General features: G+C 42.6%; 1 protein-coding gene and 2 pseudogenes across 1 annotated transcript; 1 reads left to right on the top strand and 2 right to left on the bottom strand.

Moving 5' to 3' along the window:
* Nucleotides 1-49,065: 49,065 nt before the first annotated feature.
* Nucleotides 49,066-51,974, bottom strand: Usp27x (ubiquitin specific peptidase 27 X-linked). Its single transcript, XM_042268700.2, has one exon. It carries the CDS (start codon nt 51,285-51,287, stop codon nt 49,971-49,973), a length of 1,317 nt encoding a protein of 438 aa, XP_042124634.2. The 5' UTR covers nt 51,288-51,974; the 3' UTR covers nt 49,066-49,970.
* Nucleotides 51,975-63,426: 11,452 nt separating this feature from the next.
* Nucleotides 63,427-64,617, top strand: LOC102914094 (histone-binding protein RBBP4 pseudogene; annotated as a pseudogene).
* A 2,989-nt stretch (nt 64,618-67,606) lies between these two features.
* LOC143271082 (large ribosomal subunit protein uL29 pseudogene) lies at nt 67,607-99,567 on the bottom strand (annotated as a pseudogene).
* Between the last annotated feature and the right edge of the window lie 44,612 nt (nt 99,568-144,179).

Here is a 144,179-nt window from a genome sequence, read left to right as displayed (position 1 = left end):
GCCAGCGGAGCAGAGCTTCACCTCGCTTTCTGATTCTCCAGATCCAATCCCCTTGTCACATCCCCAGCCCTGCAGCAGAAAACTGCTGCAGCCTCTCTCCCTCCCCACCCCCATTACCAGTGGATCACACAGACCTTCCCCCCAACCTCACTCCTGCCACGCATTGCTTTATCCCAGCCCTCCACTGCAGCAGGCACTCCCTGGGAACCCACAGGCCACTCTGACCAGGAAGCAAGAAGGCTAGCTGTAAATCTCGATCTAACCCTCCATTCATCCAAGTCCGATCACCTAGTCTCATTCCTAGCTCTGTAGCAGATCTTCTGCTATGGCCTTTCCTCACTCTCTGCCTCCATTCCCAGGAGACTAACTTAGCAGATCTTGGTGGAATACCCTGCTTTCCTCCCTTTTATGAACTCCCCCAGTACCCTGAGTCAATCCACATTCCTCAGTGCTAGCTCCCAATACCTAGAAACACATTTTTACCTGGAACCTCCAGTGGGCATACCTATCAGAACCCAAGAAGATTTACCTACCAGGTACACAGCCATCACACTCTCCTAAGAACCAGAGAGGGCAACAGAAACCAAAGAACCCATCCAACAAAGATAATACCAGATATCAGCACCTAGAATTACCATCTTCCCATCCCAGATGCCTAGATATCAGTATAAAAACACAATAAACAACAGCTAGGGTAATATATACAGCTAGGGCTGTGCTAGAGCCCAGCAGTCCAGGATATTATAACATAGCTGAAGCATAAGAAAAAGACCTTAAAACAGGTCTTTATGAAGATGATAGAGGTCCTTAAAAAGGAAATGAATAAATTCCTTAAAGAAATATATGGAAACACAAAGAAATGTTGGAAGGAAAGGAATAAGACCATTCAAGACCTGAAAGTGGAAATAGAATCAATAAAGAAATCCCAAACTGAGGGAACTCTAGAAATGAAAACTTTAGGAACTTGAACAGGAAACTCAGAGGCAAATGTCACCATCAAAATACAACAGAAGGAAGAGAGAATCTCAGACATTGAAGACACGATAGAAGAACTGAATACTTCAAAGAAAATATTAAATCTAAAATCTCCTGGCACAAAACATCCAGGACACGATGAAAAGATCAAATCTAAGAATAATAGGAATACAGGAAGGAGAAGAAACACAAGTCAAAGGCCCAGAAAATATTTCAACCAAATTGTAGAAGAAAATTTCCTTAACCTAAAGAAGATGTCCATCAAAGGAAAGAAGCATACAGATCTGGGCAGTAACAGCACACACCTTTAATCCCAGCACACAAGAGGCAGAGGCAGGCAGATCTCTGTGAGTTTGAGGCCAGCTTCACTAAAGAATGAATTCCAGGACAGCCAGGGCTACACAGAGAAGCCCTGTCTCAAAACAAAAAAGAAGAGGAGGAGGAGAAGCATATAGAAAATCAAATAGTCTGGACCAGAAAAAAAAGTCATCTCAATATATGATAAAACATGAAAAGTACAGAATAAAGAAAGAATATTAAAGGCTACAAAAGAAAAAGACAAAGTAACATATAAAGGTAGACCTACTAGAATTACACTTGACTTCCCAATGGAGACTCTAAAAAGCAGAAGGACTTGGACAGATGTACTACAGACTCTAAAAGACCACAGATGCCAGCCCAGGCTACTATACCCAGCAAAACTTCCAATCACTGTAGATGGAGAAAATAAGACATTCCATGATAAAAACCAAATTTAAGCCATAACTATCTACAAACCCAGCCCTACAGAAGGTGCTAGGAGGTGAGTGAACACCAACCTGAGGAGGCTAGCTAAATGCAAGAAAACACCAGGATTAAATATTCCCAGACTAGCAAAACCAAAAGAGGGAAAGCACACACACACACACACACACACACCACCACCACCACCACCACCACCACCACCACCACCACCACGAACAACAAAACAGGAATCAACAACCACTGGCCATTTACATCTCTCAACACCAATGGTCTCAGTTCCGCAATAAAAAGTCACAGACTAACAGATTGGATATGAAAATAGGATCCATCCCTCTCCTGCATCCAAGAAACACACCTCAACATCAAGGTTAGACATACCTCAGGGTAAAGGGTTAGAAAAAGATACTCCAAGCAAATGGACCTAACAGGCAAGATGGTGTAGCCATTTTAATATCTGACAAAATAGACTTCAAACAAAAACTAATCCAAAGAGATAGAGAAGAACACTACATACTCATCAAAGAAAAATCCACCAAGAGGACATTGTAAGTCTTAACACCTATGCCCCAAACACCCAAGTAAAAGACACAACTACTACAGCTGAAGTCATGTATTGACCATGCTACTATACCCAGCAAAACTTCCAATCCACTGAGAGTGGGAGACCTCAGTACCTCACTCTTGCCAATAGATAGGCCATCCAGACAAGAACTAAACAGAAATGCTGGAGCTAACTGATGTTATAAACCAAATGGACCTAACAGCTGTTTATACAACATTTTACCCAAACAAAATATACCTTCTTCTCTGTACCTCATGGAACTTTTTCCAAAATTGACCACATACTTGGAAACAAAGCAAATTCTCAAAAGATACAAGAAAACTGAAATAACTTCCTGAATCCTTTCAGGCCACCGTGGATTAAAGCTGGATATCAACAACAACAGAGAGCTTACAAACTCATGGAAACTGAACAATTCTTTACTAAATGAAAAAATAGGTCAAGTCAGGAATTAAGAAAGAAGTTAAAGACTTTCTAGAATTGAGTGAAAATGAATACGCACCATATGCAAACTCATGAGACACAATGATGGCGGCTCTAAGAGGCAAGTTCATAACACTAAGTGCTACATAAAAAACTGGAGAGATCGCATACTAGCAACTTAACAGCACACCAGAAAGCTCTGGAACAAAAAGAAGTAACCACACCCCAAAGGAGTAGAAGGCAAGAAATAATCAAACTCAGTGCTGAAATCAATAAACTAGAAACACTAACTACAACAAAAACAAAACAAAGAATCCATGAAACAAAGAGCTGGTTCTTTGAGAAAATCAATAAGACTAACAAACCCTCATTCAGATGAACTAAAAAGCAGAGAGTGAATATTGAAATGAACAAAGTTAGAAATGAAGAGGGGGATTTAACAACAGACTTCAAGGAAATCCCAGGAATCATAAGGACATACTTTAAGAACCTGTTTGCCACCAAATTGGAATATCTAAAGGAAATGGGTAATTTTCTCAATACGTAACACTTACCAAATAAATCAAGATCAGATAAGCAATTTACAAAGGTCTAACCCCTAGTGGAAAAGAAGTAGTCATTAGAAGTCTCTCAACCAAAAAAAAAAAAGCCCAGGGTCAGATGGTTTAGCACAGAATTCTACCAGACTTTCAAAGAAGAGCTAATGCAGATGCTCCTCAAATTATCCCACAAAATAGAAACAGAAGGAACATTGCTCAATTCATTTTATGAGGCCACAGTGACCTATACTCAAACCACATAAAGACCTAACAATAAAAAAGAAAAAATTGCAGACCAATTTCCCTTATGAAGATAGATGCAAAATTCTCAATAAAATATTTGCAAATTGAATCCAAGAACACATCAAAAAGATCATCCGCCATCAAGTAGGCTTCATCCCAGAGATTCAGGGATGGTCCAACATATGAAAATCCATAAATAAAATTCACGATGAAAAAGACTGAAAGACAAAAACCACATGATAATCTCATTAGATTCAGAAAAGGCCAAAAACAATCTACAGATTCAATGTAGTCCCCATCAAAATTCGATCACAAAAAATTCTTTTTTTGTTTTGTTTTGTTTTTTGAGACAGGGTTTCTCTGTGTAGTTTTGGTGCCTGTCCTGGATCTCACTCTGTAGACCAGGCTGGCCTCAAACTCACAGAGATCCACCTGACTCTGCCTCCCTAGTGCTGGGATTAAAAACATGCGCTGCCGCCGCCACCACCACCCAGCCTCGAACACAATTCTTTACAGACTTTGAAAAGACAATTTTCAGTTTCATATGGAAACACACACACACACACACACACACACACACACACACACACACACTCACTCACTCACAAAACCAGGATAGCTTAAACAATCCTGAATAATAAAAGTGGTTTTTTTTAGGTATTACTATCCTCCATTTCAAGTGGTACTACAAAACTATAGTAATAAAAACAGCATCATGTTGGCACAAAAACAGACATGTTCATCAATGGAATTGACTTGAAGACTCAGACATAAATCCACACATGTATGTACACCTGAATTTTTTATAAAGAGGCCAGAAATCCACACTGTAGAAAAGACAGCATCTTCAAAAAATGGCACTGGTCAAACTGGGTGTCTGTATGTAGAAGAATGCAAATAGATCCATACTTATCACCCTGCACAAAACTCAATTCCAAATAAATCAAAGACCTCAACATAAACCAGATACACTGAACCTGATAGAAGAGAAAGTGGGGAATAGCCTTGAACACATTGGCACAAGAGGAGACTTTCTGATCAGAACACCTTTACACAGGCACTATGATCAATAATCAATAGATGAGACTCATGGAACCGAGAAGCTTTTCAATGACAAAGGACACTCTCATTCAGACAAAGCAGCAGCCTACAGAATGAGAAAGGATTTTTACTGACTCCATATCCAATAGAGATATAATATTCAAAATACATAAAGAACTCAAGGAACTAGACATTAACAAACCAAACAATCCATTTAAAAATGGGTTGCAGATCTAAACAGAATTCTCACCAGAGGAATCTCAAATGGCTAAGAAACACTTAAAGGAATGCTCAACCTCCTTAGCCATCAGGGAAATACAAAAAAATTACTTTGAGATTCCGTCTTACATCTCTTAGAATGGCTAAGATTAGTAACACAAGTGACAGCTCATCCTAGTGAGGATGTGGACTAAGGGGAACACTCATCTATTGCTGGTGGGAAAGATGGGGATAGAGTGAGAGGTATCTTAGATCCAGAAAGACAAATATGGTATATAATCTCTTATATGTGGATATTAGCTTGTAAGCCAATGATAACCAAGCTACAATACATAGAACCACAGAGGATAGGTACAAAGTAAGGGACTAGAGGGTACAGATAGATCTTGTGAGGAAAAGGAAATAGAAAATATTTATGGATGGATGATGGGGATGGAACAGGAGGATCGAGTAAGGGGAGAGGAGGTTGTGGGAGGTAACACAAGGAGAAACAATTAAAATTAAGGGGCATTTGAAGGGGTAATATTGAAGCCTAATACAGTAGAAACTTCCTAAAATACATACATACATGAAGGCAATCTACAATCTAAAGGAAATCAACCAATAGTGGAGAAGGCGGAGTCCCAACTGGCTGTCTCTTGTCACCAAATGACGCTTCCAGTACCAGTACCAGGATTGGGTTACATCTAATTGAGTTGTTGGGGATGCTGAGATGAAGCCATATATACACAGCCAAGAAGAATGGACAGCTGAATTAAAAAACTGTCAACAATTTCCAGAATTTAAAATCCTGAATCATGACAGGACACTAGTGGAATTCAGGTGTTTCTGGTACGTGGACTGCTCTCACCCAATGTGAGGTTGAACTGTTGACCTTGTGTACATCCTACTTCACAAATGAGTCTGTCAGATACACTAAGCCTATAGGCTGAAGATGATGCCCCAACACTGCGGAGAAACCTCAGGTGACTGCCCAGGCAGCTGGCTGTTTCTGTCAACTCACAAATTTTTTTGGAAGTTGCTTGCATCCACTTCCTGTTTTTATTTTTGTTAGCTAATATTATTCCCTTCTTGTGTCTCTGAGGGAGTTGAAGATTAGTTAGTTATGGTTGAAGATTAGTTAGTTATAGTTGAAAATTAATTAGGATAGAAAGTGCATTAGATAGATCTTGGATTTACCAAAATAGGATAGATAATGGAATTATTTTCTCTGATTTGTCAAATACCTGTTTAGGTATTTATTACTTGTATATATTGTATATAGTTATTGTACTTTTGTATATAGTTTTTCTTTTGTTAGTCATAACCTTTTGCTTTTTTTCTTTTTATTAAAATAGAAAAGGGGAAATGTGGTGGTAATCTAATTGTATTGAAATATTATTTTGATTTGTACTGAAATATTAATTTGATTGTATGTTAATAAATAAAGTTGTCTGGGGGTCAGAGCTATTAGAGCCATAGCAAGAGTGTGGCGGTGGTGGCACACGCCTTTAATCCCATAGATATCTGTGTGTTCAGGGTCAGAGCTATTAGAGCCATAGCAAGAGTGTGGCGGTGGTGGCACACGCCTTTAATCCCATAAGATCTCTGTGTGTTCAGGGATACAGCCAGCATTGGAGACATATGCCTTTAAGACCTAGGGGGCTGTACATTCAGACAGTGACGAGGCAGTCATGTGTTTGGGTTTACAACCAATGAGAAGGCAGAACAACATACTTTAAAAATATGAACGGACAGGAAGTAGGTCTCTTTTCGCGAAGCTGGGACAGCAGGAGGAAGGGTGAGATTTTAGCTCTGAGCTCTGACTTCTTGGCTTTCTCTTTTACATTGTTTCTGTGTTTCTTATTTAATAAGACGGTTGGTTACATCTACACCCCTCCCTCTACTTCTCCTAGCTCACCCCACCTCCCCTGTCTCCATTCCCCCTCTGTTTCCTCTTCAGAAAAGAGCAGGCCCCCAAGAGATGACAGCCAAACAGGACAAAACAAGATCCAATCAGACAAGGCAAAACTTCCCATACTGAGTCTGAACAAGACAACCCAATAGTTGGAAAAGAGTCCCAAGAGCTAGTAAAAAGAACCAGAGACACACTGGCTCCCACTCTTAGGAGTCTGACAAAACATCAAGCTAACAGCCATAACAAATACACGGAGGACCTGGTGCAGACCTGTGCAGGCCCTGTGATTACTGTTTCAGTCTCTGTGAGCCCTGCATAGTTGATTCAGTGGGCCACGTTCTCCTGGTGTCCTCCACCCCTCTGAATCTTAAAGTCTTTCCTTCCCTCTTCCACAGGGTCCCCAATCTCTGAGAGAAGAGTCCCGATGGAGATCTCCAATTAGACTTTCCACATAATGTCTGGCTGTGGAAGATCTACTTCTAATCTGGATCTTTGAGGTAGAAAGACATGCCTTTAATTTAGCTCTTTGGAGGTGGGAAGCTCCACCTCTAATCTGGACCACGCCGTCTGCTGGAACCCTGTGTAAGGACATGGAAGAAGGAAGCCTTTGCTCTTTGCCTTCTTGCCCTTGCCCTGCTAGCAAGTCCATTCCTTCACTGGCGTTAGAGCCTACTTCTTAGGGAATCCAGCATATACTGAAGACCGGCTGAGACGTCCAGCCTTGTGGACTGAGCAACTACTGGATTTTTGAACTTTTCATTCATAGCAAGCCATTGTTGGAGTAGCTGGACCACAGCCTATAAGTCATTCTAATAAGTCCCCATTTTATATAGATTCATTTTTTAAGTTCTGTTCCTTTAGAGCAGTAGTTCTCAACACATTGGTCACAGCCCTTTGAGGGTCAAACGACTCAGATGGTGGCCTAAAACCATCGGAAGACCCAGATAGCAAGGGCCATGCTGCCACTGGGGCTATGCTGATCAGAGTGTCCTGCGCTGTCGTCACCTGGGCCCATGGTGTCATCTGGGCCAGGACTGTTGCTGAGGGCCACGTCTGGGTGGCCCTACTGCAGCCAGGGTCTGTGTTGATGTCAGTGGCTCCTGATACTATTGAAGGATACCATGTGGATGCCAGAGGTCTGGGTCATCACCTGGGGCCATGTTGGTGTCTGAGGGCCACGTTGCTGCCATGGCCATGCCACTCTTATTGGCCTGCACTGCCACCTGAGGTCATGGTGACATCTGAGCCCAGGCTGCTATTGAGGACCATGTCTGTGTCTGTAGTCCTACCACAGTCCAGTTCTGTGTTGATGTTGGTGGTCCATGGTACCACCAAAGGCCACATGGATGCCCAGGGTCTGTACCACAACTTGTGTCCATGTTGGTGTCTGAGAGCAGTACAACCACTGGGACCATGCTGATCAGGATGTCCTGCTCTGCCACACAGATCCATGGTGTTGTCCAGGCCCAGGCTGCTGCTGTGGGACATGTCTGGGTCTGTGGCCTGGCAGCAACCAGGATCTGGGTTGAACTCTGTGACTCCTGTTGCCACCATGGGCTATGCAGATGCTTGAAGTCTGGACAGCCATCTGAGACCATGTTGGTGTCCAAGGCCCTTGCTGCCACCAGGGCCATACTGATCTGGGTGACCTGTGCTGCCACTGGGGCTGTGGTGACATCCAGGCCCAAGCTGTTGCCAAGGGTCATGTCTGAGTTTGTGTTCCTGCTGAAGTGGGGGTCTGTGATGATGTCCATGGCCTGTGTGACCACAGGAGATCATAAGAACCATGCATGTTGAAATCCTAGGGCCATGGCTGACCTGGCCCACCCCTCACTGGCCCTGGAATAGCTGGTCCTGCCCCTCACTGGACACTGTAGCAAGAGAGCTGGTCCTGTCTCCCACGGAAGAGCTGCCCCCCCACCTCATTAAGGAGAGATGGCCCCACCTCTCACCACAAGCCTGGGCGAGCTGTCTCTGTTCCTTGCTTGAGAGGGGGAGGTCCCAGTGGCCTGGAACGACCAATCAGCTACCATCCAGACCCACATTCTGGGCCTTGGGTTGGCCCACCCTAACATCTACACCATCTATGACTTTCTGGAATGCTTGAAGAGACTGGTCCTATGGAACAATAACCGCAGGATTCCCATGACTTGGGGCAACAGGAGGATATCTGAGAGGAGTTTTGGTGAGGGTCCAGTGATAATGGTGTTCCAGAGGCCTTGTTTTCAGTTAGTTTGCGGGGGGGGGGGGGTTTGTTGGGGGACATGCTACAACAGTGAGGGGTAGGTGTGGAGGGACTGGGAGGTGAGCAGAATTGGGGTGGGTGCAGGATGTGAAATTCCCAAAGAATCAGTAAAGATCTATGCTTAAAAAACACAGGTACTTATATTACGATTCATTAACAGTGGTAAAAAATACAGTTATGAAGTAGCAATGAAAATAATTTTATGGTTGGGGTCACCACAACATGAGGAACTGTATTAAAGGGTGGCAGCATTAGGAAGGGTGAGAACCGCTGCTCTAGAGAACAATGACTATTACAGATTTGGGTACCAGGGGTGTTTCTAGAGCAACAGCAACACAAGGGTGAATCTTTGACATATCTGAAATAGCTTTTCCAATTTGCCCACACCTGTAGCTACCAAAGCCTCTCCAGCACTCCTTCTCCTGCGAGATGAGAGAATACTAAAAGCCCTGGGTGTGAACTCTTTTACAAACTGAAGGAGTCCAATGCACTTGATGATCCTGATTCACCAGTTGTGAGAGGCAATGGATTTGGCGACTGTATAAAACTTTTGACAGGGCCAGGCGGTGGTGGCGCACGCCTTTAATCCCAGCACTCGGGAGGCAGAGCCAGGAGGATCTCTGTGAGTTCGAGGCCAGCCTGGGCTACCAAGTGAGCTCCAGGAAAGGCGCAAAGCTACACAGAGAAACCCTGTCTCGGAAAACCAAAAAAAAAAAAAAAAAAAAAAAACTTTTGACAGTTTATGAAAAAATAAGAAAAATGATGATGCCAGTTGGTTGCTCTTAGCATCCCTGGACAAATTGACAAAGGAAAAGAATGATAAAAATTCACCAACTTCTAGCATCTCAGAATACGGAAGGACAACAATGAAGTCAGTGATAAAATTGATCAGCTCCAGATGCGCATAAACCATCTAAAGGTTTCTAAGTGTGCCCTGGAAGAGAATCCTCTCTCCAGCAGCCAGAGCTCAAGTTGTGGAAAATCAAACCAAAGCCCTCAGTATAAGGTTGTCTGAATTACAGCGAAAATTCAAGTCCCAGCCTTGGAGGATGTCGGCAATTAAAGTAAGGGCATTAACTGGTAAAGAATGGGATCCTGTAACTTGGGGTGTGGGTGTGTGGGAGGACCCAACTGAAGCTGAGAGCTTTGAACCCTCAGATTCTCAGGGTTTATCTCAGAAGATGATGTACCCTCACCCCTACCCCCTGGATTTGATTGAGGAAATTAATCCTTCATTGTCTATTAAAACAATAGTGACTTTCTCTGAAGGAAATGTCAGTCAAGACAACACCGATGTCCCTCAGGGCCACCAATAGTTACCTCTAGACCTATAACCAGACTCAAGGCAAAGCGGCTCCTAGAGGAGGTGGAAAGTGTAGTCCATGAGGAGGTGCGCTACACCACTAAAGAGCTTAATGAGTTTGCTCATTCGTTCAAACAGAAGTCTGGGAACATGTGTGGGAGTGGATTGGTGTGGGATAATGGTGGAAGGAACATAAAACTAGATCAGGCTGAGTTTATTGATAAGGGCCCACTGAGTGGAGATTCTAGGTTTAATATGGAGACCCACTCAGTTAAATGATGTCAAAAGTTTGAATGGTTGGCTGCACCATTTCTCAAAAGCTGGCCTTCTGAAAAGGAGCTGGAGATGCCTGACATCCCTTGGCTTAGTGTTGATGAAGGGAAAATGGAATGTTAGAGTAGGCACACTGTGTGAAACCTGATCCCCCACAATGGGAAGGCCCAGAGGACACGCCCTTCACTAACCCTACATGACACAAAACGGTGAGAGGGGCACCAGCACATCGAAAGAGCTTCATTGTTACCCCTTTCCTTGTCCCAGACCTTAGGGTTGGAGATGCTGCTGCTCAGTCGGATGAATTAAATGCAATGGGTTTAATTGGGCCCCGAAGTAGCAGGGGCCAGATGGCAGCATCGAATCACCAAAGACAAGGTGGTTGTAGTTATTGTAATGGGCAACACAGACAAATTAATGACCATAATGGCCTAACCCATAATAGTCAGCACAGACAAAGTGAATTCTATGGTGGTATGACTTGTATGGACATTTGGTACTGGCTAATCAATCATGGTGTTTCCAGGCATGAAATAGATATTTTTTTAAAGCCTACTACATTTTTGTTTGATCTGCATAGGTGGAAAAATTCTCAAACAAATGAAAGTCTACATTGGCTACTGGCAGAAGGCAATATCAGCCAGTGAATCAATTTCCAGATGTGAGTCAGTTTGCAGACCCAGGACCTCTTGAATGAAGGGGTGGCCAGGTTCCCTGAGGAAGGACCTTGATAAGACCCCTAAAAGTTTTACTGTCAGCCTTTCTTCAGTCTTTCCTCAGAGGAACCTATGGCCTTTTCCAAGGGTAACTGTACACTGGGGGAAAGGAAACACCCAGACTTCCCAGGGTCTGCTGGATACTGGTTCTGAATTGATGCTGATTCTGGAAGGTTCCAGGAGACCAAGAAACATTGTGGCTCTCCAGTTAAAGGAGGGGCTTATGGCTGTAAGGTGACTAATAGAGTTTTGGCTGAAGTCCAATGCCCAGTAGGTCCAGTGGGTCCTCAAACTAATCTTGTATTTATTTCCCCAGTTTCAGAAGGTATAATTGGGATAGATATACTTAGAAGTTGACAGAATTCCCACATTGGTTCCCTGACCTGTGGAGTGAGGGCTATTATGGTTGGAAAGACTAAATGGCAGCCATTAGAGTTGCCTCTGCCAAAGAAAATAGTGATTCAGAGACAATATTGCATCCCTGGAGGAATTTCAGAAATCAGTGCCACCATTGAGGACTTGAAAGATTCAGGGGTGGTGATTTCTACCACATCTCCCTTTAACTCTCCTGTCTGGCCAGTGCGGCAAGAAGACAGATGGATCGTGGAGAGTGACAGTTGACTGTTGAAATCTCAATCAGGTAGGAACTCCAATTGCAGCTGCTGTACCAGATGTACTGTCCTTACTTGAGCAGATTAACACAGCTCCTAGTATGTGGTATGCAGCTATGGATCTAGCAAATGGTTTTTTTCTCAGTACCATAAGGACCACCAGAAGCAATTTGCTTTCCATCGGCAAGGCCAGCAGTACACCTTTACAGTTTGACCTCAAGGACGTAACTCTCCAGCCCTGTGTCATAACTCAGTTCAAAGGGGTCTTGATTCCCTGTCTCTTCCACAAAGTGTCACATTGGTGTGCTATAGTGATGAAATTATTCTGGTTGGACCAAGTGAGCAGGAGGCAGCAACCATATTGAACTCATTGGTAACACATATGCACAGAGGATGGGAAATAAAACCAACCAAAATTCAAGGACCTTTTATCTTGGAGAAATTCTTAGGAGACCATTGGTGTGAGGCATGCAGAGATATTCCTTCCAAGGTGAAGGATAAGTTCTTGTACCTGGCCTCTCCCACCACTAAGAAAGGAGCACAATGTTTATTGAGCCTGTTTGGATTCTGGAGACAGCACATTCTTCACTTGGGTGTGTTACTCTGGTCCATATACCGAACCAATGTGAGAATTCTACCGACTCCTAAGTATATCTATCTCAATTATACATTCTGAACTGGGGGAATAAACACAAGATAAGTTTGAAACACTACCTTTGTGTGGGGGCTGGAACAGGAGAAGGCTCTTCAACAGGTCCAGGCTGCTGTGAAGGCTGCTCTAGCACTTGGACCATGTGATCCAGCAGATCCGATGGTACTTGAGGTGGCAGTGGCAGAGAGGGGTGCTGTTTGGAGCCTTTGGCAGGCCCTATAGGTGAACACAGAAGAGGCCTTTGGGATTTGGAGCAAGACTCTACAACGATTTTCCCTTTGCGAGAGAGCTCTTGGCCTGCTAGTGTACCTTAGTGGAAACTGAACATTTTACAATGGGTCACCAAGTAACTATGCAACCTGAGCTGCCCATCACATGCTGAGTGTTACCTGACCCACTAAGTCATAAAGTAAGACTTGCACAGCAGCAGTCTATTTTCAAAGGGAAATGATACATATGTGATCTGGCCCAAGCAAATCCTGAAAGCACAAACAAGTTACATGAAGAAGTTGCCCAAACATCTGTTTCCTGCTTCTGTTACAATGCTGTCTGCTGCCAGGCATGCAACCTATAGCCTCTTTGGGTGTGCCCTAGGATCAGTTGACCAAGGAAGAGATGGCTAGGGCCCACATGTTATGGAGGCACCACCTAAAAGTGGACATCTGCAGCATTACCACCCCTTTCTGGGGCAACCCTGAAAGATACTGGTGAGGGGAAATCTTGACAGAACTTCAAGCAGTACACATGGTCATATATTTTGTTTGGAAGCAGAAATGGCCAGATGTGCAATTGTTCACTGATTCATGGCCTGTAGTCAATGGATTGGCTGGACGGTCAGGGACTTGAAAAGAGCATGAGTGGAAAATTGGTGAGAAAGACAACCGGGGAAGATATGGATAGATTTTCCAAATGGGCGAAGGATGTGGAGATACTTGTGTCCCGTGTAAATGTTAACCAAAAGGTGACTTCAGCAGAGGAGTTCAATAATCAAGTAGATAAGATGACCTATTCTGTGGACAGTCAGCCTCTTTCCCAAACCATTCCTGTCACTGCCCAATGGGGCCATGAACAATACCCATGGTGGTAGAGATGGGGGTTAGGCATGGTCTCAACGACATGGACTTCCACTCACCAAGGCTGACCCGGCTACAGCTGCTGCTGTAGGGTTTCCTCAGAAGGTGGTGTATGCTTTGAAGCAGCGTCCAATATGTGGTATGGTTTCTCCCACAGCTAGGGTCCATGGGTTCAGGAATCAAAGGGTGGAAAAGGGAATAGTTCCACTCACTATCACCCCTAGTGACCCACCAGGAAATTTTTTTCTTCCTGTTCCCATAACTTTAAGTTCTGCTGGCCTAGAAGTTTTGGTTCCTAACAAGGAGTGCTCCTTCCAGGAGCCACAACAAACCTTCCATTGAACTGGAAGCCAGCTTCTCCCTGGCCACTTTGGACTTCTAATGGCCTTAAGCCAACAGGCTAAGAAAGTTAGGAGGGGTGATTGATGCAGATTACCATGGGGAAATTGGATTGCTTCTCCACAATGGAGGTAAGGATTATGTCTGGAGTGCAGGAGCTCCTTTAGGGTGACTCTTGGTGCTACTGTGCCCTGTGATTAGAGTCAATGGGAAGCTACAATAACGTAATCCAGGCAGGATGACCAAGGGCACAGACCCATCAGGAATGAAGGTATGACTCACTCCTCCAGAAAAAGAGTCAAGACCTGCTGAGGTATTCATACAGATTTGTGGTTTCTTTCCTCAATTTTCTTTATCATATGATGTAACATCAATTAAGAGAATGCTAAGGCATATTTAAGTTTGACATACTAAAAGAATGTCCCGCAAGGGACATTGCTACCTATTCTAAATTTTTAATGCATTTGTGATTGTATGAGAGATATTTATAACATGTTTAGGTGTAATTATGGCCTGGTTGTAGTTTTCATTCAGAAATTAATCATGACATAAGGAGATATGGTTGCATGTCAAGTTGACAAGGGGTAGACTTGTGATGGCTATCCTTGGTTATCAACTTGATTACACCTGTAATTAACTAAAGTCAAAAAGTGGAGGGGCACACCTGTGAGGAGTTTTTGTTTAATTTGAAGTTTGAAGATCTACTTCTAATGCAAATCTTTGTGGTAGGAAGACCCAACTTTGTTTCAGATCTTTTGAGCTAGAAAAACCCATCTCTAACCTGGGCCATGCTGGCTTCTGCTGGACATCTAAGTACATGGAAGAAGGAAGCTTTCACTCTTTGCCTGCTTACTTTTGCCTTGATAGCAAGTTCCTTCCCTCACTGGCAACAAAGCCTACTTCATTGGGACTGTAGTGTATGCTGAAGACCAGCTGAACAATGATTCAACAATGACTGGATTCTTGAACTTTCCATTCATAGCTAACCACTTTTGGATTAACTGGACATAAACTGGGCAGTAGTGGTGCACACATTTAAACCCAAAACCCTATCTTAAAAAAAACAAAAACAACAACAACAGAAACAGAACTAACTGAACCACAGCCTGTAAATCACTCTAATAAATCTCCTTTCTATATATAGAGAGGTTCATTCTATAAGTTCTGTTACTCTAGAGAACACTGACTAATACATATTCTGTTTTATTGCTGTGAATTGACACCATGACCACAGCAGCTCTTCTAAAAGAAAACATTCAATTGTCATGGCAGGAGGTATGGCAGCATGTAGGCAGACACGGTGCTGGAGAAGGAGCTGAGAGTTCTACACCCTGATCTGTAGGCAGCAGGAAGACAGAGACTTTGGTCCTGGCTTGAGCATCTGAAACCTCAAAGCCCACCCCCAGTGACAAACTTTCTCCACACCTCCTAGTCCAAGAAGGCCACACCTCCAATAATGCCACTCCTTCTGAGTCTATGGGGGCCATTTCTTTCAAACCACCACAAATAGAACGTACTTTCGTCATTTTACCGTTTCTATTACTCTTTCTTGTTCCTCTTTTCCCTTTGCCCTTCCACATCCCTAAGAGTTCCACTTTTGCGTTTGTGCCCTCCCCACTAAATTCCACGTAGAAGAGAAGACACCATGACCACAGCAACTTCATTTTTAAAAAAAGCATTTAGTTGAGGGCTTGCGTAAAGTTTCAGAGGCTTAGTTCATTATCATCTTGGCAGGGAGCATGGACACATGCATGGCATTGGATTTGTAGCTAAGAGCTACATCCTGATCTACAGGCCATAGCAAAAGAGAGAACTGGGCCTAGCATGGACTTTTGAAACCTCAATGCCCACCGCCATGACACACTTCCTCCAACAAGGTCACACCTGATCATTCTTCTCAAATAGTGCCACTCCCTGACAACTAAGCACTCAAATATATGAGCCTATGATAGCCGTTCCTATTCAAACCACACACACATATGCATGTGTATATAATGTATACATGTGTATGTATGTATATTTGTGTATACATGTGTGTGTGTATGTATGTATATATGTATATCACCTCTTTGTACACAGTACTGAGTTTCACTGGGACATTTTCAAACAAGTATATGAGTAGTATTTTGATCATATGCAATTGCCCTCTTGACATCTCAACTTGAATATCTAATAAATATCTCAAACTTAATATGCACCTTAAAATCTTATCTAGCATCGACCCCCATACCTGTTTCTAGAAAACCATCCCTCCAGTCACTCCAGTGAAAATATGTCCACCATAACTTTGACCCTGATTCCATCCCAAATTCTCAACTTGACACTTTTTCTTGTACCCTGCATTTAAACTCCAGATTACCCAAACATTCAGAGTTCACTTCAAAATCCACTCAGAATTATGTTGTTTTCCACCTTCTCCATCATTAGCACACTGTTCCTAGACACCATCATCTCTGACCTGCTTGACTACAATGTTCTCCTGACTGCTCTGTATTCTGCCTCCCTGTCCTGTATTCTCTTCGCAGTGAAGAAGTTATAATAAGTGGTCTTTTACGACACAAATTGCATTATGTCATTCCTCTGCTCAAAGCACTTCAATAGCTTCCCTATCTTACTCAAATGAAAGTTCAGGGGCTGAGGATATAAGTGGGAGACAGAGTACTTGCTTGGCATGTATGACACCCTAGGTTAAATTCCCATCACTGCAAAAAGGAAAGGAAAGGAAAAATAGATAAAAGAAAAGGATGCTTTATGATGGCCTACAAGGGAGATACTGTATGATTCATTGCATGTATAACTCTATAACCTCATCTCAACTGTTCTCCACCTCATCCATTCCTTCAGATACAGTGATTTTATGTCCCTGCTTTTAGACTTGCCATGCTCTTCTCACTTCAGGGCCTTTGCACTTGGTACTCTTTCTCCCTGGAAATCTCCTGGCCCTTTCCCCTAGTCATCCTGTTGTCAAACTTCCCCCTTCTGGGTCTCTAGTATATGTCTTTACCTTTCTTTTAAAACACTTCCCCCTTCATCATCTATTTCCTTAACCCAGTTTCTTTGTCTACAAGCACTTTCCACAATGCTATATATTTTTTGTACTTTATTTATTACCACGTTCTCCTGCTGGAATGTACATTCCATCATGGCTAGAACTTTGTTTCACTAATCATTACATCTCTTGGAGCCAATATTCACAATTTCTTCAAATGAAAATAAAATTATAAATAAATAGATTGATCAAAATAAATTTTAGGCAGGCTTATTCATATGTACAGATAGGTAGATAAATGGTAGATAGATAGATAGATAGATAGATAAATAGATAGATAGATAGATAGATAGATAGATAGATAGATAGATAGACAGACTCTGGTTTTATAACTAATTTTAGATAGCTATCTAACTAAAAATTAGATCCTTCTTTTAGATTTATTTATTGTATGTGTATGAATGTTTTGCCTGCATGTATGCATGTATTACATCATGTGCATGCACAGTCCTTGAAACTGGAGGTATGAATGGTTGTATGTACCATGTAGGTGCTAGGCACAGAACCTAGGACCTCTATAAGAACATCAAATGCTCTTAGCTGCTAATCTCTCCAGCCCCTAGACCCTTCTTTTAAATTATATTTAATTAATTGCTACTGTGTAAGAATTATATATCTAAATACATATAATCTCTTATTCTAAATAAATTATATTTTTAAACTTGTTAAATATTCCTTCCTGATTTTTTCCTTTTATCTCTTAGTGCATGTTTTGCTAGTTTGCTTTCCTATTGATTATGTCCAAAAACAATCTGAGGAGGAGGAAAGAGTTTATTTCATCTTACAGGTTACAGTCTATCGCTGAGGAAAGTCAAGGCAGGAACTCTAAGCAGGAACTAACGCAGACTACAGAGGAACACAGTTTACTGATTTTCTCTCTATGGCCTGTTGAGCTTGGTTTATCATACAACCAAGAACCACCTTCCCAGGGGTAGCACCACTTACAGTGGACTGGGCCCTCTCATATCAATCATTAATCAAGAAAATGACCCACAGAGTTGCCTACAGGCAATCAAATAGAGGCATTTTCTCAATTAATGTTCCCTCTCCTGAGATCACTCTGGTTTGTGTCAAGTTGGAATAAAAACCGGCACAGTACGTTTACTAGAACTTCCAGTATGTTTGATAGTAACAATACTGAGCCAGTCATGCAAGACACGCCTGCAATCCCAGCACTTGGGAGACTGGGCAGGAGGACTGAGTTTGAGGCTACATGGTGAGACTGTCAAAGATGAGAGCAGCAGCAACAGTAGTTAGTAATAACAAGGTAGTGTCAGATTGGGGTAGATATATCTTTTCATTTCAGTATCTCTTGCATTTAGTTGTTTTTAAATTATGAATGGGGGTTGAATTTTAGTTTCTTCCCTAAAACTAAGATGATCCTGTGGTTTTTTTCTCCTTTTTATTTGTAATTACATTATGATAGTGTAATTAAGACACATTTGAAATAATGGGTTAATCTATATTTGTTCATATTTTCTAATGTTAAAATTTATGAGGGAATAAATCTGGATTTATTTTAGCTAGAATTTTCATTTATTCTTTCACTCAAAATAGGTCTCTACATTTTTTATTATCCTATTTGCCTCAGTCATATTTAGGCATCAGTTTTATTTTATTTTATTCTCAAAAGTCTACATTTCTTCTATTTCACAGGAAAGTTAAGGTTATGTTGTTTGAAAGCTAGTTTTTTTTTTCTTACAGTTGTAGTGATTGAGCTTGGGGCTTCACACATGCCAGATAAGGGCTACCACTACATCCTAGTACTTTGAGGGCAAACATTATTATTGTTGTTGCTGTTGTTGTGAGATTATAGTATAATTACATCATTTCTCCCTTCCCTTTCCTCTTTACTGTCCCATATAGCCCTCCTTACTTTTTTTCAAATTCATTGCCTCTATTTTCATTAATTGTTGTTGCATGTATATATGTATGTATAGAGGTATAAACATATACATTCCTAAATATAACCTGCTTGGTCTCTATAATGTATCTGTGTGTATGTTTTGGGGGATATTTTGGTATTGGATAACCAGTCAGTGTGCTCTACCCTCAAGAAGACTATTTCTCTCACTCTCAGCATATTCCTTAATTGCCTGGAGCACTTCACATAGGGTGGAAGCCTCCTAGATTCTCCTCCATCCATTTCGGCATGTTTATTGTTGTGTCCACGTTCAGCTCATGTTTGGACAGTCATGTTGATGAGACTTTATGGATATAGCTTCTGACATTCCTAGGAGACACAATCTCACAGCAAACACCCCACTCCTCCGCTTCTTACGATCTTTCAACCCCTCTTCCACGACGATCCATGAGCCTTAGGTGTGGGATTTGTGTTGTAAATGTATCTATCGGCTGGGACTGAGCTCGTCAAGCCTGCAGCTGATCGCTGTGGTTCTCTGTAGTGGTCTCCATCTGCTGCAAAGAGAAATTTCCTCGATGAGGGGTGAGGACTACACTCATCTGGGGCATAAGGACAACTATTTAGAACGTTGTTAGGGATCATACTGATTTAGTAAATTGGTAGTTGTAGGCTCTCCTCCAAGATAGGTGACTTCATTAGCCATGGGTAGTTTGCTAAGTTTCCAGAACCAAGCATGGTTTCCCTCTTGTGGAGCAGGTCTTAAATCTAGTTAGAGAGCTTCGGGTAACCACCAAGTTATTCATGCTAATACAGCCCCCTTAGGGGTAGCATGCCATGTTGGTCATTGTTGTGGTATGTAGGCATCACAGCTGGGGAGGACTGTTGGTTGCTTCCCTCCTTTGGAAGCTTGCATGGTGCCTTCTGGAACTATGAAAGCTAGTCCTCAGGGAGGAGGCTTTCAGGTCAGTTCCATTTCAGGGGCCTCTGGGCCCTGCATCTGAAGAGGTACATAGTGTCTTTAGTAATAGGGACTTACCTTTCACGCCTGGGGGACAACCAAAAGCAGTAACAATAGTCAGGATTGTTTTGAGGGTCTCTTGGACAACACTAACCAAGAACTCAAAAAAGGGCTTCTCATGCCTGGTGTTGAGGGTTTTGTTAGATGGTCTTTTCTATTAGAAGAAACACTGTCAGCCCAGATGGAAATTTTTAATTAAAAAATACAGAGATAAAGAGGGAAGGAGGGAGGAAAAAGGAAAACAGAGAGACAGAGAGAGAGACTTCTGTGTTTTATAGGTTTTCTCGTAAGTAGTTAATAGTATGATTCCTTATAATCTTTTCAAACATCCTTACCATTATTTTACCCTCCTTATTCCTTCATCTATATTTATCTCTCTCCCTTTTCTCCCTAATTAGAGCCCCCCATTTCCCCTATCATATCCCTTGTGTGCTATACCCTCTGTATTGTTCCCCCACCCTCCCACCCCAATGCTGGTCCCATTTTACTTTACTGGTTTCTGCAGTTATTCCAGAATATGTATTCACATCTGATGATTTAGAGTTGGTAGCCTCAGATGAGGGAGAACATGTGATGTTTGTCTTTTAGGGTCTGGGTTACCTCACTTAATATGATATTTTCTTGTTTGAACCGTTTACCTGCAGAGTTCATGATTACATTTTTCTTTACAGCTGAATAGTATTCCATAGTATATATATATATATATATATATATATATATATATATATATATCACATTCTCAGTATCCATTCATCAGTTGAAGGACATTTAGGTTGTTTCCAGTTTCTAGTTATTATAAATAGAGCAACAGTGAACATGCCTGGGCAAGTGTCTGTGGAATAAGATGTCAAGTTTTTTTGGGAATAAACCAAGGAGTCGCTTGTAGCTGGGTCATAATATATATCTTTTTTGAGACTGCTCCACACTGATTTCCAGAGCGGCCAGACCAGGTCTCATTCCTACCAACAGTACATAAGGGTTCCCTTTTCCCCACAACCCTTCCAGTATTTGTTGCTGGTTGTTTTGCTGACTTTGACTTCTGACCGGAGTAAGATGAAATCTCACAGCAGCTTTGAATTTCCCTTTCCTTATTAGGTAGGGACAGTGAACATGTTTGAGATGGTTCTTAGCCATTTATTTTTCTTCTTTTGAGAACTCTCTTGTTCAAGTCTGAGGCCCATTTTCTGAATGGGTTAGGGTGGTGGTGGTGGTGGTGGTGGTGGTGGTGGTGGTGGTGGTGGTTATTTAAGTCCTTCATGTATTCTAGTTATAAATCCCCTGTCAGATGTATAGCTGGCAAAGAAAGTTAGGTCACCCCAGGCTGCTTGAAGGACACACAGGAACTCACCCCCTCTTTTCCTCTTCCTTCCCCCTTCCTTCTCTCCCCCCACTTTCCCTCTTCCTCCTCCCCTTGTACTGGATAGTTTTATGTCAACTTGACACAAGCTAAAGTCATCTGAGAGGAGGGAACCGCAGTTGAGAAAATGCCTCTGTAAGATTCGGCTGTAGGCAAGCCTGTAAAGCGTTTTTAAATTAATGATTGATGTGGGAGGGCACAGCCCGCAGTGGGTGGTGCTATCCCTGGCCTGGTGGTCCTGGGTTCTATAAGAAAGCAGGCTGAGCAAGCCATGTGGAACAAGCCAGTAAGCAGCTCCCCTCCGTGGCCTCTGCATCCGCTCCTGCCTCCAGGTTCCTGCCTTGTTTGAGTTTCTGTCCTGACTTCCTTCAGTGATGAACAGTGATATGGAAGTGTAAGCCAAATGAACCCTTTCCTCCCCAACTTATTTTTTTGGTCATGGTGTTTCACTGCAACAATAGAAACCCTAGCTAAGACACCTCTCTCTCTTGATCTCTCTCCTCATGCCTCTCCTCTCTCTCCCTTCCCTCTTTCCACATCTCTTCATCAGCCATATTGTACACATCCTATGATTATAATGACTTTATTTCACTCCTTAAATGTGCTTTTTGTTTTTCTCCCCACCCCCTGCTTTATTTGAATGCAGACATCATGAAGATATATATATGTCACCTCATGAAGTTTTTATCTCTTCATCTACTTTATCTGCTTTATCTCCTCCCCCACTGTGGTGTGTGTGTGTGTGTGTGTGTGTGTGTGTGTGTGTGTGTGTGTGTAAAAGCACGTATTTGGAACACTTAAGATCGCTTCTCATGAATTTCAAGTATACAGTACACATTGTTAGCTAGTCACTATACTACACATTAGATCTCTAGTACTTACTCACTTGTGTTTCCTTGGTGCTGTGAGATGGCCAGACTCTGGTTAGATCTCCCGGCCTGTGTTGTGCCCTGAACATCCTCTCTAGCCAGCGAGCTGGAGTGCTCATAGGCTCACTTTGTTTCCATTTTCTCATCTATCAGTATGCTTTGCTGCCTGATGCCCAATGCCTTTACTATAATTCTTCCATTCTTTTTAGTTGTTTATGGCAAAAAGATAAACCCTGGTCAAGAGAAGAGGAGAAAATCCCTGTCTTCTTTTAACCATGTCTTTTCATCGTCCCTTCCTTTTTAAAATCCCTATGAATAATTACTTAAGTTTTTTTGTCTATTTCTTAACTTGTTTTGACAATGTTTGATTTGTGCACTTTCTTTTTTTCTCCACTCATTGTTCTGAACAATTGGCAAACTTCCTTGCCACTACTTTGTGAATCAGTGGATGGAAATCAGTTTTTGTTTCGTAGACTCATCTTCTACCTCTGAAAGCATGTTAAAATTCCAGTCCCAGTGGCTGGGAACATGGCTCAATTGGTAGGATGTTCATCTAACATGCACAAGACTCTGGGTTCAGTCCCTAGCACTGCATAACTAGGCATGGTGGTACATGCTGGTAATCACAGCATTTGGCGGGTAAAGGCAGGAAAATTAGTAATCCAAGGTCATCCTTTGATACATAGCAAATTTGAGGTCAGCCTGGGCTGTCTGAAGTCATGTATTTAAAACAAACAAACAAACAAAAAAAAAACCAGTCCAGGCGGTGGTGGTGCACGCCTTTAATCCCAGCACTTGGGAGCCAGAGCCAGGTGGATCTCTGTGAGTTCGAGGCCAGCCTGGGCTACAGAGCGAGATCCAGGATAGGCACCAAGACTACACAGAGAAACCCTGTCTTGAAAAAAAAAAAACAAAAAAACAAAAAGGAGTAAAATTTTAGCTCCTAAATGTACTTGTGACCCATAGACACTTAGAACTTAGTAAATTTTGTACTGTCTTTCACACTTAATTCCATAAAACCTAGACAGAATGCAGGGAGCGGCTAGTGGAACAGCCTGGAAGCAGAGACTCGATTGAGGAAGAAGACAGGTATCACGGTATCACGGAGTTATCAGTGTGTTTACCACTTAAAAATTATTAGCAATCTATAACTGAAAAGTATATGCTAAAAGTTTTAAAGTGCTAATGGAAAAAATCAGCAAAGGCCAAATAAAATAAAGAATATATTCATTTCATTTATTAAAAGACTCAACATAATAAAGACATCAATGCTTCCCAAGGTGATCCATGTTTAACACAACTCCAATGAAAATCCGAATATTTCTGTCATCATTGAAAAATTGTTACCAAACCTTATATATGGGAAGACAAGAAAAGAAAGAAAGAAAGAAAGAAAGAAAGAGAAGAAAGAAAGAAAGAGAAGAAAGAAAGAGAAGAAAGAAAGAAAGAGAAGAAAGAAAGAAAGAAAGAAAAAGAAAGAAAGAAAGGGAAGAAAGAAAGGGGAGAAAGAAAGAAAGAAAGAAAGAAAGAAAGAAAGAAAGAAAGAAAGAAAGAAAGAAAGGGAAGAAAGAAAGGGAAGAAAGAAAAGATCAGCTTCTCTGATGATGGCTGAATAAGGCACCAATCTATGAATGTAGCAGAATATCATTAGAAATCATTTTATTGCTATAGAGATTTTTGTTTTCCTTTTTGTTTTAGACCAGTATTATTTGGCAAAAAAAGGCCCTCTAGAACATGATCAAAACTCATATGAACTCACAGAGACTGAGGCAGCATGCACAGGTCTGCATGGGTCTCCATGAAGTCCTATGCCGTATGTCATGGCTTCCAGTTTAGTGTGGTTATGGGACTCCTGAGTGTGTGAATGAGTGGGTCTCTGATCCTTATGCCTCCTCTTGGGTTCTTTTTCTTTTGTTTGTTTATCTTGTCAACTTTGATGTGATAGTTTTTATTTTATCTTACTATACTATACTTTATTTTGTTATATATTTTAAAATTAACTCCAACCTGTCTTAGCCTTATGTCTTACACAAAATTAATTCAAAATCAATGGAATATCTAAATATAAAACTATGAAGTTTTCTGCAGAAAACAAAGGAGAAACACTCCAGTAACCTGGTGTTAGATGAAAGGGTTTTGTATTGATACCAAGAAACATGATCATAAAAGAATGTTGGGATTGACTTCATCAAAACCTATGATTCTGTCAAAGACGTTGTTTAGAGAACAGAGAAGCTACATACAGAAGAAAGGGTTTCAAATAGTAACCTGACAGAAAGCTTATTTCCAACGTATAGTTAAAAACACTTTCAGCATAACAGTAAGGCAACTAAAATTTCATTTAAATATAGCCAAAGGACTTGAAAAATCTCACGAACAAAGAGGGCATGTGTATGAAGATTAGTGCGTGAAAAGAATATATATATATATATATATATATATATATATATATATATTAAAACCATCTTGAGATGCCACTACACACTGATTAAAATGATGAGAATGAAAAATATGGGCAAACCCAACTGTTAGCAATATTGCAGAACCACTAGAACACTGACATGCTTTTCAGAGTGCAAGATGATAAAGCTGCTTTGGATGACAACTTCAAATTCCTCCTCAAGTTAAACATATGCTTACCATATGATTTGGCAATCCCTCCTGGGCATTCACCTTGGAGAAATATTCACATGAGATATACAAAAATGTTCATAGTAGTTTTGTTTGTAATAGCACCAAAGCAGAAACAATCCAAATGTTCTTCAGTGGGTGAATGGATAAGCAAACTGATCTTACTCATCCACTAAAAGGGGCAAACACAACAAATTGAATTTCAAAGGCATTATGCTGAAGGAAAGAAGTAAGTCTCACATTTGTATGGCATGCTCAAAAACATGGAACTATAATGACAGAGAAGATATCAGTATCTTCAGGGCTTAGGACAAAGGTGTTACAAAGGAACAGCAAAATGGAACATTTCTTGCATAATAAAAATTTTTTAAGCTGAGCATGTTGGTGCACATCTGTAACCTCAGATCTCAGAAGTCTGAGACTTTAACAACCATGAGTTTGAGGATAGCCTGGGATACATAATGAGACACTGTATTAAAAAAGGGGAAAGAGGAAGGGTATAAGGGAGGGGAAGGAAGGAGGAGAGAAGATGATGGGAAAAGAGGGGAGGAAAGGGAAGTACAGAGAGGAGAGAGGTAAGAAAACAAAAAAGAAAGGAAAGAAAAGCCTTTTATTTATTTTTATTGACTCATTGGGAATTTCACATAATGCACCCCAATCACACTCATCTCCCAGTCACTCACCCTTGTAGTGTCCCCACAAAGGAAAACTAACAAAGAAATAATAAAAATAAGATAAAGATAACAAAAAGAAGAAAAGTAATAAGTAAATAATACAACTAAGAATATCAATTTCAATTAAAAAACAAATCAACAAACAAACAAAACAAAACAAAGGAGAAAAAAACAAAAACAAATACTTTGCTTCTCCATCTTTGCCTCTCACCATTGCTTCTCCATCTGTCTTAGTGGCATCAGGAGCTGCTGTGTATTGTGCAGTATATCCTTTTGGAACAGAATTTTCCCAAGAGTCTTCCCTGAAAAAAATCCCTCCCAGGGTCCTGGGGAAGATGCTACATCCGGTGTGGGGGGCATGAATCTGAGGGAAAAGAATCTATATACACCACATACTCTTTCGTCTGTTACTTTATTCCTCTAAGACAAAATTCTATCTATACAGCTTGAGCTCTGTCCTCACGTCCAGCTCCTCTCTGTACCTACTGCCCTATCATAGACCTAACTAAGCTCCTATGCTTTCGAGCTCATCTTAGTCCTCTGTTCCTTCATCCTCCATCTTTCCTTCCTTGTTCCTTACCCCTGGCTCTGAGAAACTGCCTTCTCTTCTCCCTGGACAGGAAGCTCTGTCCTGAGGCAATAGCTCTGTGATGCTACTAGGACCGAAGGCAAGGGATGATCTGAGCTTCATTTGCACAAGAAACTAAGCTATGCATCTATAGCCTGCCTGTCTCCTAGGCCCTGCAGGGGTGTTACCTAGTAGATCAGCAGTAGGTCTGAGAAGCTAAACTGTTTGCCATATGACCTAGTAGTATATGTGCGCACAAGAATTTCATAGCAGAAGACAGCTGATATATATTAAAAGCTAAATAACACCAAATATCCCTTGATAAATGGCTTCCTCTAGAAAAATTCTTTGATTCTTCTAGGTACAGCTTTAATATTACAGCTGAATCTCTATAATATATCCTTACAGCCCGATGCACTTTGATCCACACAGCTTTACTTGCAAATGTTCATTGTGTAATGTGTTGTTGGTTGGGTTTAAGGCCTCTGGCTTCCAGCACACCATCAACACTGGACTCTCACTGAAACTCCTCAGACACCCCACTGTTGCCCTGAGTCATGTAGACCATGTCTCTGCAGGACCAGTCCCTTCACATACTCCAGCAGATTATCTCTGGGGTAGATGTTAGGGTATGTCAGCTCAAAGCCCTGGATGGCTGCTGCGTTGGTCAGTCCAACCGCTGGAACCACTCCCCTTAGGTGAGGGTGGGGCCAGCTTTCACTAGTGTGAAGGGTCAACCCTCCTATTAGGGGTGGGGCCAGCTTTCCCATGCCAGGATCTTCAGGGTCTGTTATCCCAGGGCTGAGGAGGGACTGGGTCAGCTCTCAGGTGGGCGGGGGGCAGCTTTCCCTAAGCCAGTGAGGGGTGGGATCAGCTCAACAAGTCCCTTGTACTTCAATGCATGGTTCAACACATGGTTTCTATGGCCCCCTGAGGTGACACGGGTCATAGACATCAACATAGACCTCAGCTGCCCAGGACCATGGACCCAGATATGGCCAGCAGCAGCAGCTTGGGCCCGGATATCACCATGGGCCTGGATGGCAGTATATACCTCTCAGATCAGCATGGGCCTAGGAGCAGCATGGTCTCCAGACTGCATCATGGTCCCAGGTGGTAGTAGAGACCCCAAGCAGTCAAATGGCCATGATGGCAAAAGGAGCCACAGACCTCAACACAGACCCTGGCTAAGGTAGGGCCACAGACCCAGACATGGCTCCCAGCCACAGCTTGGCACTGGATGTCAACATGGCCCTGAGTGGCAGAGCAGGCCACCCTGATCTTCATAGCTCTAATAGCAGCAGCATCCTTAGGCACCAACATGGCCTCAGGTGTTAGCCCTGATCCCGGGGCTCTACACTGCCTTGGGTGGTAACCTGAGCCACAGACATCTAAGCGGCTCCTGGCTGTGGTGGGGCCACAGACACATACATGGCCCTGGGCCGAGATGACTCCATGGCAAGGGGTGGCAGAGCAGGCTACTCAGGCTGGCATTGCCCCAGCAACTGTGCATCCCTTGGACCCAAACGTGATCACAAATGGTGACAGAAGCCAGGCATCCTTGTGGCATTTGGTGGGAACATGGGCCATGGACATTAACATAGCCTCTGGCTGTGGTAGGACCACAGACCCAGACATGGCCCTCCGCTGCAGCTCTGGCCTGGACATCATCATGGCATTGGGCAGCAGTGCAGGCCACCCAGATCAGTATGGCCCTGGCTGCAGCATGGCCCTCGGACACCAACCTGAACTCAGATGGCTGATCTGACTCTGGGAATCCACATGGCCCTCGGTGGCAACAGGAGCCATGGACGTTAACCCAGACCCTGGCTGCTATAGGGCCACGGACCCAGACATGGCCCCAGAAGCAGCTCAGACCAGGTTAACACCCTGGCCATAGTGCCAGTGCAGTCCACTCATTGGCATGTCACTCATAGGCATGGCCCTATCCAAGGCACATCCCTCGATCACCAACATGGCCACAGGTGGTGGCCCAGGACCTGGACATCTGTGTGCCCTTTGGTGGTGACACAGGCCACAGACATCAACAGACTCCAGCTGCAGTAGGACCATGGACCCAGACATGGTTCTCAGCAGCATCCCAGGTCCATAGCCCTAGATGGCAGCACAGGCCATTCAGATCAGGATGGTCCCTGCTGTGGCATGGCCTTCAGGCACCAACATGGCCACATGTGGCAGCCCAAACCCTGGGCATCCTCATGGCCTTCAGTGTATTCTAAGTTTGATGCCCTTTTGAAGCAGTTCAGTTTCATTTCAGACTTTCTGACCAAACTTTACCTTCTTTCTTTGTCCCTGGAATGTGGGATCTCTTTTCCTTGATTTTGAAGGTGGCTGTACCTATTATCTCAAGTTTGTGTGTTTGAAGTGGGTTGTGGGGTTTCTTGCACCAACCTTATTTATCTATTTTCTCATTTGTAGTTGGTCTATTATCTTGGCGATAATTGTATTTTCCAATTGGTTTATGTGTTTTCCTTTGGCCTTTTCCTTGGAGTTTCCATCTTCTTTGATTGTGTTTCTGTTTGACTTCCACTATGGCTTCACAATTTATTTTTCTTCTCCAGTTTGTTCTAGGATTTATAAATTTGATTTCTAAAATCTCAGTGTCTTTTCTTCTTATAATTCCACATTGTACCCTCCAAAAGACCTATCATGTTTCTATCTTGCATCATGATGTCTACAATCCTTCTAGCCTTTCCTGGGGAAGATCCTGTCCTCATCTATGCTGCCCACTTGTCTTTGCTTGGGTTGCTTCCTCTTTTTCTTTTCTTCATTGCCCACAGGTTCTGTGTATGGGTCTTGAACTGCTTCCTTTTTGATTACCATTCATATTTTTGATGTACTGGTTATCTGTTTAAAATATTGTAAAGTAGGAGCTGAGAGATAGCTCAGCTATTATAGGCTAGGCTCACAACCAAAAATAAAACATTGTACAATAGTTCAAATTCTTGACATGGGTTTACTAAAACAAATATCCTGCTTCAAATTATACTAATTTGTTTGTTCTAGCAGAACAGCTCTCCTTTGTATTTGTTATATCCTACTATTGCGGTTTGAATGAGAATGTCCCCCATAGGCTTGGGTATTTGAACACTTGGTCCCCAGTGGATGGTGCTGTTTGGGGAAGTTGAAGAGGTCCAGCCTCTAGAAGTATGCCGCTAGAAGCAGGCTTTGAAAGTTGATTTTTAAATATGTATTTATTTAATTTCATGTGTGTGTGTGTGTGTGTGTGTGTGTGTGTGTGTCCAAGTGTATGTATGTGCAACATGTGCGTGCAGAAGCCTGTGGTGGTCACAAGAGAGCAGATGGCCATAGAGGTCAGAAGAGGGTTTGGGGTTCCCTGGAACTGGAGTTATGGACGGTTTTGAACTTCGATGTGAGTAGCAGAAACTGATTCCAGGTCTTCTACCAGAGCAATAGGTGCTCTTGGTCACTGAATCATCTCTCCAGCCAGGGCTTTGAAAGTTTAAAGTGTGCCACTTACGGTTCAGTTTCTGCTTCCTGTTTCTTTGAAGATGTGAGCTCTCAGCTTCCTGCTACAGAAAGGCATGCCTGCTGTTTGCCTCCCTACATCCTCAGCATGATGGATTCCTAACCCTCTGGAACAAATAAACTCTTTCTTTTATAAGTTGCTATTGTTGTCTTTTATCAAAGCCAAAGAAAAGTAATTATTACAGCTAGCAAGGGCAGGAGTGCAGGCAACCGCCTTCCGTGCTGGCTGGCAATGCAGTGAAGAAGTGTAATGATCTTAATTTAAATATAATCTTAAAATAATAATGAAAACTATTCAAAGTTAGCCTGCTTTTTATTATCACCAAGCACCAGCAATCCTAAATAATATATATCAAAACTATTTTTCTCTCAAAGGAAATGCTCCATTGCCTCCATCCACATGCTGCCTGGGCCACTGATTAAATCAGATCCATGTGATCCAAGCCCCTTATGGCATACTTCATGGGGAGTCATCTAGTGTTTGCTGGGAGTTTTGAGTGCATTTGGGGTGGGAAGATGGACAACAGGCTCAACTAGCTGTTCCATAGAAATTTAATTCATTTCTCTGTTTCAGATCCACTTGTTATCAACTGCCAAATCCTATCTAGGTCTATACTTGTAAGATGGCTCCAACCTCCTTGTACAAGTTTTCTTCTAGTCTTGGGTTTCTCTTTTTCCTCCCACATAGGCTCCCTGAAGGCAAAGTTTTTCATCTGTGTTGTTTACTGCTTGGTCCCTAGAGTCAAGTAGAATGTCTGACACATAGTGGGTTATTTTTCTACTTATCTATCAAGCAATTGATTATACTTTTATCTTACTGAGTAGTGCTTCTTAACAGATAGTACCATATGTAGCATTATGAATGAGCTGTGCATCCTAAATACAGCATCATGAATGAATCATCAGAGATAGGCTAAGGTCATTTGGACTGTAAGAAGCAAGGTCATGTCAGTGGTATGCTATATGGGCAGATGATTGAGAACTAGCTTCCAGTCTTTGATAGCCTTGTGTTGTTGGGGTTTTTGGCTCTCTTGGGGGACCCACCACCCAGCTCCCAAATAAATTCACTCATGGAGGCTTATTATTACTTATGAATGCCCAGTCTTAGCTTGGCTTAGTTTCTGGACAGCTTTCCTTATCTTAAATTATCCCAGCTACCTTTTGCCTCGGGGTTTTTACCATTATCTTACTTCTGTAAATCTTACTTTTTCTCTATGACTTGCTGGTCGTGTAGCTGGGTGGCTGGTCCTTGATGTCCTCCCCTTCTCTGGCTCCTTTTCCTTCTCCCTCTCCCTTTAGAGATTTTTCCCTCTATATATTCTCTCTGCATGTCAGCCCCTATCCTTTCGTTGCTATTGGCAAGTTCTTTATTAGACCATCAGGTGTTTTAGACAGGCACAGTAACACAGCTTCACAGAGTTAAACAAATGCAACATAAACAAAAGTAACACATCTTAAAATATTCTACTACAGCCTTGCACTCCAATGGTTGTCACGCTAGATTGAGATAGATCTGAAAAGTATTACTGGTGAGGTGGAGACTCAGGTATGCAAATTAGGTTGACTTATTGAAAATAAAGCTGTTTATTTTTACTTAAGTATATGGACAGACATACTAGATACACATATATAGCTTATATAATAGAAGCCACATTTTAAAAATAGGTACTACATTCACATGTGATAGTGGCATTTCATGGTTACAATTAATATATTCTGTAAATTATTCTGTGTTAGTGATAGAGCCTTCTCATTTTTAACAACTGCATGTTAGTCCATATGTAGAGGTGTCATAACTTATTTAGCCAGTCCTTTATTGAAAGAAATTTTGGTTGCTTCCAATGTTTTAATAAATAATCTTATGCATGTATTGTGAAGGTATAGATGGAGGATTTATACAAGAAGCATATCTACATCTGAGCAAAGCATACCTGGAAGATAAATTCCTAGAAGTTGTACCTTTTATTCTCTTTCTTCCTTTTCCTGCACATTGTTAAGAGAAGGTCTCAATCTGTGCCATCCTGCTGAAGCATCATGAATGATGGAATTATAGGCCTATGTCACTGTGTCCAGCCCCCCAGCTACTCCTCGAAAGACTTGTACCTTTAGTTTGATAAGCACTTAGGATATTGCTAGGGAATGCCCTAAAGACTATACATGTATCACTTCTTTGAATCTTCATAATTCTTGGAGAAAAAGTCTATTGGTATAGTCTGCATTTTAAAATTGAAATATAATTTACATACCATAAAACTCACACTGTCTTTTAGTATGTTCCCAAGATTGTGAAGAAATCAATACTGGTTCCAGAGTATTGTCATTACTCCCAAAAGGTCTGTGCTTTTTGCCAGTCACTCTTCTATTTTTTTTTTTAACATATTTGGATGTTTTGCCTTGTATGTATGTCTATGTGCCATGTGTGTTCCTGGTACCCAAGACTCCAGAAGAGGGTGTCGGATGCCTGGATCTGGAGTTAAGAGGCAGTTGTGAGCCAACAAGGGGTGCTGGGATCAAACCCAGGTCCTCTGGAATAGCTGCAAATGCCCTTAACCACTGAGCCATCTCTCCAGCCTTAATGCTAGTCACTCTTATTTCCTCTCCCTCAATGCTCAGTGTATTATTTGAAGCCTTTTGTATTTAGCTTCTTTCACTTAACATGAAGTTCTTAAGATTTACTCCTGTTGTATCAGTACATTGTCCTTCATACACCTATTATTCTGTTACATAGGTATGCCACATCTGTTTTACTACTCATCACCTGATGATCATTTGAATTTTTCCCACATGTTGGCTATTTTAAATAATGCTGCTATAAACATTCACATATAAGTTTTGTGTGAGTATGTGTTTTCATTTCTCTTGAGACTATACCTAAGAGTCGACTTGCTAGACTATATGGTAACTCTGTGTTTAACACATCGAGGAACTGACAAGCTATTTACTAAGCAATGTTCCATTTATATTCCCACTGGTAATATATAAGGGTTCTAATTTTCCCTTATCTTTCCATCTTTCATTCGTCACTGTTTTGTGTTAAATATGTTTCTGCATTTATTGAGATAATAACATGTTTTCATCTATTATATTAATATTATGTATTATATTGTCTTATTTCCATATTGTGTTTTTTTTGTAATGCCCATGCTTGAGCCCAGGATCTTGTGCATGTTAGGCCATCAGTCTCTCTGATATTCAGAATTTGAACCAACCTTACATCAAAGAATACATGCCATTTTGCTGTAGCACACAATCCTTTTAATAGGCTGCTGCACTTAGTATTAATATTTGTTGAATGTTTTTACATTTATTTTTATATTGATCTATAGTTTTCTTTTTGTGTGATGTCCCTGTTTGGTATTGGCAATGTAGGATTCTTAGAATGAATTGGGAAGTATTTCCTCTCTTTTTAATTTTGAGTTTGTAGAGGATTGTTAATTCCTTAATAGCTGGTAAAATTGACCAAGGAAACCATTTAGTCTTCATTTTCATTTGTGTGTTGCTGTTGGTGTGTGTGTGTGTGTGTGTGTTCAAGTGTGCATACATACACGCAAGTGTATGTGGAGGGGAGCGGTTGTTGAGTGTTTTCCTCAGTCATTGGCTACCTTCCTTTTTGAGAGCAGATCTATCACTAAAGCTGGAGTGGATCAGCAGCAAGTGCCAGGACTCCTTTCTCTGACTTCCCAGCACTGGGATTACACATGAGCTGCTATGCCCAGCTTCATATGTGGATGCTGCTGGGGTGTTTGGTTTGGACTCTTTTTGGGGGAGGCCAACACCCAGCCACACGGAGGCTTATTATTACTTATGAATACCCGGCCTTAGCTTGTCTTATTTCTTGCCAGCGTTCCTTAACTTAAATTATCCCGTCTACCTTTTGCCTCTGGGCTTTTCCCATTCTCTTACTTCTGCAAATCTTACTCTTACTCCATGGCTTGCTGTGTAGCTGGGTGGCTGACCCCTGATGTCCTCCTCCTCCTCCTCTGGCTGCTAGATCTTAGATCTCTCCTCCCAGATTTTTTTCCTCTATAATCCTCTCTGCCTGGAAGCTCTGCCTATACTTTTTCCTGCCTTGCTATTGGCCATTCAGTTCTTTATTAGACTATCAGGTGTTTTACACAGACAAGGTAACGCAGCTCCACAGAGTTAGACAAATGCAACACACCTTAAAATAATATTCTACTACATGCTGGCAATTGAGTTTGGGTCCTCATGCTTGTGAGTCCTGTAATGACTGACCCAGCTTAGCAGCAACAGCGGTGTTGCTTAAATTTTCAACAAAACCAATTTTTGATCCTATCATCTTTACTATTTTCAGCGGCCCTTGGTGCCATCAATTTCTGAGGGTTTTTTGTTGTTGTTGTTTGTTTTTGTTTTTAGCATTCCACAGTATCAGTCACCTCTCTACCTAGTCCACGGTCATTTTAGACCTGGGAAGTCAGTTATTTGCCACCTGCTCTCTGTGGTTTCTTTCAATATCTGAACTGTCTTTGGTTCTCTAGGTATGCTTCCATGTGAGCTGAAGGGGTTTCATCTTTCTTAATGTTCTCTGGGCTACTTGGATTAGTGCTTTGTTGCCTGTTGCTACTTCAGAATGTTTTAGTCATCATTGTTTTATTTTTTATTTGTATTTTTATTTCATGTACATGGATGTTTTGTCTGCATGCATGTCTGTGTGAGGAGGGTATGAGATCCTCCATAACTGGAGTTACCAACAGTTGTGAGTTGTCATGTGGGTGCTGGGAATTGAGGTCCTCTGGGAAGAGCAGCCCGTGCTCTTAACCACTGAGTCATCTCTCCAGCCCTAGCTGCTGTAATCTCACACATCCTTTATTAATTTTATTTTTGGTTGACATATTTGCGTATATATGGGATGAGGGACGTATTTTGGTTCATTGGCTAATGATACATAAGAGTCATTGGGTTTGGGGACAAAAAAGCTCAAAAAAAACTTAAGAAAAGCAGGGAAATCGGGCGGTGAAGGGAATTGAACACTGGGAATCGAACCTACAGGCTTCTTCACGGAAACCCAGAACTCTGCCCCTAGGCTACATTCCCAGGGGGCATCGCGGCCTCTCAAATGACATAAAAAAAGACTATGACCCAAGCTAAAGAGGACTAGTGAAGTCCAGACTGATAACCTAGTTAAACCCATTTCCACAGACCTAAGACTCAGAACCCTGTACTTCTAGCTAAAGGTCACTAGGGTACAAATAGTTAGCAATGAACTGTTAATCTATAAATGGAAGAAAGAGGTTTAAATGTGCTGATCTGACAGGTTCAGGACACACAATATCTCCAGTCCCCGTCCTTCCTCATTTCACTCCTCACCTTCACAGTTTCTAGGTCTCCATTCTGACTTCCCGCTCATTCATTGGATATTCATGGCCTCTCCAAACCACTGGTTAAGTTGTTTTTTTAATCAATCTTGGCTGTAGCTCATAATCTCTCCATCTAAGAAACTTGTTTTAAATGTGCCAGTATCGTGCATGGGCAGTGGTGGGGTGGGATTCTAATCTGAGCGCTAGGGAGGCAGAGGCAGGAGGATCTCTATGAGTGTGAGACCAGCCTGATCTACAAAGTGAGTTCCAGGACAGCCAGGGCAACACAGAGAAACCCTGTCTTGAAAAACCAGAAAATCCAAACAAAAACAAAACAAAACAAAACAAAACAAAACAAAACAAAACAAAACAAAACAAACAAAACAAAAAACAAAAACAAAACAAAAAACGGTGACACGAGATAAAACTTGTAAGGACTAAATGTATGGCTTTTTCTCCTGAGTTTCCTCCCATCCCTCTCACATGGCTCAGAGAACCAGAGGAGTGAAATGTATGAGGGAAAGAAAAGATCAGCAGAGCGCATGGAAAAAGGGAAAGGGGAAGGGGGAATTGAACCTGAGGCCCTTGGCATAGTATCCCAGTACTTTGCCACCAGACCACATTCAGGCACCAACGGGACCTGCCTAAACGGGCTTATGAAGCTGCTGTGACGTATGGTAACGACTCCGGAAGTCAGGGCTTAGAATGTAGCTAGATCCACTTCCACGGACCCAAGATTTTCGCAACCAGTTTAAACCACTCTCTTTTCGTGAACCTGCAGTTCTCAAAACCACAGTAAACTGCCTTTTAAGGGACCCAACACTTTGAGACCTCCGCTAAAAAATCCTCCTGTGACCCAACTGACCGTTGGTGGTGTTGATCACATGAGGGACGTCAATCATCTCTGCAAAGCCGTGTAATGCTTAGGTCCAGTACCTGACACATATCACCTCCTCAATAAATGTCTGTATTCTGTAGATGTTCTGTGTGAGGTCCTGTGTGAAGATAGGTGAGAAGATTGAAGAAATCACCCGGTCAGTCACTACTGGATATTTGGGTATTTGTAGCCATAGGAACAATAGCTGCTGTAGTATTTTAAATGATTTACTTATTTCTAGTTGATGTGCATTGGTATTTTTCCCTGCATGCATGTCTGTGTGAGGTGTCAGATCCTCCGGAACTGTAGTTACAGACAGTTGTGAGTTGTCATGTGGGTGCTGGGAATTGAGGTCCTCTGGGAAGAGCAGCCCGTGCTCTTAACCACTGAGTCATCTCTCCAGCCCTAGCTGCTGTAATCTCACACATCCTTTATTAATTTCATTTTTGGTTGACATATTTGCATATGTATGGGATGAGGAACGTATTTTGGTTCATTGGCTAATGATACATAAGATTCATTGGGTTTGGGAACAAATAAAAGCTCAAAAACAACTTAAGAAAAGCAGGGAAATCGGGCAGTGAAGGGAATTGAACACTGGGAATCGAACCTAAGTCTTCTACACGGAAACCCAGAACTCTACCCCTAGGCTACATTCCCAGGGGGCATCGCAGCCTCTCAAATGGCATAAAAAAAGACTATGACCCAAGCTAAAGAGGACTAGTGAAGTCCAGACTGATAACCTAGTTAAACCCATTTCCACAGACCTAAGACTCAGAACCCTGTACTTCTAGCTAAAGGTCACTAGGGTGCAAATAGTTAGCAATGAACTGTTTATCTAAAGACAGAAGAAAGAGACTTAAATGTGCTGATCTGACAGGTTCAGGACACACAATATCTCCAGTCCCCGTCCTTCCTCACTTCACTCCTCACCTTCACAGTTTCTAGGTCTCCATTCTGACTTCCCGCTCATTCATTGGATACTCATGGCCTCTCCAAACCACTGGTTAAGTTTTTTTAATCAATCTTGGCTGTAACTCATAATCTCTCCGTCTACGAAACTTTTTTTTAAAATTGCCCGTACCTAGATGCAAGATTGTAAAACATCAGTAGCGAACTTCTGCCCTCCAGGGTTCTCCCATTGTGCTGTAAGCCTGTATTTAAGACCTCTTCCCTCCTTCAATAAATGACATTCAGCATTTAAAATTAATATATATATATATATATTTGAATGAATACTGCGAATGTAATCTATGAGTACCACAAATGTGATTAATATCATGAGTGTAATTAATGAATATCATGAGTGTAATTAAAAAAATAAAAAGAAAAAAAAAGAAAAAACCAAAAAAAGTGCCAGTATCGTGCATGGGCAGTGGTGGGGCGCGATTCTAATCTGAGCGCTAGGGAGGCAGAGGCAGGAGGATCTCTATGAGTGTGAGACCAGCCTGATCTACACAGTGAGTTCCAGGACAGCCAGGGCTACACAGAGAAACCCTGTCTTGAGAAACAAAAGGGGGGGGGGGGCGACATGAGATAAAACTTGTAAGGACTAAAAGTATGGTTTTTTCTCCTCAGTTTCCTCCCATCCCTCTCACGTGGCTCAGAGAACCAAATACTGAAGTCAGAGGAGTGAAATGTGAGGGAAAGAAAAGATCGGGAGAGCGCGGGGCTCATGAAAAAGGGAAAGGGGGAGGGGGAGTTGAACCCGAGGACTCAGACACTGTATCCCAGTACGGTGCCCTAAGGCTACTCTCAGGCGTTTGCAGAACCTGCCTAAACGGGCTTATGAAGCCGCTGTGACGTATGGTAACGACTCCGGAAGTCAGGGCTTAGAATGTAGCCAGATCCACTTCCACGGACCCAAGACTCTCAGAACCGGTTAAAACTGCCCTCCTTTCGTGAACCCTCAGTTCTCAAAACCACAGTAAACTGCCTTTTAAGGGACCCAACACTTTGAGACCTCCGCTAAAAAATCCTCCTGTGACCCAACTGACCGTTGGTGGTGTTGATCACGTGAGGAACGTCAATCATCTCTGCAAAGCCCTGTAATGCTTAGGTCCAGTACCTGACACATATCACCTCCTCAATAAATGTCTTTATTCTGTAGATGTTCTGTGTAAGGTCCTGTGTGGGAGATAGGTGAGAAGACTGAAGAAATCACCCGGTCAGTCACTACTGGATATTTGGGTATTCGTAGACATATAGCTGCTGTAATATTTTAAACATGATTTATTTATTTTTATATTCTGTGCATTGGTATTTTTGCCTGCATGCATGTCTGTGTGGGGTGTGAGATCCTCCGGAACTGGAGTTACGGACAGTTGTGAGTTGTCATGTGGGTGCTGAGAATTGTACCCAGGTCCTGTGGGAAGAGCAGCCCTTGCTCTGAACCACTGAGTCATCTCTCCAGCCCCCCATCATTATTTGAAATAAGCCTTCCACCTTTATCTTGGTGAGAGTTCTCCAGGGAAGCAGAATGAACAGGAGACAGACAGTGGATCTACACTCTGTTTAGTGTCTGCTGGGGCGGAAATGACAAGCGGCTTCCCGTCCTTTAATGTCTTTGTTCTAGTCTCCCTTCTTAGCTTTGGGATTCCTTTGCACATTGCTCCTCAGAGAAAATCTGCCTTGCAGTTCTTTCCATTGTAAGTCACTGCTGTACAGGAGGCTCATTGATGTGGCAAGCCAGTGCTGGGGAAGGGAACTGGTCCATACTCTTCTGATTGCATTTTAGTCTCTTAGTGTGCCTGGATCTTGACCACCATGACCTACACAAATGTTCTGTCTTTTCTCAGAAATTTTAAGTACCCCCCCAATACTTCACTTATTATAGCATTTCAACTTCATTTCCAATAAGCCTTCTTCTCCCTTATAACTATGAAATTATTCAAGAAGCGTGGAGTGGCGTGGAAATCATCTAAGATAAGTTTCTGTACTACCCTATCCCAAGTATAGACCTTTTGGGGGAGAAATACATTGTGTCACACTGTATACCTGCTAGAGCCCTGTCAGGATGTTTGTTTGTTTGTTTGTTTGTTTGTTTGTTTGTTTGTTTGTTTTTCCCTCAGATCCTGACAGTGCTGGCTAGTTTTGTGCCAACTTGACACAAGCTATTGTTATTTTGAAAGAGGGAGCCTCAATTCAGAAAACTTTCCCACCAGATTGGCCTATGCGCAATCCTGTGGTGCATTTTCTTGATGGTTGATGTGGGAAGACCCAGCCCATTGTGGGCAACGCTACCCTTGGACTGGTGGTCCTGGGTGTTATGAGAAAGCAGGCTGAGCAAGCCGTGAGAAGCAAGCCTGTAAGCAGCGCCCCTCCGTGGCCTCTGCATCAGCTCCTGCCTCCAGGTTCCTGCCCCAACTTCCCTGGTAAGATATTGAAATAAAGCTTTTACTCCCCACGTTGATTTTGATCATGGTGTTGTTTCACAGCAATCAAAACTCTCACTCACCATGAGAACTTGGTGAGGGTATTTTAGGGAAAATCTTCAAAAGTGTGGGGCCTCTGGAATTGTGCCCCTTGTCAGTTGTTCTCAGTTTCATGCAACTCCACACTTACTTTCCAGCAATTTGCCCAATTACTAGTCAAGTTGATGGTCTTACCAGTCATTTGCAGAGTCCATGCGCTTCTGTTGCAGCTAAGCACATGTCAGGCACTGAGTTTCTTTGATCTGCCTTCTCCAGATGTCAGGGTGGCATTTTGCCGTAATTTCAATTCTCTGCTAGGTTCCAGAACAGTCATCTCATTTTAGTTTACCCAGCTCTCGTGGTGTAAGGAGTCAAGTGATGACGTTGTTTAAGCTACTTACATGTCAGAACTGACACCAGGGCTTCATCGTAGGTTCTCATCATTTTCTCACCGCATTCCTCTTGGCGGCGTGTTCCCTTTTGGGGTCCTTTTATCACCATATTAATGAGGCCCAGGGGTGGAGGAAAAGCTTACCAAAAGCCTCAATAGTATTAAGCCATCCTGGAATTTCTTGAAATAAATAAAATTTCACCATAATATAGCATTTTCTTTTACACCACAAAGTCACTTTGCTAGTATTTTTCACATTTTATTTTTATTAATGAAATTGGTGAAAATAGTCTTAATTTGTACAGTTCTTACCCAGTTTCGAAAAGATAATATTCTAGTCGCATCAAATGATGTGCAATGGTTTTCCTCAATTTCCTGGAATCACTTTTATCAGAAAAGTTTGGCAGATAATCACCTTAGAAAACTTGTTTTTACAGTTCTAAGGAAGAGCACATTTAGATTACTGATTTGATGTTTTAAAATATTTACTTTTTAGACTTTGTATTTCTCAAGTTTTATAGTTATATTATTCTAGAAAATTGTTCATGTCACCAACTATGTCATGTTTACTGGTAAAAGTCGACTGCGGTATTTTTAAAGTATTTGTACATTTTCTGCTGTGTCTAAGGCCTTGCCCTTGCTTTCATTCTTTGTACTGTTCACATGTGCCTTCTCTTTTGTTTTCGCATGTAGTCTAGACCTGTGCCTGCTTGTCTAGTCAGAAATTTGCCTTGTTTATGTTGTTACCTTCTCTGCTGCATTCCTGTTTCTGCTCCAGTAATGTGTGGTCTCGTGTGGACTATGCTCTGTCTTCGGCCTTCAGGAGGCTTCATTTTGTATTGATTTCCTAACTTGTGAAATTAGATTATTAATTCGCTGTGTTCTAACTCTTTCTTACAAGTTTTGACACCTGTGTTATCATCAGCTCTAACTTGTTGCTGTTTACATGATGATTTTTTTTTTCCTGCAGCCCAGGAGTTGGGTATTTTAAATATTACCATTTTGGGGAATTTTATTGTTGCTTTTTATTTCTAACTTAATCACAATATGATTAGGGAATTGGTTGGAATGAAACCACTTCTGTGGTGTTTGCTGAGATTTGCTTCATAGCCAAGAATATGGTCAATATCACAAGTGTGCTTGAAAGAAAAGTGTACATATTAACTCTCGGATGCACAAAAGAGAGTCTGTATGCCCCATTAGATTACACTTGATAATTGTGCAGTTCAGACCTGTGTTTCCATTGCATTTTTGTCTAATTTATCTATGAAGTATGTATGTCAAAAATCTTCCATTGTGGTTATAGATGTGTTAGCTTTTGCTCCTTATAATTCTGCCCATTTTGCTATATAATTTGAAAGTATATTACTGAAAGTTACAGTTATATACATCTTCCTGCTGAATTGATTCTCTTAACTTTTTGGTCTTATAATCTATTTTGTATAGTTTAAAGCAAACTTGCATTAACTTTCTTTCAGTTGGGAGTTGCATACCTTTTTTTTTTTTTTTCCGTCCCTCAATACTTCAAATCTTAGGGGCTGGAGAGATGGCTCAGTGGTTAAGAGCACTGGCTGCCTTCCAGAAGACCTGGGTTCAATTTCTAGCACCCACATAGCAGCTCACACCTGTCTATAACTCCAGTTCCAGGGGGTCTGACACTCTCGTATAAACACGCAGCACGGGAAACACCAATGCACATAATATGAAAATAAAAAAAAAACTATAAAAACTTCAAATCTTATGTTTTGATATGTCTCTCTTTGATTATATTTATTATTGTTAGTGTGTGTGTGCGCGCGCACGCGCATATATATACCACAGCATGTGTGTGGAGGTCAGAGGACAACTCTGCAAAGTTGGTTTTCTCTGTCCACCTCTATGTGGGTTCTGGGAATGGAACATGAGCTATCAGGGTTATGGAGCATCTTTACCTGCTGAGTGATCTTCTTGGCCTTTATATGTCTCCCTTAAAGATCATATAGCTGGTTTTATTCTTCATAATCCAACATGACACTCTGTTAGCTAGAGATGTTAGCAAATGCACACTTATTGTTATCATTGCACTGTTTTGATTGGGATTTCATCAGATGATTGAAATTGTGTGCTCTTCCCACCTTTGTTTTTTCAATGTTTGGTTTTTCTTTTCCTTTCCTGTCTTCAGTTTGATTGATGGGGTTCTGCCCCCCTGCACTTCTCCCTTAAGTAGCTTGGAGATTATATAGTCTTTCAATCATTCCGCTTCCCCTTTCTTCTAGTATGTATGCTAGAAGTCACAAAGTATTTTCATTTTTCAAATTGCTGCCCCAGAAATAGCAATGTGTGCATTTCTTATTTCTTGATCATTTTCAAGTTTATCTCAATAACTCCTTTTTCACTAATGTCCACAACTCTACCATATACAGTCATTGAGTTGGTGTTTATTCTTTCTTTCTTTTTTTAAAAGATTTATTTATTTATTATGTATACAGCATGTATGCCTGCAGGTCAGAAGAGGGCACCAGATCTCATTACAGATGGTTGTGAGCCATCATGTGGATGCTGGGAATTGAACTCAGAGCCTCTGGAAGGACAGTCAGTGCTCTTAACCTCTGAGCCATCTCTCCAGCCCCCGGTGGTTTATTCTTCTACAAATTCTTTTTTCCCCAAAATGCTGTATCACAAGCTTTTTAAAGGCTTGTCCTCCTTGTAGTTGTTTTTAAATTAGTACCCTGCCTCTTTAGGCATGACTCACATAGCTCTTTCAAAGTACAGGTCCAGTAGCCATGATCGGAGTCTCTATGGGTTTGCTTTCCCTGTTTCCTTACCCAGTATGCTCTCCGGTCATTCCCCAGGAATATTTATTTATTGGGGGAGGTTCCCTGAGACCTTCAGAGGCTTTGCATTTGCTTCTACTGAGCACCTTGGAATATCACCTGTTTGGAAACCATTGAAAACCAAGTGCATAGCTTGAAGTTTGTTGGCTGACCCAGGCCATTGATAGCAGTACATAAATATATGTAAGAGCTGGAGTATCAGAGAAGGAGTTTTAACACAGGGTCCTGTTTTGCCCTTTCTTTTTATCAAATGAGTTCTACTAAGTACTGAGGCAGCCTTCTGTGCAGTTTTCTAGAATTGTTGGGACGGGGACAGGCGGTTTCCTCTATCACACTGAATGACAGCTCAGGCAAGCAATATAGGTAAATGCCCTCATAACAAATTAGCTTAGGTACTCCAATGGCCATCTAACCTGCCTAGTTACAAGCTTTCATCTCACAATTAGCCTGGAAATTTCTGTCTTCTTAATGCTGCATTGTTTTAAAGTGATTTTGAAAGATTTTATCCAGCAATTTTCATTACTTGAGTAGAAAGGTTGAATCAAATTACCAACTATGCTTTTACCAGCCACAAAAGCCCCTGCTTTTAAATGCTTGCACATTCTTGACAACACAGTGCAACCTCAGGCAATATTCCTACCATCTTTTCAAACAATGCAAGAAATTTCAGATGCTTTAAATATTAACAACACCCTACTGTCTGGCATGTTTTTGCACTCCAGTGTTTTTAGTGGCCGCTTATTTTGTTTTTTGTTTTTTGTTTTTTGCTGTCTGTTTGGTTGGTTGGTTGGTTTTGGTTTTTTCGAGACAGGGTTTCTCTGTGTAGCCTTGCACCTTTCCTGGAACTCTCTCTGTAGCCCAGGTTGGCCTGGAACTCACAGAGATCCACCTGCCTCTGCCTCCCAAGTGCTGAAATTAAAGGCATGCATCAACATCATTACTAGATTGTTTTGTTGGGCTTTTCTTTATTTTATTTTATTCAAGATCTCACTCTTAAATCTAGGCTGGCCTGGGATTCACTCTATAGCCAAGGTTAACTCACCTGCTTCAGCCTTGCAAGTGCTGAGTCCCCCCACTGGGACAGGCTTTTCTGTTTGTTTTGGAAATGGATTCTTGCCAGGCTGGCTGTCCCGGTTAGCCTTTAACTGCTGAGGTTCAGAAATCCCTCTGCTTCAGCCTGTCGAGCTGGTGAGACTTTGGTACATCTCGTCATAGCACTGTTGTCTTATATACTTACTTATTTTGATTTCCTCACATCCTCCAGTGTGGTTCCCTGTTCCTTGTCTCCTATTTATTCCTCTCAACTTTCCATTTCTCTCTACCTGAAGTATATCTCTCAGTATTTTAGAGCGAGTCTCCTATTGCTAAACTTTTATAGTTTTGTTTTTCTGAAATTGTCCTTATTTCACTCATCACTATTTCTTCTCCTTGTGCCAACTGGTGACTCACCTTCAGGGCACATCATTTCTTTGCAAGAACTGTTTTTGTCTGTTTTTCCTCTTTATCAACAGGGCTCTTTTTATCTATTTGGAATAGTTTGAGAATTTCTTACATGAAGCATCTACATCACTCTCACCACTGCCTCCCAAGTTCATGATCTCTTTTTTTTTTTTTTTTTTTTTTTTGGTTTTTTCGAGACAGGGTTTCTCTGTGTAGCTTTGCGCCTTTCCTGGAACTCACTTGGTAGTCCAGGCTGGCCTCGAACTCACAGAGATCCACCTGGCTCTGCCTCCCGAGTGCTGGGATTAAAGGCGTGCGCCACCACCGCCCGGCCATGATCTCTTTTTTTAAATTATTGTTATATGTACATATGCACACATGTACTAATAACCCATAATTTAGCTGTGCTCATATGTACATGTGCCCAGGGCTGACCACTTGGAATTGAACTAAATATATAAGAGTTTGCCCCGGAAGGCACCTGATTCTCTTACTGTAACTATTACACATACTAAGTGTACTAACTAATGGATTTCACTGCAACATTTACAGGTATGGATATATCATGCACGGACTCTGTGTTTACTGTTGCTTGTTTCTAAGTACATCTTCAGCAGATATTTATTTTTCTGTGAAGGTCCCTCATAGCCTGGCTTGTCAAAGTGTATTGTTTGTATTGTTTGCTTTTGTTTATGTTATAGGTGTTTGTAATGATTTTTATTTTAATGTTTCAACATGTGGGTCCAATAAGACACAGGAGGGTAAATTTAGCCATCCACATTCACACGACAGACACGGGGATTTTTTTTTCCTGGTTGCTCCAGACAGGACGTAAGACCTATCGTTATTTACTTTCTAACCCCCTTTTTTAATGTACAAGCCAATCTATTAAAGGCTTCCCCATGAGATGTCAGTTGCAACTTTGCTTCCTTTGGTGGCCTTGAGTCTGCATGACTATTTGGCTCTAAGCTCTTGGCCCCTAGGGTCTGATACTAGGAACTAAAAACATACTGGATAGTTGCTGGCTTCTTTTTGTTTCTCCAGACATTTTACATAAATGTAAATTTTCGTTATAGTTCATCTCATGTTAATATGTTTTACTGGGGGAGGCGCTATTCATACTGTCTTAGTGTTGCCAGAAGTCCTAGTTTACACCTTTATAATTACACTTTTTTCTTATCAATTTCATCCACATAAAATCTCACTTCTTGAAAGGACAAAGAAGCCCCCCTCAGAAGCATCTAGACGACAGGCGTATAAGAGGCCTGGTCTCTGTCAGATGTTGGATTATGTTCCAGAAATGCTATCCATGCATTTCGAGTATGTCATTGCCCTGGGGTCTAAAATTTCTTAGCACAGTGATTTGCAACCTTTGAATATTTTAATAGCAGAGCCCTTTCTTCAAGTATTCCCAGAAGCCCCTGAAATATAAAACAAAAGTAGCTGCTGTGGTTGAAATGGGGTTGAGATGTGTCGGTTTCTCACCAGCTAAATCCCCTCCCCCAGTCCTTGCTTCTTACGGTGTTCCCCAAAGCATCTTTGTGGAGTCCTTAGGTTCCAAGTACCACCGAGTAAAAAACAAATAGGCACGATCAGTGGCTCCCAAAGTGTGGGTCCAGAGTCAACATGGGCAACCCCTGGCAATGTGACAGAAATGCATATCCTGGAGACCCTATCCCCTATCTACTGGATCTCAAACTCTGTATGAGCCAGCGATCAGTTTGTTAACACATCTTCCTTGTGACTCTGATGACACTTGTTAGTTGAGGGAACTTTAAAAAGCTCTGTATCCTATTCAATTAGCAGGAAAAATTCTGTAATGTTGCCCAAGGTTAGTATTTCTGAGTATTTTACCCAAACTTCTGCTGAAAGCTATTTTCTATCTACTGATTTGTTTTGTACCTGAGATTACAGATACCCTTGATGTCCAATTTCACAATGACCTGGGTTCCTTGGAATTGCTAAAAAATGTCAGAAATCACTGGAAAGAATTTGAATTCCTATATTCGGTTCAGTGGATAAAAATGCTGAATTTCCCAGTTTGTTTTTTTTTTTTTCATGACAAAATATCCTGAAATCCTAAGCTCATAAAATTATACTGAACAAAAGAAGCCCTGCATAAAAGAGTGCATCCTAGCCGACTGCCTCCCTAGGAAGTACAGACAGGCAACACTGACCCACACTGAACAAAGTTAGGGTCAGTGTCTCTGAGTCACTGGTATGCTGTTTCTTAATCTGAATGCTCTTTACAGGGATGTGTACATTTGGTAGAATTCATCGAGTTCTAAATGATGTGTACATGTTGTCCATTTAATACACTTTAATACAGAAGTTTCTCAATACGTGGGCAATTTACAGGGGATGTTAACTGTGAAATGAGAAACTACTGGGAGTCCTGTCTACATATTATTAGAGGAGCTGAGCTTTCACTTCTAGGTGTGAAATGTACACCGGGGGAAACAATCCTCAGCACTGGTCATACTGCAGTGATGATCTGTGGTGTAGGTGTGTGGATGCCACTTTTTTTCTGATGGACGAGAGCTTTTGGTTGATGGCATCCTTTATCAGCCTGCAGAGAGTATAATGAGGCATTTACCAATGTGACCTGCAGGCCAGAGTCAGTTCCAGTATTTGGCTAGTCCAGGAAACTGGCAGGGACACAACTCTGGGACTCCAACCAGATTTAAGCCAAGAAACTGTAGAAAGAATGTGTAATGGGTGCTAATGTAGGACTACACCCTGTGGTCCTCTCAGTTCTGGGTTACTGAGGGCCTCAGTTATAAGCAGCCACCTTTTACCTGTGCTTTTATGCACAGGTAAAATCATTCGAATATATATGAATATATATATACATATATATGAATATATATATATATATATATATTCTTTTTTGCAACTTGTGAATATATATGGAGTTAAATGAGCTTTAATTTCACTGGCTTTTACTCCTTTGTGCTCAGATAGAAATATCAGCTCAAGTAACATAACCCCAGTTATGTCTCATGGTTCAATAGGTCACAAGCCAGTTTCTTTCACCATCTTTCAGAACATTCTTCTAGGCCTCCCTGTTCTGTGATCTGTTCATACAGCTGCTTAAGATGTAATTATCCCTTCCCTCCCCCATCCATACTACCACTACTTCTGTGCTCAACATGGAAACATTGATGAATATGCCTGAGTGTTACCTCCTAATCCCCTTGGCATCCTCAGTTGTGAAGACGGCTGGTCATGAGCCAGACATGCTCATGCCTGAATCTCAGTTTGGACTCCAGGTTGATACGTACCTGCTGAATAGATGATGTTCCGGGTCCCGTGGTGGCATGATTTAAAAGCATACCCTGCTACTATCATATTCCATGACTCAGTTTGGGGGTTGGTAATGAGCAGGGGCATAGGACTTAGGTTTTGCTCTGGGACAGTTGCCCTGTTCCTGAAGGACGAGGTGTTTTGTTTTGAGATGCAGATGTGAGGTTCAGAAGTACCAGCAATAGATGCTCTGGTTATCTGTGCCTTCCACCAACAGGAACAAGGGGGGTCAGCTTCACTAGTCATCCGTCAGCGAGTTCCTCTTACAACTATTCCTGAGTGCAGGGCATTTACATGACAGCTTCTGTATCAGAAAAACTCAAAATGAGGAGTGTTCTAGTAAAGAATGTGAATGTCACAAGACAAAACAGGGCTGTGGAAATGTTCCTGATTGAAGGAGACTAAAGGTACTTGACAAACACAACACTTTACCTTAGACCAGATCCTGTAATAGGAGAAATGCTATAAAAGAACATTTGCTGGTCAAGGGAGAAACCTAGCTTAGAAATGACAGATTAAACATTAAAACAGTGTTCATTTTTCTAAAGCTACACTGCGGTGGTGTATGGAATATGTCTGTTCTTAGGAAATGCCCATTAAAATGTTTCAGCACAAAGGGCCCTGATGTATGTATTTTATCCATATTGACTTCACATACACAGGTCACACACACACACACACACCCAGGCATGCACATATGGGATGATAAAGCAAATGGAGCAAATGTTAATAGGTAAATGTGGGTAGAGGGTAAAAGAATGCTTGTTACTTTTATACCTTTTCTGTGAACTTGAATTTGTTTCCAAATAAAACATTTGGAAATATAAAAGGACAATTTCTGTGCATGCAGTCAAAATCTGCTGGCATGTGTCTGACTAAATTTTCCCATGGCAGACATGAGGAATGGGGACACAGCTGTGTCTTCCTAAACAGGGTGACCAATCCCATGCCCCAAAGTAGCCAAATAACTTACGAAATGGCACCTGGAGCTGCCCATTTATTTCTCTCCCCCCACCCCCCAAAACACTCAATGTAAGAGCAAAATATTTTCTTTGGAGGATTGTGGTGCTGAAGACATTTGGGTAATGAAAGGAAGGAGTAGATTTGTTTCATCGTCTCATTCATCCATCCTCCATCCATCCATCCACCATCTGCCCATCCATTCACTCAGTAAATGTTTTAAGTACCTGATCATTGTGGCCCAGGAACTGTGCCAGGGGCTAAAGACGCAACCCTGCAACCCAGCATCCAAAAGAAAATATAGCTCCTATCTTTAAAAGCTCTCATAGAGGGACTAGAGCAGATACAGCTCAGTGGCAGAGTGCTTGCCTAGCATACACAAGGCCCTGGGTTCAAACCCTAGCATCAAAACAAACAAAAACTATGCGCTATATGAGCTCAGTGGCATACACTCATAACCACAAAAGTCTCTATTTCCAAATGAGTTGGCCACTAAGTAGAATTGGGAAGCCGTTGGGAACTCTGCCTTTTATTAGAGACACCGGATACAATGCCCATGCACCTGATCCACACTGAGCTGCCTTCAAGGATTTTCCAGGCAACAGTTACTTTTTGTAATCAGTGCTGAGAAAAGGATGCATAGTGCTTTCCCCCTTCCAAGGTCTTCCAATCTGTTTCAGCTTAACTCTCTAGAGCAGGCTGCTCTGTCCAGTGTAGCAAGCCATTCTACCAACATCACTAAACTGATGGACCAGTGAGTTTTGGAAGCCTTTCTTCTGCTCTCTGTTGGTAAATATTGAAGCTATTGTCACAATGCTTTCTGAAGGGAAAAACCCACCCAACGCCATTGTGTGGATACCTAGCAGCATACTGTCCCCAGAATCCCACCACTGGATTGCTGAGTCATTAAAACAATGTCATTGTCTTTCAAATGGACAAAACATGATAGCTGTGTTTTTTCCCCCAACCACCAATCTGAGGTGCGACATTGAATATGATGTCCTATGCACAACAATGGAGTCTGCTGCCTTGGGGAGGGAGTTCATGTATATGATTGCATGTGACATGTATGTCATTTCTGTCCTTGGGTCTTAGGTAGGAATTGACATTCGCCCTCTGACGCATTCTGGCCCGGTCCAAATAAGCTTCCGATTCAGATCCAACAAATGTTTACTGAGTCCCTACAAAGTTCCAAGCCTTTACTTTGACTTTGACACATTTTATATCATTTAATCTTTAACAACAACCCTTTAAGGTAGGAATTACCTGCATGTTACAGATGAGAAAACAATCGCAAAGAGGTTCACTGATTTGCTCAAGTATATCATACAGCTTTTTAACAAAAACATACACTACACTGTCAGCTGAGGCCTGTCCTTGTTATCTTAAAGCATTTCTAGCCTTCTCTACTTTTGGAGCACCTGCTCCCCTTCCACAAGCCCTTATTTCTCCTCCTTCCACTAGGCCATGTGGGCTGTCTTTTTTAATACTGCACTTAATAGCACGAAAATCACGAATACAAAGGAACTGGCAAAGGTGTTTGTCAATGGGCTATCCCTGCCTCCTCCACTTTTCTGCTTTCATCCCCATGTACATAATGGGCTACGTTTTCATCAACTTTTCCTTGTCCTCCCACAAATGTGTAACTGTTCTGTGATTGGTCAATTGAAGCTGAAACACCCATGGAGAAAGATGTTTTACGGTTACAAGGGCACACCCCCCCCAACACCACCCCCCTCCCCCCTACACCTTCCCACACAATCTTTTGGAGGAATATAGGATATGAACCAGTGTCACAGTTTCCCTGCGCTGTCTTCCCCACCCAGAACATTCCTGCCATTTAATTTTCTTTCACATGACTGCTTAGACTACAGCCTCTTCTCCCTCCCCTCCTATTTCTCTTCCGATCAGGACCTTTTGGACACTGGGTACTGTTAAATTCTTACTCTGTCAGGCCCATTGGCCTCGGTCAAGTAGATCAATTAAATCTCGATGCCTGTTGTAGTACGAGTGTCGAGTGTCGTCGTCTTCCATTACAGGTAGGCCTCTGTGTTGCTTCAGTAGGCTTGTGTATTCATTTCTTTCACCTTTTCTGACTCATGTTCCAGGACCTGTTTGTGATAGAACAGTAAATACCCTTCACTGTCCAGCACATCTTTAATACTGGCCTTGGTGATGACGGCATCATCACACTTGAACCACTGGTCCCTGTGATGCCGAATGAAGCTGGTGTAGTGGCCGCTCTCCAAGGTTCCTTGGTGATTAACCACCGCAAACAAGGAATACTTATTCTCGTTGTCCCCACTGTTGGTCGGCAGCTGCAACTGTCCATTCATCCGGGTCTCTTTACTTGACGCCATAAACGGGGTCATATCCAGCTCCAGAGGAAAGGAAATGTATGTAGTGATCTTGCGCCTCTGTTTGGCTGAGTGTTCAAACCGTTTGAAATGAAAGCAGGCAACAACTGGTAACTTCTTCATAGTGAGCTGTTTGGTAGATTCTTGGTAGCTTTGGCAACCACCACACTTGATTTTGGCACTGCTTCCTAAGTGCTCTGGCCTGGTAAACCTTCGCAAGCAGTCCGTGAGGGTAGTAATGCCTGGTATGTGGCTTTCCCCATTCACACTGCTCTCCCTCCCTGGACTCATAGGCCAGAAGGATGTGCAAGAGCCAGGCAAGTCCAGACTGATGTCCCAGCAGGGGTCTATAGTGGTGGAGACACCGTGGCAGGCTTGACAGGTGACATCTGACTGCAGGCCCCCTGTGAAGATTTGGTCTATGATGCAGTTGCAGTGGTTGGGATTGCTGGCCACCTTGCCAACATCATCACCCTTGCAGTGCCTGTGCAGGACATCTAGGGCAGCGATGAGGAACTCATGGGCATCCTGCTGCCTGTACCCTGCTAAGTGACGAGCGTGTATCCACACCAGATGCAGTAACTTATAGGGAACATGAGGAGATGGATTTCCAGAATATAGCTCTCGAAAGAGCGAAGACATCTCACAGACCAGACACAACTCGGGGCTGGGCATTTCACACCGGTGCCTGTCAGAGAGAAAGAAATCTCTCAGTATTGGAGTGTGGGTCAGGGCCTGGACAATGCAGTTCATAAAACACGTGTTGCCAAGATTAATTAGTCCTCGTAAGCCGATAGTAAAGCTGGAGGCGATTCTTCTTCTCCGTGGGTTGTGCCCCAGCAGTTCTAACTCAGGTTTGGTCGTTTCCCAGGTGGGATATTTCTCACCAGGGCCCAGCACTGAACACTGCTGCTGAGAAACCTCTGTCGAGGTGGAGGCTTGTAATTTCAAGGCTTCTCCTTGCTCTTCTTTGGCAATTTGCTCAATGTCTTTGTCATACACATAGTCTTTACACATGAAGCAGTATATACCTCCGTAATAAAGATCTACCGCTAAGTTGTGCTGTTTTGTCTCAGCGTGCTCATGAATGTGTTTCTCTGTGAAGCAGCCAAAGAAGATGCAGGAAAGGCAAGAGTGGAGTCTGTTTAAATGGGTGCCACACACATGGCAGATGCACGACTTTGCCTTGCTTTTCCTGGTCTCTGGGGTTCCACACCACACGAAGCACTGGTAGATAACCCGCAATTCCTGCCTCCAGTTCTCTCCCACCTTAAAGCTGTTCACGTGGGAACAACCTGGTGGCCCCACAGCAAAATCCACATCCAGGCACCCGCCCCCGGGACCGCGTCGGGGACGGGGCCGGGGCGGGGGCCGTGGCCTAGGCTGCGGCGGGGTACGGAGCCTAGTCTGGGGCCGGGGCCGGGGTCGGCGGCGCGGGGCACGACTGCGACGCGGAGAGGGATCGGGGGCCCGCGGTGGATCGGAGGGGAGGGTGGGGGGAGGAACCTCTTCGCCGCTGCCGCCACCGCCGCTCCGCGCTGGGTTCTCATCCTTCGGCTCCTGCTCGGGCTCCCCCTTAGGCTCCTGCTCTGCCTCCTGTAAGGGCTCGGGCTCGGGCTCGGGCTCGGGCTTCGGCTTCAGCTCCGGCTCCGGCTCCGGCTCTGGTTCGGGCTCGGGCTCGGGCTCGGGCTCCGGCTTGGGCTCCGGCTCCGGTTCGGGCTCCGGCTCGGGCTCCGGCTCGGGCTCCGGCTCCGGCTCGGGCTCCGGTTCGGGCTCGGGCTCGGGCTCGGGCTCCGGCTTGAGCTCGGGCTCCGGCTTGAGCTCTGGCTCCGGCTCCAGCTTGAGCTCAGCCCCGCGGCCCGGATCCTCCGCGGTCTCCACCTTCCCGGTGGCGTCCACCTTCCCTGCTGTCTCCACCTTCTCGGTGGCGTCCACCTTCCCAGCCGCCTCCACCTTCCCCTCCACCTTCTCCGCCTCCACCTTCCTCTATGCCTTCTCCGCCGTCTCCGCCTCCTCCAGCCTCCTCCGCCTCCACTGGCTGCGGCTCCTCCCCCTGCTCGCGGGGCTCGGGCGGCCACTGGGCGTGGTGGCGGGGGCCACGCAGACCTGGGGTGTCCCCGGTCCGGCCTGAGGGAGCGCGGTGGCTGTGGTAGCTGGACCCAAAAGGGACTTTCACTGAAGGAGGCGGCAGCGGAAGCAGGCGACGCCCCCGGGAATGCTCCAGCCGAAGCCCCCTAGCGGAGGCCGCTTCTGCAGCCAGGCCCCGTTTCCTTTAATTCAATATTTCCCAAACTTGCTTGTTCACGACAATCACGTGGGGAGCGTGTTAAAATTACAGATTCCTCAGCTCCACCCGCAGGCCTACTGAATCAGACTCTGGAAGGGAGGTACTCCGGAACCTCGATCTGTAACGAGGGCTGGAGAGGCTGCTAGTGATCGGGCAAGTTTGGGAAACACAGCTTTAATTCATTGAGGCTGGCGGGAAGTGGGGCGGGGACCGCGCAGTCTCTTTAAGGCGCTTCCAGCTCTCAGCTCCAATCGCTGCTCTGACCCCCTTGGCCGTCTCCTCCCCTCTCATACTGCCCTCAAGGGTGCAGGCTTCCCCTGGCTTGTGGAGCCCGGGGCCATATCGTTGTCTGGTTCAGAAATGTTTCTGAGGCTGTGAAATATCCCTTCACAGGGTGGTCATGGAGAATAAAGACAGAAGCTCAGACATCCATCATTCCAGCAGCTGAACCTGCCCAAAGCAAGTCCCATTCTCCCCTCGGGGTCCAACTCCTGCCCTCCCAGAAAGGATAAAGCTCCAACTCCATAGGGGACAGGCCTGGACCCCAGGTCTAGAGGCAAGACAGTGCCCTCAAGGCCGCTCCACCAGAAGCAGCATGTCCCCTTGATTATCATATCAGTGGTCTAACTCCCTGGGCTGCCCCCCCCACACACACACACACACAGGCTCCAATGGCCCTGGATGCGATGACTAGTCTCCAGATACAACCCTCACTGAGCAGAAACCATCACTCCAAGGCCAGTAAGGGAAACCAGACACTGCAAGGCCATCCCTACAGGTGGCACCTCCCCTAGGCTGAAAGGAACCCAAACTACAAAGTCTGAGATCCTTAAGGTTTAGCAGAGTTTGGGGTGAGCAGCAGGTAGAAATAGAAGGGATGTCTGCGGAGTTGCCAGTGAAGAGAGAGCTTGGACACCAGTCTAGGGTGGGTGCTGCTGCATGGAGCCCAGGAAGACTGAGTCCAGAACAAGCCCCTCAGGTCCTGGGTAGAGCTGGGGGTGTCAGAAGCAGCTGCAACTGCTGCTTCCAAAGGGTTCAGCCAAAGGCAGGTGTCAGCATGTGGGGTCAAAGGGAGAGAGTGATCTAAGAAGAATGGGATGCCTCAGGTGGCAGCTGGCTGTTCCTGGTGCACTTTAGGGGCTGGGCTGTGGCTGCTTTCCCCTGGAAATCAGCCTCCACCTGAGTCACTTCATAGAGGAAGCGAAGACAGACTCACTGGGGATTAATCAGGAATCTGGAGCCCTTAGGGAGGCTGTCTGGTTCCTATCTAGCCTAAGGCTACCTTGGTGCCAGCCTTTCCTAAGGCAGCTGTGTTTTCAGTTCCTTGAATCATTCTTCCAACAAATGCCTGCCTTTTGTTGCCTGCAACTAGAGGAAATGCAACCGGTATGGCTACTAAAGGAATGCCGCCACCGCTGCCGCCGCTGCTGCTGCTGCTAAAAATGACTGAGCTCATGGAGCACGGGAGCAGAGGGCAAGGAGTACCTTCATCCTGTTTTCACCAGCTAACAACCAACAAAGAAACCTGAAGATCCCCATGCTTAGGAGTGTTGCCACTGAATAATAGCTATGTAACCCGATTGCCTAACTAATCAACTTCCTGTAAAGCACACAGAGGCACCTGGACACCACCCAGGCCAGCAAGTTCTGAAAGTGGATGGCTCTGCCACCATTCACCTCCCAGATGTTTATTCAATACCTGTTCACAGCCAGGCATTGTACTAAGAGCGGGAGACCCAGCACTGAGCCAAAGACACCCCCGGATTAGAATCAGATTTGGCTTCCCTAAAAAGAACACACACACTAAGGAAGTGTCTTTAGGACAACTAGCAGGAAAGAAGCACCAAATAGGAATCATTAAAAAAATAAATAAGTATACCAAAACCTAGCTGCATACTTTTCTTTAAAAAATTATCCCCTATTGATAAATGCACAACTTAGCTGTTACTTTCTTACATTCATTCCCTCATTGTATTCCGCTTTTGCTTTAATCACGGGTGGTGGGGTGGCGGGAGCCACCATAATCTTTACACGTACAGCGCTTGTGTAATCTGAAGTGAGACCTGGGCAGATGTCACCATCTCTGCCTCACCAAGACCTGGGAAACACGGACAGAAGACCTCAAGAAGGACAGCTCTTCCTCACAGTTCATGCGCCTAGAAGTTCAATGCTGTCCTGACCACAAGGTGGCAAAAGAGTAAATGATAATTCCTGGTCAGTTTTCTATGTTTATATAAAACTTGGTTTAGATCAAAATGCTCTCTAAAAATATTTTGGAAAACGTGGTCTCTCTCACACAGTTCTTGGTTGACATCTAAAATTTTGCATCGTAAATGTCACTTGGCTGCACAAACGTCATTTCTGACAAGTGTTAACCTTCAGAAATAAAACTGTTACGTCAGTACATTACACAAATCTGGTGAAACCTAAATACGTTAGTGAGCTAAGAGCCACCATCATCTGCTTTCAAAACTCACAATAGAGCTTTTTGCCAGTTGCCAGTTGTATCTTCTCCCTTTTCTCCTGGAGTTCTTAATTCTACTGTATTCTTCCAACAAATTTTTGACCCAATAACATATATTTTTGCACTTAGAGCAACTTGCTAGGGGTTGTTTCCATGGACTAATATTGCTTATTGCTCAAATGAGACAGGACTAAGCATCACGTCCTTCCTAATCTGTGTTTGGCTAAATGTTAACACAGAGAAACCTCTCATATACAAAATGGGAAGAGGCATTTTCTTTTAGAAACATTGTTCAAGCCTTTGAATCCTTTTTGGAAATATCACACAATGGTTTAGCTTCAAAACTCTTTCTTGTGATTCATCAGCTGAGGACTCCACTGGGATTTCCTTCAATTTTATTGGAAGCAAACAATTAGGAACCATCTGAGGTTCGAAAAGATTCGATTCCCATGCACTGTTAGAGCAATTTGTTTGTTCACCGTAGATGTGGTGTTCGGAATTGTCTCTCTGGCACCCTGAGGATTTTACACTGCAGGGTAGTGCATGCGGGTGAGACTCAGGATGGTAAAAGATGATTTTCTTTAGTAAGTGCAAAAAGAAACATGTGAAACTGGAGATGGGAAAAAGAGAACCAGCTTGACTCCTCTATCACAGCTATGTTCCCTGGCAGATCAATCTTAAAACACTACATATGAAATTGGAGGGTGTAAAAATTGATTCCCTTTAGTTTCCCATACTCCTGGGCAAGGCACGCTCCATTTTGAAAGTCACTGGTTCATATTTCTTATGATAAAAGTTACATATATATATTATATATTTGTGGGTTTTTAAAAAATGGTGTGATAAGTGAAAGTCCCTCTCTCCCTCACCAATCATACTCAATTCCATTTCCCTGAAATGTGTGAGAAAGTTTCTATGCAAATATAAGCATTTTATACATATATCCTTTATGAAATGTAAATGAGACTATGCCTATGCAGGTGTTTTCTCTAAATTTGCTGTACAAATCCAATGAAATCCCAATAAAATTACAATGAGTTTTTTATGAGAGACTTTACAAGGCAATCTTTAAATTAATGGAAGACTAAAAGACATCTTCTCCCTTCTCCTTTCTTCCTCCTGGAAATGAGGAATTAGTGACTATAGTAGAAACCATCTTGTAACCAATCACAGTGGTAAGACCAAAAATCTGACCACTTCTGAATGTATTCTTTCACAAAGAAGAGTATTGTAATTTATCAACCCTAAGAGGCACATGGTTCTTCATGTTAAAATATTGCTGGAGTCTTTGAATGATACTTTATGATTATGTTCAGCAGCATTTTGGTTTCTTTGTTGTGGGTACATAAAATACTGGTATGTCTCACAGTCAATAATATCCTAGATTCAGAGGCTGAAGAGAAGATGGTCCAGCAGTTAAAACACTGGAATCTCTTCAAAAGGACCTGGGTTCAATTTCCAGACCTATGTGGCAGCTCACAACCATCTGTATGTAACTCCAGTTCCAGGGGGATCTGACGCCCTCTCTGGCCTCTGCAGGCAATAGCAACACACATGGTGCACAGATATACATGCAGACAAAACACATAAACATTAAAAACATAAACACATAAAATAAAATTTTAAAATAATAATATTCTAAAATTGACGTCATCCTTTGAAGTCATTGTTATTTGGGTCCATATTATGTGTTAAGTGACCATAGGTATTCTATGTTACTCCCAGTCTAGTCTCAGGTCCTTATTCTGGACTTTCAGGCCCTACCAAATCTCTCATTGGTTGCTTAGACTTCTCTACCTATCAGCTTGGCCTTGCATCAAACAGATGATACATTCTACTGCTTCCAGGCCTAAGCCCTTGTTTCTTCTGGTTGGAAATCTCTTCCCTAGAAATTCTCATGGCTTGAGCCAGCACCATGGCTCCCTGGGTAAAAGTGCTTGCCATCAAACCTGACAGCCTGAGTTCGGTTCCCGAGACTCACGTGATGGAAGGAGAGAACCATTCCCAGACCAAGCTGCCCTGTGACTTCTACATGTAAGCCATGCACATGCGCACATACGTATGCACATGCACAAATAGATAAGTAAATATATGTAACTATTTTTAATATAAAAAGCAACTCATCATGATTTTCTCTCTTACTTGCTTCAGTTCCCTGCTTAAATGGCCTTAAATTTCACCTTATCTAAATAGTATCTTGTCCCTGCTTTATTTTTCTTTATAATACCATCACCACATGATGTATTAAATAACACTCCATGGAGATATTAAATATTATACATGCATATAAATTCACATAATTAATCTAACTCCATGAATATGAATTGCTCTTTCATCTAGTCTTGATATCTACCTTGGCCTTTTGTATAGTTAAATATTTCTGGAATGTAAAACTGAATTTTTATCATAAGTGAAGACCTCTGTATTTTCATGTCTGTGGCTGCTTTGTTTTACCTTTTCTTGTGAATTGCTTACTCACACCCTTTGCCTAGTTTTCTTGTAAATCCTTTTTGTCGTTGTTTTGTTTTGTTGAAACAGGATTTCTCTGCATAACCTGGCTGTAATGGAACTCACTATGTAGACCAGGCTGGCTTTGAACTCACAGAGATTTCTGTGAGTTTGAGGCCAGCCGGGACTACACAGTGAGTCCAAATACATTAACCACTGAGTTATCTCTCCAGCCCTCTTGTGGATTCTCATTTTTTTTTTTTTTTAGGTTTTTCGAGACAGGGTTTCTCTGTGTAGCTTTGCACCTTTCCTGGAACTCACTTGGTAGCCCAGGCTGGCCTCGAACTCACAAAGATCCGCCTGCCTCTGCCTCCCGAGTGCTGGGATTAAAGGCGTGCGCCACCACCGCCCGGCCTGGATTCTCATTTTTGAGAACATTATTTTACCTATTGTAGAAGTATAGAGCAAGGGCAAAGGACGTGAGATAAAAGAAAGAGAGAGAGAGAGAGAGAGGGGAGAGAGAGAGAGAGAGAGAGAGAGAGAGAGAGAGAGAGAGAGAGAGAGGAAGAAGGAGGGGTGGAAGGGGGAGAGAAGAAGAGGAAGAGGGGAGGAGGGAAGGAGGGGAAGAGAGGGTGATAGAAAGAGGGAGGGCGGATGGAGAGAGAGAGGGAAGGAGAGAAAGAGGAGGAAAGGGAGGGAGGGAGGGAGGGAGAGAAGAAGGGAGGGTGAAAGGGGAAAGAGAGAGAGAGAGAGACCTTGGTTTCAGGAAATGAAAATAAGACAAGAGCAGCTTGAGATTTGTGCCAAGAAAGAGGAGAGTGGTATAAGACAAGGATGAGAGGCACAAGCAGGGCCTTGATCATCTGGAGCCTCAGAGAACATCATGTTACACTTGACTCTTACTGCAGTTGCATTGAGAATTATTTGTGGGTTTTAAAGCAATGACATGGTATGATTTATGGTTTTCATACAATAATTACAATCTAATAATAATAGCAACAAACATAGCTAATGGTATGCCAAGTACTGTTTTATAAGTCATTTACTATGTTATTTAACTTTATAACACACTGATGATATAAGTACTAATATTATTGTGTTATTCTAACTCTTCATGGGAGGACTAAAGCACGAAAATACTTAAATGTCTGATGATGTAGTTCAGTGGTATTATTTAACATCCATACAGTAGACTGGTTTAGTCCCTCACCATGTAAACTTTCTTTACGAATGAAATACCTTGAATTTGCTTATGTTTATTCTCTAGATTCTATGCTTCTTCCCATTCAGAATACATCTAATTTCAGTAATGAGGTGTTTGATTTCTATTTTTTCCATGCCCTTGTTTTCTCACCAGCAGCCAGAAAGTCTTCTATAAGCTAAAGAAAAAGAAAATAGCAAATCCACACACAAAACAACCTGTAAGTCTGGGAGCTGAGCTCTGCCCAGCCCATTTGGACCATATCAAATTTCTCTAAGCTCAGGACTAGCCAGTCTATGGGCTCGTTTATGATGACCAAGAGTCAACTCAGCAGCTCCTGTTTCCCTCACCTTACCCCCCATCCCCCAACTCACCCCCCACCCCCCACCTCCCCACCCACCTCCACCCCAGCACAGTCTTACTAGTAACCAGGGAACTAGAAATTGGGCTTATCTGGCCTGCAGAAAACAGTAGTGAGCCTGGAGTTATGTGAAAGATAGAAAACGGAGGGACTGAAGACTTCCTTTTAGCACACATTTATCTGACTCCAGATAGCTTGCATGCATGCAATTCCAATAGCCTATTCCCTTCTCTGGATGAAAAGAGAAAACAAATGCATGGCTATGGCGCTGCCACAGAGATGGCATCCAGCCCCAAGCTGCCATTTCCTCAGTTTTTGCCACATATTGCCACCAGATAGTCTGTTTCTAGTTTCCATCTCCAAGAGCTCTGACTTTAGCTTTACAAGCTCATTTGGCTTACATTCTTGATCCTCTGCCTACCAGAATTGCATATTCTCTAGTAATCCTTCTGCATGCAGGTACAACCACCTACCTTAACTTTACATCTGAATAATATACTAGGGGGGGGTAGGGCAGGTGGGGGGAGGGTAGGGGGGGACAGGGACCACGTAGCTCAGTTTGTGTGGTGCTTGCCTAGCATGCAAGGAGTCCTGGATCCCCCAAACACTGCATAAAACAGGCACACAGAAGTTCATGGTTATTCTTGCAGACTTTGAGACCACCTGGACTACATGAGATCCTGCCTCCTAAAAAATGCAAACACTGGGGTCCTCAAGTCTGTGTCTAGTGTTGGAGGCTGGCCCTGTGAAATCTAGATTTACCCTGGGCCTGAGCAGAAGAAGAAGCACAATGAAATATTTTCTGCAATTTTACTCACCAAACTGTAGAATCCAGCTTCTTGTGCTTGTTCTCAGCACTTCTTCCAGGTTTGAAAGCTTGGGTAGGCTAGTAGAGGTTTTTAGATTGCACCCAAAATGACAGATAAAACCTTAACCACCATTTTATCTGTTTAAACCCTCAAAGAACAAGGCAAACAAAATTATATTACCTCAACAGAGAGAAATTTGGTATGTGAAGCAAAAATGATGTGTTCATTATCCAATTTAACAATCCTGCTTTTAAGAATCAAACCCCAAAATGCATTAGCTGAAGTACACAATGACAAATGAGCAAGGTGTGCTCATTTGAGCAAGGTGTGCTCAATGACAAATGTAAAGGTCTGCGCTAGCACAGGCCGCAGGGGAAAATGTCACTATTAAAGAGCTGGTTGAAGAAATTATGATGGAAACATAAATCCATGTTTGGAGAACAAAGCAGATTTTTAAAACTTTTTTACATTTAAAGAATGATTTATTCATGGGCGTGGAAGCCTGTGCCATGGAAACTGTGTGGAGGTCAGAGGATAATCTACAGGAGTCAGTCCTTTCCTTCCACCAGGTGGGTTCCAAGGTTTAAACTCAGGTTGCTGGGTTTGGCAGTCAGTGCTCTACCCACTGAACCATCTTGCTGGCCCAGAGAGAAATCTTTATATGGTGGTTAGGAGTAAAATATCTCTGGATGTTGTTAAATGTCCCTTGGGGGATGGAATCCTCTCCAGTTGAGAACCATCAGTCTAGGACAATACTCATAAATGAATTTTTTAAATAAGTAAAACGATGTGGGAATCTTTCCAACTTGAAACATTGCTCAAGGTTTAATTACCACAGTGGATGAGGCAAATGTGTGTTATGTACCTCCTGGCACAACACAGTAGGGAGCCTACAGCACCTCCTATTAGATATCAATGCCAAAAGTAAGAAGAAAATGGAAACGAAATCCATTCAATTGTCTAGCACCAATAACTTACGGTTTATGGCGAATATAGAAAATAGGACAAGCTCACTAAAGCAATCAGCCAAATCCCAAATATGGAATTTTTACAGTACACTTATCTGATTTATTCAATGATAAATTGCATTTGAAAGGAATGAGGTAAATAATGGTAAAGTTACAGAATTTTAAAGAAACTTAACAACCAAATATAATATTTTGCTTGGATACTATTTTGAAAAAAAAAATCAGCTTTTATATGTGGCTAGATCTATTTGGGGAGCCCCTGGCAGGGAGACCAGGGCTTGTCCCAGGTGCATGAAATGGTGTTTTGGAACACATTCTCTGGGCCAGGGATTCCTTGCTCAGCCTTGACATAGGGGGGAGGGGATTGATCCCGGCTCAACTTAGTATGCAAGACTTTGTTGACTCCCCAAGGGAGGCCTTACCCTCTCTGAGGAGTGGATGGGGGGGTGGAATGGGGGAGGTGGGGTGGGCAGGAGAAGGGAAGGGAGGGGGAACTGGGATTGGTATGTAAAATGAAAAAAAAAACTTTTTAAAAAATAAATTTAAAAAAAATCAACTTTTAAATCACTTCCTAAATTGATGTGGTGGCTCATACCCATAATTCAGCATTCAAGAGGCTGAGACAGGAGGACTATGAGGTTGAGGCCAGCTTGGGTTACATAGTGAGTTTAGGATCAGTCTATCTCAAAAATGAAAACAACAAAAGCCCACTTCTTGAGACAATCAAGAGACTTTCAGTATAAATTGCTACTTCATTACATTAAAGGGTTACTGTGAGTAAATTATGACAATGGTAATATGATAACATAAACAATATTTTCTTGTTAGAGATGCATACTTACACTGAATAAAATAATATATCTAGGCTTTGAGTTTTTAATCACAATAAAAATTAGTATGTGAGAGATACATGAAGCAAGAGTAGCAGAATTTCAAAAACTGTTGTAGCTGACTAATGTAGGTTTGTTTATTCTATTAATTTCTCTATTTTATATATTAAATTTTCCATTACAAAATGATTTTTAAAGACAAAACAAGGGAAACTTCTGCTCCCCAGAAATGGATTGCATGTGCTTTTAAGCCCTCTTCCTCCGAGTAGAACTGTAAACACTGAACATTGTATATAACAAAAACATAAGAAAACGTGGAAAGGTGAGCAAAATCCGGCAAGTTGGTTCTGGACCACAGAAACCCCAACTGAAACATCAACAAGTGCCCTCACAGCTTCCTCCCTGCTCACGAGTCCTAGGCTGGGTTGTGAAGAAGCTGGTAGACTGCAAACATCAGTGAGCATAGATGGAAGAAAAGCCTCTGCTCTCTAGGTAAAGAACCAGGGAGTGGAACAACTTTCCCTGACATTCATTTTAGACAAGCTGACTTTCTACTCCATGCAAACAGTGCAGGAAAAAAAATGTCCCACCACCTAAGCCAACAAAAGTCAAGTGGTAATGAAAAAAGAGGCCATGAATTTGGAGGAGATTGGGGAGGAGTATGTGGGAGGGTTCGAAGGGAGGAAAGGGAAAGGAAAAAATGTAATTTTATTATAATCTCAAAAATTAAAAAAATTACAAGTGGAAAATACAGACTCTCACTTCTGCCTGGCTGAAACAAAGAGCCCAAACCCTCTATCATAATGGTATCAGGGAAGGCAAGTTGGGAGTGATAGTCATAATTCCCCTGATAGGATGCCAGTGGAGACTATGTAAACCTGACATTCATGACTACATGGAGATGACAGGATCCCTCTTCTTCTCACCACTATAGTTGTTAGTTAAAAGCACACTCCACATCACCATTAATTATCATGGTGTTGATGGAGGTCATGAGGGACCCAGCAAGGGACTTCTGCCTCTCTCACCTAGGATTGTATTGGCCAAGATACAGGAAAAAAACTTAAATTCTCTCACTTGCCAAGTACTAAAGATGAGACCCTTCCCCCAAGTGTCAATGGAAGCTGAACAAGGAACTGTACTGGGGAGTTTTTGTTAATTTGACACTAAGCTACGCATATATAAGAAAAGAGACTCCATCAGATTAACTGTGAGAAATTTGTCTTGGTTGTTAGTTGATGTGGGAGGGCCCAGCTCGCTGTGCCATCCCTGGCACCCCAGGGCTGTATAAGAAAGGTACTGAGTAAGCCTTGGGGAGGAAGCCAATAAACTGCATTCCTCCATGATCTCTGCTTCAGTTTTTGCCTCTGCTTGAGTTCCTATCTCCAGGTTATTGGGTTGGCTTCCTTAGATGATGGACTGTAACCTGTAAGCCAACTATATACCCTTTCATCTCTAAGTTGCTTTTAGTCTGTTTTATCAGAGCGACAGAGCAGTAACTAATACAGGAACCACTCAGTATTTTGTTCTACACTTAGTAGTAGCAAAATGACATCCCCTTTCTGCTGCCAGACCAATAAAAAGATGAAAAGAGATACACTTCAAAAACACAATGAGTGGTCCGTAGCCTCCCTGTCCCTCCTGCAACGCCAGGCCCTGGGATCCCTCAGCCCCTTCCAGCTTGCCTGCTGCCATGGCTGACAAGCCTTTGACCTGGTGGAAGAACATGTGATCAATGAGGAATACAAAATATGGAAGAGAAATCCCCTTTTTCTTTATGATTTGGTGATGACCCATGTCCTGGAGTGGTCCAGTTTAACTGCCCAGTGGCTTCCGGATGTAATCAGGTCTGAAGGGAAAGATTGCAGCACTGATCGGCTTTGTCCTGGGAACACACACATCGGATGAACAAAACCTCCTGGTGATAGCCAGTGTCCAGATCCCTAAGGATGATGCTCAGTTTCATGCATCACACTACGATACTGAAAAAGGAGAATTTGGATGTTTTGGCTCTGTCAGTGGGGAAATTGAAATAGAAAACAAGATGAACCATGAAAGAGAAGTAAACAGGGCTCTGTACACTCCCCAGAATACTTGCATCATTGTAACAAAGACTCCATCCAGTGATGTGCTTGTTTTTGACTACAAGAAGAACCCAGACCCTTCTGGAGAGTGAAACCCAGATTTTCATCTCTGTGGACATCAGAAGGAAAGTTATGGTCTGTCTTGAAATCCAAAGCTCAGCGGGCACTTACTTAGTGCTTCTGATGACCATACATACCATCTGCCTATGGGACATCAGTGCAGTTCCAAAAGAAGGAAAAGTGGTGGATGCAAAGACCATCTTTTCAGGCCGTACAGCAGTAGCAGAGGATGTTTCCCGTCATCTGCCCCATGAGTCTCTGTTTGGGTCAGTTGCTGATGATCAGAAACTTATGATTTGGGATACTCATTCAAACAATACTTCCAAGCCAAGCCACTGGGTCGATGCTCACACTGCTGAAGTGAACTGCCTGTCTTTCAGTCCTCATAGTGAGTTCATTCTTGCCACAGGATCAGCTGACAAGACTGTTTTGTGCCTTGTGGGATCCGAGAAATCTGAGACTCAAGTTATATTCCTTTGAATCACATAAGGATGAAATATTCCAAGTTCAGTTTCACCTCCCAATGAGACTATTTTGGCTTCTAGTGGTACTGATTGTAGGCTGCATGTCTGGGATTTAAGTAAAACTGGAGAACAGTCCCCAGAAGATGCAGAAGATGGCCCACCAGAGTTGTTGTTTATTCATGGTGGTCACACTGCCAAGATCTCTGATTTCTCCTGGAATCCCAACGAACCTTGGGTGATTTGTGCTGTATCAGAAGACAATATCATGCAAGCGTGGCAGGTGGCAGAGAGCATTTATAATGATGAAGACCCTGAAGGAAGCGTGGCTCCAGAAGGACAAGGATCCTAGACATGTCTGCACTTGTGCTTTAGCCTCCTCTTGTTGTCCTCGGAACCCTGAGATGGACTGAACACTGGGTTAAGTCACAGACTTGGTTCAGCCAAAAGGTGTCACCAGCGAAGCCATTATCCCAAATCGTGGGTGTTTTCTAAATCCTAACTGAGGGACTTAATTCAACAAAACCACAGACTTATATTTAAATTTTTCTTCAGGAATTTTCTAGTAACAAACCAGGTCTAAAGCAGCTTCAGAAATGGGGTATATTATGTGTGACTATTTTTCTTCTTATGCTATATCCCCAAGTTTTTCAGATTCTCAAGTAAGGCCAGAGTGGATAAGGAATAGAGCCAAGTGAGATAGGTGTCTGAGCCATGAGTATAACTATTGCAAGATGTCATTTTGACTCAGGAATTAGGGGAGAGTCAAGTCATAGATACCTACTGTAAGGTCCTCACGCCTGGCTTTCCAGGATGCACATTTTCCTGTGTAAAACCAGACTCCTTTTTTTTTTTTAGTTAAGACTACACGTGCCTTCTTCCCCTTACATTTTTTATCATTAGTGTATTTCTTGAGCTGTTTCCATATTATTTTTTTTCCTTTCTGTGAAATGGTTTTTGTTTTGTGTGGTTTCTGTTTTGTTGTTAAAGTTGTAAAGTGTATGTTTTTAACTGACAGTCATACCACTGATGAACTGTCAGGTTGAGAAAGAGTGAATTGCTAGTTTGTCTTTGTTTTTAAAATTAAATTAATCCTTGATAACAGATGCTTTTTAGGGGTTAGTCCTGGACCACTATAGTTTGATGCCCTCTCCATTTTGGTTGACCTGTCTCAGTATCAGGCCTTTTATTCTCCATGACTGTATAAGTGCTTATAATGGAATACATTGCTTTTCTATGAAAAAGATACAACGAGTAAATAAAACCTAGTTTTTAAAAAATGTTCAAGTACCTCACAGAAAGGCAAGGGAAAAAATGCAGAGAAACAAAACACACAGCCAACAAGAATGAATAAATACAATTGGTGAGATTTAAGCCTTGACATGCCAACTGGAAAGGACCAAAATATCCTTTAACTGGTGAATGATTAAACAAAAAGACTGGTACATTTATGCCATGGAATACCAGTTACCAATAAAAGCACAAAACTATATGAAAAAAAATTTGGACGGACCTCAAGGGCATCTTAGGGAAGGGATTTGAAAAGTCAATAATTTTAGCAGGGTTTCCAAAGTCTCCAATTTCTTTGAAGCTTTATTTTTATTGATATATATTAATTTTACATACAAATGAAATGCAATATAATATTTTATCAGATATATAGAGTGTGCGCTGAGCAAATACAGCTCAGAAGTAGAGGACTTGCTTAGCATTTGAAAGGCCCTGGAGTCAACGCTCAGCACTGTAAAAGAAATTCAGCCTCCTTTTATGTGTCATCCCCAAACTCTGGTAACCACTGTTCTTTATTTACGTCAACATTTCTTAGTTCCCACATAAGGGCATGTGATACATGTTTTTCTGTTCCACTTAGTATAATGATGGCCAGTTCCATTCAATTTGCTACAAATAATGGGATTTCACCTTCCTTTAAGTCTGCAGATATATTTATCTCTGTTTTCTCTCAGCCTCTAGATTGGGCATGAATTCTGAACTTATGACTTCAAATGGAGAAAAGACCACCATTCTGGAGGTATCATCTGCACACAGAGAAAAATCCTTGAGTTGTCAAGACTTAACTCTCCCTAGAATGTGATGAAAATTTAAGTCCCTTTTTCTTTTACTATTTACATACAACGAAAGTGCATAATTTTATTTGTTTGCTTTTTAATTACATCTGTTTATTTGTTTGCTGTGGATGTATACACATACCATGGTACACAAATGTGTGTCGTTCAGAGCACAATTTTTGCAAATCCCTTCTTTCATTTCATGTGAGTCTCAGGAATCAGTCAGGTCATCAGGCTTTGCAGCAGGTAACTTTACCTGATAAGCCATCTGGCTGCTCCCACATCTTTGTTTGTTATAGGCAATGTGCTCCCAGACATTTCATCTTGTTATTCATGGCATGCTCAAATATTTATTTGGAATACATAAAAGCTATGTATCAGACCGAATATTGAAGCATTATATAAGTTATTTCACTGAAAGTGTTTAATGCCACCTGGTTCCTTGTAAATGTGCATCACTAACATTGGGATCACTTAAATTGAACAGTGGTTAACCTAATTAAAACTTAGCAATATTCTCATATTTCCTTAAGACCACAAAACCCAGTATTAGCAGAAGCCATTAATACTAATCTTACTTTTACTAGCACAGATGGCCTTGATTTATAATAGTTTGACTTTCTGATGGTGCAAAAGCAATATTTATTCAATAGCAGTACTGCATATTTTGACTTTTGATATTTTGCAGGCTAGCTATATATACTGTGATACTCTCTTCCAATGCCCAGTCACTCTTGCAGTCATTAGGGGAAACCCCAAAGACTCAACACTGTATGGTGTTGCTAACCTGTGATATGCAGTAGTTATTTGGATTCAAGGATTTTGTTTGTTTTTGTTTTGTTTCATTTTGGGGTGGGGGTGGGGTTTCCTCTTGTACCTTAGGCTAGCCTGAAAATTACTATGTAGCCTAGGCTGGTCTCAAACTTATGATGTTCCTGCCTTGGCCTCCTGATTGCTAGGACTGCAGCATGTACCATCACTAAACCCGGCTTATTTAATGTATTTTACTTACAAGATTTTCACTTAAAATGAGTTTATTCATATATAACTTCAGTGTGAGTCAAGGAATGTTCTTATAGGACTAGTAAGTAGTTTTAGAAGATATCTCATGTTTTATTTTTCCTTTTATTGGAAATAGATTCTTTTTTCGCATAATATATTCTGATTATGGTTTCTCCTCCCTCTATTCCTCCCAGTTCCTTCCAACCCATCCTCCTATCTGGATCCACTTCCTCGTTAGAAAAGAAAAGTCTTCTAAAAGATAATAATGAAATATAATAGGATAAAACAAAAACTATTACATTAAAGTTGGACTAGATAAACAGAAGGAAAAGAGCCTCAAGAGAAGGCACAAGGATCAGTTTGCATACTCAGGAGTTCCATAAAAACACTTAACTGGAAGCCATGATATATACACAGAGGACCTAGTACTGACCCATGCAGGCCCTGTGCATGCTGCTCTAGTCTCTGTGAGTTCATATGAGCTTTGCTCATGTTGATTTAGAGAGCCTTGTTCTCCTGGTGTCCTCCATCCCCTCTGGTTCTCATACTATTTCCACCTCCTCTTCCACTGGGCTCCCTGAGCTCAGAGGGGAGGGCTTTGATAGAGACATCCCATTTAGGGCTGAGTATTCCAAGTCTCATTTTCTGCTTCATGTCTGCCTGTGGGTCTCTGTCTTTATTCTCATCTGCTGCAGGAGGAAGCGTCTCTGATGATGGCTGATCTGTGAATAAAGCACATTATCGTTAGGAGTCATTTTATCACTATTTTTTTAGATCAGTATTCTTTGTTTTTCCCTGGGTCTCTGGGCTATCCATTCTCAGGTTTTTAGTCACCCAAGCACTATCAGGTGTGTGTGTTTCATTTTGGGAAGTGGACCTTAAGTCAGATGGGACATTGGTTGGTTTCTCCCACAAGCTTTGTGCCTCCATTGCACTAGCACATCTGCAGGCAGGACACCATTGTAGACAGAGGGTTTGTGGCTGGCTTGGAGTTTGCATTTCTCTCTTGAGATCATGCAGAGTACATTCCTGTACCACAGATGCTGGAAAATAGGGGTGAAGGCTCCATGTAGGGACCACCTTGACATCTCCATGTTCAATGAGTTGTGTGGGTGTCGTCTTCAGCAGTGGGGCCTTGCTGTCGGTTTGTGGAGAGCAATCTATAGTGTTGGCAACAGCCTGGGTTGTTTGGGGGTTCCCATGGGACAGCCTGGGTTTCATTTGGGGGAGAAGAGATGGCCTGGTATATCTCTGTCTCCCCCATTATTTGGCAGTTTGCTTTAGATCATATTCATATATGTATATATTTTAGGGAGTTTCTACTGTATTAGGTTTTCATACTATCCCTCAAATGCCCCCTTAACTTTATCTGTCTCTCTCCCCCATAGTCCCTTCCTCAACCCCACTAGATCCTCCTGTTCAGCCCCCCAATCCATCCATAACTATTCTATTTTCCTTTCCTAAGGAGATCTTTGTACCTGTGCTAACAATGATCTGTTCAGACAGTCCTTTCCTGTGCAAATGAGGTCAAGGTTATTACCCCCCCCCCCCCCCCGGTTTTTTGAGACCGGGTTTCTCTGTGTAACAGCCCTAGCTGTCCTGGAACTCACTATGTAGACCAGGCTGACCTTGAACCCACAGAGATCTGTCTGTCTCTGCCTCTGCCTACTGAATGCTGGGATTAAAGGCCCAGCTTTATTGCCAACTATTTTTTTCAGCCAGTCTTGTACTTTATTGCTTTCCCACCAGGCCCCGACTGCACACTTGGGCAGTGGGTACAGCCTCTCCTGCTGCTGCTGCTTCTTGGTCTTCAGCTTCTCTTGGTGCTTGGTGAGCCAGTGGCGCATGGCTCTAGTCTTCTTGGGTTGCAGGTCCAGAGGCTTGTACTTCTTGCTCTTGTAGAATTTCCTGAGGTTTGCTTTTTGAGTCTGGTTAATGACGGTGAGGACACGGGCGATGGATTTGCGGACAACTGGTATCTTGGAGAGCTTGGACGCGGCACCGCCTGTCAGCTTGGCGACATGAAGCTGGGACAGCTCAACCTTCAGATCATCCAGTTGTTTTAGCAGCTCCTCTTTCTTCTTGCAGCGCAAGTTGAGCCTTAATCTTGGCCTTGGCTCCGCTGCTCACAGCCAAGGCCGCCTGGTCTGAGAGCTATCACCAACTTTTTATACTATCAGGTTCAGTGTTGTGTTCAGTTTTTGTGTTGTGGTTTTTTGATCCATTTGGACTTGAGTTTTATTCAGGGTAATAAGCATGCATCTATTTGGATTCTTGTACATGCAATCATCCAGTGTAACCAGACCATTTGGTGAAGAAGTAGCCTTTTTTTTTCAGTGTGGATTTCTGCCCTATTTATCAAAAAATCAGTGTCCATAGATGTGTGGATTTATGTCTATGTCTTCAATTTGATTCCATTGATCAATATGTCTGTTTTTATGCCAACACCATGTGGTTTTTATTACTATGCCTCTGTAGTACAAGGTGAAATCAGGGATGGTGAGACTTCCAGCTATTCTTTTATTATTCAGGATTGTTTTATCTATCTTGCGTTTTTTGTGTGTTTCCATATGAAGTTGAGTATTGTTCTTTCAAGGTCTGTGAATAATTGTGTTAAAATTTTGATGGAGATTGTATTGAATCTGTAGATTGCTTTTGTTATTATGATGGCCATTTTTATATGTTAATCCTACAGCATAGGAGATATTTCCATCTTCTGATATTTCCTTTAATTTTTTCAAGGACTTCAGTTTTTTGTTTGTTTGTTTGTTTGTTTGTTTGTTTTTTGTTTTTCGAGACAGGGTTTCTCTGTGCAGTTTTGGCACATTTCCTGGAACTCACTCTGTAGCCCAGGCTGGCCTCGAACTCACAGAGATCCGCCTGCCTCTGCCTCCCGAGTGCTGGGATTAAAGGCGTGAGCCACCACCGCCTGGCTGACTTCAGGTTTTTAATATACAGGTCTTCTCCTTGTTTGGTTAGTGTCTTAGTTAGAGTTTCTATTGCTGTGACGAAACATCATGACCAAAAAGCAAGTTGGGGAGGAAAGGGTTTATTGGGCTTACACTTCAGCATTGCTGTTCATCACTGAAGGAAGTCAGGATGGGAACTCAAACAGGGCAGGATTCCTGAGGCAGGAGCTGATGCAGAGGCCATGGAGGGTGCTGCTTATATTCTTATAGAATTCAGGACCAACAACCCAGGGATGGCACCACCCACTAAATGAGAAAATGCCTTACAGCTGGATCTCAAGCAGGCATTTCCTCAACTGAGGCTCCTTCCTTTGATGACTCCAACTTGTGTCAAGTTGACACACAAAACCACCAAGTACAGTTAGTGATGGCCCAGAATACTTACATCATTTGAGGCTATTGTGAAAGAAGTTGTTTCCCTGATTTCTTTCTCAGACCACTTGTCATTTGTATACAGAAGGGCTACCGACTTTCTGAGTTAATTTTGTATCCAGCTACTTTGCTGAAAGTGTTTATCAGCTGTAGGAGTTCCCCTTGGAATTTGTTGGGTCACTTATCATCTGCAAATAAAGATACTTTCACTTCCACTCTTCCAATGTGTATCCCCTTGATCTCCTTCCGTTGTCTTATTGCTCTGGCTAAGACTTTGAGTACTACATTGATTAGATATGGAGAGAGTGGACAATCTTGTCTTGTTCCTGATTTTAGTGGAATTGCTTTGAGTTTATCTCCATTTTAGATGAAGCTGGTTATGGACTTGCTGTATATTGTCTTTATTATGGTGAAGTATGTCTCTTGTATCCCTAACCTCTCCAGGACTATTATTATCATGAAGGGGTGTTGTGTTTTGCTACGGGCCTTTTCATCAAGGCTCACACAATGACAGTATCATGTCCCTGGTCCTCCTTATTATTGAAAATTTGGCTTCTAAAATGTTGCTTATGTGAATAATCAAAATAGAGGAAGACTTTCACACTGGTGGCTGGGGGGAGGGAATATGTCTGAGGCAGTGACTGAGGCATTTCTATCAGCCATTTTTCCATGCACACAGCATATGTGTTTCCTTCATGTTTCAAAAGTTCAATTTACAGAGTGTGCAATTCACTGTTATGACTACCCAGGAGAAAGTAAATGGGTAGCTAACTCGTGAATCCAATTGTTCTACAGCACAGGGCTTAAGAGGGAAGGAAGGAAGGAGTCGGGCTGGGCTATGAAGAAGGCTCCCTGGAAAACTAGTATTTGACATATGACCATACAAAAAGTTTATGTTTGTGAGGCAGACAAGCAAGGTATTCAGGGAAACTTATTTCAGGCAGAGAGGAATGCGCGTCAAATCTCAGAGCTACAAGAGACCTCAAAGAGTTAGTTCTAAGAAACTGCTAGTAGAGCAAAATTGGCAATGAAAAGGAAAAAAACAGAAAAGAAGCCTTAAGCTAAGTCCAGATTACAGCGGACCTTGCACACCATGGCAAGGGATTGAACAGCCATTCTTCAGGGAAACAATGGAAATACCTAGACGTGGAATTCACTCTAGACATACCTTTTGTCTTCAGGCATGGAGGAGGGAGAGACTACCCAGGTCATTTCTATAAAGACTAATAATGACTAGGCTCTACATAGCAATGTGGCCATTTACAAGGAGGACTGATTGTTACATAGATTGAGGGGCAGGGAGTATCCCGGATCCTGGATTTCTTTATTGGTCGTCAGCAGCTAGTAGTAAGGGAAGCAACATGGGCAGAGAATCAGGTCACAAGATTTGGTTTAGTATTATTAGCTGTTAGCATTGACCAGGAATGGGTTTATCTACTTTTCCTGAGGAAAGAGAGTGTCCACCAGACAAGAACTCTCTCACTCTAAGCCTCCAAACATTCTCAGACCAGAATATTCATAATTTCTTCTCACAACTTGACAATTTATGACCAAATTTCATCTCCATCTCATAAAACCAGTGTGGCAACAACCTGTTCAAGACCACCCCCGCTGCATCTTGGGCAAGAAGCAATATCCAAAAAGGGCATACCACATTCCCCCCACATATTAGATCAGAAAGATATGGATCAATAATTACCACACACTTTTAAGAGTAGAAACCTTAAACTGTGGCATGCTTATCTTCATAGCATTTTATATTTTATTGACTTTATTCCTATAATCCTTCATAGTAACTCCATTGGTAACATGCATGGTGCAGAACTATAAAACATTACTTTCTCACTAACCATGAAGAGCCATCATCTGCCACTCGTAAAATGGCCCTGCTGGAAAGATGAATTGGGGGCCTGGTTTTATGAAACCATGCCACAGGTGAGCTTAGGCATGATACTCTCCCTACCTCTAAAGAACTGGTGTTTAGCGGAGTGGATTGAGGAGCTGCTCTTTCTATAATCACAGAAGCCTCTGTGACGGCGACTTTTTAAAATGTGAGCATTGCACTGCTACAAGCTAATCTTGGGTGATGACTGAGTGGAAACGATGGTAGCAGATGAGAGTTCGCCAAACTCTGAGTTGACAAATATGGATTGGAAAGACATGTTCCTCTTGTCAGTACAAATTTGGGGAGTTCTAAACACACCAGAAAAATCTACCGCCAAGAAATGAGGCATGGGGGTAAATCTACTATACTGGAGGAATTTTAGGCAGAAGATTCTGGAACTATGTTCTGTTGGATGGAGATGTTGTTACTCCTAGTGGAGAATTAACAGCAGAAGGAAATCATATGATTTGCGTCTGTGAGAGCATGTTCTTTTTCATCAGGTAGAGAGGATGCGCAAATATTGATAAAAGTAGGGCACTTGTTTTTGTGTACTGGTAGAAGTGGCCGTCCAATCAATTTCCCTTCCAAAGGTCAAAAGGTAGTAGCACTAACAAATGGAGGGGAAGTTGTGGGAAGAGAGTCACAGTGACTCACCAGTGACTCCATTCTAAGAAATCAATGGAAGGAATCTATCTGAAGTGACGAGGTATTCAGAGAGTGCCAAGACAAGAGACAAACCCCGTCTTTATGGTTTGTGTGTCCCCATGCAAGCTCCGCTAAAAGGGCATGTTGGCCAAGGAGACCTTCAAAGCAAGAGAGAGAACTTGCAGGGCAGAGGGGGACAGGAAGCTTGAGGAACTCACAGAAACTTACTCTTCTCAGCCACCACCTACCCTGAAAGGAATATGAACATTTATCACAGAGAACCTTAAAATTTCCTTGATCCCAGGGAAGTTTCCCATGTCAGGGATGATGTCCTAAGGACAGAAGAGTTTTCCAAATGGCTAATGGAGGTGAGATAAGGACTGAGATGACGTCACGGTGAAGGCAAGAGGAAGTTTCTTGGGCCTTTTGGCTCAGACAATTAATAGAGGAATATGTAGAAGGAGGTCAGAGAACACATAAGGAACATTTGGGGATAGCTCAATCACAAGGTAATGGTAAACCATGAGAGAGGTCTCAAGAGAATCACTTGGAAGCCATTTTGCTAGTCATCACAAGGGTGCTCCACTCAATTAGGATGGAACCAGGAATGACAATAACCTCTCCAAAACCCCACTTAAAAACTGACGGCCCATTAAGTGAAATATGGACGATATTATTGCAACCAAATACACTTAAAAGCCAAACAAAATGTTTACCATTGGCAGGAGTGGTGGCGCACGCCTTTAATCCCAGCACTCAGGAGTCAGAGGCAGGTGAACTCTGTGAGTTCAAGGCGAGCTTGATCTACAAAGTGAGTCCCAGGCCAGCCAGGGCTACATAGTAAAACCCTGTCTCAAAACAAACAAACAACAAAAACAACAACAAAAACAAAGCACAAGAAAATGTTTGTTTTAATTGATTTCTAGAAATCATCTATAAAACAAAAATTTTGATAGCTGTGATGGTAATTTTGAAGTGTCAGCTTGACTAGATCATGAATTACCTAGAAACCCAGATGCTTTAAATTTTGAATGGACTAGGTGAGGAAAACCTAGTGTCAGTGTGAGCAAGCGATATCCATGCTTATGGCTGCACTATTCACAATCGTTAGGAAATGGAACTAGTCTAGATGTCTACCAACAGATGAATGGATGAGGAATATATGATTCATACACAATGGATTTTATTCAGTCATAGGGAAAAATGAAATCATTAAAGGAAAGGGAGTGGCACTAGAAATTATTACATTAAGGAAAATGGCAGACTCAGAAAGACAAATATCACATATTTTCTCTCATATGCAGACCTAGATTTTTAAACATATTAATAAATGGTAGGAATGGGTATATGCCATGAAAGTAGAAAGGGGACCATGAAATCAGAAAAAGAAGCCTCGAGGGGAAGGGAAGACTAGCAGAATACACATCACGAAAGCAGAAAAGAGGTTGTTGTGGGGAGGCAGGGCCCCCAGGAGAGTTGCAGAGGTGTGGTGGGAGTGAGGGAAGAGCAACAAACACAAAATACATATAAAAATAGCATCAGGAAACTCACTACTTGGCATGCTAAGTTTTGAAAATCCATATAAACTCACCTGTTATTTTGGAGACCAGTTTCTCTCCCCTTCAAGACCTAGTTCCTGAAGCATGTGATTAGAATAAAACGTGTCTGCCTGTTATTAACTCCACATATGAGACACTGCATCTAAGAAGGAAAGGAAGTTGTTTCCATTCTGGGGCAAGAATATGCAGATATATGTTGTTTGTTGTTTTCTACGGTCCCACGTTGGAATGCCAAAATGTTGTTAGTTGTTTTGCTTTTTTGCTCTTTGGTTCTTTCCTCTTTTGGGGGGCCTGCCACCCAGCTCCCAAATAAGTCACACATGGAGGCTTATTCATATTTATAAATACCTAGTCTTAGCTTGGCTTGTTTTTAGCCAGCTTTTCTTAACTTTAAATGATCCCATCTACCTTTTGCCTCTGGATTTTTTCCCTTTCACACTTCTGTAATCTTACTTTCACTCCTGCTCAGTGACTGGCTATGGCTGGATGGCTGGGTGGCTGGATGGCTGGGTGGCTGGCCCCTTACATCCTCCTCTCCTTTCTCTCTCGCTCTTTCTTCTTTTTTCTTCCAAATTTCTCTTTCTATTTATTCTCTCTGCCCGCCAGCCCTGCCTATCCTTTCTCCTGCCTCACCATTGGCTATTCATCTCTTTATTAGACCATCAGGTGTTTTAGACAGGCAGCTTCACATAGTTAAACAAATACAACATAAAAAAATGCAACACATCTTTGCATCATTTAATAAAAGTTCCAGAGTATAAACAAGTGTAACACACCTTAAAATAATATTCTACAACAGACATACAATCATTACACACTTACAAATTTCAAACTAAGGAAGCAGGAAGGCTACACAGGAGTTACAAGATGAATTTAAAAGGCACAAACATCTGGGTTTCTCCACTGAATTTCGGATTGAGATCTAATATATTAAACTTTTCTCCCAGTAGGCATTGTTTATGAGATGGGATACTTCTCTCTCTCTCTCTCTCTCTCTCTCTCTCTCTCTCTCTCGTGTGTGTGTGTGTGTGTGTGTGTGTGTGTGTGTGTGTGTACAAGTATATATACAAGTACCTGAAGTCCCACAAGGGGCTGTTCAAAAGCCCAAGAACCCATAGACTGGGTCTCTGAGGTGAATTCTGGAGTATGAACTCAACACACCTACATTAAGATTAAATTGTGTTTAAAGTGTTCATGACTTGAGAGCCCCCCAGGGTCTTTTGTTTTCTCTAAGGTAACAGTGTGTCCATCTTTATCATATAATGTATAAAAAGAAAACCTGCCACTACACCACTAATTCTTCTGGAGGAGTCAACATAGAACTTGGTTGAAGTATTCTCTGTTATTTCATTTCAATTTAAGTCATCAATTTGTCAATAAAATCCTCTGCACTAATGATAACCTATGGCCATTTATTGAGTGGAAAAATAGTTGGAAAAGCTCCCATCATTTCCACAGAGATAGCTATATGGATATCGATTGATGTGTATGTCTTACTTATCATTATTCTCTGACTAATCTTAGGAGATAACTACCTCATAACCACAGGAGAAATCAAATTATACTTATAAAATGACCTTTTGGTATAAATAATATGAACATCTGCTCTCCACATGCATGTGCACATATATGCATCCATACCATCTCATGCATGCACGTGTATACATAACAGAGAGAGAATCTCTTCGTTTCTTAGGTCTTCTGTGGGAAAAAAGTTCTAGACATGATGTCTTTAAACAACAGAAATTTATTCTCAGTTCTGGAGACTAGAAAAAGAAAGATGGTGGCAGAGCAGTGGTCCTCAACCTTCCTGATGCTGCGACCCTTTAATCCAGTTCCTCATGTTGTGGTGACCCCAACCATGAAATTATTTCCGTTGCTACTTCATAACTGTAATTTTGCTACTGTTATGAATCATAACGTAAATATCTGATAATGCGAACCCCAAAGGGGTCGAGACTCACAGGTTGAGAACCACAAGTGGTAGATTATAATCTCTCTGAAAGCAGGAAACAATGTGTTCCCTGCATTTCCCTTAGGTTGTGGTGTTTTGACCAGTCCCAGGCGTTCAGGGTCTATGGACACACCGTTTCAGCTCCGCCCCTGCTGTCTATGTATCTCTTCTTGTAAAAGGGGTCCCATTGGACAAAGGGCCATTCATAACCTCATCTTCACAGCAAAGACAATGCCTCCAAACTTCACCCTCACAGGTACTACGATAGAGTCCAACAAAACCAGATCAGAGACAAGAAACATTTTAGTACAACCTTTTGTACAGTGAACATTTTAGTGCAACTGTGATGCTGTCATAGACTGGATAATGGGGAGAAGGGAACAGTGAGAGGAAATCCAGTTTTCTGTTTGCACAAGCTGCTTCCTACAATAGTCCCAAATGAACAACTCTAAGAACTGCTTGCAGCTGAACCCCTACATAGGGACATAGGGTTATCACTTGAGGCAAAGTTTGCCAAACACGCCTCATAATCGCCCTTTCTTGGTGGTAGTTCAATAGTGAAGTTGAGGCTAGCCTAAATTTGAGGAGAGATGTCCCGTCCCTGGAAACACTCAAGATATTTGAGCTTGGAGGCAAGAGGAGCACTTGAAATTCAGAAATGGCCTAATCAATTACAAAGCTCACAGATCACATCCCTCACATCTCTGATCCTGTAGACATTGTCAAAGAGCAGGTCTGACCGGAAGGCTGAACTGCCCAAGACTTACTATATTAATGCTAACACTGAGACAAACACTTTTCCTTTCAGGTTTATGAGACTGAAAAAATAAGGAAAATGCATAATGAAACCAGACTGACAGTCTGCAGAGGCTCTAATATACTGGTGGGGTCAAGAATGGACTCCGGAAGGAAAGCACAGTTTGACAGTTACCACTGTTTTTAAAACGTGTTAGTAGCCTGGTAGAAGAGAAAGTAGGAAATAGCCTTGAATGCATTGGCACAGGAGACAGCTTCTTGAATAGAACACCAGTAGGATAGGAAATAAGATTGACAATCAATAAATGGGACTTCAGGAAACTGAAAAGCTTCTGTAAGGCAAAGGACACCATCAAAATGACAAAATGACAGTCTACAGAATGGGAAAAGATCTTCACCAACCCACATCTGACAGAGGGATGATCTCCAAAATATATAAAGTACTCAAGAAACTAGACATCAAAATACCAATTAATCCAATTAAAAAATGGGCTACAGAGCTAAACAGAATTCTCCACAGAAGAATCTCAAATGGCTGAAAGACATTTAAGGAATTGCTCAACATCCTTAGCCATTAGGGAAATGCAAATCAAAATAACTCTGAGATACCACCTTACGCCTGTCAGAATGGCTAAGATCAAAAACACTGAAGACAGCTTATGTTGGAGAGGATGTGGAACTAGGGGAACTCTCCTCCACTGTTGGTGGAAGTGCAAACTTGTACAGCCACTTTGGAAATTAATATGTTGGTTTCTCAGAAAATTGGGAATCAATCTACCACAAGACCCAGCTATACCAATCTTGGGCATATATGCAAAGAATGCTCAATCATACCACAAGGACACTTGCTCAACTATGTTCATAGCAGCTTTATTTGTAATATCCAGAACCTGGAAACAACAGAGATGCCCCTCAACTGAAGACTAGATAAAGAAAATGTGTTACATTTACACTATGGACTATTACTCGGCTGTTAAAAATAATGACATCATGAAATTTGCAGGCAAATAGATGGAACTAGAAAAAAAATCATCCTGAGTGAGGTAACCCAGACCCCAAAAGAAAAGCATGGGGGGTTGGGGATTTAGCTCAGTGGTAGAGCACTTGCCTAGCAAGCACAAGGCCCTGGGTTCAATCCTCAGCTCAAAAAAAAGGAGACAAGCATGGAAAGTACTCACTTATAAGTGGATATTAGCTGTAAAGTAAAGAAAAACTATGCTACAATCCACAGACCCAGAGAGGCTAGGTAACAAGGAGGGCCCAAGGAGAGCATGCATGGATCTCCTGGGAAAGGGGAAATAGAAGAGCTCTCATGGGTGGGCTGGGAGTGGGTGGGGATGTGAACTTGATGGATTGGGTTAGGGGTGGATGGAGGGGGAGATTACTGAAAGAGATGATTGGAAAGAGGGGGCATTTGGGGGTCAGGTAGAAACCTGGTGCAAAGGAAACTCCCAGGAATCTACCAAGATGACCTAGCTAAGACTCCTAGCAATGGTGGATGCACAACTTGAACTGGTCATCTCCTGTAATGGGGAAGGACTTCAAGTGGAGGGATTGGGATGCTGGCCCAGCCAAACAACCTTTGACCTACAGTCTGCCCTGCTTATGGGAAGTGCGGGATGTAAGGATGGCACAGAGATTGTAGGAGTGGCCAACCAATGACTGGTCTATAGCACGAACCTTAAAGGGTCTTATTAATTAAAAAACTCGGAGCCAGGTATTGGGGTGAAAGCTGAAAGATCAGAGAAGCAGAACAAGCCACATCCAATCTCACCTCGCCAATTCCTCAGCTGATCTTGCTTCCTCAGGCTGAAAGCCTCTGAGTCCTCATCTGAATGGATCTCAGCTGAACTGCTGCTAAAAGCTAAAAGCTTTAAATGAGCCTAAAAAGCCTCTTGTTCCTGGTCCTCACACCTTATATACATTTCTGCTTCCTGCCATCACTTCCTGGGATTAAAGATGTTTGTCACCATGCCCAGATGATTCCAGTATGGCTTTGAACTTCACAGAGATCTCCAGAATGCTAGGATCAAAGGTGTGTGTGTGCCACCATTTTCTGGCCTCTATGTCTATCTAGTGGCTGTTCTGTTTTCTGACCCCAGATAAGTTTATTAGAGTGAACAATATATTGGGGGACACAATATCACCACACTGGGACAACCTAAGACCCATCCCACAAGAGTGAACCCATCCATGATACTGCCTGGAGTGCCAGGACTCCGAGGCTGGATGGCCCAGAGACCTAGGATAGAACCAAACATAACTTGGGAAGGGATGTCAAAGTAGTGATGCCTAACAATATTCTGCTATACTCATAGATTGGTTACTACCCCAGTTGTGATCAGAGAGGCTTCATCCAGCAACTGATGGAAACAGATGCAGACCCACAGCCAAGAATAAGGCTGAGTTCAGAGAATTCTGTTAAAGAGAGGGAGGAAAGATTGTACAAGCCAGGGGAGTCAAGGACATCACAAGAAAACCCACAGAATCAATTAACCTGGTCTCATAGGAGCTCATAGAGTCTGAACCAACAACCAGGGAGACTGCATGAGACTGACCTAAGCCCTCTACATTTACGTGACAGTTGTGTACCTTGATCTACTTGTGGGACACCTAACAGTGGGAGCAGAGGCTGTCTCTCTGACTCTTTTACTGGCTTTTGGGAATCTCTTGGGAATCCTCATCCTGGGTCGCGCTGCCCAGCCTTAACACATGGGGAGGAGCTTAGTCCTACCTCAACTTGATATGCCATGTGTTTGTTGATACCCATGGGAGGCCTGCCTGCCCCTTTCTGAACAGAAACAGAGGAGGAGTGGATTGGTGGGGGTGGAGGGAGGTAGAGGAAAGAATGGGAGGAAAGGAGGGAGGGGAAACTGCAGTTGAGACGTAAAAATAAATGAGTAAATTTAATTAATAATAATAATAATAATAAAATTGTTATTAGCATAATTTAATTAAATGTGCTCATGAGTTTTGTTATAAAAAGTTTATAACTGTACATAATATATTTTGATCATATTCCAAGCATACATATATTATCCACTCTTGTCCTCCACTCCACTCTTGCTAATCCTCTTCCTGTCCCCAATTAGCCCCCCTTATATTTTCATTTCTTTTATGTGTGTGTGACCCAGTGAATTTCATTAAAGCTGTTTACAGGAGCATGGGTGAGAGTATGCTTACAAGAGCACAGACACCTTACCAGCAGCTACACCACTAAAGAAAATGTCTTTCAAAGGGCCCTGGTGGCGCACGCCTTTAATCTCAGCACTCGGGAGGCAGAGCCAAGTGGATCTCTGTGAGTTTGAGGCCAGCCTGGGCTAGAGAGTGAGATCCAGGACAGGCTCCAAAACTGCACATAGAAACCCTGTCTCGAAAAAATCGAAAGAAAGAGAGAGAAAGAGAGAGAGAGAGAGAGAGAGAGAGAGAGAGAGAGAGAGAGAGAGAGAGAGGAAGGAAGGAAGGAAGGAAGGAAGGAAGGAAGGAAGGAAGGAAGGAAGGAAGGAAGGAAGGAAGGAAGAAAGAAAGAAAGAAAGAAAGAAAGAAAGAAAGAAAGAAAGAAAGAAAGAAAGAAAGAAAGAAAGAAAGAAAGAAAGAAAGAGAAAATGTCTTTCTTCTCCAGCTTCAACTGTTTATTGCCTGTGACTCTTCAGAGAGGAATCTCTCCCTTCTGTGGCAGGGTTTTATGGCCCTGTCATATGTAGATCTTATGCAAGCAATCACAGCTGCTATGAGCTCAAGAACAGTGCAAAGCTGTGGCATGCCTGAAAAACCAGTATTTCATACCTCTGGCTCTCACATTCTTTCCATCCTTCCTTCTGCTGTATTCCCTGAGCCTTAAAGGGGGTGATATAGATGTCTTATTTGTTGTTGAGCATCCAACTGTATCTTAATCTCAATGTTTTTAGTAGTTTTAAGTCTCTGCATTTACCACTGACCACTGCAAAAAGCAGTTTCTCCAAAAATGACAACAGCACTACTCTGGATATAAACAGCATTATTCAGAAGGCAATTTCACAGGTATAGCATCTTCATTTAGTAAAGCAATAACAGTAGCTTCCCAACTAGGGCTTAAGACCTCCCCAGCCATGGGCTTTTGACTGGATTTATAATACCAGGTATGACTTCCCCCCTAGGTAGAGGGCCTCAAATGCAATTAGACAGTGTTTGGTTACCCCCATAACAAACTTCCCACTATTATACCTGTTAGGATTCTGTACATGCGCAGTTTGGGTCTAAGGTCTTACATCATCAGGGGGACGCGGGCGACGTACCTGCCGCGTGGTCACACAGTCCCCGCCTTTAAAAAGGTCGGACTGGGACCCCAAGCTCTCTCTTTCTGTCTCCTCTGGTCTGCTCCTGCCATCTTTCTGTCTCTCAGGCCTGGTTTCTTTCTAATAAAGTTCTTTCTAATTCTGGTAGTCATAGCTGTGGCTCGTAACTTCTCCGCTGTGCCTGCCGACCCACCAGCGCCGTTTATCCTTTCAATACCAGTGTAGTCATTTGCCTGTATTGTATTATTGCACACAGGGTCCACAGCTGAGTAAAATTATTAGTAAGAATTCACTTCCAGCAACCAACATAGCATCTTCTAGCCTGATAAGGGCTGGCCAGCAGAAAGGACTACTAGCCTGGTTCTAGCTTGAATTCTCTACATTCTGTGACCAACACATGTATCATCTTCAGCAAGAGGATCTGATCTGACCACGTAACTCTAGGTGGGTAAGCTACAGCAGTAAAAATTGTCTATATTACTTTTGTTTGAACTTTTCCCCAGCCTCTTCTCCCTCCATCTCCTTGACCCCACTCCTCACTTAAACCTTCCTCCCCCCAATTTTCTCCCTTTTCACTTTTGTATCACATGCATTTCCTTACCTTTCTACTTTCCTGAGCTCTCTACACACCCACTTCCACATAAATGTACATATTCATTTAGTTAGAGGCTAGGATGCACATATGAAAAAAAACACGCAGTGTTGTCTTTCTGGCCTGAATTACCTTACTCGCCACAATATTTTCCATTTACACCCCTTTTCATGATTTCATTTTTCTTTGTGTATGAATTAAATTCCCATGTGTATAATGTGCCACATTTTCATTATCCATTCAAGTGATGAACGTCTAAAGTGATTCATTTTTTTGCTGGTGTGGGACACCAGTTTTCTGGCTCAAATTGCCATTGAACTGTGTTAAAGACCAGGCCACGTCCAAGCCAGGCCTACTTCCTTCCTCCCCGTTCCCCACGGGTATGAGAATTGTAGTGCAAAGGTTCCCTCTGCTTACTTCTTCCTCCTTGTCACCTCCAGGCTTTTGCCCCAGACAATTTCATATGTATCTGATCCTGTCTTCTTAGCTGCTTCTTTTTTAAAATAATTTTTTGTTTTTATTTATTTATTTTATTATTTTTTTCAAGACAGGGTTTCTTCATGTAGTTGTTGTTGTTGATTTATTTATTTATTTACTATGTATACAGAAGAGGGTATTTATTTATTTATTTATTATGTATATAGAAGAGGGCACCAGATCTTATTATAGATGATTGTGAGCCACCATGTGGATGCTGGGAACTGAACCCAGGCCCTCTGGAAGAACAGCCAGTGCTCTTAACCTCTGTGCCATCTCTCCAGCCCCTTAGCTGCTTCTTGAAAGTTCTAAGCACACATAAATTGTACTACTGGTGGAGTCTAAGAAAGCAAATGGTCTGGTGGCATATGAGGACTATGCCCCTCAACAGCTGATGGATAGAAGGAAGGAGACCCTCACTTGTGGATGAAAGCAGATAGCCCTTCACATAGGGGAATAACCCAAGTGCTGATCAGTTCCCCAGTGGCCTATGACCTTACAAAACTGTCGGCTGAAAGACTAAATCAACCTTCTAAATACAATGGTTCTGGCATTCAAAAAGCAGGACAACATATACGAATGTTCTGCTCAACAATTGACAACTCAAATAGCCAGAGAAAGGAAAGCAAGATGGCATAGACTCTCCACCCCTCTCCACCCCTGCCACAAGTGCCTTCTCTATTTTTATGTTTAATTAACAGTTGGGTTTGGGGGGGTTGGGAGTTGAGATAAGATCTTTATATATGGCACTGGCTACTCTGAAGCTAACTCTGTAGCCCAGGCTGGACTTAAACTCACAGAAATCTACGTGACTCTGTCTCCAAAGTGCTAGGATTAAAGGCATGCACCAACATGCCCAGCTACATTTAATTAGGGTTTTTATTTGTACTCTCATTTTCTTCTTTGATTTATTTTCTTTCTTTGATTATAGACCTTTAATAGAGGCTGTTTAGTTCTGACAGATTAAACCAGACTAAGCAGTTCAAATATTTATTCCCTTGGCTTTTGAGATGCAGCTCAGAATGGCTTCAGGCTTCATGTGAATCCAAGGATGACTGTGAATTTATGATCCTATGCCTCCACTTCCCCAAATACTAGAATAACAGGCAAGTATCACTATACCCAGCTATTCTGCTTCTCTTTTCCTCCTGCTCATTTTCTTCACTTTTATACTTCCCTTACTTAATATCTAATGTTATCAGATACTAGATTCGTGAACCAGAGTTGTCCTACGTGCATCTTCTCCACACCCAACAGGTTCTCAATATGGGGCAGAGGTGGGCCTGGGCTATAATCTTCCCAGCCTCAGCCTCTCGGTGCTGGAGTTGTTTTAGGTTGTCTGTTTGCATTCATTTGACTCTTTTCTTTTCTCACTTATCCTTACCTTGAGCTACCTTGTCTCCTTCCTTCTTCTTCTCCTGTTTATATTTTTATCTGTTTCTGCTCTGTTGTTCTAGTACTGATAACTGGTCCTCTTCAGCTTACTTTCTTCCCATGTCTGCTGTTAGTAACTAATATTCTAGTATACACCATACTACCCTTATTCCTTTATTTCTCAAAAGATGTTGGAGTGGGGAGGGTAGTATTTTCACTGGTTATTACTGCATTCTCAATAGCTTTAGTAGTCATCAATTCTTTTGGTTTGTATTTGTCATAGCATGATTTTCTTTCTTCAATTATTAAGGATAGTTTTGATGAACTTAGTAATTTGTGTTAGAAGTTATCTTTCAGGGCTTGAAATACATTGTTCATGTCCTCTTAGATTTTAGAGTGTCTGTTGAGAAATATGTTATCATTCTGATAACTTTGCATTTATGTGTGACTTGATGTTTTCTCTCTTGCTGCTTTCAACAGTATTCTTTCCTTGTTCTGCATTTTTAACTATAATAAAATGTAGGAAGGTTACTGGAAGTAAAGATTGGCCTTATATAATAATGGTGGGTGACTTCAAACCAAGAGGCAGGTAATCCAAAAGAAAAAAACGACAATGCCTTCATTGGGGTTTCTGTTTCTGTGATCAAACACCATGGCCAAAAGCAACATGGGGGAGGACAGGCTTTAGTTCATCTTACAACTCTCAGCTCACAGTCCATCACTGAGGGAAGTCATGGCAGGAAGTCAAGGCAGGAACCTGGAGGCAGGAACTGAAGTAGAAGTCAGGAAGCGATGCTGCTTACTAGCTTGCTTAATTTCCTTTCTTATATACCCCAAGATCACCTGCTGAGTAGTGGTACCACCCACAGTGAGCTGGACCATCCCATATTAATCATTAATGATGAAAACATCCCACAGACTTGCCTACAGACAATCTGATGGAGGCATTTCCTAAAATTGAGGTTCCTCTTCCTAGATAACTCCTGCTGTGTCAGATTGGGAAAAATAGGACAGAAGCCTATTACTTTGTTAGTCAAATAAGATTAACAAAGAGTTAAAAAGGAGTTATATGGAAAATGTCCTACGTGGTTGAATAATGGTGCTCCTAGAAGCCATTGTATATTAAACAAAAATCCCTGTACCAGCCTGAGATATCTCCTTATGAGTTCTTGGTCAGGGAAGCCCCAGAAGCACCCCCCCCCAAAATAACCCAATACAGGCTCTTGCCATTACTCTTAGTTACCAATCAGAATCAGATGCTAAGACCCCGTTGTTGAAGATACCATACACCTTGATTGCACATTATAGAGAAATCACCTGAAACTGACTTGAAATCTTCTTCCCTGCTGGCTAGTTTTCATACTGCTAGAAGGTACTATGCTTCTGGGAGAGAAAAACCATCAACAGTCTTAATCACCTGTGAACCCAGTGAACTCCAATGCTGCATTAGTTAGTTTTGGCTGCTGTAATAAAGTACCATGACCAGGGCAACTTATAAGTAGAAAGACTTTATTTGAGCTTATGGTTCCAGAGAGAGAGTCTATATGCTGAGAGAGGTATGGCAGCAGGTGGATGGTGTATAAAGCTAAGAGAGTACATATTCAACCACAAACACAAAGCAGAGAGAGCAAACAAGAAATAGGGTAAGTCTATGAAATCTTAAAGCTGTCTCCCCAGTGATATACCTTCTCTAGTAAGGCTCTACCTCCTAAAGGTTCCATAACCTCCCCAACCAGTGCCACCAAGTGTTCAAATACCTGAGCCTATGAAATACAATTTTTCATCCAAACCATCACAAATGCCAACCTATTAGACAAAGTGTCCCAGTGGTACAACAGTGGCATGACTGTTATGAAGGTAGCCAACCACACTTGGCTTGGATTTGAGGCCCATTTGACAGGAGGAAATATATGCCTGCTACTGAACTGGGTCACAAACATGACTGAGTATCATAGGTCCTGATCATAGGTGTTGGGGGTAGGCACTTACTACTGCTATTTAGCTGAATTGACATGGCACCAAACTGCCTTCTAAATAGTTATGTTTTTAACCCGTAGACAAATGCTACTCTCAGCCTTAATTAGAAGACACTTCTCTTTGTGGTTAATGTCAGTGAATACAGACTGTGGTAGTTTGAATGTAATTGGCCCCCATCATCTCATAGGGAGTGGCACTATTAGGAGGTGTGGCTTTGTTGGAGTAGGTATGGCCTTATTTGAGGAAGTGTGTCACTGTGGGGGTGGGCTTTGAGATTTCCTATGCTCAGGATATCGCCCAGTGTCTCTGTTGACTCCGTGTTGCCTGCAAGATGTAGGACTCTCAGCTACTCCTCCAGCACCACATCTGCCTGCATGCCGCCATGTTTCTCGTCATGATGATAATGGACGGAACCTCTGAAACTGTAGACAAACCACTTTAATTTAATGTTTCCTTTATCAGAGTTGCCATGGTCATGGTATCTCTTCACAGCAATAGAAACCCGAACTAAGACATAGCCTCTTAAGGTGCTAAGAATAAGTGACAGTGGAGTGTTTATCCCTCTAAATAGGACATTTAACTCTGTCTAAGGTTCAGGAAACATTGAAGAAAAGGGAGTAGAAAGAATGTAAGAGCCAGAAGACAAGAAATGCTGTCTTCTGTGTATCAAACAGCCATTGCAATCACTAATTCACAGTAGCCAGAGTTAGTGCACTGAACTCTCACAAGACCCGGCTGTCAACTGTGGATCAGGGAGAGGGTCGTGGAATCCTGTGGGGAGCAGTGGAAACCCTGGAAGTGTGAAATCCTGAGTAAATGGGAGTTGTTGATATGAGCCAGCCATGGTAAGGACCAGAGCCTCAGACCCATGGGAAAATGGCAACACCTTCCCCCTGGGGTGAAGTCCAGAGCAAAAGCCTCCAGTCCATATAAGGATGTTGCTAGTCTGTGCAGGAAATGTCCATCATAGCTCTCTCTCCCCACTTATTTATGGCCTGATGACTTCTCCCTTACAGAGAGCTCCTAGTGAGATCACTTAAGTCTGTAAACAAAACAAAATAAATGTAATGTAGGAGAGGGCCTTATGGGAAGGAGAGGGGCTAGGGGATGACAGGAATAGGAGGAGATGAGAAAGGATGAGGCTGGGAATAGTCAGAATGCATTACATACAGGCAGCAGAGACGGCTCCGCTGTTAAGTCTGCTTTCTGCTCTTCCAGAGGAACCAAGTCTAGTTCCCAGAACCTACCTATATCAGGGGGCTCACAACTGCCTATGACTCCAGCTCCAAGTGACCCAATGTCCTCTTCTGTCCTCCATGGACCTGTACACTGCACACACACACACACACACACACACACACACACACACACACACACACACAAATAAAATAAAAATAAATCTTGGAAGTTGTCACAAAATAATTTTAAAATCTCGAAAAAGCTGGCAGTAGTGGCTCACACTTTTAATCCCATTACTCAGGAGGCAGAGGCAGGCGGATCTCTGTGAGTTTGAGGCCAGCCTGGGCTACAGAGCAAGTTCCAGGAAAGGCACCAAAACTACACAGAGAAACCCTGTCTGGAAAAAAAAAAGACTCCAAAAATAAAAAGATGACTAGGGAAACCTGATGGATTTGAGACATGGCTATGCCACATTTGGCTTTTTACAGATCATAATTTCAAAAATACTCCCTACAAAACCTTTTTATACAATAGGGAACTTCAAACATTGTTGTATATATGTTAATATCTTAGATGTATAGTAATGTGATGATTTCATTTTAAAAGAATCTGTATGTTTTCAATTGACTGCATGGGGAATGTGTAGTGGTTAAAAAATTAATCAAATAAAGTAGGTCATGTCTTGTTAACAATGAAACTGAGTTATTGGTACACAATAGTTTATTATGATGGTCTCTACAACCATTTTTTTTCATAATGAAATATGAAGGCAAAAGTTGCAAAAACGTCTCCAAGTCACATCAGCATAAAGACTAATGGCAGTCCTCAGGCTATCAACAGTGATCTGTGTAACTGTGGTCCGCTATGAAGCATAAGTTACCGAAAACACAGAGGAGTTATTGAAAGTCCACATTTCATGCACATCAACAACTATGTGCATTTTGGATCCAAAACAAGGAAGATATGTTTTGTTGTTGCTCTATCTTCAACAAGATTGCTTTCCACAGGCCAAATAGGAAAATTCCATGTCAAAACTTGCAACTTAGAAAGAGCTTGGATGCTGGGCAGTCGTGGCGCATGCCTTTAATCCCAGCACTTGGGAGGCAGAGCCAGGCGGATCTCTGTGAGTTCGAGGCCAGCCTGGTCTACAGAGTGAAATCCAGGACAGGCACCAAAACTACACAGAGAAACCCTTTCTTGAAAAAAACAAAAAACAAACAAAAAAGAAAGAAAGAAAGGAAGGGAGGAAGGGAGGAAGAAAGAAAGAGAAAGCGAGCTTGGATGAAAATCCCATTTAAAGTAGTATGTCACTCTTTTTGTCCATTTTCATTTCATTTCATTTTATTTTTATCTGTTTAGTTTCTTTTTGTTATATTTTTAATTTCATGCAATATATTTGATCACATTCTTTTTCTCCCAACTCTTCCCAGATCCTTCCTGCCTCCCTACCCACACATCTCCATGTTCTTTCTCTCTCTCAAAAAAGAAAACAAAACAAAACCTAACAAACCGTACCAACAACAACGAAAAGCACACAAAAATAACGGAGTCCATTTTGTGTTAGTCAACTACTACTGAACACGAGTCCTTCCCTGGAGTGCGGTTGATATACCCAGAGTCACTCCACTGGAGAAAACTCAGAGGGAGGTTGTCCCTCTCCCAGCAGGTAGTAATTGTAAATAGTTTCTTGGTTATGGGTGGGACTTTGTGCCCACTTCCCTCCTCTGTGCTGGGATTTTTTTTTTCTGGCTTGAATTTGAGCAGGGCTTTTGCATGCTGTCACAGTCTTTGTGAGTGATAGCATCATCCCTGTTGTGGAAGACACTGTTGGCAACTCTCCTGGGCCTTGATGTGAGCAGAAACTATTTGGTGATGGGAAGGGCAGATATGAGACTTTTGATCTTAGCAAAGCCATAGCATTTCATGAAGAGCCCAGGGTCAGCCTGATCTTGTGTGGGCAATTTGAATGTGTGAGAAGGAAAGCCTGCAGTCCTGCTCAGATGGAAGGAGGTACAGGGGAATTGTAAAAGAAGGCATTTTAGCCGTAGCCATTGGGAAATGTATTAGAATGTATGAAAATTTTAAATTACACAAAATGAAATGTTTCGGATCAATAAACACTCTTTCGGTAAATTTGAATACCTTTGAGTCCAGTTTGCAATGATTATATTAATAAAATAGATTTTAAGAGAACTGTTTCCTTATAATGCTTCAAAACCTGAAACCAAATCTTCTTCTTGTAGTTTTTTTTTTTAAAGTATTTTAGTTCACTTTCTTTTGAAGGTAGGTAGTATTATTTTGTCTCTTTGTTGCTTACATTTTTCCTCAACCCTTCTAAGTTTATATGTGGGCTGAAAATAAATGTCTACAGCAACAGTTTCTGCTTCTGAGTAACAATTTTGCTACCGTTCTGCTTTTCCTGCTTGTGAAATTTTAAAAATCTTTCAATGCTTTTGCATTGTATATTTCTTTGCTATTTGATAAGTTTTTCATTTGCACAACTTTTTATCCGTCTCTGATATTATTTTGATACCATATGATTTTGTGTCAAAATTGAGTGTAAGCCAGGAGGTAGTGGTGCACGCCTTTAATCCCAGCACTCGGGAGGCAGAGGCAGCCGGATCCCTGTAAGTTTGAGGCTAGCCTGGTCTACAGAGTGAGTTCCAGGACAGCCATGGCTACACAGAGAAACCCTGTCTTGAAAAACCAAAAAAAAAAAAAAAATTTTTTTTTTGAGGGAATGAATGTTAACTACTTTCCACTTGGAGATACTTGATCAAATTTTTAAGCATGTGTGGCATGTTTTAAGCTGTGTAAACCATTTATGTTTATATGTACTAATAACTATGTATTTCAAAATTTTAGGGAGTGATTCTTTTAGTGTTTTTTTTTAGACCGTAAATCTAATTTACGTAAGTTAATTATTCCTACTCAGTTTAGAAGTGTTCTCACTAAGTGTCTTCTATCTGCAGTTACTTTTCTTTTGTGGTAAGAACATTTAATGTGAGATCTACTCTCCTAACAGTTTTCCAGTGTACAGTATAGTATTGGTAATTAAAGGCACAAAGCTACACAGTGGATCTCTAAAACCTATTCCTGTCTCCCTGTAAACCCATCCCACCCTGAATAGCAGCTTCACATTTCTGCCTCCATCCTAGCCCTTGCCAACTGCTGTTTGCTCTCTGCTTCAATTGGATTATTTTACAATCCACATGCAAGTGGAATCATATTGTATCTGTCTTGTAATCAGCTTACCACCCTTAGCATAATGTCCTCAGGTTTCATCCACGTTGTCATACTTCACAGTATTTTTTCTATTTGAGACATGCAACTGCCAATTCATGATCTGCCTGCCCAGCTTCCACAGAGCTAGGATTATAGCTGTATGCCACTATATATGTGGTGTTGTGTGTGTGTGTGTGTGTGTGTGTGTGTGTGTGTGTGTGTCCGTCTTCTGTCTGTCCCTCTGTCCATCTGTCTGTCTGTCTGCCTGTCTGCCCATCCATCCATCTGGCTGTCCCTCTGCTGTTTGGCTGTCCCCCTGGCCATCTATCTGTCTATCTGTCCAACCACCCCTCCAGCTGTCTGTCTGTCCATCTGCCTGTCTGTCTGCCTGCCTGACCATCCATCCATCTGTCTGTCCCTCTGTCTGTCTGGCTGTCCCTCTGGCCATCTGTTTGTCTGTCTGACCACCCCTCCATCTGTCTGTCTGTCCATCTGTCTGCCTGTCTGTCCATCTGTCTGTCCCTCTGGCCATCTGTCTGTCTGTCCGACCAAGCCTCCAGCCGTATGTCTATCTGCCTGCCTGTCTGCCTGTCTAACCATCCATCCACCCATCTGTCCCTTTGGCCACCTGTCTGTCTGTCTACCTGCCTGCCTGCCTGCCTACCTGTCTGTCTGTCTGTCTCTGGTGCTTAGGATTAAATCCAGGACCTCGAGTATGCTAAACATGTTCCCAGACCAATATTTTTGAACGGTATTGAAATGCATGAAGTTACTATGAAACATGCCTCATGATGATTCATAACATTTCCAAGGTGAAAGGGTATAGCTCTTTCTTTAATTATTTTTAAAAACTACCATAAAAAGTATTAAGTCAAAACTCATTCTGTTGATTCTCCTCTCCACCTTCTGATCTCCTCTGTCCTCTTTGGAACTCCTCTCACCTGTAAAGAAAAATGAAATTGCAGGAAAATGAATGGATCTGGAAAGCATACTATTACTCCAGTGAGCCAGACTTACACAAATCCCGGCTTTTGATGTTTACAAGTATGTTGTGGGGTGAGAGTCATATAGGCAAGGGAACTAGAAAGGGGACTCTACAAAGGGGAGGGAGGCGGTCAGGAAAGAGTGAGCAACGAAACCTACATTTACTTTTTTGGAGACATTTCTCTGTCATTTTCCATAGACTCTATATCATTTATACCAACAACATACTAGAGTCTTAATGATTTCCACATCCCTGATAATGACCATCTTGTTAGGGGCGATGTGATATTTCAGTGTGGATTTGATTTTCATTCCCCTAATGATCAGTGATATTGACTCCCTTTAGTTTATTTTTAATTATCGTGTACAGTGTGGTTTCGTTATGGCACTTTCAAATGCTGGTTCTGCTGCTTCTCCTTCCCTTGCTTCTCCTTCAAACACATGGTGGCCACTTATGTCTCTTCAAGCAAACTCTGCCTAATTTTTGAAGCCAGTTATCTGGTCTTTTTATTGTTTTGCTGTTGAGTTGTATGCGTTTCTTATATTTTTGTATATTAACCTCTCATGTGATACATGGTTTACAAATATTTTCTCCTTTCCACATGTTCCCTTTCACTATGTCCACTGATTCTTTTGCTGTGCAGAAACCTTACCCTCAGTAACTTTTAATATTTGAATTAACTGTTACAAAATCATGAGTGGAGCTACATACTACAAAGATCACAGCACACTTTTATCATCAATTAGTATGGGTTAGTCTCTTTTTATTTTATCTTATTTTTCTTTTTTCTTTCTTCTTGGATTTGTGTGTGTGTGTGTGTGTGTGTGTGTGTGTGAGAGAGAGAGAGAGAGAGAGAGAGAGAGAGAGAGAGAGAGAGAGAGAGAGAGAGAGAGAGAAAGGGGGAGAGAGAGGAGGAGGAGAAAGAGAGAGAGATCCCACTACATAACCCAGGCTTGCATCAAACCACAATTCTCCTGCCTCCACTTCTAAAGTACTGGGATTACAGATGTGCACCACCACAGTCGGCTATTTTATTTTCTTTGTTATCATCTGCAGTCTCTGTCTCCACCACAGATAAACACGGCATATGCAATATGGTGTGCATATTTTTCTGCTTTAAAAACACATCCAGTGGGTTTCACAACTTGTTATTTCTCAGAATTTGTATTTTCAGATTTTAGTTTCTTTCTCAGAAATATTCCCTCACTCTGTATATCTAGGCTTGCTACATTTTTGATTGCCTTTATCACTTCCATCAGTGCAGGTTTATTAAGCATAATGTCTCTCAATCCAGTGATATTGTGTTGCTACTATTTGCTTTGCTTCAAAATTGAAGCTTTTATCTAATTGGACCTGTTTTGCATCATGAAAGACTGGTCTCAGTGTGTCAGGGTCAGGGATGCAAGCCGCTTTCTGGACAGGGAATAATGATTGGTTGCAAACTGTAATTGGCTTGATAAACATCTCTTCTAATCATTTACAGTGTGCCTTCCTTTATGATAGAGGCTAGAGAGCCAAAGGCTCTATTACTTCTCTGAAACGAGAGAGTGTATGCAATTTGGGTTCTACTAATCAGGTATACTCATGTGAAAATTACCTTTCAAAATGCAGTCAAGTGGGGAGGAAGCCAGCCATAGGAGAGCCTTCCATCTTGCGGCTGTGGTTTTGAAACAATAGACACAATGGCAGTCCCGCTCCTCCATATCACAGCTGAGGTTGTATGCTCCTCAAGCAAAAGCCGTCCTGGAAGATTCCTAATCTTGCAGTTTAGGCTTAGATTATGTGATCCTGCACACAGCTGCTAGGAGAGGAACGTTCTGCTTCCCGGTGGTGGCAGAGGTAGCAGTCTCCTGCTGGGGCAGCTCTTTTAGCTGTCCTAGAAGTCATTCAAGTGCTTAATGCCGCCTCTTTTAGCCTCTCAGTGACCTTGAAAGCACGAGATTATTTGTATTAAATGTATATGATGTTATATATGATGTTATAATAGCTACAGTAATTTGTTATGTGCAACTGAAATTTGATATATGTGCTAATCAAAATAAAGTCCTTATAGACACCAACACCCCTTTCCAACAACTTGCTCTTATTTTGAAGAACCCTCATTAAGGCCTATCAGGTGCATATCCTTTTTGCATGGCCCGCAAACCACAGATGAAAGGAAAGGAGTCTATGCTATGCTAATAGAGAAACTCCTTTCTTTGGGCAATTTGAGTCCCTTACCCTCAATAAAATTTGCTTTTAATTACACATAGTATCCTCCCTGTCAGATATTATTATCAGAATAAGTTGATCTAGTAGAGAACTACCTTACTATTCTCTGCTTAACACCCAAGTATTGGGTCTAAAAGAAGAAAAATGAGGGGACAAGTAAAATGTACAGATCATCTTCAGCAAGCCACTGAACGAGCAAGAATAGTCAGCAGCAAAGGCACTAGGCCTGAGAGCTGGTCAAATAGATGCTCCCAGCTCATTGGGCTGTCTGAAAGTGTACCATGCTGCACAGCAGTCAGCCTAGGAGCCCTCTGCAGAGGGAACAGTTTCCAGCCAGAGCTTCTGGCTTACTTTGCATTCTCACCCCAGCCCTCCTCCACAGACTGTGCCTCATCATTCAGAGAAAGTGAAATGCACACTCCTAGGCAAAATCCTTGTATATGCAACACTTCCAGGTGTTGGCTATAGACCTACTGGAGTGTGAGGATCTTGCGCAGCCCAAAGGGAAGCGTGCAGAAGATGGTAGGCTGTACAGATGAAGCCCAAGTCCAGAAATAGGAACTCCCTGAATATGCTCCTATCCAGCCCTTCACTACCACTTACATTCAAATCATCTCAGCTGCTTTTCAATGTATCTTTCTTCTATTTTATAAGCTTTATTTGTCCAGAATGGTATTCCTGTTTCACATATGCTTGGAGTTTCCTTCCTTTGGGTTGCATTTTTAATCTCCTATCAACACACCAAATATTTTCCAACCAAAAATTCCTAAACAGCCCCCTACTGGGGTCTAGTATTGGATCACCTATGACCTTTCCTGGAAGACAACTTTAATGGAACTTGGCCCAGGTCAAGAGAGAGAACCAAGAACTTGGTAAAGTAGTCATCCACCATCAACACAGGAACTGTTTCTACAGGGTTTCGATTTTTATTATTAGGTTTTTAAAATTAGCATACAAAGTAGTAGATTTCATTATGTTGCTCTCATATATAATTCATCTTACTAATCCTCTTCTCCCACTCTTCTCTTCCACTTGCCTCCCCACCCCCCAACCTCTACCCCATTGGTCTCTATTCCCCCAGCAGCTCCTCTGCATGGTTTTCTGAAATGCGTTTCAAAGCTGGAGGGTTTGGAGAAGCAAAATGCAAGATCATGAGTTAAGTATGAAATTAATGATTGGTTAGGAAAATCTCTGATACTTCCCTATACTGGTTAAGGTAACAGATGCACTATCTATCATAGCAGATAAAACATGATACAATTTAAAAAAGAAAAGCTGGGTGGGGGCACACGTCTTTAAACACAGCACTTGGAAGGCAGAGGCAGACGGAGCTCTGTGAGTTCGAGGCCAGCTTGGTCTACAGAGCTGGTTCCAGGACAGCCCAGGCTACACTCGAAAAATAAAAAGCAACAAATAAAAAACAAAACATGGCACAACTTAATCAGGGTAACATGACAGAAGCTTAATTCTCATTCCATAAAACCAAAAATAATGTTCTTGCCTGCCAGTGAGTGCCTCACTTTCTCTAGATGACCCTCAGTAGTTTCCTTTATTTAGAAGGCAGAGAGAGAAACAGACCATTAAGACGGCACAACCATTTTTTTTTTTGTCATGTAGTAATTCTGGTGCTCCACTAGTCGTCTGAATGGAAGGGGTGGGGTGAGCATTGACAAGCACAATCTGTTGCTAGGCAGCTGCTCCTAGCAAACATCTCGTGCTGCAGAAATGGCATGTGATCTTAGGTAGAGACTGATCATCTCAGATATACCACCTTTCTCTTTCAAAGAAACGTTTTCCAAATAAATCTTAGCTAGGAATAAAATTTCAGAACTTATCAAGAGCCAGTGTGAGGTAGTATTTCTTCAAAATAAATTAGAAACATAATCCCTTAGGGTCTGAATATTGGCCCCAAATGTAAAACTGGTCTTCAGAAGTTTTAATATTTCATTGTGTAAAAAATAGCCCTCCCACTTTTCACCAACACTGAAATAAGCACAGATGCTTAAAGGGTTCAAAACAAACAAAATTAAACGTTTCTGCCTGACTTTGTTGACTTCCCAAGGCAGGCCTTACCTTCTCTGAGGAGTGGATGGGGGATGGGATGGGAAGAAGTGGGGTGCGGGAGAAGGGAAGGGAGGGGGAACTGGGATTGGTATGCATCCCCTCTTGACTTTAGAAATGTTCAAATATTTGGAAGACATTGGTGTTTGTGCCCTGCTGTTCATATGTGGAAATTCTTACTCCTAATGTGATGGTGTTAGAAAGTAAAGCCTTTGGGACATTATTAATTAGGTCAGGACAACTTCCTGGCTGGAATTAGTGACTATTTCTCAGGGTTCTTGGGAGGAACAAAACCATTAGGATGAAGATGTATTAAAGGGGGTATTAGACTGGCTTGTGCCATGTGGTCGAGGTAGTCCTCTGGTGGCAATGGGTCCCTACACTGCAGGTGAGAAGGGCTAGCTGCCCAGTCCATGAGGCTGGGTGTCTCCAAAGTCCAAATCTGGTGCTGAGGCCTTGAGTGTTCGTAGGGAGTCATTGATTTTCAGACCATGTTGGAAGACCAAAGAAGCTGAATTCTGATGTCAGCAACAATAGCAGAGGCAGCCTCACGGTAGACCAACTCACAGATAGAGTAGTTGAACTTGCCAGCAAGACACAAAGGAAAGCAAGCAGAAAAGCAAAAGCTTCCCCGTCAACCTCCCCCATCTAAGCTGCCACTGGAACTCGCCACTCACATTTAAAGGGTGTCTTTCCGCTTCCCTTAACCTAATTAAGAAAGTCACTCACTTCTTCCTATTCTCATGTGGTCTTCATTTATCATGGTCTCTTATTTCTTGTTCTCCCTCTCTGTTCTTGATCCAGTTGGAATCTCCTGCTCCCCTAAGCTCTCTTTCCCTCGAATCTTGCAGAAGTCCACAGAAATCCACAAAGATACCTCCACCATAGACTACTGGCAATGGTCAAGAGACAGCCCGAACTGACCTACTCTGGTGATAGGATGGCCAAACACCCTAATTGTCATGCTAGAAATCTCATCCAATGACTGAGGGAACTGGATGCAGAGATCCATGGCCAGGCCCCAGGTGGAGCTCCAGGAGTCCAATTGGCAAGAAAGAGGAGGGATTGTATGATTGAGAATTGTTGAGACCAAGATTGGAAAAAGCACAGGGACAAATAGCCAAATGAATGGAAACACCTGAACTATGAACCAATAGCTGAGGAGCCCCCAACTGGATCAGGCCCTCTGGATAAGTGAGACAGTTGATTGGCTTGAACTGTTTGGGGAGGCACCCAGGTAGTGGGACTGGGACCTGTCCTCAGTGCATGAGTTGGCTGTTTGGAACCTGGGGCTTATGCAAGGGACACTTGGCTCGGCCTGGGAGGAGGGGACTGGACCTGCCTGGACTGAATCTACCAGGTTGAACTCAATCCTCAGGGGAGTCTTTGCCCTGGAGGAGATGGGAATGAGGGGTGGGCTGGGGGGAAGGGGGGGCAGGAGGGAGGAGGACAAGGGAATCCGTGGCTGATATCTAAAATTAAATTAAATTATAAAATAAAAAAAGAAAGTCACTCACAAACATACCCAGAGATTTGCCTGTTAGCTGATTCCAGATCCAGCTAAGCAGACAACCAAGACTGATGATCACATTGCCTCCATGAAAAAGATTCCAAAGGGGAGAATAAGAATCCAGATTTGTTCTTTAAGCCATCTATAAACTAGAAAGTGACCAAGTGACCAAATACAAGATTTGCTGGAACCTTGATGTGAAACTACCTAGTTTCTGAAAGCGTGATAGATGTTTATCCTAAAAAGTGCTCAGAAACCTTATTTCTTCTCCCAAGTGTTCCTTTCCCATCTCTGGTGATCCACTCTTCTTCACCAGCCACACCATTTCCCAAACAGCCTTTATCTCCCCTGGCTTACCCAGTTCCTCAAAAATCCCTCTACTTGCTCTTCCTGGGACATTTCAACCTCTTTTCCGTCTATCTCTCTACTTGTATGCTCTACCCACTACTGGATACTCTCCTTAGAACTGGGATCATTAATTTTATTGAAGTTGATAACTTTGCACTAAGGTTCCCATCAACAAAACAAAGAAGCAAAATGAAAAACTCTGTTAATTGGGCTTAGTCCTCTCACAAAGCTAATATTGTGTTAGATCTGATTTCTTGTGTGCTACGTGTACCACATAGACACCATAGAATTTTATCAGCTCATTTGGAGGGGAGGCACTGTGTTTGGGGGAATCCATCCGTGGAAGTCATTAAACTTGACATTGTCAGATAGAAAATAGGGAAGAAACACACATTATGGTTCAAGTGAAATACATATAACATGGTTTTGCTGAAAACTGGTTAAGGCGCCTCTCCTCCCACGCCACCTTCGCTGCCTGACACTCGGAACTGATCAGCCCATGCGTGGGCATTTACATGTACATGTCTGGTTTACTCCAGCTTTCAGAATCAGACAGCTACACTAAAGTTACACTAGTTAAAACAACTGCAGGGGAGGGGCACATTTAACTTCATACTTACTTAATTTATTAATTAATTAATGCAGTGCTGGGGGGTCAAACCCAGCTCTTGTGTATGCTAGGCAAGATGTATGCTAAGTAAGGGTGCTCTATCACTAAACTACCCCTCTTGCCCTAATTTTTAAAGTGGTTTGTTTTAAAACTGGTTTCTGTCTAGTATAAAGATACTAATATTGTTTAAAACAGGTTAAAATATAGCCTTGGGGGCTGGAATGATGACGCAGCTGTTAGAAACATGTACTGCTCTTGCCGAGGACCCACGTGATCTTCCCAGCTCTCATGGTGTGCAGGTCACAATCACCTATAGCACTGGCTTGAGACCTCTTTGGCAAATCTCTATCTCCAAAAATATTTACATTACAAATCTTAACAGTAGCAAAATGACAGTTATGAAGTAGCAATGACGTAACTTTATGGTTAGGGGTCATCACACCATGTGGAACTGTATTGAAGGGTCACAGCATTAGGGAGACTGAGAACCACTGCCCTAGAGGATCCACCTCTTTTCTGGACTCTCTGGACACCTGCACTCATGTGGACTTACTGTGGGCCACATGGACACATTTAATTAAAAAAAAATTGAAGAAGATGGCTTTGGAAAAAGACATTGTCTTAGGCTTCTACCACAAAGTAACCCCTAAGCACTAAACCTTCTCTGGAGCTCCCAAAGGTCATGGAGTTCCAATCCCTGGACAGAAAAAGCACAGGAGCCAGCATGTAGAGGAACACGCTGGGTTTGCACAACAGAGATTTCCTTGGCCACATTCTTTCCAGTTGACAGCCAAAAGAGCATTCCTAAGAACCGGCTCTCCCCTAACTGCCATAAAAACAGGAACTTTCTGGAAATGTCCACAAATGAGAAAAAAAAATCCAGTAAAGCTGCCTCTAGGAAAGGGATTAGTCCTGTGCTGAGGTAGGTTCCAGAGGGCTATGAAGTAAGAGGCTAACACAGCAGCTCTTTCCAGCTCCACACTCCATTCAAGGGTATCATTGATAGCTGGGCCCGGGCCTTCACAGGAATATTTACACCATGAAAATAGGCAACTGATATAAATCATGATTTTCTTCCCAAAACTGGACACCTACTGAAAAAAAGAGAGAGAGAGAGACAGGTGTGGTGGTGGCACAAGCCTTTAATCCCAGTAGAGGTAGGCTCCGTGAGTTGGAGAGTTTGTTGAGTCTGGTCTACAAAGCGAGTTCCAGGACAGCCAGAGAAACCCTGTCTTGAAAAACCAAAACCAAAAGTGGCCACTTACTGTGTCCATTGACATTTGCATCATCCATAGCTACCTTCTTCTAATCACAATAACCCCATTCTCCCCCTTGGCTCTCATAGTTTATTTATAAATTTATATCTTGCTCTACAGATTTACAGTAGGCCCCCTCACACTATGTAGAGTGGAAAGTGAGTTACAACTGCACAAAGCAAACCCAAACTACATCAGATGGTTTTACTATCGAACAAAGGAAGTTCTTGCTACTACACCTTCCATTGTCCTTCTCAGTACAGGTCAGAGCTGCTGAAACCCTACTGTGTACAGGTGCTTAAAATAGACTTTCTCTTCCATATTTTGTACCACTGTAGGACCTGGTGCCTCAAGGTTCTAAGTGAAGGACTAAAGGAAACATTAGAGCGGAACAACATATAAACCCCCAATCCCACATTTGTAATCACTTCATTGCTCTGCTATCAATGCATTTATCAGGCATCATGGTAATCAACAGGGCTGTGTGGGAAGACAGAAAGTGCCTGGGGACTGCTGTCCTCCCTTGCCCAGCCTCAGTCTCATTATACTTCAGACAGCGTGTGTCGAGAGTGCTGAGGAAAAAAAGCCAGCTGACGCGTGGGATTGCCAAGCAACAGCTTATGAAACGAATTCAAACCATGGCAACCAAACACTGCAGACCCGGCAATAGCTTCATTTCATTTACAAGAGTAAGAGGAGGGCTTTGTCAACAACAGATGAGATAAACGAGAAGACGACCAGCTCCGCAAGTCCACGGAATTGTCATCCCCATCATCCCCACCATTATTTTCCAGCACACAATACCAAATATCTATGAAAATGATTCTTAACGCAAATATAGAATTAAGCACCATACTCTTATAGCAACTGTAACGTACCCACATTCTTGAAAAAAAATATATACCCACTACCCTAAATCTCACCTAATTTCTCTTTATTTGATAGAGCTATTCATTTGCAGGAGGAAGAGGGATAACACACGAATATGTCTCATTTAAAAATCAATTTCTGTAGAATGCACTTTCTAATTCGTTCTTCACAATAACACTGTTCTCTGGGTATTTTTTCCACTCCATAGACAAGAAGAGTATGATGCAGCAATTTGCAAGCGTGTTTTCATAGGGCACACAGCTTAATAAAACACAGACCAGGATTCCCTCCTGCTCAAATGTCTTTATGTGTCAGAACGATCTAATAATCAGACCACACTCCATCTCTTCTCCCTTAAAAATTGTACCCACCAAACACCATTCAGTACATTGCTCTCCGCTTGTTGTTCAAAGGGACGACTCATTTTGCCCTGGTGAGCTTTTAACCACGCTAGACGATGCTCCACGAGCATTTTTATTGTCTTTTTCTCCAGTGGTCATGGGAAACTTCCCTGCAATTCGGAGTGTTATTAAGTTAGGAGTCACAAGGTGTTACAGCGATAAGAAGAGAGTTCACACATCAGTGAGTTAGTAATTGTAATCTGCCCTGATTTTCATCCCTTAAAATTCAGTCTGACATGATTCTTTGTTCACTGCAGTGACCAGGCTCTCTTCCACAGAAATGGAAGAACCTGGTCTCTGCCTCAGTGGACGGCTGACCCTAGAATAAATGGTTCTGACGGGAGGGCTGAGGCACTCCATTGCTGCTGTGTTATCTAGACATTGTGCTTTTCTCTCAGGGCAACTCACGGCTAGTCTAGCAAAGGGTAAGTAGGATCTTCATTTGAAAACCACCATCAAGGCAGTGGAGTGTTTTTCGTGGGGCCCTAAATTATTTTGCTGAGGACTCTAGACAAACTCTCACTCTTTAAGAACGCAGCACATGCCTCTGGCTTCCAATGGTTTCCACACTATTACTGATGCTAGCCATCCAGGAGCACCACAGATTACATCTATTCTCTCAATCCCAAGCCTATATAAAACAGTAAGATTATATTTGGAAATATTAAAGAAGGTAAGAATTACAAAAATATTTTGCTCATGGTACATAGCTAAGAGTTCTCAGTAGACTATATTTCTACCAATCTCTGTGCTCATAATCATGAGACAACCATTTCCTTAACCTTAGCTCCTAACTGGATTTTGAAAGAAGAATAGACAGCCCTGCCCAGTCCCAAAGTTAGATTGTGTATGTCATACTGGAATCTGATATATAGACATCTTTGTGGGCTGAACATAGCAAGCAGAAGAGTGGCTGTTGAGATGCAGTATCACTTCTCACTCATGATGCCATCTTTCCTTCCATATGATGCATGGATATGCAGAAGAGTTATGACAACCACCTTAAGATGGTTACCTTTTGAAATGTGTGCTTTCAGGGTGGCAATCTGGAAAGCACTTGTCTTGGGCCCCTACTCAACGCTGTTTGCATCTCCATGCCCACAGCCTGTTACTTCCCTTGGCAGAAGGGATTTTGAGGAGGGAAGTAGTCAAGGTTATAGGATCTGAGATGGAAAAATTACCCTGGCTCACCTGGGTGGGCCAAATCTAATCACATGAACTCATAAAGATGGGAGAATCTTTCCCAGATGGGGCTAGAGAGATGTGACCCGAGAAGGACTCAACTCATTGTTCTGGTTTTGAATTTGGAGGAGCCACAAGTTAAGGAATGTGGTGGCCTCTGGAAGCTAGGAATGACACTCAGTTTGTTGACATCAAGGAAATAGATTTCTATAATCCCAAAAGAGTTGGGTTCTGCCAAACAACCTGAGCAAGCAGGAACTTGATTCCTAGCAGCTCAGAAAGGACTATGGCCCTGTCAACAACTACAGTCTAACCCAAGGTTGCCTTTCTGACCTACTGAACTCTAAGATGATAAAGCTGTAGAGTTTGAGCCTCCGGGCTGGGGTAATTGAGACTAGTTTGTTTGGTTAAGATAGATTTTGTTTGGCTTGTGGGTTTTAAAGACAGGGTATCTTAGTTCAGGCAGGATTCCTAGTCCTCCTGACTCAGCTGCCCAGATTCTGGGGTTAGAAGCACGTGCTTGGGATAGTTTGCTAAAGCAGAAGTACAAAAGCAGTAGGGCACTTGACATGTTCTCTAAATCATAAGGGTGGCTCAATGCGCCAAACCAAGTTGTACGAACCATGAGGCCTACTCTGCTTGCTTTCTCCTGAGAGGCCGGAATTTGGTACATATTAGGTAGTGAGTGTTTAGTAATCAGTCCTCAGGAACAAGCTTTCTTGGGTAAAAAAAAATATATCACCTACATAGTGTGTACTTCATTCCTGAGAAAGGGTATATTTGTATGTCCCCTTACAAGAGGAAGAGTACATAAAGAAGCCTGTGCATAGACTTCTCCAAACCCCAAATATTTTTTCCCTCATTGGTCTTATTCGACGTCCTTTTGCTATAGCAAACCTTAGTTATGAATGCCATGATATACTAAGCCCCACGAGTCCTCCTAGCAAATGCACTGAATATGTAGGCTGCCTTGAGTCCCCTCAAATGTGGCTCACAGGCCACATTTCAAGTAAACTAGTAAGCTCCAAACTGTTACAGTAGGTAATATCTGAAGGAGACTATGTTCCATGTCTCACTTGGGGTTAGTGACAGAGACATGAGGTACAGGCATGACTGGCTTCCTTGTTGCTAAGCAACAGTGATTTTTTTTTTTCCAGAACAGGAACGGGGTGCAAACAGGAAGTGCCCTGTTCCACCAAAGCAGAAGCACACCGGCCCCCTCTAGTGGTCTATCAACAGTCCTGGGCAGAACTAGAGATTGACATTTGTTCAAATGTCAAGGCTGCAGGCTTAGCCATCCCCCTAGATATAAAGTTCAATGCCTACGGGATTTCAGATGCAGCAATGCCCAAGCTAGAATGTTTCATCTCTTCCTCCTGGAAACAAGCCCTGAGTGCAGAATTGGCCCTGGAAACACCTGGCAGCACAGAAGAACCAGAATGGAGACACTGAATGCGGAGGAGAGTCCTCTCCTGTAGGGGAGGGGGACAGAAGCCCTGGGCAAAAGTGTAGATTTTGAGACTGGAGCTGCCCCTGATTTCCCTTATTTATCAAGACACCCCAAAACAACGTCCCTTAGTCCTCTCTTGAGATGAGGACCCTGAAATGTCAAGATTTTACAAGTCCAAGGCGAGTGGCCAGCTCAGTTTGTTCATGAGGCACTGAGCTAGCTTCTCTGCAAAACAGTGGCCAATCAGGCAACATGGGCCGTGCTCCAGTGGAGACCCAAGCCTCCTCCCTCCCCAAAAAAAATAAACTCCCGTTTGTTAACAGCTTGCACACCCAGCAAACAGCCTATTGGTAATCTGACCAACACTTAGGCAGATCTAGACTCCAGATGTGTCTGGGCCATAGCTAAAGCCCACAGTTGGAAGAGCAGGGCCTGGGGAAGGAAGACAGGACTCTGAATTACTCATTCTCCCCTGCACAGATCAGAACATTGCCATGCCCTGCCCTGCCCTGCCCAACCTTTTCTAAACAGTCCTTGAGAATTTTCAGAAATCCTTGCACTAAGGGTCCCGCCTCCCTCGGATGGAAACCCAGGCTTAGCCCTAGCTAGGTTCTACTGACCAGATGCTCTTCACTGAAACTTTGGATCAAACAAGTGAGCACAACTGCCTGGTGGAAGCCACATCTCACGGATGTGGTAGATTGTGACCAAGAGATGTAAGGATTAAAAAGAAAAGTTAAGATTTATTTTGCTTTATGTGTTTGAGTGTATTGCTCACATGTATTTCTGTGCATGCATACACCAGCTTAAGCTTCCTTAAGTAGCAAGATAGATAGATAGATAGATAGATAGATAGATAGATAGATAGATAAGATGATAGATGGTGTGTGTGTGTGTGTATGTATGTGTGTGTGAATAATACCTATCAGAAATCTGTTTGAAGGCTAAGTGGTAGAAACATGTGTGATCCCTCCTTTTCTCCACATGGACACTACTGTGTCTCAGTTCAGAACTATGCCCCCAGGACATCTGTTTGTGAAAACTCACTCTTGGGACTGGAGAGATACCTCAGTAGTTAAGAGCACTTTGTTCTTACAGAGGATATGTGTTCAATTCCAAGGACCCATGGAGTGGCTCGCAACTGTCCACAACTCTAGTTCCAGGAAAGATCCAAGGCCCTCTTCTGACCTCTGCAAGCACCAGGCAGGCACACCTTACACACACACACACACATACACACACACACACACACACACACACATACACACACACACACACACACACACACACACACACACACACGTTTTACCTTAAGTAGCAAGGTGTGTGGGGGGGGGGGGGTAAAACTAAAGTCTAGCCAACAAAGAAGGACCTAAGCCAGGTGGTGGTGGTGCATACCTTTAATCCCAGCACTCTGATCTCTGTGAGTTTGAAGCCAGCCTGGTCTACAGAGTGAGTTCCAGGACAGCCAGGACTGTGCAGAGACAACAACAACAACAAAAAGAAGGACCTAAAAAGAAACAGCCGTGAGTTACTTCCCCCCCAAAAAAAAAAATCATGGCTAGGGATCAGGAACATCTGGGAGCAAAGATGACCGTGAAGTAAAGGACTCTGATCCTCATGCAGATACCCTACTTGCGTTTTTATTTCCTTACATTCTCAACTCTCCAAGTCCCAATTCATCTATCCAGCTAAGGTCCAAACTTCTAGGAAGCTCGAGTCTGTGTTAGCACGCGTTGCTTCCTGACTTGTGCTCACCTACCACAAGGTGGCGAAAGAGATTATCACGTCAAAGCAGCCTGCCTTCCGCCTAGTCCAGACCATTCTTTTTCTAAGTGAGCACTCACTGTGTGCCAGGCACTGCTCTGAAGACTTGAATGCATGAGTCATTCAATCATCACCGTGATCCTGTGGGTTAGCTATTATTTCACACATGAAAACCAAGATATGGAGATACCTGTGTAGTTTAGCTGTCACCTATATTTTTAGCACTGCATACCACACACATGTGAGTACTGTACTCTGTCACTATTTTACAATTGCTCGGTCATCCTTTGGCAATAAGAATTTTTTCGGCCTCATCACAATCTTATAGGACCACCATCATATATGGTCTGTTGACTGAAACATCATTATATGGCATATGATTACATATTTCTCATCTATATTTTTGATTAAAGGTTTTTATTATAAAAGAAACATGTATTCATGGTAAAATTTTCAAATGATAATAATAAGGAAAAAGTCCCTTCTCTTCCCTGCCCACCATCCCTCCAGAACTAGTAAAATCACTTAATTCCTGTCATGTTCTTTCATAAAGTTTTTAAATATGTAAGCATATTTTATATATTTATCTTACAGCACACACAAATATATTCTATACACTGTTCTATAGCATACTTTTTCCAATTGGAATGGTATCCTGATGTCAGATGTGAGCAAGTCCACACTGGCCTCTGGGACTCATTTACAGTTCTGGAATATGACCTGACTATCCTCACCTGCGTACAGCAAGTAGTGTCATCTGCAGCAGACTAGAGAGCTGACCTTCCCCCTCACCAGCTGCAGCAATCAGGAAATTGGGCCCTGCTCCTCAGCTAGGCAGTAGAGCAGAGCTGGCCTCGTGGTCAATAGTCTGAGGTGAGGGTAACCAAGCCCTGACATTGTGAGCAAGGGAGAGCTGTCCCCATTACTCATCTGACATGTGGTGGTATGGGTGGAGAAGAGATACCATCAGCACCTGAGACAGGTGGAGGAGCTGGCCTTGGGGTCATAAGAGCAGGAGGGCCATGGCTGCCTCCGGACAGCTGCAGCTGTGCTCGCCTGGACAACACACTGGAGCCGGCCCTGATGATGTGGGTGTGGGGGAGCGGCCCCTGAGGGTGTCACAGCAGGAGAACTGGCCCCATCCTTCCCTCATTGCTGCAAGAGGTGAATTAGCTGGAGCAATACTGGAGAGCTCACCTGGTGAGGATGGGGGAGAACTGGCAGGCTGACCAACCCTGCAGCTGCCCAGGCCCAGAATCAGAGTTATGAGTTGGCCCACCCCAACATCCACCTCATCTGTGATCTGCTGGAGCACGTGAAGGGGCTCTGTCCTGCAGACCCAAAGCAGCAGGATCTCCACAACACCAGGCAACAACAGGATATCCAAGAGGAGAGTCCCAGTGAGGGCCCAGCATCATAGTGTAGTAAAAAAAAAAAAAAAAAAAAAAAAACGAAAGATCTTGAACCAGAACCAGATCAACGACTCTTTGCAATGAACACTTGCAAGTAAAGATACATGGACAAAGGGGTTTACTGAGTGACTCACTGTGTCACACTGCAGCTTCTATGATGGGATTTTTAATTTTTCCCTTTAAATTTTTTTGTTTGTTTTTCTCTTTTTTTCCTTTTTTTCCCTCTTAAATTTTATTGGAGGGGTACAGGGGCAGAGGGCAAATGCAAAGGGACAGGGAAAGGAATGGGATCAAGATACATGATGTAAAAGACACACAAAATAAATAAAAAGAAAGTTAAAAAATAAATAAATAAAAAGAAATTGCTCTTCCTACATAGAAAATAGTCTAAGAAAGGAGGTAACTGCAAGGACCAATAACTTGGAAGCCATTTTAATATTCTCTGGGATATTTCTTAGTAGTCATGACAAGAAAGACATGGCCACTATTTCCAGGATGATAGCATTCATGCTCAGATATTTGTTGGAATGTAAGTCTCCTTGCTTACTGTCTCATTCATGTAATTTAGTCTTCAACCATTATCAACAAGGAAGTCCTTCATGCCGCACAAGCACCCTGATTCTGATGTAGATTGGCTTCTCAACTTTTTTCAGAGAAAATGAGCATCTGCCAAAGGAAATATAATATTGGGAAGAGACGAGAGGAGACAAAAGAGGCCTTAATGGAGAGGAGTGGGGAACATACTAGAACAGTGGGAGGAGGGAATAGAGGAGGTTCAGTGTTTAAGTGGAGAAGGGGAACTGGGAGCTGAGGGAGAGGAGGCAGTGGGAACCGATCGACCCAACCTAAGTAACCATGGAAACGTCATAAGGAAACCTGCCACTTTGGAAGCTAAATTTTTTTTAATGTAAAAAAAAAAATACAATCCCAGCTTGAATCCAACTGGTAGATTCTTGCCTGGCTTTCTTTCCTTTAGACCCCACATGCTTCACACTGAAACCAGAGAGGGTTTTTTTCTACAGCCAGTTTCTGAATATGAACTTTTCCTTTCATATTTCCAAAATAACTTGTGAGCTGGAGATTAAAAGAAACTGTTTTTTGTAAACAGCTCTATTCTTCTTAAAGCCAGGTTGGGCATGTGACTCTCGAGCTTTTTAGAAAGAGACTCTACAAACAAGAATAAATTCACAGCTGGATTCTTCTTTTATTGGTTTTGGTCCCAACCCCCTCTCCATTTCATCTTTTCTTTCTTTTTCTTTTCTTTTCTTTCTTTCTTTTCTTTTTTTGATTTGATTTTTTTAGAGTTTTTTTTTGTTATTGCTGTGTTGTTTTGATTTTTTGTTTGTTTGCTTTGTTTTGTTTTTGAGTCAGGGTCTCTTTATAGTCCTGGAACTCACTATATAGGCCAGACTGGCCTCAATTTACAGAGGTCCGCCTGCCTCTACCTCCTGAGTGTTGAGATTAAAGGCGTGCGCCACCATGTATGCCTCATGTCATTCTTTAAGTCGCAAGAGGCAATCTGGTCCTCGGTGTAACCTAGGATGCCCATTAGGCTATCTATCCTCTGATGCCAGTTTCACCAACTTCTTGATATCCTCATATTTGGCTTTCTCAAGCAGCAAATCAGATTAATAATTTACACATTAAAAGAGGGCACACAGCCAATCATACCAGTAGCTTTCCATTGAGATCAGGGATGGCCTTGTCAACAGCCATAACAGCACTAGTGACCAGGGGGATTATCTTCTAGGCAGCTACAGGATCATCGCACCACAGTTTCCCTGAGGAATCATCCATAATCTTCTGGGTGGCAATTAAGGCAGGAATTGTGACTAGAAGTCCTTCTCTGATACCATGGCCTAAGTTTGGAAGAGTGCTTAAGTTTGTGGTACAGAAGGCATTGATGAGAATCTTGTGTACTGCTAATGGTTCATGTCCATCATAAATACAGAGACATCAGAAGGGGCAGAGATAATTTGTCTTTTAGCTTGGCCCTTCCAGGGAACCCCCATTTCCCCAATATTCCTGCAGAAACCAGTGCCACAACATATTGAGCACTATCATCACGCATTTGACATTGGCCCTATTCACGGCAAGCTTCCTGTTTTCTCAGCCTTAACTGTGCCTTATAGCTTGCCATGGGTAGAATCATACTGAAACATGCAGACCGTGTTGTTAAGGTCAATGAAGGGACCACTGGTGGCACAAATTGCCAATTTGTCGGAGTTAAATGCGGGGCCCCGGTGCCCAGATGCTCGATACAGCTAAATCCATTTACTCAGACCTTGACATCATGTCTCAGGAATGTGGCTGGCACTGCATGAAAAGATGTGGCTGTCTGTCAAATAGGGAGAGGCAGAGAGCCAGCCAGCATGCTCTGTTCTGCAGCCAATGTGTTTCTTGGTTCTACAGCCCTTTGGTTCTCCAAGGATGAGCCAGTGGATGAAGGACAACCTTGGGGTTGTAGGTGTCGCTACATCCGGCGCCTTGCAAAGAGCTCCACAGGCAGTCCGGTCCTGCATTGTCACAAAGGAGGAGTGAGTGGAAGAGGAGGTGGGGGTAGGGGACAGCCGCCCACTTTTCAGGCTTTTGGCAAACAAAGGAAGCGGGGTGTTTGCTCTGCCTGTTCTTCCCCCACACTTGACCTCTCAAGAAAAACATTTCTGGCTCTGCCTTTCCAGGGCTACCCCAGTCCCTGTAGGTTACCCTTAGAGAAGTTCACATTCTTTGTGAGTAAAGCAGGATTTCCTGTAGCAGAAGTAAAATTGCCAGACAATTTTCCCTCTCCTCCTGCCTTGCACGGATAAGATGCAGAGCCCAGACAGAGACAAGCACAATTGTCCTGCCTAGATTTTACCCACCAGGGATAATGACTTTTAATATCCAGGCAGGTAATCTCAGCCTTGTGTGTCTCCTCAGGTCAAAGTGCTTTCATGGGTTCTTACTCATTTCCTGTGTCCCCCCCCCCCCCAGCCATCGCCTTTCCGACAGCGCCTGTCTTTTGGCAGCAGCAGCAGCCCTGTTCTCCATGTAAGATCACGTTTCTCCATGATACTGCGCAGGAGTTACGGGGAAATGAGGCCCTTTCTGTGGGAGAGCTGGATGAAATACAAAAGAAACTCCCATTTGCCTAAATATAGGCGCCCTCCTGGGCAACCTCATTGATGCTCAGGCCGCATCAGTACAAAGCAAGCCTGAGTGCTTCCAAGCCTTATTTATATCGTCGTGATGATGATTGATCCCACTTTTTTTGACGCGCTATCTGCTCCTTACAAGTAATTCAATCCCTGATGTCCAGTCTCACTGTCTTGTCATCATTGCATTCAGCACAAAGTGTCACAAGGTATTCCTCCCACCCACCCTTCTTCTACACTATTATAGCAAACACTCTGCTTCTCCATTTACTGGGTCAGAATTCATATTAAGAATGAGGACTGTTGGGCGTGGTGGCACACACCTGGAATCTTAGCACATGAGAGATTAAGACAGGTGGATCACAAGTTCAGCCGACCCAGGGTGCTTAATAAGCACCAGGTTAGTCTGAGATACATATAAAGATCCTTTAAAAAAAAAAGGGACAGGAAATTGTGCCCAGTCTGAAATAGAACAGTGCCAGGGCTGGAAGTAGACTCTGTGAAGACTCTCCAGAGTCCCCAGGGGGCAAATGTGGGAAGCACTGCCAGAGCTGCGCAGACATGACTACAGGAGGTATCACCATCCCCAGAGAGTGACATTATGGCACTATCGTGTTGATATGCCATAATTTACTCAGCCAGCTCTCTTCTGGTGGACATTTGGTTGTTTCTGATTATTCCAGGTGTCTTTCTTATTTTAATTTTCAAATATGTTTTCTATTTATTTGGGGGATTTTTATCCATGTATACAGTGTATTTTAATCATATCCACCCCTTTTTCATTTTAATATGTGTGCAGTATATGTATGTGTGCATATGCGTGTGCGTGTGTGTGCACGCGCAGAGGTGTGCATGTGTATGCTTTGGTGCGTGCATGTAGAATTCAAAGGCTAACTTTAAATGTATGTTAGATGACCTTGTGCCATGTCAGATGACTTGAGGCACCTTTTCAATAGCTGGGCGAGGTGAAAGCTCTCTGATAGAGGTACCCAGGGAAGACTGAAACGTATCGTGGGGAATACAGAGTTTATTAGATTTATTGATGCCATGGATAGACAGATAGGCAACAGCATGGAGGGGCTCTGAGGAGAGTTCAGGCCCCAGCATCAGAAGCAGACAGCATGTTGGGGGCTCTAAAGAAAGGAAATCAGGGCCTACATGGCAGAAGTGGGAGTATTTCTTACACCTTTCTGAGATGGGGGTGATAGCCAGACTCTCTGATTCCCCAGCAGGGAGCAGGGAAGGGGATGTGGAGCAGGATGTGTAGTCGCCAATACCCGAGTCAATGTATGCTCACTTCCCCAGGTGAGAAACCCGGCATTTGAAAGGCTGTTAGCTAGAGATTCACACGTGTCTCCATAGGGTGCCTGTCAAGTGTCTGTGAGAGGGAAAGGCTGCAGGACTATATTGTGGCCCGAGCAGCAGATGGATACTACCTTTATGTGTTTGTGAGGAGGAAGTAAGAGACTAGGACTTAGACAGACCCCCTGGTAGGCAGATAGGTAGAGGGGCCATGCCTAGGTAATAAAGGAAGTGAATTTCCAAGATGGCCGGCTCCTTCCTCACCCTCCTAACCTGAGACAAAAGCCTGGTAGCTTAAAACAAAGTCCTTGTGGGCTTCTGTCTCCCACCAGCAGCCCCTGTGCTGATGGACTGACTCAACAAGTTCAAAGCCTGCTCAAGACATGTCACAGAGCAGTTGTGGGATATCCTATAGGGCTTTCTTCAAACTGACCAACCCTAAATTAAGGGAGGAAGACTCTTCCGGGGTTTTAAATGCCCAGACCTGGAGAACAGACTTCCCCTAGCCATTACCTCCCTAGGTCTGTACATACGTCAGACCTGAGGGAGTTAGTGCCCCGTCTCCACTACCAGCTTCCTTTGAGGGAAATCACAAACATCAGCCTTGGATAGAGGTACAATTGGGGTGTATGAGAGTGACCTCTGTTGAGCCCCAACAGCTCCGTTTAGAAGTAAGAAGAAGTTTAAGAGTCTAGAAGACCAGAGGCATAATGTGAAATTGACTATTCGTTGTCATTACCGCCCACCTCCAGCGATGTGCAGAGTAGTGGTCCTTGCTAACACTAGAGCTGAGTACTTGAGTCTGTAGGCTCCTGGACTGGCCATATACATAGACAGATATGGCTGCCATGCATTTAAGGATAAGCCAGTGTCCATGACTTTGGATACCCGCTGTTTGCGCCTCCGGTCATAGTAATGTATGTTTCTCCGGTAGCTAAATATATCCTGGAGGTGGACATCTCTTAAGGGCTAGTAACTCCCCAAGCCACCAAAACTGTAAGGACTATTAAGCCAGTGGTGCAAGGCCCACCAGTGCTACCAACCCCCCCAGGAGAGTAGTCTGGGTCCAGAAATATTGGCTACCTGGGAGCAGGACGAGATTCCTCAGTCGATTTTGTAATCAGAAGCAGCTGATATAACATGGGCAGCGTGCAGCTCCTACAGCTCCCCGCTGTGGTCAGTGTGAGTGGATGGTGGAGAATGATTGTCAACTACAAGGAACGGAATCAAGTGACTCTATCCATGCATGCGCGGGTGCCATCCATCACGAACCGCATGGAGCAATTGACTTTGATTTGGGGTCAATACCGGGATGTGGTGGTCATATTCTTCTTCTTCTCTGCTGTCACTGCCTGGGAGAATGAAGGACCAAGAGTTAGACAGACAGATAGGGAGAGGGGCCGTGGCAAGGAAATACAAGTGGCTGCCTTCTTCCTCACCCTCCTGGTCTGAAACAAAAGGTCTGCAAACAAAGGCTTTTTTCCTGCCAAGAGGCCCCCTGCGGACAGACCGGCTCAACAAGTTTGCGGCCCGATCAGTATGTGTTTACACAATGGTTGTGGGCCAATCCGTCATCCTGTCTTTCTTCAAACTGACCAACCATAAAGGACGGGTGGGAAGACTCTTCAGGGGCGTAAAAAACTTGGACTGGCCCTCAAAGAAGGACTGGATTTTCAAATTCCTGACACCTCCCCCCCCCCCCCCCCGCCTGGTATAAGATCTTTTTCTCTATGTTCCTGCTGTGTGTGTGTGTGTGTGTGTGTGTGTGTGTGTGTTTCCTCTGCCCTAATAAAAGCCTTTCTTCAACCGCTGATTCTGTTTCCTGTTTACCATGGTGGAGATTCACGGCTGCTGCCTGACAAACTCAAGATTTGTCCTGCCTTTTGCTTCTTTAGCTGGCAGAGGAAACAAATGAGTCCAGACCCCCAGCTGGCAACGAAGGTCAACAATGGACAGCTGTTGTTTTGCCCCTGTGGTATCTACATATTCGTCATACTTGGGTGACTCAGAATTCGGATTCCGGGAAATGGCCTAAGGCAATCCCATTGTGTCATATTGAGGATACCAGGCTGACCCCTGATGCTCTTGCAGGTTTGGCGGCTGAGAGTCTGAGCGCTGCTCTGGAATCATAGGAATGGGCAGTGAGCAGCTACAAAGTATAGGAGCCGGGTTTGTCTGTCAAATTCCTGTGCAATTATCTGGTTGGGTAAGACTAAAACTCTACCGGAGGCTGTTTGGCAAAGTGAAGCCATACCCCCAACAGATGACAGTCAAGCAATTACAAACCTTCGTGAGATTGTGGGGTTGGTGGAGAATTGTTTCCCCCTCGCCTGGCCCGGACATTGAGTCCTTTGTATTTCTTGTGTCAAAAAAGAGGAGCATGGGATTGGACTGAGGCAGCTAAATGGGCCATTGACCAAATACAGGCGCTTAGGATTGTGGGAGCTGAGTTGTTCTCACCCAAGGGAAGGAGACCAGGATGAGCGCTTTATGAATTGGGAGTTTTTATTGAGCCGCACAGACCCAGCCAGGGGCATGCACCCTTGTGACTGTACATCTAAAGAGGCAGCCCCAACTCCATAAGGCAGGGGGTTTATAAAGGTAGAAGCCACAAGTTGGGTATTTCCGTTGACACAGGTGTGGCGGCTGTTGACAAGTATGACAGGAATGAACATTTTACAAAGAGGGGGCATAGCTGTGTTATCATGGCATCACTGTTTGATTAGGGAGGGGAACAGAAACCCTTGTAGTTCCAGAAGTGGAACAACGCAGGTGAGCTAAGTACTATGCATGCCTAAGGGACAGGATGAACTGAGATCAGGTAAGGAATTAGCAAACGTTTTCCTCACTTCAGCATCATCAACCATATTCATTTGAAGTGCACATAACAAGGTTGGCTTGGGGATTATGGCAACATATGGGGAAGAGGTACCATGCGGTTAAGACCTGCCTAGCCCTTATCGGGAAGCAGTGGACAGTGGTATATGTAGCCTTTCAGGCTGGAGAGTCTATCACCGGACGCGGTAAAGTCTAGTGTGTACTGCATCCCACTGCTGGATGCAGTGGTGAGGTCTTGATTAGCCACTCCATGGATGGCTTACATGAGGGGCCTACCTAGACCAGAGCAAGCACCGAGGAGTAATCCCCTAACAGCTGAACTGCAGGACATCCTGGGACGGGTAGAATAAGTAACAATGGCAGACATGGGGCTCTAGGACATGGGGCCCATGGAACCATGTCCTTACCAAGAAGGGGCTACTCTGGCCCCCAATGCCTGATACACTGATAGCTGCAGCAAGGGACCACGAGCCACATGGAGAGCAGTGTCAGTCCAGCTATCCACTGACCTCTGGATAGAGACAGGGGTCAGCCAAAGCAGTCAGTGGGCTAAATTAAGAGATGCGCTGTTAGTAATTACAAATGAGCCTTCCCCTCTTCTTGTGTGCATAGATAATTGGACAGAGTATTAAGGGGGTTCTTTGTAGATCCCCAAATGGCACCTGCAGGATTGGGAATTGGGCCATGGGTCCTTGTGGGGTCATTACCTGTGAGAGGCTCTCTGGTGTTTAGGAAAATAGAAGTCTGTGACCATCTATCAAGTAGCAGGCCATAAACCTTTACTCAACCCGGGGAATGATGACGTTGATACAAAAGCCAGTGGTGGAGGAGACTGCTGTGATAACCTGGGCATGCAGGAAGCAAGGCCATGACAGAGGTAAATGCCCAATGGAGACTAGAGGTCTTTCAAGAAGAGACAGGAAATGCCTGTGAACAATGTCCAGTGTGTGTCCAGGCATTCCTCAAGTGGGGGATGACTAGGAACGACGCCTGGTCAGATCAGAAGGGGAGAAGCACCCTCAAGGCATGACAAGTCGATTACATTGGATCCCTTCCTGGGTCTGGGAGTTGTGTGCTTATGCTGGCACCATGGTACAGGCCCTTGGCTTGCTTACCTCACTGTCCGGACTAAGCAGAAGGCAACCACACAGGCTTTGACATACCTTTGTGTAGTGTGTGGCCAGCCCTATACTGTGGGAAGTGACCAGGGATTCTCGACATACTCCTCCAGCCATCTCACAACTTGGATGCTGTGTATGCCAACAAAACTGCACCCCAGGGTGGTTTTGACTCCCTAGCAGTGTGTCTGCCCAGGGAAGGGGTAAAATAGAGTGCACCAGCACACAACCAAATCTGTAAGGCTCTGGCTGTCTCTATGGATGAGACAGACCATGCAGATGAGACAGATGGAGTCACAGGACAGTTTCCCTGGATTTGCTGACAGCTGCCCAGGGAGAAATTTGTACTATGTTACACACTAAGTATTATATATAAAATATATAATAAATACATATTCCCAGATAACCAAAGACATGCAACGGCTGCTTTCCAAGAAGTAGACAATGGGGTACAGACAATCTGGCAGTGGATTGGGGACTCCCTAGAATAATAATAGGGTAGCATCTGAAGTGCACCATCCTACCCTTAGGAAGCACGGCTTACTTATTATCTATATGTTGTTGTTCCCTATGAGTCCAAGGAGTTTCTCAATGCCCATTTGAATAAAGCACCTCCTGTCTAAAAGGGGTGGAATAATGGGAATAAAGAGCTAAGGGCCTGGTAAAGGTTTAGACAACTTCATGCCAGTGTGGATATCTGGAATGACTTAGTTAAGATGGCCTGTACCAGATATCCAGGGACCCATGAGAAAGCAATAAGTGTGACTGTTAAGTAATTCATTATGTAAATAGTTCTGGCAAGAAGCCACTTTTGTGTGATTCTGTATGGGCACACGCTCTGGCCTGGAATGAATAAAATATATCGCATCTGTCAATGGTTTTTAATTTCCCAACCCCCTCACAACCCTGTGTCCCTGGCTCCCATCTCAGTCCCATCATCTTCCCGCATAAATAAATAAGTAAATGTAATAAAAATGTTTTAAAGAGACTAAACAAGAAATGTTGTATTAATTCCTGCACACCAAGTGTGTTGGATAGTTTTATGTCAACTTGACACAGGCTAGAGTCATCAGAGAGGAGGGAGCCTCAATTGAGAAAATGCCTCCAGAAGATCTGGCTGTAGGACATTTCTTAATTAGTGATTGATGTGGGAGTGCTCAGCTCATTATGTGTGGTGCCACCCTTGGGCTGGTGGTCCTGGGTTCTATAATAAAGCAGGCTGAGCAGGCCATGAGGACCAAGTCAGTAAGCAGCACCCCTCCATGGCCTCTGCATCAGCTCCTGCCTCCAGGTTTCCTCCCCATTTGAGTTTCTGTCCTGACTTCCTTCCATGATGAAGTGTGATATGGAAGTGTAAGCCAAATAAACCCTTTCCTTCTCAGCTTGCTTTTAATTATGATGGTTCATCACAGCAATAGAAATCCTGACTAAGACACCAAGTTTGGGATAGCATGAGAATGTGTAACTCCTAGACTACTCAGTCATAGGAGGTCCTTTCCTACTTACAGAGTTCTTCCTCTGGGTACCACTAGGCTCACACAGCAAATCCAGAAAAGTTCCTCCAAGGAACTGGGAAGAGGATAACAGGTTCTATTGCCAAACTCCATCAGACCCACATGCCCTGTGATGGCTCATCTTGGTTATCAATTTGACATACCTGCGAAGAGGGAACCTCAACCGAGAAATTGCCTCCATCAGATTGGCCTATGGGTACATCGGTAGGGCATTTTCTTGATTGTTGATTGATGTAGGAGGGCCCAGTCCACTGTGGGTGGTACTATTCTTAGGCATGTGAGCCTGGGATATATAAGACAGCTAGATGAACAAGCCAGTAAATAGCATTCCTCTGTGAATGGTGTCTGCCTTGGCTTCCCTCAATGATGAATCATAACCTGTAATATGAAATAACCCTTTCCTCCCCAAGTTGCTTTAGGCCAGTGTTAGCATTTAGGCATTTGTGCTGGCCTGCCCTTAGGGTCCTGATGATATACCTCAGCTACAGCCACTTAGAGCACCTCCTGGGCACATTCGCTATGTTTCCTTACAAAAGGCGGGCCTTGCCCACCTCCCGTCCCTTTCTCCTTCTCCTCCTTTGCTCTAGTACTGGGGACCAGTCTCTGCCCCCTTTCTCTGCCCCTTCTCTCCCCTCCCCTCAATAAACCCCCCACGTGGGCCCTGTTATATGGTGTGACTCCTAACCGCCATTAAAAAAAAATACAACAGCCAGTGTTGTGTCACAGCAAACAGAAAGCAAACTAGGACATCCCCTACGTCTTTTTTTTCTTTTTTCTTTTTCTTCGAGACAGGGTTTCTCTGTGTAACTTTGCTCCTGTCCTGGAAAACTCACTCTGTAGCCCAGGCTGGCCTCGAACTCACAGAGATCCACCTGGCTCTGCCTCCCAAGTGCTGGGATTAAAGGCGTGCGCCACCACCACCCCGGCTCCTCTACATTTTTTAAAGGAAAGACCAACATGAGACCGCAAGAATTCTGTTGCAGTGAAGGTGAGTCTGGATAGCTGTGGTGGCTTCCATCTTTCCTCCCAGCTACAGTGGGTTGCTACCAAAGACCTCAGTCAATACACCTTGACGATTTTCCACCTCAGAGTTAAGACTTTGGCTTTGTTTGGGAGACTGACGACTAGTCTCCGTAGAGTTTCAACAGTGGCAGTTTGTTGCCCTTCTATTTTCTCAGGACTCTTCCTGGCAGTGCCTGGAGGCTTTTCTAGAAGATAAGCCTGTAAACTGTAGGTGACTGCAATGTCTGTGGACCCCAGGACTTCACACTCACACTAGACTGAACTCAACCCTTGGACTATTTATGAAACATTCCAACCTTAGTTTTCTTCATTGGCTCATAGGGCATTGAGAGATAGCTATCCAAGACAATCAGATACTCAGGTACTGTATCTCCCTCTAGCTGCCTGTCTCTTTAGATTTCAGATGTTTTTTCCCAGAAAATTGATTTCATTGATGGTTTTCCAAAAGTATGTTATTTGCATTTTGTCAGGCTGGATGCATAGTTTGGTGGCAGAGTGAACACAAGCACACACAAAAGAGTGGGTTCCATCCCAAGTGTGGCCAAAGTCAAACACACACTTCCCAGGCACACACAGAAAGCTACAGAATTCATTTGCAGTTTGCCGAGTATTTTTCTCATAAGTGTGTAAATGCGGCTTTTTCCAGAGCCCTGTATCTCATGCTGAACTGGTTATCATATACTCTCCATTTCTTGTTCCTTATAGAAGCTCTTATTTTTATTCGACCTATTATATTGTTGGTTTTGGATATCCAGAAGGGATTCTTTCTAAAACCACTCCACCAAGGACACTTGAGTCCCTTATATGAAGTAGCGCAGCATCTGCATGGAACGTGCACATATCCTCCATAGAGTTTAACTCATCTCTAGATGACTTGGGTGTGTGACACACTGCAAGCACTACACAATCAGTAATTACACTGCATTGTTGGGGGTGCTGATAAGAAACGTTACAGTACATGCTCAAGACCTAGACATGCTGCTTTTCCCCAAAAATATTTTTTCAGTTCACAGTGGTTGAATCAGAAAGTATGGAACCCACAGATAAGACAGGCCGACTGTACTTACTGATAGCATATAATTAGTTTATGGTTTGAAATTGGTTCTGATAAGCTGTTTTAATTGGAATGATCAGACCATTTAAATTTATCATGGACACATGTGGATTTAGGATGCCATTTTAATATTTGTTTTCTGTTTGTTTCTTCTGTTTTCCGTTTCTTTTCTGCTTTGTTTGGAGTTGTTTAAAGCATTCTTTTGAAACGTATCTGTCACAAGTTGGGCTCACATCTTTTGTCGCTGCTGCTGCTGCCACCATTATCCTCACTTGCTCTCCTCCCCCTCCTCCCATAAGTGCTTTCCAGTCCTCCTCTGCTTTGATTCGGAGCACATCTTTACATATCATTTTAGTGATTGAGCTAGAAATGATGTGTAACTAAATAATAGGTAACCAAAAGTTTTTCAAATTATACTTTTAGTCAATATCTTATCACAGTTTGAATGTAAAAACCTTCACATTCTACAGAGCACAAATGTGGGTACAGCCTAAAAACCTAGAAAGGAAATCAATAGAAGGGGAAAATAGGTGATAAGGAAAAGGTGAGTGCTCTGTCAAGTTTTAAATGTGAGATATTTGGGGGATCTGTCTTCAGGGTGTCAGGTCTATGAAATGATAGACAATTTGTGTCCCAAAGATGCCACTGGAATCACTTGAGATCCCATAATCAGGCTGTGAAGTCTTGGATCATTTGAGAGTCTCTGTTCTGAAGTTTGATCCTTGGGGAGTTGGAGGTCTAACTTCAGGATACAAGGTCTTTGGAATCACAATGGTCTGGGACCCAAGGGTTTAAAATGAACTCTGATGCATTTGGTGATCTGTGTGCACAGTACAGGGTCTCTGAAGTCTTCACATTTTACATGGTAAGGTTTGAAATTAAAGTCACTGTGAATTTGGATTGGTAATATTTGAGTCTCAGTGTCTGAGTCCTCTGAGGCATTAAGGGGTCTTTGCTCATACTGAAAGATTTCTGAAATCTATGGAAGTACGTTCCCAAATGTTGAAGGTTTGCATGTTTGGAGAGGTCTACATTCATTGTGTGAGGTCTCTCTACTTTTTTTTTAAACAGGATCTATGTTCCAAGGATTCAGTCTGAGTTATTTGGGGGCCTTTTTTTCCAGAATAATACCGCCAAAGTTTTCAGTTTCTATTCCGTTTTAATCCTAAGGATTAGATGGCCTGGGTTCAGAGTGTGTGGTCTTTGAATTTTTAGGGGATCTAAATCCCATATTTGTTCCTGGGTCTTTGTTAAGTAAGTGAATTCTTTGGGGCCTTTGTTGCATGTCTTTTGTCTGAGGTGTTTGGAAGTTCACATTCAGAGTGCGGGTTCCCTGGCCTTTCAAAGGGCATGCATTGCACAATATAAGTCTGGGATACACATGGCTATGGCCTCTGCCTCCTAAATCTTTCAAGGTCAGTCCAGAGGTCTGAGTCTTGGGTAAATTGGTGATTTGTGTTCAGGGCATGAAATCCGAAATTTTCAGAATCTGCATTCTAATATTTGAATCTGAGCTCATTGAAAGTCTGTGCTGAGCATGTGAATTCTGAAACTGTAAACTGTATCTCAAGTTCTAAGGACGTCAGATATTTTCATTCTGCATTCAGGATGACACTTTTGAATTTCACGTTTTTGATGTGAGTTTTGCCTCTCCACTGAGAATGTGAGTTTGCTGATTTCTGGAATTTTGTTCAACATTTGACTCTAAGATATTTGAGAATGTTTTCCAAATATAAACCTCTGAAGGCCTGAGTGGCTATACTATAAGGTCTGGATATGAGGTACTTGTATATCTCTGTCACTTATACTTTGGGGTCCATGTCCAGAGAAGGGGGTGTCTAAATGTCTGAGAGTCACAAAGGTTTGAGCAGGATCCCTAGGTTTCCGAGCTCTGTGTGGATCAGTACACAGGCCATGATAGTCGACATTCCAGATTTTCAGTTGAACCAAACTAATTTCTACAGATGCTGCTTGCTCTCCCACGTGGGCCCCTAACTGGTTGGACTGAAATCATGGCTGAGACTGAAGCAAAGACTTGTGCAGAGCTGAACTCCCCACTTCAGTGGGCTGACTACGCTACCTGAAAGTCCACTTTTGACATCAGCCACGCTGTTCAACTATTCTCACAGCATTCCTTCCTTTCAGCTTTAGTCAACAATTCCTTTAAAAAATGCAGCAGCAGCAGCACACCTCCTAGCAGGAATAGACCCCCCCAACGTCTGCCTGTACCCACAGCAACCATTTTCTAACCAGGAATATCTACCCCGGGGCTTGAGTTTAAACCTTTAGACCTTGGCTCTTCACAGTGTGAGTTGGAGGCAGAAACACTGGCATGCCTGGGAAGCTCGGAAGGAATATAGAGTCTCAGTCCCCAGTGGGCCAGTTCAATCAGAATTTGTGTCTTTTTTATGTTTTGAGACAGGGTTTCTCTGTGTAGCCCTGGCTGTCCTGGAACTCACTCTGTAGCCCAGGCTGGCCTCGAACTCACCACTGCCAGGTGACAAATATGCTTAAATCAAAGCTAGAAAGACTTTGGCTTTTTTAAAATATTTTTCTTTAAATCATAAATTTTGTTTTGAGAATTTAACAGGAGTGTACTGGATTGACATCATTTCCACCCCTCCTCTCTCTTCAGCTCCCCTATGTTTCCCTGCCATATCCTCCTCTAAATTTCATGTTCTCTGCTTCTATAGTTATTACATATACACATACACATACACATACACATACACATACACATACACATACACATACACATATACATATACATATGAATGCACACATAATGTATTGACTCCAATTAGTGTTGCCCATATGAGCACAGGTTTAGGACTGACCATTTAGACTTGAGTGACATATGAGGGGCTTGTCAAGGAAGCCCTTGACTTAGTGAACTCCCTGGGACCCATGTGCTGATTCTAGGGTCACAAAAGCTACCATTAGCCTCTGAGGGAAAGGTGAGAGCCTCCATGTCTGTACTCACTTATAGCCAATATCAGCTCTCGTCTCTGGGCAAAGCCGATGAGGCGCTCCGAGTCTCTGGAGACCACCACAGGAAAGCCATTGTAGTCTGTCTCTTTGATGAGTGTCTCCACGTCTTCCACAGTCATGCTGTCCTGGGTGAGCACTGACAACGGTGGTTCTCCCCTCCGGGGCCGCATCACATCAGTGGCCAGAGTACGGTGGGTGAATTCATCCTTCACATCGAGAAATGGGTACCCATTCAGATGGATGTGGGCTTCATAAATCCCTTCTTTTCCAAAGGCATCAGCCACCCACTTGCTGGTGACAGCAGCTACCATCAGGGGCACAATGTACTCCAGACCTCTAGTCAGTTCAAACATGATGACCACCAGTGACACTGTCATCCTCGTCACTCCACCTATAACAGAAAAGGACAGTGGGATTTGAAAGCTCAGCCACAGACCCCATGAATGTGTGATCTGTGCAAACAGACACGCTTACAGACCAGAATTTCAGCCCAAGCAGGCTCTTTAATGAGAATTTTCTGTCTTTCTCATACTTGTTCCATGGAGTCAGTCCCACATGATGCTCAGGCTCTGTTAAACCCAGCCTTGCATCAGGGACCTGTATTGCCTGACAGAGCTCCACTTCAGTGAGGAACATGGGTGTCTATTCTTCCAGGTGGTATGCCTGGCCCTTTGATGAGTGGATCCTACCAGACTATCCAGGCTCCTGACAGTGCAAGCAATTCAGAAGCCAAAATGTTTGGGAGATTATTAAGATTAGGTTGGACAGGGATCTGGCTTTGAATCCCTAGGTATTCAAAGGCAATTCCAACTAAATCCTACTCCAAGAAACCTAAAGCAGGATCTCTTAACCTCAGTACATGAAATATTTGGGGTCTGGCTATTCTATGTTATCAAGAAGGTGCTATGCTTGAAAGCTAAGCAGCTTCTGGGCCCTCTACCCACAATGTACAAGTGCCACTTATAGTTACGTGTAGATGTAACCAATCGTCTTATTAAAATAAGAAACACAGAACCAATGTAAAAGAGAAAGCCGAGAGATCAGAGCTCAGAGCTAAAATCTTACCTCCTGCAGTGCTCCTAGCTTCCCTGAAAGAGAGCTACTTCCTGTGTGTCTGTCTTTAAATAGTCTTTCTGTTCTGCCTTCTCATTGGTTGTAAACCCAAACACATGACTGCCTCGTCACTGCCTGTAAGTACCGCCCTCCAGGTCTTAAAGGCATATGTCTCCAATACTGGCTGTATCCCTGAACACACAGAAATCTACCTAGCTCTTCTAACCACCACGCTCTTGCTATGGCTCTAATAGCTCTGACCCCAGGGCAACTTTATTTATTAACATACAATTAAAATCACATTTCAGTACAAATAAAATACCACCATAGTTATGATAAGGAAAAATGTCTCCAAATATCACCAGAGGCTGAGTCACTCCTTGTTGAGAAGCCATATTGTGGATCAGTGGTGCTGAACTTCCTAATGCTGCGAACCTGTAATACAGCTCCTGGTGTCGTGGTGAACTCCAACCATAAAATTATTTTTGTTGCTACTTCATAACTGTAATTTTGCTACTATTATGAATCATAATGTAAATGTCTATGTTTTCTGATGGTCTTAGGTGACCCCTGTGTAAGGGTCATTTGACCCCCCCCCCCAAAAAAAAAGGGTCGAGGACTCACAGGTTGAGAACCACTGGTCTATGTCTTAAAATTGTAATTGATGTATTAAGGTTTTGAGGTCTCTAAAATCAGTGAAGGTCTTCAGTATATATTTTGAATCTGAAATTTCAGGGGTGTTTATTCATGATGTGAGCATTCTGAAATCTTTGATGTTCTCAAGCCAAGGTTGTGGCCAACAAAATAAGAATCGTTGAGCTCAAGACAATTAAGGAAAAGCAGACGCAGCTCTCTACTCTCCTGTTTACCTAAAAGCAAGACTTCAATTTATACAACAAGAGGTCTCTTTCTCTCATTGCCCTCACCAGGAAGAACAAAGGTAAATCACTGAAGACTCATGTACCTGGAGATGATTGGTTACCAGAGGAATGTATGTTAGTAGGCTCTGCTAGCTGGCATTTTTTTTTTTTTTTTGCCTTTCCCAAGTTTCCTTAAGAAACTTAAAGACGTCCTTTCTTCTGTGTCTTTTTTTTCTTCCTTCAAACATGTACTGCTTTTGTTGAAAATGTGATATAAACTGCAAGTCAAACTCTGACTCCAAATACTTAGGCTTTAACCTTGACTACAAACCTTTAATGAGTTCACAGAACTTACCCTTTAAAAACAAGCCAGGTGTTTGAAACCTGGAGCTTATGCAGGGTCACTTGGCTCAGTCTGGGAGGAAGGGACTGGACCTCCCTGGACTGAGTCTACCAAGTTGATCGCAGTCCTCGGGGGAGGACTTGTCCTGGAGGAGGTGGGAATGGAGGGTGGGCTGGGGGTAAGGGGAGGGGGTGGGAGGGGGGAGAATAGGGGAACCTATGGCTGATATGTAGAACTGAATGGTATTGTAAAATTATATATATATATGTATATATATACATATATATACATATACATATATATATATACACACATATATATAACAAGCCAGGCTTGCTAGATCAGCCATAGACTCCCAGCTCCTGGCTGCAAATCCCAAATTCAAGACTTGTCTAGGTTAAAATTGAGTTCAAGATCCCAACTACTCTAGATCAATATTAAAATACAGGTAATGTTAACAAATTTCAGCTTCTTATTCTCTTGTTAATCTGAATTTTGCAACCTAAGAGTCTATGGCACCAGTTCATATCCTATGGGTCACAACCCCTTTGGGGATCGCATACCAGATATTTACATTACAGTTATGAAGTAGCAACGAAATAATTTTGTGGTTGGGGGTCACCATAACATGAGGAATTGTATTAAAGGATCACAGCATTAGGAAGGTTGAGAACCACTGTCTATGGGGAGAATTCTTGCATTGCTGCAGGTGAATTAAGAACTTAGTAGTATGTAGGATACAAAGCACCTGACTCTTGGAAGGTCATTTTTACAATATAGGTTTGTGTATTAGGTATTTGAACACCTACATTGGGAGTGTGAGGTCCTTGAAAACTGTGAAGGTATGTGTATTACAATAGTGACTTTAGTGTATTGTCATATCTATGTTTAGAAGTTCAGTTCTGGGGTTGGAGTGATGGCTCAGTGGTTAAAAGCACTTATTGTTCTTGCAGAGAACCCATGTTCAATACCCAGCACCCATATGCCAGCTGACAACCGTCCATAACTCCAGTTCCAGGGGATCTGATGGCCTCTTCTGACTTCCACAGGCACCAAGGATGCATTTGGTACCAGACATAAACATGAGCAAAATACTCATTTTTTAGAATTTCATTTCTTTTAAATCTTTGAGGGTCTATGTTCCAGTTATGATATAAAGATATTTCATGTGTGTGTTCTGAGTGGAAGACTCACTAAATCTGTTTTAATGTTGGTATGACATGGGCTATTTTTAAGCTCTTATTTTTATGTATATTAGCGTTTTGCCTGCATGTGTATCTTTGCACTATGTGTATTCCTGGTGCCTGCAGAGGCCAGAAGAGGGTGTCGAATCCCCCAGAACTGCAGTTACAGATGGTTGTAAGCTGACATGTAGATGCTGGAAATCAACGCCTGGCCCTCTGGAAGAACACCCATTTCTCATAACCACTGAGCTGTTCCCCTGGTCCATATAGGTCAATTTTAAAAAGAGGAATTTTTCTGAACCCACTGAAGGTCTGTGGTCCAAGGTTACAGCTGAAGCATTTTGGGTCTGTGTTCAGGGTGTGTGGTCTCTGAAATCTTTCTGGTTTTGCATCACAAGATTTGAATCATGCACTGAGTGTGAATTTTATAAGCTTGTCAATGAATCCATATATCAAATTACCAATATTCAAAGGTATCTGTTCAAGTTGTGACTCTTTTTAAGTACTTTTATTCTTTGAGAATTTCATACATGCATATAATATATTTTGATTGTATCTACCCTATTTCCCTCCAACTCTTCCTTGATTTCAATCACCATACCCTCCCGCAACATCATAGGGTTTTTTTCTTTAAATAACCCACTGAGTCCTCTTGTATAATATTAGAGGGACCAGCCTTAATATTATACATCCCAGGGGCTCAGGAGACAGAACTGCTAATGGCGAGGACTATTTTGGGGAAATAGAATCTCAGCACATCGAGGTCTATAGTCTACTTGCTTTAATTCCTCTGAGATAACATCCTATTACACAGCTTCAGTTCTGTTCTCATGGCTAGCTCCTTTCTTGCCTGATTTCTCTCTATATTTATCAACTATTCTCTCTAAGTTCTATATTAATTCTCTCATCGTAATTCTGCCTCATCTAGGTCCTCCTCATCTTGTTCTTACCCAGCTAGTACTTTCCCATCTGACTCTTCCTCATCTTCCATCTTGTCCACACGTCCTCTCTTTATCCCTCTCTGTTCTCCGTCTCTCCGTTCTCCACATTTCTCCTAAGTCTCCCAGGAATCTAGTTATAAACCCAAGCAATAGCAAGCCTCTGGTCGAGCAAGGTCACCAGGCTTGAATTCTACAGGGTCATCAAGGCAGGTAAGAATTTTCCTCAGGCAGTGACCACCAGGCTTCCAGGGTCAAACGGAGGGGTGATAAGAATCACATAGAGGGGCAGTGATTGTTAATTATCACTTGCAACCCAAAAGGGAAATGACTAATGAATTAACTAAAGGCTAAATTTGGGTAATATCTAAGAAGAGGGATCTTATGTGCTCAGAAAATGTTAAGAATCTGTAAGTTGCTAGGTCAACGGGAGAAAATAAAACTGCCTTCTTTTTTCCTGTGGCTCCTATCTGTCCAAGCTATCTGCTGTTTTTCTGCAGGGTGGGGGAAAGTGTGCTCAGTCGCTAGGCAACCTGTGCACAGCTAGACGCCTCTGATGATAGTTAAAGGGAGATCTGGAACTAGAGGTAAGATTTGGGAAAGGAGGAAGTTAAGCTTAATTGGCACATCCGCCAGGCCCTTTCAAACAGGTAGTCTGGATGCTTAAGTCTGTTCTTAGAGAGTACAAAGGTATTTCTGATAAGGTACTTTCCTCCTTCTGGGGATGGACCTGGCCGGATGCTGCCAATGATGATAATGACAGGGAGGCTTGAACTGGGGTTCTGGCTGTGCATAGCTGTCAGTGCACAAGGTTATCTAAATATTCCTTTAGTAGAGGGAAAATGGTGCCCAATAAATGATGGAAAAGCTACAATAGCACACAAGAAACTCATAGCAGGAAACGGCTGATAATCAAAAGCCAAATATCACCAAGGCTTCTTGAGCCTCAGCTTGACCTCTGGAAGGCCCTTGGCTTCTTTCAGGTGTTAGCTTTGTCATAATCAGCTGAAATCCTACTTTGTATATTGTTGCAGCTTGCAGCAGAGTACAATTAATGCTACATGTTTGTGCATGAATATAAAGCTGACCATCCTCTGGAGCATGAGCAACCCACCAGGGTACACACCCATGGAGAGAACTGACTCTCCCTCCTCCAGCAGTCATTAATTGCCAGTAGCTCCTTGTTGAGGAAAAGTCCCATGATCCCATCTGTAGCTAGAGTTTTTCTGCCTTGCTCACAGTCAGGACAAATCTTTGTCACCCGCCAGTCCCACAGCCGCTCAGACCCAACCAAGTAAACACAGAGACTTATATTACTTACAAACTGTATGGGCCGTGGTAGGCTTCTTGCTAACTGTTTTTATACCTTAAATTAATTCATTTCCATAAATCTATACCTTGCCACGTGGCTCATGGCTTACCGGCATCTTCACATTCTGCTTGTCATGGCGGCAGCTGGCAGTGACTCCTTCTGCCTTCCTGTTCTTTTTTTCTCCTGTTAGTCCCACCTATACTTCCTGCCTGGCCACTGGCCAATCAGTGTTTTATTTATTGACCAATCAGAGCAACAGATTTGACATACAGACCATCCCACAGCACCCATCCCCCATCCATGCTGGACTGTTGACTGACTTGAACTTGTATAGTTCTTGTGACGCCAGAGCTGAGTTGAGTCCATAAGTGCAAGTGACCTGCCATGTCCAGAAGACCCTGTTCCTCAGAAGTCTTCCAAAACTTCTCACTTCTGCCTCCCTTTCTGCCACGTGACCTGAGCCATGGGGGAAAGGGCTGTGAAATAGATGTCACATGTACAGCAGGGTACTCCACAGGCATGTATGCAATGAACCTCAATCAATTGTTTCTGTGTTAACCATTGTCTGCTACACAAAGAAACTTCTTTCATGAGGGCTAAGAGCCTGAAGCACACTCTTATGGGACATGTTCTAAGGTTGGAATCTAACATGTGTGGGGTCTCTTTTAGAGCTTAGAGGTTGTTTTACTTCTTCAAGGGTTTGTTTCCTAAGTATGCTTCTGAGTTTATTTTTACTATCATATATTAATTATACATATTAATGGAGTTAAGTGTAGTATTTCCCTACATTCATGTAGCATTCACTGAAAATATCCAACCATTCTTTTGCTGTATCCCCCTACCTTTCCCAATTCCTAGTAACTATTCTTTTAGGTAGAAAATTTTTATTTTTCACATGAGAGAAAATATGGTACCCATCTTTTTGGGTCTGGCTTATTTCACTTGACATGATGCCCCCAAGTTCCATCAATTTTGCTGCAAATAACAGCCAAATGGATGAATTTATTTTATGTGGTACTGGTGATCAAACCCAGGGCCTTGCACATACTAGGCCAGCACTCTGTCACTGAGCTATATATCCCAACCTCATTCTTTTTTATAACTTAATAACACTCCATTGTGTATATCTGCCACATTTTACTTATTTTTTTAATCTGTTGATGGGTATGGAGGCTGATTCCATATCTCAGCTATTGTGAATAGCATCACAGTAAACACAGCTATGCCGCTGAGAGGTCCAGGGAGCCAGACAAGAGCCATAACAGGCTCCTAGCAGCCCCTGCCAGAGACCAGGCCTTAGTTTCAGTTTACTGGAGCTGGCTGGAGCTGAGCAAGTGGTTCTCAGGAAAACTTAAACTCAGTAGCAACCAATCAGCAGGTGCCCCATAGCCTTCTGCTAGTTCAGTAGGCACCCCTCAGCCTTTTGCCAGCTAAAGATAGCTTTCCCTACCCTGCCACTAGAAAGTCCCTAACCACTAGAGCCACCTACCAATCCTTTGAACTTTTTGTTTAAACCCACCAATCAACCCCCAGACTAATCTCTTCTCCCTGGAATTCCCCTAACCCTGATTAAAATGAGCCTGCAAGCTTCTCTTGAGGTCTCCATTTGCCATTTTGTCAGATGGTTCGACCCCAACATGTTGGTAATTTTAATAAATGCTCTTGTTGATTGCATGCATGACTGATGGTCTTTTATGGGACTTCTCGGGGACCTTAACAGCTGCTATCTCTTTGGCATCCTGATTCCATTTCCATTTAATATATGGTCAGGAATGGGGTTGCTAGATTCCATGGTAGTTCTGTTCTTACCATTTGAGGAGTCTCTCTACTGTTTGTCATAATGGCTGTCCTAATTCACATTTGCACCAGTGGTGTATGAGAGGTCCTTTTTTCCCACATCCTTATCACTGTTCATTTAAAAAACAATAATAGCCATTCTGAGATGGAATTTCCCTGTAGTTTTTATTTGCCTTTCCTTGATAGCTATTGATACTGAACAATTACTATGCATTCTTTGCCAAGTTGTATTATTTCTTTTGAGAAATGTCTATTCAGATCATTTACCTATTTAATTGGATACTTAGGGCTTTATTGTTACTTTTTAGTTATTTTTATTTTTTGAGTATTAACACCCCCATTAGATGCATAGTGGGCATTCACTCTGTTGATTAGTTCCTTTGTTAGGCAGAAGCTTTGTAGTTTGGGTAATCCCATTTGGCAATTTTTATTTTTTAAAAGTCATGACCTGTCTTGGAGTGTTTCTGTTATATTTTCTTCTGGAGTTTCACAGCTTTCATTTAAGTTTTCTTAAGATTGATTGATTGATTGATTAATTTATGCAATATGCACCAGTGTTTTGCCTATATATACTCTGTGTAAAGATGCCAGATCCCATGGAACTGGAGTTACAGACAGTTGTGAGCTGCTATGTGGATGCTGGGAATTGAACCTGGGTCCTCTGGAAGAACAACTAGTGCTCTTAACCACTGAGCCATCTCTCCAGCCCCTTAAGTTTTTGATCCATTTTGAATTGAATTTTGGGCAGAGTGAGACAGGGGTCAAGGTTTAGTCTTCTACATGTGACTATTCCATTTTCCCAGCATCATTTGTTGAAGATGCTGTCCTTTCTGCAATGTATATATTTTGATACCTTTGTTTTTATTCATTTGGATTTGGTTTTGTTTGGTTTTATTGTTTTATGTTTTGTGGAACTGGGAGTGGAACACAGGGTCTTGTGCATATTATGCAATTGTTTTAGAGTTTTCTTTCTGTTTTTCTTTCTTTGCTCTTGGAACAAGATTTCATGTAGCCCAGGCTAGTCTCATATTTGCTGTGTAGTCAAGGATGGCCTTGAATTCCTTATCCTCTTGCCTGTACCTCCCAAATGCTGGCATTACAGGCATGCACAACCACACACAGCTTGATTTTGTTTACTTAGTTTTGCCAGTAGTATATATTCATTGGACATGATACTGAGTTTCATAAAGACAATTTCATGCAAGTGCATACTGTATACTTTCAGCATACTCTTTCCTGTAGACCCTATCTTCCTCTCTCTCTCTCTCTCTCCTGTTACTCTCTTTGGTTCCCAAGAAAGTTTCAGTTCTACTTCCATGTTTTGATGTCTGTTTTGAAACTCAATCAGCTGTAGGCACATGAGTTTATTTCAGGGATCTGCAGCCTTGGTTAAGTTTATGCCTATATTTTTTTAGCTATTGTAGATGAATTGCTCACATAATTTATTTCCCAGAAAATTAGTTACTGGCAATATAGAAAGGCTACTGATTTTCGTATATTGCTACTTAATTGGGTTTGCTTACCAGTTCTAATAGTGTTTTGATTGAATCTTTAGGATTTTCCAGGAGCAGAATCATCATCTGCAAGCAGGAATAATTTGATTTCCTCCCATCTTGTTTGTATGCCTTCTGTTTCTTTCACTTGCTTAATTGATCTTGTTAAAACTTCTGGTACTATGTTGAATGAAGTCAATGAGAGCAGACCATTTATTTTATTCTTTTTTTTTTTTCAAAGATTTATTTATTTATTGTGTATACAGTGTTCTGCCTGCATGTATGCCTGCAGGCTAGAAGAGGGCATCAGATCTCATTGTAGATGGTTTTGAGCCACCATGTGGTTGCTGGGAATTGAACTCAGGACCTCTGGAAGAACATCCAGTGTTCTTAACCTCTCAGCCATCTCTCCAGCCCCATTTATTTTATTCTTGATCTTAAAAGAAATACTTTGCATTTTCCTAAGGTTGACTATGAGTTCCTCGTATTTCCATTTTATTGTGTTTAGGTTCTATGTCTCTGTACCTAATTTTTCAGGATTATTATCATGCAGGATGCCAAAATTTTATTGAATGTTTTTTCTGAATCTATTGAGATGATCATATAATTTTAATCCTGCGTTCTGTTGACTTAATGTATGAGATTTATTGATTTGAATATGTAAACGTTGCATCACAGGAACAAAGCCAAGTTGATCATAGAGTATAATTTTCATTGATATCTTAATTGAATTTGTTTTGCTAGTAGTTTGTTGAAGAATTTTGTGTCTATGTTTATTTTTTGTTGTTGCATCTTTACCTGGTTTTGAAAACAGGTTAGTGCTGATCTCAAACAACTTTGGAAAGGCTCCTTTCTTCTCAGTTTTATGGAATACATTAAGAAAAAGCCATGTTCTTTAAAAGTTTGCTAAACTTCTGTAGTGAAACTATCTTCTAGACATTTCTTTGTTGGAGAAATTTTTATTTCTGATTCAACTTCAGTTCAATGGTATGTTTTGATGATTTTTTTCATTTGAGGGTTAATTTTGGTAAGTCATATGTATCCAGACATTTCTCCATTTCTTCCAAGTAAGCCAGCTTGTTAGCACATAGTTTTTCAGTGTAATTCCTAATGATCCCTTGAATTTCTGTGCTATCAGTTATTACATCTCCTTTTCTTCATCTGCAGTTTTATTGATTTGGACTTTGTGTTTTCATTCTCTGTCAGTCAGGCTAAAAGTCCATCTCAAAACTAAATAAATAAAGCAGTAAATGTAAAACAGTGCGTCCCTGAATTCTGTCAGCCACTCTTTTGCTGTCAAAGCAAATACATAAGTCAAAATACATGTTAGGGCTGAAAAAGCAAGGTCAGCTACATTAGGGATGAGAACTGGGAAGAAAAGGGCTTGCAGCTGGTATGAGGTAGCCAGACAAGCAGATAAGAGAAAGAACAGGGCTCTGGGTGTTCACCCAGAGCTTATTTAGACAGTCTCCAGCTGCCAGACTACAGAAGCTGTTGACCTTTCCCGTAGTCTTTCATCTAATTGCAACAGACTGAAATGTAAAAAGAGCTTCTAAGAAAGCATGCACTCATTACATTCTTGCTCTTAAAGGTCTCTAAAGGTGAGGGGCCTCTAAGTTAATATATGACCTGCAGACGTGCTTATGACTTGGTCTACGTGCTAAGAGTCACCAGGGCACTAGATAGGAGAACAGGGCTGATTAATGAGTGACTATATTTCAGGTTGCCTCAGACCCAGGCAGCAGGAAGCTGAGCTTGTTTTTCTGCCATGCTCCTGCAGGCAGCAGAATTGGGAGCTAGGCTTGCTTACAGAGTTCTCTGCTTAAGTCCTGAAAGACCCTAATGCTTTAACATGCACTTCATAAATATTCATACCGACTTCTTTAAAATCCACAATAAAAACCCACGATGCCAGTCCTGCCTTCGGAAGCCCACTCCACTCTCCCTTCAGAGCATCTGCGTTGCTTAGCGTTGTTTCTGGTGCATTCCTAAATAAACATCTGGTCAAACCTTCCATGACTCCTGAGTGAATTCATCTCTCAGGAACTTGAGAACCGAGAGACCCCTGCAAACATCTGCAACAATTCTAGCAAAGAAATGAACCTAAGGAAGGGCTCACAGAGAGGCCAGGCAGTGGTGGCACATGCCTTTAATCCCAGTACTTGGGAGGCAGAGCCAGGCGGATCTCTGTGAGTTCGAGGCCAGCCTGGTCTACAGAGCGAGATCCAGGACAGGACCAAAACTACACGGAGAAACCCTGTCTCACAAAAAAAAAAAAAAAAAAGAAGGAAAGAAAGAAAGAAGGAAAGAAGGAAAGGAAAGGAAAGGAAAGGAAAGGAAAGGAAAGGAAAGGAAAGGAAAGGAAAGGAAAGGAAAGGAAAGGAAAGGAAAGGAAAGGAAAGGAAAGGAAAGGAAAGGAAAGGAAAGGAAAGGAAAGGAAAGAGGTCACAGGAACTCTCCATTTATAGTGGACTAGGCACAGGTACCAGAGACCTGGATTGCAATTGGCATCTGAAGTTAAGGACAGTTATGTGAGTGGAGCCCTTAACCCGTGAGATCCTCCTGCTAGACAGCATTATCTGGCAGAAGACAGAACACTAATGTGTGCAGAAAATCCCCACACGGGGAAAGGGTACAAATCAAAATAAAGCAGTAATGAAAATGCCCAAATGCAACCCATTTTTTGTATGCTAACCCAAAAGGCAAATTAAAAGAAAAGCCCTACACATCTGGTATCAGATTAAATTAAATATTGAGTATAATGAGAGTCTAATAGGAGAAAGAGGTTTATTTTTCCTAAAGGTTTATTTTTCTAATTCACTGGTATTTGGGGGTTTATAAAAAAAACGCAAAGTCTTTAGTATTTTTAGGGCTACTTTACAATCAAATATGTTTGTTGCTCTCTGGAAAGGGAGCAAGAGGTCTCTGAGTGTGTTTTCTAGGGTACAAACATGAATCATTTTGAGATCTGTGCTCAACATGTGCTACCTTCAATCTTTGAAGGTCTTTGTTCACAGGCTTGAGTCTAAAGTGTCTGCTGCTCTGTGTTTAGAGTGCAAACTTTGGAATTCTGAGAGTCTACGACATTAAATACTGGGATTGATGGGTTTTGGAGGTTTTTGTTTAAAATTCTGTTCTTTAAAACTCTTGCATGCCTTTAAACCAAGCACTCAGGAGGCAGAGGCAGGTGGCTCTCTGTGAGTTCGAGGCCAGCATGGTCTACAGAGCGAGTTCCAAGACAGGCTCCAAAGCTACACAGAGAAACCATGTTTCAAAAACACCCCATTGAGGGTGGCTCTTCTTCTTCAGTTAAACCTCTCTGGAACCCTCTCGCAGATACACCCAGAGGTGTTTCCCTGGTGATTCTAAATGTAGTCAGCTTGACCATATTAACCACAATACCCTCATTTTAAAATTTGAGTATGAGGCATATGAATTCTGTGTGTAGGGTTTGAGATTTCTGGATTCCATGAGGATTTGTTATAAAGTCTGAGTTTGGGGTATTTGGACATTTCTTTACTGGTTTTGCGATCTATCAAGTATAGAAGGTCCTGGTTTCAGATTCTGCTTGTGCTCTGTTGGGAGGTATGTGTTCCATTTGTGAGCAACAGGGTCTCTGGTCTCTGGTAAGAGTCCAAGGTGTCCAGGTCCATGCCTCAAATCTGAACTCCTCTTAAGTTTTCTTCTCAGTTTCTTGTGTTTCTCTCTTCTAGAGGACCCAGGTTTGATTCCCAGCAACCCACATGGCAACTCACAACTATCTATAATGCCAGTTTTATGGGATCCGATGCCTTCTTCTGGCCTCCACAGGCACCGTGTGTGAATATAGCACAGCTAGACATTCAGGCAAAAAGCTCTTACACATAAAATAAAAATAAAAATAAAGGATGTTTTAAAAGAACGAAGCTGAGATATTTGCAGTATGTGTTTGTAGTGTGACGTTTTTGAGGATTCCTGTTCCTAAGTGAGTTTTAGGTATTTTGATCAGTATTCAAGATAGAATATTCACAGATCTTTCAGGTATGTGTTTTAATATTTAAATATGTAGTGTATGGATTTGTGAGCAGAGTGGAAGTCACTTAAGTTGTTGAATTACTGATGAGCTGTGTATGATTAGGAGTCCTTTGTGCCTTGTGTCACAGTGTTTGAGTCTAGGGTATTTGCAAGTCCATTCGGCGGGTCTGAGCTCTATGAACACTTAGGGTCTGAGCTCTAAACGTTGAGTGAAGTATTTGGAGATGCATGTACATGTTGAGTGATCAGAAAACTCTCTTTCCGAGTTAGATTCTGGTAATCTTGAGCCAATAGTCAAAACATAAGGCCTTGAGGGTATATGTCCAGAGTTTTCTTCAGGCATTTTTGGTATCTGTGTTCAGAATGTGATGTCACTGAAATCTTGGGATTTTCATGTTCTAAGATTTGAACTTGTCATATTTGAGAATTTACTTAGAATGTGAGGTCTCTGAATTCCTTGCACAGCTCTGCTCCAATTTAAATGAGCTGTATTTGTGGCTCTGTGTTGTAGGAGAGAGGTGTGCTCACTTAAGTCTGTTCTCTGAGTCTGGAAACTAAAGGGGTTTGTGGTCTGAGAGATCTCTAAGATTTTTTAGCATGTTTGTGGGGCCTGTGGTGAAGATGAGATGCTTGCTCTAAACTTTGATTCTGATATGTGTGTGCAGGGGCAGGGTATTTAAGGTTTGAGATCACAAAATATATTGATGATTCATTATAGTATTATTCACAATAGCTAAGGTATGGAATCAAACTAGATATCCATCAACAGACAAATGTATAAAGAAAATATGGTGTTTTGTTCATCCATATAGAATAAAATTATGCCATTTGCAGGGAAATAGGTAGAATTGGAAACCATTAGTTAAGCAAAATGAGTCAGATTCAGAAAGACAAATATTGCACATTTTTTTCATATGTGGAATATATATATGACATGAAACTAGAAGACATACTATATTGGCAAAGGATGTATACTAAAAGATTAGGGAAAGGGAAACAGGAGATGGTAATGGGGGGAATGACAAATACCATGTTTTCTATCATGTGTGATATCTGGAATATATATATATATATATATATATATATATATATATATATATATATATATATATATATATTACATGAAAGTAGAAGCAAGACTATTAGGGAGAAGAAGGGAACAGTGAGGGATAAATATGGACAAAATATAATGATATACATATGTGTAATGTAATGAAACTCATTTTGTATGCTAACTGAAGAAAATCTTTTAAAAGAAGCACATCAATGACCTGTGTTACAAGGCATGACTCTGAAGTAGTCGGAGGCCAATACTCATTGTGTCAGAACTCTGTAATCATTACAAATCTGTATTTCAACATTTTAATTCAATGGGTTTCAGATACACTGTTCAAAGTATCAGGTATACAAAAAACTTGAAGTTATGTGGCCCATATTTTCAGTGGGAGGTAGTGGGAGGATATGTGTTCTGGTTGGTGTTTTGGTTGGTGTGACTCTTCTGAATTTTTAAACGGTATGTGTTCTGAGTGTGAATTCTCAGAGGCAGAGTACACCCCAGTTTGAGATCTTTGAGGTCTTTTGTAGATGGAACCAACCATCTTATTCAATAAGAAACACAGAGCCAATACAGAGATGAAAGCCAAGAGGTCAGAGCAATAGCTAAGAGCTAAAAACCTTACCCTTCACTGTCGCTGTTGCCTACCTCTCCGAAAGAGAGCTACTTCCTATGTGTCTGTCTTTTTATAGTGTTTCCTATTCTGCCTTCTCATTGGTTGTAAACCCAACCACATGACCGCCTTGTCACTGCCTGTCTGTACAGACCGCCAGGTCTTCTATGGTGGGTATTGAGATTAAAGGCGTGTGTCTCCATGCTGGCTGTATCTTTGAACACACAGAGATCCGCCTAGCTCTGCCTCCCAAGAGCTGGGATTAAAGGCGTGCACCCCCATCGCCCAGCTTCTGTGATGGCTTGCTATTAGCTCTGACTCCCAGGCAACTTTATTTATTAACATACAAATAAAATCACATTTGAGTACAAATAAAATATCACCATAGTCTTTGATGGGTCTCTGTTCCAAGAGTTGAGCATTTTCAGATTTGTGTTTAGGATTTGAAACCTCTAAAATCTTATTGAGCCTGTGCTCCAAAATTTGAGTTGGAGTTATAGGATTTCATTGTACAAATCACGATGTACATGTATTTGTATTTGTACATGTATTTTCTATTTCCCAAGGGATAAGACTGAGATTATGTGGTTTCTGGGTTCAACGTATTAGTTCTCTGGCATTTAGGGAGTCTATGCCCCAAGTTAGAGTGTGAAGTGTTTAGTGTTCATATTCAGAGTATGAAATATGGATTCTGAATTCAGAATGTAAAATCCTTTGACTAATTAAGAAGCTTCTATGAATGTGTGAACCAGGGTGTTTGAGGGCCCATGTCCAAAGCATATGATCTAGGAACACATGAAGGGTTACTTAGGAGGTTTTAGTCAGAGGTGCTTGAGGTCAGTGTTGAAGGCAGAAAATCTCCCAAGTCTGTGAGAGGTTTTAGCCAGAGTTTGCTTACGAGTCGTTTGGTTCTCAATCTAGAGTCTGAGGTCCTTGATATTTACTAGGCTTCCTTGTCTGAACATTTAAGCATAAGGTTTTGGTGTGTATTTATACAATGACATCTGCATTCCGTGAGGTTCTGCACACTAAAATTTTAATAAATGTGTTTAGGAATCTGAAATTAGGAATTCAGGGGGGTTCTGAAGTCATTGAGTATCTATCTGTTCTACACATTTCATGCTGAGCAATCTGGGGACATATATTTAGGACGTGAAAGCTCTGAACTTCTCTTTAAGCACCTTTATTGCCAGATCAGTGCTATATGTTAGAGCAAGAGTGTCCAGCATTTTGAAGCCCTTTTTTCCCACAGGATGGAGTCTAAAGTATGTGAAGGTCCTTTTTTAGAGTGTGAGATCATTCACCTCTTTGAGGATCTGTGCCCTGAGTATGATGTTTTTGTAGTTCTGCATAAGGGAGCAAAGTCATGTGCATTTCTGGATCTGTGTTACAATGTAAAATTTAGGAAGTCTTAGAATTCTTTGAAGGTCTGCGTTCTAAAGTTTTAGTAGGAGGTATTACTGCATCACAACGTTCCTGACCCCTTTATGAACTATACTTTAAATGAGATATTTAGGGATCTGTATTTAGGTTGTAAGGCACTTGAACTCATTGAGGTTCTGTGTTGTATAGCAAGAGCCTGGGGTCTTTAAAAGGGTATGCACATGGTGTGGGGTCACTCTCTCATTCCTAAGGGTGTTTCCTAGGATTGATTCTAAGGTATTTAGAGATCATCTTCAAAGTGAAAGGTATTTGAATTCTTCTAGGTCTGTGTCCTCAGATTTCAATTTGATCTATTTTCTGGTCTGTTTAAGAGCTGAGTTCCCTGGAGCCTTTGAATAGCTGTGTCCATGCTTTTGAATCTCTGGTATTAGAGCATGTTCAAGAGATAAGAGCTCACAGATCTTTTGGGATCTGTGGTTTCAATGTCGAATGTGAGACACTGAGATTGTATGCCCAATATAATATGTCTCTGAACTCTTTTGTATCCAATAGTCCACATTTGTATATCAGGTATTTGAGAAGTCCTGTGTTCTCTTCCTAGTTTCAGATTGCTGAGAATTGTCATCACAAGGTTTTGAGACTGAGGTATCTTTTTAGACAGGAATTCACAATGTAGCCTAGGATGACCTAGAACTCTGGATCTTCTGGCTTTGGCGTCCCTAGTGCTAGGATTCCAGGCAGGCACAGCCACACCTGTCAGTCAGAGGTACTTGAAAATTCATGTTATGAGCATGAGGTCTATAATATCTCTGAAGGTCTGTATTCCAGATATTTTTGTGGAGGGTATTTGAATGTATTGCTTCAGATTGAGAGGCCACCAAACTCCCATGACGTCTGTGATCTAAGACTTGAGTCTGAGATGGTCAATTCTTTGAGCTAGATTTTGGTATGTGACATTTCTGAACACTTTTGAATATGTCATATTTGGGTATTTGTATGGACAGCATGGATTCTTCCAATTCTTGCTTAGTATTTGTCCCAAATTTGTTCAGAGTTTTTGGAGGTTCTGTGTTGTGAGAATAAAAGGTATTTTAATTCATTGTGTGTGTTTAAATGACTGAATCTAAAGCATTTGGGCATCTATATTCATATAAGAAATCTCTGAACTTTTTCAGTATGTTTTCTTGAGATATGATTCCAATACATTGATTTATGAGTTCAGTATCATAATTTCTAAATAGTGTAGTGACCTTTGGCCAGGGTTTAAGTGTAACATAACTGGGAATTTACATACAGTATGAATGGTCTAAGAACTCACCAGTGATCTATTTTCCTTTGGTATCTGGAGGTCAGTGGTCAGTGTGTAATGTTTTTGAAGTCTTTGACAGGCCGTGTTCCAAAGTTAGACTTAGAAGCATATGTTTGTCTCAGTTAAGGGTGTAATGTTTTGGAACACTTGGAGAGTCTGTGTTCTATGATTTGAGTGTGTGGTAAAGGAGAGTGTGTGTTCAGGGTATGGGTTCTCTTAAGTATTTCAGGTTCTGTTTTGAACTGCTCACAGTATAGTATAGCCAATTTCTAGGCTGCATTCCAAGGTGTTAAACTTGGATATAGTGTTCATGCCATGAGGCATTCAAAACATAACAGGCTTTGTTTTAAAAGTCAAAGTTTTGAGATACTTGGGAATAAATGTTGAACACATAAGCTCTCTGAACTTTTAAATGGCCCATGTCCCAACATTTGAATTGTACCTCTCAGTGAAATGTATCATTTCTCCCTAACAACTTCTGCATCTCTGTTTCCAGAAGTCTGCTGTTGTTGTCTTTAAATATAAAGATCTTGTACTGAATGTGGGGAGCTTTCAACCTGATCTTAAATAACCTTTTTTTTTCTTTTCTTTTCTTTTTTTTTTTTTTTTTTTGGTTTTCGAGACAGGGTTTCTCTGTGTAGCTTTGCGCCTTTTCTGGGACTCACTTGGTAGCCCAGGCTGGCCTCGAACTCACAGAGATCCACCTGGCTCCGCCTCCCGAGTGCTAGGATTAAAGGCGTGCGCCACCACCGCCCGGCTAAATAACCTTTTTATGTTCTTTCCTCCTACAGCTTTGGCTACACCAACGCTCAACCCTTTGGTACCATCCCTCTAGCCTCGGAGGATCCACCCATCCATTTAACGATGAAATCTCTGTTCTAAAGTCATACAACTTCTATCAGTGTAGCTTCAGGTTTGCTGCCTTTCTGTCATCCCCATTTTCCTACTTTAATCCATCCAATAAAATTTGTATTTCAGGTTTCTTTTTTCCCAGTGTTAAATTTTCCATTTCCTTAAGGTTTCTATTTTTCTTCTGAAAACTACCATGCTTTCATTCATTCCAAGAATTTTTTTTATCCACTCCATGGAATGTACATAAAAAGTGACTGTCTCTGACTGAAATAATCAATATCTTCATCATCTGAGACAGACCTGTCTTTTACCTTGAAAACTTGTTTCCTTTGTACCAGGAGCTTGGTGAGGGGTTGCTTTTCTTTGTTGGTGTTGTTTGTTTTGAATTTAAATAATTATGCATTTCATTTTTAAATTTTACTTTGCATGAGTATAGCATGTCACTGAAGTTCTATAAATTTTGCATTGCACCTTAGACACTCTAGATGCTGTGTTTTACAGACTCTGGGTCCTATGCAGGCTGTAGATTGAGTAGAAAAATCAACCAAGTCAATATCATAATAACTCCTGTCTCTTCCTCTGTAATGATTCTAATCTCAGTTCAGCTTTCTAAGTAGTTGCTACCTTGGTCGGTCTGTGTCTGTCTACCTACTAGCTCAGATGCTAGTCTTACACTAGTGAAGGCAGTTCAAATCTCAGACCAGTTCTCCTGTCTTGACTATACTAGTCTTTGTCCTGCTCAGGTGTAGCACAGGTATTGGGCTGAGACCTTTACAAGCTTTATATAGGTCTCTGCTTCCCCTGACCCAAAAGGTAGTGTTTCTATCAGAGCACTAATCATCTGGCCTTTGTGTCATCTGGCCTTTGACTGGAGCTATGAAAGAAACAAAGATCTAATAAGATCTATGAATTTTTCCTCCCCAGCTTTACAGAAGCAGTAAACAACTGCTGGAAACAGAGGCTCTGACTAGAAGAGCTACAGAGGAGAGAGTCTTGGATTGTTGAGCTGTCTTCATGCTGTGGGATGTCTTGTTGGATGCTGTGAATATGTGTGGCTCCCATTGGATAATAAATAAAGCTGCACTGGCCTATGGCAGGGCAGGATAAGGTTAGGCAGTGCATTCAAACTGAAGATGAGAGGAAGAAGGGTGGAGTCAGGGGAGACCCAAGCCCACCACTGAAGGAGCAACAAGATGTCAGCAGACTGGTAACACCACGGCCATGTGGCAACATGCAGATTTATAGAAATGGGTTAATTTAAGAGGAAGGAGCTAGCTAGCAAGAAGCTTGAGCCATAGGCCATACAGTTTGTAATTAATATTAAGCCTCTGAGTGACTATTAATACTAAGCTCTTGTGGGACTGTGGGTGGGAGAGATTCCTCTAGATTGTTGGCAAGGCGGGACCGGAGAAATTTCCAGCTACCCCTGCAAGCTGTGCAGAAAGCTCCATGGTTGCACCTGTCATCAGCTGTCACCTCTGCTGGGGTGGACTTCTCAGTGAGGCAGCTACTTTGGAGTCATCCCTGCTCCTTTAAGTCAATTCTCCCTGTAAGTAACCCCAAGAAAAACTCACTGGCTCACCAAGTTTGACTTCAGTACAAACATTATGTTCGTCTCTCCTGGATTCCCTTTCTGTCGTAAACAGATATGTGTTGCATCTCACCAGGAAGAGTCTCTCACACACCTGTCTTTGCCACGTTGGAATTGTTAACAAACTGTTAGCGATTACAGATGTGGAAAGTAGATGTTTCTATTTGTAGACAGTTACCTCCATTGTACAAGCAGCAGTGGAGAAAGGTATAGCCCTAACCCTAAGGCATTTCCTCTCTGCTTTAATGCCAGAGGGAAGCTATAGGACTCTAACACAATCGAAATACTTCCTTAAGCTTCTAGTTGTAAGTTGGTATAATTAATCAAGAAAATGTTCCAGGGCCAGTGAGATGGCTCAGAAGCACTTGCTGCTCAGCATGATGACCTGAGTTCAATTCCCAGATACCACACAGTAGGAGAGAACTGGCTCCTGCAAGTTATCCTCTGACCTCCACATGGCGTGCGTACACACGTATACACACACACACACACACACACACACAAATAATGCTCCACTGGCTGGGAAGTGATTTGATGGGGGTCACTTACTTAGCCTATACAAGACTCTGATCCAATACCCAGCACTGAAGAAACTCATATAGGTAAGAGGCCCTTATGGTATCCTTCCAGAGAGTCATATCTAAATAGTTCAAAGCCATTGACCAACAAGACCATGAACTCTACTAGACATCACTTAGAAGGAAGAGATATCTCGGTAGTCTGATCGGGAAAGGAGAGTGGGAGTGTAACATAGGTGAAACACAGAGGTGGCTTGTACCCCTGTGGAAACAATGAAGTCTTAAGTCTATAGTACCCCAATTCCAAAAAGGTGGTGGGCAAGCAGTGATCCACTCCACACCCCACCACCCCCAACTATCTGCAGCTGCCGTAGAGCAGGATATGCTGTTAGGAGATTAAGGGTGGCTTTGGGGTATTTAAGGAGAGCATGATGACAAAGAGACCAAGGTGTCAGGCCCAGGTGTACCCATGCACTCCCAAGATCCTAGACCACCATGGGTTCTCAGCTTTGTCGCCAATGTTGTGATCTTGAGCTGCTCCTTCTCCTCTCATGGGCACATAGTCCATCCGTTCAGACATCATGACTCAGACAGCCAATGCCCTTCAAGCTGGGAGCGGGAGGGGGCTGCTCCATTCTGATATGAGAGAATAAGAAAACCTTAAGAATGTCAACAATCTGGGGAGCACCTGACATGGGGCTTATAAGACATGTGGGAAAGGAAACTTGTAGATGGTGGACAGATGTGGACAACTGCATAAACCCTCTCTGATCAATGGTACAGCCTTCCTCACAGAGATCTTCCCTCCCTCACAGAGCCAGCTTCTGTAGGATGTGGAACAAGGGCATCCCAGCTTCCTGGATTCCTCACCTCCTTCTCTGGTAATAATTCCTTCTTACTTGAAGTCACAGTTCACTGTGCTATGAGGGCCCAGGAGTCCACACTTGCAGTGACCAGAAACAATGACCACAGGTCTGGGAGAGGTTGCTTCAGTGGCATCTCTCCCTTCCCCAAATAAAGGACCCTCACGTGAGCCTCTCCACACTCAGATACCTCAGAAGGCTTTCTTTCCCCATCCTCATCATTTTGCTACTCCCCCAAGGGTAGAATACCTTCCTCACCTTTCTGCCATGCTTCTGTCATCATAGGTCTCCAGATCCCAAGGCAGGAACTGCTATTGCAATCTCACATAGGTCCTTTTCACACAAAATCCTCAAGCTCGAAGAATCCCCACTCAGAGCAGAGCTCAACAATGATGCATCTGAATGTTCTGTGTGTCGCAGATGTCAGGAAATAGCCTGTTTGTTTATACACAAAGAATGAGATGCATGTGACAAATGTTCCTCTTCGTAGCACAGATCTGAGACAACAGACAAATGTTAGCGTGCAGACTGTTGAGCAGCAGACTCCAAGGTACATTGTTCAGAAACACCGCCAAGGGGCAGACCACGTGTCTCCATTTGGAGACAGAAAAGAAATGGAGTGAGTGGAGAGAGAGAGAGAGAGAGAGAGAGAGAGAGAGAGAGAGAGAGACAGACAGAGAGAGAGAGAGAGACAGAGACAGAGACAGAGACAGAGACAGAGACAGACAGACAGACAGACACAGACACAGAGAGAGACTTACACATACACTAGCATGTATAGAGATTATCTCAAGAGAGAGTCATACACAAAAAAAGCTACCATGACAACAAGTTGGAGAAAGAAGCTTGTTTTCACTGTGTTCTCTTTGGGTGCGTTTATGCTTCATTTTGTGTGCATTCCTGTGTATTTATTGCCTTCCCAGTGGGATTTTTACTTATAACAATGATAGTCGGGGCTAAACTATCAGTAACAAAATAAAAGAACTGTGGGTCCTAGCCAAGACTATTCAAAGCCTTGTACAAATATCTGTTCAGGCCACAGAAGCAGCTTGTGACTGTTCCACCTCACCCTGATGGGGCCACAGACTGTAAGGGTCCAAAGAGGAGACAGGCCATCCCATTAGGGATGATGGCTAGATAAGGGGAGAAGACACCTGCTGAACAACTTGAAAGGTCAAGAAGAGCTTCAGTTCACACTACTGAAATCTTGTGCCATGGGTTTGTAGAGCAGATCTCTTCAAGGGGGACATGGGAGTAGGGGGACACACAATTAAGGGTTCCTGTTCGTGAAGACCAGTAAAGTCCTGTGTTCTTCTCCAAAACCTTCACAAAGTCCAGTCACATCGAATCCTCAGAAGAGTTGCTGCCATGAGAAATACAGGTTTTCCTGTGTAAAAATGAGGGCAGTTGTGTCCT

This window comes from Peromyscus maniculatus, chromosome X (genome assembly GCF_049852395.1).
Source record: "Peromyscus maniculatus bairdii isolate BWxNUB_F1_BW_parent chromosome X, HU_Pman_BW_mat_3.1, whole genome shotgun sequence".
Lineage (NCBI taxonomy): Eukaryota > Metazoa > Chordata > Mammalia > Rodentia > Cricetidae > Peromyscus > Peromyscus maniculatus.
Note: the sequence above shows the minus strand (reverse complement) of the source record. Positions and strands in the feature narration are given on the sequence as shown.

Bases quoted from the DNA above. Each gene is read 5' to 3' on its own strand.
- Usp27x (XM_042268700.2), bottom strand. From the start codon at position 51,287: ATGTGTAAAGACTATGTGTATGACAAAGACATTGAGCAAATTGCCAAA.